This window comes from Pangasianodon hypophthalmus, chromosome 4 (genome assembly GCF_027358585.1).
Source record: "Pangasianodon hypophthalmus isolate fPanHyp1 chromosome 4, fPanHyp1.pri, whole genome shotgun sequence".
In the NCBI taxonomy this organism is placed as follows: domain Eukaryota; kingdom Metazoa; phylum Chordata; class Actinopteri; order Siluriformes; family Pangasiidae; genus Pangasianodon; species Pangasianodon hypophthalmus.
This window is the reverse complement of record NC_069713.1, coordinates 21,406,989-21,551,167: the sequence shown is the minus strand read 5'-3', so window position 1 is coordinate 21,551,167 and position 144,179 is coordinate 21,406,989. Positions and strand designations below refer to the sequence as shown.

The 144,179-nt window shown below is 37.5% G+C and overlaps 8 protein-coding genes across 12 annotated transcripts in view; 5 read left to right on the top strand and 3 right to left on the bottom strand.

Moving 5' to 3' along the window:
- Positions 1-2,703, top strand: part of mad2l1 (MAD2 mitotic arrest deficient-like 1 (yeast)) — a 3,642-nt gene extending 939 nt beyond the window's left edge. The window contains exons 3-5 of the mRNA XM_026937001.3: positions 209-329; positions 1,015-1,118; positions 2,389-2,703. Coding sequence (XP_026792802.1) covers positions 209-329; positions 1,015-1,118; positions 2,389-2,561 — 398 coding nt within the window. The 3' untranslated portion in view covers positions 2,562-2,703. The remainder of the gene's footprint in view (positions 1-208; positions 330-1,014; positions 1,119-2,388) is intronic.
- A 1,905-nt stretch (positions 2,704-4,608) lies between these two features.
- Positions 4,609-45,358, bottom strand: pde5ab (phosphodiesterase 5A, cGMP-specific, b). Of its 4 annotated transcripts, none has more exons than XM_026936148.3 (21): positions 45,220-45,358; positions 29,789-30,407; positions 26,470-26,559; positions 26,303-26,374; positions 26,037-26,126; positions 25,779-25,916; positions 23,222-23,289; positions 19,064-19,181; positions 18,761-18,845; positions 17,134-17,309; positions 16,261-16,320; positions 14,471-14,617; positions 11,007-11,132; positions 10,263-10,357; positions 10,008-10,095; positions 8,903-9,003; positions 8,391-8,468; positions 8,213-8,276; positions 6,002-6,076; positions 5,812-5,895; positions 4,609-5,654 (listed from the first exon to the last, which is right to left on the bottom strand). In XM_026936148.3, exons 1-21 carry the CDS (start codon positions 45,222-45,224, stop codon positions 5,532-5,534), a joined length of 2,502 nt encoding a protein of 833 aa, XP_026791949.3. In that variant the 5' UTR covers positions 45,225-45,358; the 3' UTR covers positions 4,609-5,531. The 4 variants fall into 4 exon arrangements, with proteins under 4 accessions (XP_026791949.3, XP_026791950.3, XP_026791948.3 ...); XM_026936149.3 differs by lacking the exon at positions 45,220-45,358 and adding an exon at positions 35,505-35,649; XM_026936147.3 differs by lacking the exon at positions 45,220-45,358 and adding an exon at positions 32,504-32,814 and having other exon boundaries at positions 16,270-16,320.
- A 5,427-nt stretch (positions 45,359-50,785) lies between these two features.
- Positions 50,786-54,740, bottom strand: LOC113540687 (uncharacterized). Its single transcript, XM_026937340.3, has 6 exons — positions 54,674-54,740; positions 54,138-54,503; positions 53,633-53,677; positions 52,958-53,068; positions 52,753-52,787; positions 50,786-51,264 (listed from the first exon to the last, which is right to left on the bottom strand). The coding sequence occupies exons 1-6, from the start codon at positions 54,720-54,722 to the stop codon at positions 51,133-51,135; spliced, it is 738 nt and encodes a 245-aa protein (XP_026793141.1). The 5' UTR covers positions 54,723-54,740; the 3' UTR covers positions 50,786-51,132.
- Positions 54,741-55,895: 1,155 nt separating this feature from the next.
- LOC113539811 (uncharacterized) lies at positions 55,896-58,016 on the top strand. Its single transcript, XM_053233506.1, has 4 exons — positions 55,896-56,074; positions 56,166-56,522; positions 56,884-57,234; positions 57,328-58,016. The coding sequence occupies exons 1-4, from the start codon at positions 56,035-56,037 to the stop codon at positions 57,501-57,503; spliced, it is 924 nt and encodes a 307-aa protein (XP_053089481.1). The 5' UTR covers positions 55,896-56,034; the 3' UTR covers positions 57,504-58,016.
- Positions 58,017-59,867: 1,851 nt separating this feature from the next.
- LOC113539812 (uncharacterized) lies at positions 59,868-62,276 on the top strand. 2 transcript variants are annotated; one of them, XM_026935868.3, is made up of 5 exons: positions 59,868-59,965; positions 60,087-60,162; positions 60,296-60,661; positions 60,912-61,262; positions 61,369-62,276. In XM_026935868.3, the coding sequence occupies exons 2-5, from the start codon at positions 60,123-60,125 to the stop codon at positions 61,473-61,475; spliced, it is 864 nt and encodes a 287-aa protein (XP_026791669.1). In that variant the 5' UTR covers positions 59,868-59,965; positions 60,087-60,122; the 3' UTR covers positions 61,476-62,276. The 2 variants fall into 2 exon arrangements, with proteins under 2 accessions (XP_026791669.1, XP_053089042.1); XM_053233067.1 differs by lacking the exon at positions 59,868-59,965 and having other exon boundaries at positions 59,978-60,162.
- Positions 62,277-72,470: 10,194 nt separating this feature from the next.
- Positions 72,471-83,084, top strand: znf16l (zinc finger protein 16 like). The gene is made up of 3 exons (XM_026935805.3): positions 72,471-73,197; positions 79,777-79,965; positions 81,275-83,084. Exons 1-3 carry the CDS (start codon positions 72,576-72,578, stop codon positions 81,970-81,972), a joined length of 1,509 nt encoding a protein of 502 aa, XP_026791606.1. The 5' UTR covers positions 72,471-72,575; the 3' UTR covers positions 81,973-83,084.
- Positions 83,085-92,141: 9,057 nt separating this feature from the next.
- sstr1b (somatostatin receptor 1b) lies at positions 92,142-105,099 on the top strand. Its single transcript, XM_026936122.3, has 2 exons — positions 92,142-92,691; positions 101,503-105,099. Exon 2 carries the CDS (start codon positions 102,237-102,239, stop codon positions 103,353-103,355), a length of 1,119 nt encoding a protein of 372 aa, XP_026791923.2. The 5' UTR covers positions 92,142-92,691; positions 101,503-102,236; the 3' UTR covers positions 103,356-105,099.
- A 16,497-nt stretch (positions 105,100-121,596) lies between these two features.
- cd248a (CD248 molecule, endosialin a) lies at positions 121,597-124,954 on the bottom strand. The gene has a single exon (XM_026937256.3). It carries the CDS (start codon positions 124,751-124,753, stop codon positions 122,606-122,608), a length of 2,148 nt encoding a protein of 715 aa, XP_026793057.2. The 5' UTR covers positions 124,754-124,954; the 3' UTR covers positions 121,597-122,605.
- Positions 124,955-144,179: the final 19,225 nt, after the last annotated feature.

Sequence of the window (144,179 nt, the reverse complement as noted above, 5' to 3'; positions counted from 1 at the left end):
TTTACACAAACTGCAGACATTAGACAGCTCAAGGTTTCTGTGGCTTTCCTTCATCAGTCCTCTATATAATTTTATATAATATTTTTAATTTTATTATATAATTTGATCAGTTATGTCATCATTTAAGTCTGCTGCCTTTTTTTCCTTCTTTTGTTGGTGTTCTGATTATTCATCATCCACTGCTCCATGTTTTTTTTTTTCCCGGCAGAGTGGCTGTTTGACTGTACAGTGCAGAAGCTGGTGGTGGTGATCACATGCCTTGAGACAAATGAAGTCCTGGAGAGATGGCAGTTTGACATCGAGTGTGACAAGACAGCCAAGGAGAGCAGGTATTCTCATAAAAGGGTGGATCTGAAAACATGGTGGCTTATAAAACCCATTTTACAACCTTTGACCCCCCCCATGAATGCACTTCACACTTGGCAAAACTTATAACGGTCATGTAGGAGAAATGTCAAGCATTCATCTCATCGCTTTCTTTCTATGGAAAAGTAAATATAACTTATAATTATAAATATAATGCAAATGGCTGTATTGATCATAATACATTTACATTCATGGCATTTGGCAGACGCCCTTATCCAGAGCAACTTACATTTATCTCATTTATACAACTGAACAGTTGAGAGTTAAGGGCCCAGCAGTGGCAGCTTGGTGGTGGGGATTGAACTCATGACCTGATCAGTAGTCCAACGTCTTAACCACTGGGCTACCACTGCCCCGTTTGCCCCAAATGTTTATAATATAAACATTTGTTACCACATAGACACAGATACAGCACTTTTAGAAAGTTTGCCAAGCCCAGAGTGCACAATATTGCATAAATGATGTATTTCATAGTGTGTCTGCATTAGTGTGTTGGTTGCATCAGCACACTAAAGTGATGTGCATATGGCTTCTGGTGTAAAATAGGCCTGAAATGGAAGAAATTGCTTCATTGAGTTGCCCTGCATTGAATTATAGTTCCTGCATGTGTGCACGTGATTGTATGAAGTAAGTTGTGTTGTGTCGCAGTGCTCCCAGGGAGAAGTCGATGAAAGCCATCCAGGAAGAAATTCGCTCGGTTATCAGACAGATCACAGCTACAGTCACCTTCTTACCTTTACTGGAAACCGCCTGTAAGTACACCACTGCTGAAATGCTTGTAGGTTCAAGAAAACTGTCCAGATCCTACAGTTTTCTATGTGAGCCACTCAAAAATAGTCTTAGAATTCTACTTAAGAGTAAGTGCTGATTTCTAGCTAATGTTTATGAAATGATAATAATCACAAACATAAGTAAACTAGTAATGTTTCATAAAGCAAATACACTATATGGCCAAAAGTTTGTGGACGCCTGACCATCACACCTGTATGTGCGTTTTGAACATCCCATTCCAGATTTAGTCTCTCCTTTGCTGTTATAATGACCTCCACTCTTCTGGGAAGGCTTTCCACTAGATTTTGGAGCGTGGTTTGGGGATTTAATGATTCAGCCACAACAGCATTAGTGAAGTTAGGCAATGATGTCAGGTGAGGAGCCCTGGGGTGCAGTCAGCGTTCCAGTTCATCTCAAAAGTGTTCATTGGGGTTGAGGTCAGGGCTCTGTACAGGACACTTGAGTTCTTCCACTCCAGCCTTAGTAAACCATGTCTTCATGGAGCCCAGTTTGTGCACAGGGGCACTGTCATGCTGGAACAGGTTTGGGCCTCTTAGTTCCAGTGAAGGGAAATCTTAGTGCTACATATAAAGACATTCTACACAATTATGTGCTTCCAAATTTGTGGCAGCAGTTAAGGGAAGAACCACATGTGGGTGTGATGGTCAGATGTCCACAAACTTTACTATACCTGAGTTGAAAAGATGTATGGAAATAGAAGAGGATTTTTTTTTTTTTTTTTCTTTTTCCTTTTCTCCCCCCCCATATATCGCTGCTTGGCATATCTCTGGATTTTTTTGGCAACACAACCCATTTGTCTGTGAATCTCTCTGAAGCATGAAAAGTGTTTTTTAAAAAAAACAAACAAAAAAAAAAAAACACCACATTAAAGTAACAGCAATCTCTTTCATCCCATAATGCAGCTTGACATTATAGTTACAGGGCTTGGAAATTGATGTAATGATTATTGCATTTCTGGTGTAAATGCTTTGACTAAAATCCAATCAAACTGCACTGCAGCAGGATTTTAAGTACTAAATCCTATCAGCATCATGTAACTGTAGATCTGACTAATCCTTAAATGTGTGACTAAACTACAAATATTTCATGGGGTCATACTGTGGGTGTCTTTTCTTCCTAAATAAATACATATTTATGTAATATCTTGAGACTTTCTCGCTTGCAATTTTTTTTAAACAATAAATAATGTCCTGCTACTGCTCATGTTTTTCACTCTCTGACTTGGGACAGGTGCATTCGACCTCCTGATCTACACAGATAAGGATCTGGAGGTCCCTGAGCAGTGGGAGGAGTCTGGGCCTCAGCTTATTGACCAATCAGAAGAGGTTCGGCTTCGCTCGTTCACCACGACCATCCACAAGGTCAACAGTATGGTGGCCTACAAAAGGACAAACTCCATGTAACCATTTTCTATGTTCGCTCTCTCTCTCTGTTTGTTTTCTGTACATAGTTTTCATGTCTTTTTCCCCCCAAACAGATCTCTCCTTTGCTGAGGTTTTTATGTCTGTATCTCTGAAAATTAAAAAAAAAACCGTCCTGGTTTAACTCGGTGTTCTGTCGTCTTTACCATTGCCGTTATCCTTAACGTGATGACTGGAGATGGCCAACAGGTGGCACCAGTCCCTCAGTACCACATCAAAGCATGCAGGATATTAAGAGTCCGCAAGGGGCCGTCATATTCCTCTCCAGTAAATACACTGTGTCCAGTACACTTCCTATTGACTTGTTTTGGGTTAATAAAAATAAAGATGCTATAATCTCCACTCTTCTCTAGAAGAATTGGATTGTCTGTTTTTACCCACAAAGCTTCAATAGAAACATTTTCCTATGACAGTACAGATAATGACCTCAAAAGACTGACACTCCACAACCCAACCTGAGATGACAGTAAAATGTCATCATCTACACTAAATGTTACACAGAATTGATAACAAGAATATTTAATCTTTTGTATGTATATATAAATTTGTATGTATGAAAATTCTAGATCGTTCATCAAAATTTTGCAACAAACTTATGATGAAAAGTACATGGTTTATGCATTGCAAACCTAAGACTTCCCTGTGCAATGTCATGAATTCCTGTTAACCTATGGGACACCCACCAGGAAGTAATATGATGGCAGCACTGCTTGGTCCAGTTATGGGTGACTGCTAATGAGAATAAAATGTTCAGATTTGAACATGTGATTAAAAGTTTAATGTGGTATTAAGATGGCATAAGTTGATATGCAGTGATTCAGGCATTTGGTGAAGTTCTGAAATTGAAATACAGCACATATTAAGTAAGCATATTTTTGATTCATCTTCATGAAGGCAGAACTAATAGTGAATATCATAAATAACTGTCCATAAGGTCCACGTAAATGCAGTCTGATTTGCTGTGATTATGTCTGCATTAGGCATTAGAGAAATAGTGTTGTTCTCCTGACAGACTTGACATATTCCTCTTTGAACTGTTCATTCTATACACATCAAAGCCCGGGTTCCCCGACACCTGCTGACCTGATCAGCATCAGAAAGAACGAGAGTGCTGCTCATATTGTGAAGCTTCTGAATAGACATCAATCTGGCAGGGTTACAAAACACATCAAGCCATTCAAGTTCTACAGTAATAGACTGGCTGCTTTACTTCAAGTGTACAAAACCGGTAGGAGCACTTATGAATTTCAGTCTTTTTTGTATGCTCTGGTTTGAATTGATAATACTGGAGTGTCTGACTCAGCTTTAAAGACCTTTTTGCATTTGACTATTCCTGGGTATTAAGAACATCAGTTTTCCTGTGACAAATATAAAATATAGTATACAGCCAAAAGTTTGCTGTTATAACAGCCTCCACTCTTCTTGGAAGGCTTTCTCTAGATTCTTGAACGTGGCTGTGGGAATTTCTGCCAATTTATCCCAAAGGTGTTCAGTTCCAGTGCTAGTGCTTTCTCTGAGGCATTTCATTGCGTACTGAAGGCAGTATGCAATTGCCAAGTGGACAAAAGAAGGAGCTCAAGCACTTTTAATAATTGTTCATGCTTGCAGGCTAATTGGTCAATGCTGATTACCATAAAATACATCATATTATCCTAATTAATTGGCCTGGCCAATCAATCGGTCGACCACAAGATTGAACAAGTTAAGAACATCAGTTTTGGAGCAAGAGTAAAAACTACAAAGCTGAAAAAACGTACAGAGGTCACGTTCACTAGGTATATCACAGCCCCTGAAAAGACTGGACAAAATGCATTGCATAACAATGGCAGGTAGTAAAATACCCACTGACCTATGCATGTTCCTGACACAGACAAAGCTAAGGAAAAGATTTAAAGGCGGTTTCAAGTGAATATGCCATCTTTTGGACAGATAATCCTTAGAATAAAATGTGTTACTTTCAGCAGTCAGTAAACACATTTGCCAATTAAATTCTCAATACATCTGAAAACTCAAATAAAGGACACAAATATTTGTGAACAATTAAATATATATTTTTTCCTTCCTTACTTTTATGCAAGAGTTACACATAAGTAACCAAGTTCTCACAACATGATATAAAGTTAATAAATATACAAAAGACAGGTGAAAACAGTAACACAATGTGGGAAAAAAATGACATTCTTCTACATATCTGAAGTGGGTGTGTTCCATTGAAGCTGAGTATATTAGCTTAATTGTACGGTGCACGGTAGTGATGAATAAATTATTTTCTTTTATGCCTCTGCTTCTTCATTTCAGTGAGTGAGCTACAGAAAACCCTGACATGGGACTAAAACAATAAATAAAACTTTGTATAAATGTCCTCGCATAGACGCTATGCAGGGTTTGGCGTGACTATAAAAAGATTATAATCTTTTTTCCCCCCACCAGCCCCCCTTACTCTAAGATTACCTGAAAAGGTCCAAGCAAGTAATAGCTATTTTACTCACACCTATCCAATCAGTGAAGCATTCGCTGTTAAATGCCCAATTAGACTCATTCCTGAAAGCATGAGTTTCAGTGAGTAGACTGGCAGAAACTATTAACTTCCAAAGCTGATACAAACATAAAGCGTAACTGTTATCACTCCTCTTCTTTACAGGAAACAAGAGCTTGTGTGATTTTTTTTTAAGTAACAAACACACATAGGTGACTCAGAATATGTGTGTACTATAGACCATATTGCTTTAGTGTTGTGTTCCCTCACCCCCCAAGCTACATGGAACCAATATGATTCAGCTACATCCCAAAGGTAAAATTACATTTCACTCCATAGTGGTTGGTGAACTCTTCATAGCATGACTGGAAATAATTTGTAGCTTAAAGCTTCAGTGTGTGGTATGTGGTATGAAGAAGGACCTGGGGGTAAGGGAAAGGGGTAAACTTTATCTTGTGCTGACTGGGATGAGCCTTTTAAAGTCCTCCATTCAGTAATCTCGCCTCCTCAGCCTGTTCGGCAAGCAGCTTCCAATTCTGCCTGTTCTTCCTGCAGCCTTCCAGTAGGGGGGAGCAGAAATCTGACATACTGGCCAGTGTCTAGAAAACATGTACATGGGGTGGATATTTTAAAAAACACAAAAGAATACATCATTACCAACACATTTTGTTACAAGCTATTATTCTAACACAGCTTATTTACAATAGCACTATAAATTTAGATGAAGACTACCTGTTAAATGACTGAGCCTTTTACCTCATACAGCTGTGTGCAAATGGCATCGATGAAAGACACTTGCATGCTGGGAATCTTATCACGCTTCTCTCTGTTCATCAGATCCTATTAGAGACAACGGCACTCTTTAAAAGTTGTGAAATCTGATGCCGCTCTTGACATGGCCCTGCTGTTCGGACAGTGTGATGTAATGTGCAGGAAGTGAACTTACAATAGGTTCAATGTTCAGCTCTTCTCTTTCCTTGTCCCCTTGCTCAAAGAATTCTGTGGCAACAAGCTCAGCTATCTGCGAATACAAGCAGATAAAAGCGATAAAAAGAGATGAAAAACAGGACGTCAACACTTGGGAGAAACCGTCACCTTCATACTAATATCACTTCCCTTCTTTTGTCTTTCTCTTATAGCACTGAGATTCCAGCCCTCGTTTTTCTCTTTGCTTCTCTCCCTCTTCACTGATTTACAATCCTACTACGAGTACACACTGTCTGTACAAACAGCTCGACACTTCCTGCACAAAGGCTCCACTTAAGACACATTCACACGTTACACAGTCAATATGTTATAAGTGTTTTACAAAGATTCACACTGTTTTACTACAGCATATAAACCATTTTAGAATGTTTTTAGAGGTCACTTTTTTTTTTGCAACAACACCAAATTTATGTGAACACAGATTCTAGCTCTTCCTGGTACACTTTTTTCTCTCTCACAAAATTCTGCTTGTAAGAAATTACCCTTTGATTTCCCATCAGCTTTCTACAATTACCTCCTACTACAGAGTTACCTATCCCAGAGAAGTGTTGATTAATTGTCTATAACAGCATGACTTTGACAATAATTATGGCTGCAAGGTTCATATTAATGCACTCATTCTTATGTGTTATGCATCCTATAGTAATGATGGATGCTCCACGTAAACACCTAAAAAAAACATGATAAAGTCAGAGATAAAGCTGCTCCTTTAGAAAGAGAAAGCAGTTGGTGAGGGAACGACTGTTTATAGCTGTTATATATCATAAAGTGATAGCAGGAACTTGTTTTGCAGATGTTCCACAACATTAAATGTAACTATAAAAAGATAAAGCGTATGACATGTCATTCAATAAAAAAAATGTTAAGGTTGGCAAATTCCTGTTACATAAGAGGAACAAAACGCTCCAGGACATGCTGTTATTGGAAAACAATCAATTTCGGGGTGGTAACAGTAGCTCTGCATCACAGCATCCTGTCATTAGATATATTTTTCTAAAACATGTCCCAAAATGATTTAGTCCTTACTTATGCACAATATAAGAGTTACACTGTATACAGTATATTGTACATGTTTTGTTGCTATTCTTTTACACATTCAAACCCCAACCCCTGTGTTAATAGCACACACATAAAATCTTATATAGAGAATGTTATTTATGTAGTTATTCTAAGCTGGTCACTAAACTACAGACTAAGTTGTTTCCATATTGTTTCATATTCTGTCTAAATGTATGTGTGAGTCTAGTCCAAATTTGTATTTTAGACACTGACAGACTAGTGCGCATGTATTAGGTTATGAGGCAGCAATAAGAGCATCATGTTCACATAATGACATCAGACTCGTAATACAATCAGTCAGTCAATGCTGCATTACATACTTGTGATGAGTCACGGTTTGTGACTCCTGCAGAATTTTATTATTTTAAATTTTAATTATTAAAATATTTTTAAACTGTCATGAAAATTAAAATTCATTTCTCATATGTATAGAAATTTCTAATTCAAATTCCAATTTCCAGTTCAAGTGACCATGATGTTTCATTCAAGCATAAATATTTTGAGTGCAAGTTTGCAGGAGAGCAAGAGAAAAGAAAGAATAAGATAATCTGACGTCTTCAGAATTCTGTTCATACGCATTGGCTATGTCTAATTGGTGTTAAAAATGGCTGCTTAATTCTAGCTAGACAACTTATCATATGAAATAGAAAATACTTTAATATGTTGACAATACAATGCAAAAAATGAAGAGCATATACTCGAAAATATATTTAATATATTACATTTTTTGTATGAACTGTCTTTTTCTGTCTTTCAGTTCCTGCTGTATGTGTCAGTCTGAAGTATGTCTACACACATTTTAAGGTCATGAAATCTTGTCCTTCAGTGCACTTGTGGGTTTGTGTGCAGGTGTGTGTGTGTGTGTGCGTGTAAATATAGCTGACAGAAGCCAAGCTCCTCTAATGAGCATCCTAGCCTGCTAATCGCTGAACAAAGAAAGGAGAGGAAAAGAAAGGTAGTGTAAGACAAATTAGAAGGACAAAGCTAGAAAGTGACTAAATGTCAGTTACAACGTTGCTGTGTTAGACATGATGTACTATAATCCCATATATACATTTGAAAGGGATATACAGTCAGTGCCCATGACTTTACTGACTCATTTAGCTCTTACCCTCTTTTGTACAGGCCAGGGTTTGGTAATGGCAGAGATATCACATGCAGTCATCAGCATGGACCTGCAGTAGACAAAAAAAAAACACCTCTGTTTATGTGTGACAGTTTTTAAAATAATTACTCTTTAGAATATGGCATATATATAATTTGTTCTGAGAGGTATGCATAGAAATCACCTTAGCAAGTCTCTGTGACAATCGTCCTCCCAATTAAACTGGTTGTTCTTTGCTAGTTCAAAGAACTCTGTTCGTTTCCTGGAGTAGTAAAGAAAAGTCCTCAGTTATTGCATTCTTATCAGCCCTTATCAGCTAAACTAAACCTTTCATTGCTGAAAATGAGGGCAACAAAAGAAATACTGGCAATCTTCATTCCAGTAGTGTAGCTGCCATTAGTCTGGTGTGGTATCAGCTAAACAGAAGCCTCTATTGGATTGTTCAGAATCCTATAACAAGTTAATGGACTAAACGTGATCATGTACTAAACCAGATTAGATATGTACTTAAAATGTACAATTATGATACAGAAATGAGTACAAACAGGTCCTAGTCTGATATTTAATCCTTTACTTTAATCCTACACTGTATAGTAAATTTTACTGTAAGTAAACAAATGGCTTTTAACTACTGTGTTGATTACTACTGAGGGTTTAATTTTATTCTCTCGGCTATGACTGATGCCTGGTACCTACTTCATGTAGAGGGCCAGGTCAGTTGCCAAGATTGCTTTTTCAATCATCTTCAGCGTAGTTTTATACTCATCCAGTGAAAGACTGCTTAGAATTTGACTGCCCTGAGAAAGCAAAATGGATAAATATTAGTGTCCAAATAAAGGAACAAAACACAGAATCATGACATAAATACTATAAGACTCTCATTCTCTCATTCATTCTTAACCTAGACAGAATGTAATTTCACAGAATGTGTTTTAACCTAATTGTATTACTAATTTCTCAGAATGTCAAAACATAAAGGCCACTCAATCAAAGCAAGTACCAACACAACTCTGACAGATTGCTTCAGTAAATCTATAATGATAACCCATTAAAGTATTCATGTTTCCTGATGAGAGCAAGTTTAGTAGTTAAGAATTAAGATCTTTACATTTGCTAACCTAAAAAAACCTACTAAGAATTTTTATAAAATCCCACAACCCCTCAGAATAAAAGAAAGCTTTTTTCCCTGAACTGAATTTATCTGAATGACTGTGACAGTTTGCGTGTACTTTTCATGTTTCTCGGGTTTATTTAATACATATGCACTAAAATACAAACAGATGATAAATTAAAATGGTGGCTCTTTTATGGGCGATTTTTTTTTGTATTGTTAAGTTATTCTGGTCAATCACCTTTATCCTATAATTAAACATTTTGATTCTGATGGGAGTGGTCCACCAATCCAGGCAGGAGGGCTCACTAAATTGTTTGATGAGGATGAAAATGATGTAAATCATATTCTTTGGTCTATGCAGTCATGAGATTTCAACCCAATTCCACACATAAGATGATTTTGGACTGTCATGTTAAACAGCACTCTCTAACACTGGCATCAAAACACTAACTGAATATCTTTTCCTTTCATGTCACCCATCTTTAAGTTTTAAAAATACATGTCTAAATGTCAGTATAGCACTTCTTAGTCTTGTGGTTTATAATACACTCAAACCAAATGTTCTGCAATGATGGACTATGTTCTTATTTCTTCAGCACTACAGCATTAAATTTATTTATCAGATAAAAGTATCTGATAAATAAAGAAATGTAATTGTATAGTAATATGTAATACAACTGTACTTACTGGACTGTTGAGGATCATGAGGCACTGGTCAAAGTGGTGATGCTCCATAATGGAGTGGCAGTAGAGCTGAGCTAGAGGATGGTCACTCCTATTGAAATAATGAACAGACAGAGTGCTTTCTTTTTCTGTCTTACTTGTGCTGTTTCTGTTTTTTCCCCAAGTGAACCACTCAACAACACTCAGAATTTCTGTTCCTTTTCCCAGTCTGTCCTGCTTATTATAAATTGGACATTAATAAAAATAACACAAACAAACCTCTTGATATATGAGTTGTTGACACCTCTATGGTCCAAATCATGACACAGAGTCGCAATCATCAGGGCCAGTATCTCCAAATCACTTAGATTGTTCTGTGAGTTTTAAAATAGAAGAATTACTTTTTCTGGTCATGAGATCAGCCATTTCCTGTACAGGAGTAGGGACTTTTTCCTGAGGACTAAACTCAATTCATTATTGTCATGAGAGGTTTCTAAATTCAGTAAACACAGTTTCTAAATTAGAATGCATGGCTAAATGAACATAAATTGCAATATTTTCCATTATTTCTTTTTCAAAAATAGTTAATACATCTCATAATAATATATTTTCATAATTTGTATCACATTTTATTTAGGGCTGCTTGTGTATAGCTCACAACATAATCCCTGTACATCATAAAAGAAAAATAATTTTGATAAAATAAAAATAATTTAAAAAAATATTAAAAATAATAATTAAAAAAAATATTTTTTCATAGAATTGTATGTATTTTTCACAAGCTCTAATAAGCATTTTAGTGTGGCTCATTTTCCATGGGGGTTCTGTTGTGCAGACTTTTAAACGTACAATTCTGTGTCTGTATTACACTTGATGGACGTAGGTGCATCCTAGCTCCTACTTATAAACACACACACACGTGTTAATACGTGTCATGGTAAGTGATTTGTTTCATGCTACGCTGAACTTCAGTAGGAAATTACCCTTGGGCTTTTGTTCGGATCATCAGTTAACTGCACTGACCTGTAACCTCCCAGATTTGAGTATGGCAAACATGCACTGAGACGTGTTGAAGGCATGCCGCCAGTTATGGTAGGCCACATTCTTTCTGTAGTTCTTCTTCACACTCAGGATCCATTGACACAAGCTCTGAAAACAGAAATAAGTAATGGATAGGGCCCAGACACACGGGAGAAAACGAGAACAAAAATTCAGTAACAAAAAATGATGGCAACAGATCTTGGCTCATCTGCGCATCCTTAACGGAATAAGACAAATTTAATTTGCTAGTTCTTATAATTCAATTGTCAAGAAAATTGCAAATCAAATTATTTTTCCTTCATACATCATGTGCTTGTCTTAACCATGAAGGACAATAAGAGAAAGTTGCCTAAATAATACCAAAGTACAACAAGCATGGGTGCATTTCACAATAAATTGGGTCACCTCCTTTTAGTATGAATTAAACAGTAGATAGAGAAAACAAAGCAGACATCAGGTAATCTATCCTGAGTTTATTAATAAAGATATGAGTTTTTTGAGGATATGAGTTTCTGAGAATCTAGGATTAGAAAGGTTTAAGGGTTATGGTTATACTGTGGTTACATATTTATGTGTCTGTTTATTGTTATATGAGCGAACTTTAACCATTTCAACTTTTACTTGTGCTTTACTCTGTGACAGGTGCATCTGCTGTGTAGACATCCAACTAGATTAAAATATGTTGTTCCAGTGGAGCAGTGGAGTTTGATTATTAAACACATGCAAGTACTTGTGGTTGTTTTTATCCCATATTCTTATGCATATATTTAATATATGTAACATTTATCTAGTCTTATTTTCCAGATCAATGAAGTAAACAGCTTTGCCATCCACTGAAGAACTTTTTGGCAGTTTACTAATGTTTACACAATCTTGTAGGGTAGCCCTTAAAATCTAATTTTGTTAAATATTTGATAATCCTTTTATCTTTCATGAATCCCAATTTGGTAGATATGTAATTAGCTGTAAAGCTAAAAGGAAAACTTTGGTTGTATACAGTATTCTGTGTCATGCCTTAGATTCATAGCAAAATAAATAAATTCATTCTTTCATTTTCCTCCCACTTTTCCTGGTGGGAGTCACAGTGGCAATGGGATAAAGTTAGTCCAGGGTACTCTATTCCTGACCACAGATTTCAGCTCGTCCTGGGGATCCCCAGACTTTCCCAAGCCAACTGTGATGTATAAGCACTCCAGCTATACGGTCCTGGGTCTGCCCTGGGCCCTATACAAATCTAGGGGTCATTTAGCATCTTTATAAAGTGCCCAAACCACCTCAACTCTCCCTCACTTTTTTCATCACATGAATAAGATCCCAAGGTACTTAAAGTATTCCAGCAGGGGCAAGGTCTCTACCTTCATTTGAGAGAGCATCCTACTCTCTTCCAGTAGAGAACTAAGGCCTCAGACTTGGAAGTGCTGATTCTCATCCCACTCATATTACATTCAGCAGTAAGAGAAAGTGCATGTCAGGGGTCCTCTTCAGATTGGGACCAAGAGCACATCATCTGCAAATAACAGTGATGTTACCTCTTGCCTCCCATACTGGACACCACTCCAACTTTGGCTGTGTCTTGATATCCTATTCATGAAAACTACATACAGGAGTATAGAGTATAGGTAAATTTGGAGATGCTGATTCTCATCCCACCCACATTACATTCAGCAGCAAGACGTTATGTTAAAGTCCATTTCGGGGGTCTTCTTCGGATAGTGCCAAGAGAACATCATCATCTGCAAGTAATAGTGATGTTACCGTTAGCCTCACATACTGGACACCTCTCCAACCTGGGCTGGGTTTGATATCCTATCCATGAAAAATACATACACTTTCACTGAACTCAGAGAGACCGGATCACACAAAGTAGCAACCCAGATACCCCATACTCCCACAGTGCCTCCCACAACAAATATCAAATCATGAGATCATAGGCCTTCTCCAAATCCACAAAACATGTAGCCTGGCCCACTGTTCCATGGCCTGGCAGAACCCACACTGTTCCTCCTGACTCCTAGGTTCAATTATCAGACAAAGTCTACTCTCCAGCACCCTGGGAGGCCGAGGAGCGTGATTCTCCTTTTTTTGAGTTTCCACTTTTTTAAAAATAGGGACCACCATCCTAGATTGCCAGTCTCAAATCACTGCCCAAGACCTCTGTGCAGCACTGAAGAGGATTTTTAACCACACGAAACCAACCTTGTCCAGTGCTTTCAACATCTATGACCAAATCTCATCCACCCCTGCAGCCTTGCTGCTATGAAGATTTCTAACTGCCATTTAACCTCAAGCCACAGAGATGCATTCCAATACACCAGAAATTTCTGGCACTGCCTCCTAAAGGAGGCAACAATATCCCCCAGTAGAGGTCAACACTCCCTACATTTAACTTTCTAATTTAATTCTAATTTAAGAAACACTAGACATGTCCTATATTATACACAATGTGTGAGGAAAAAACCCAGATGCAGCAGTTTGAAAAGATGCAGTTGGCTGGCTTTTACATGTCTCAGATGAAGCATGTGTTAGCATTCACCTTTCCCAGGTGGTAGCTGTCATATGACGGTGTAGCTGTCGTGTGATAACAGAGAGCTTTTTGGTGGGTGGGAACTGGCAGGTGATCAAATTAGAAAGAAAATGGGGAAAAAAATCCAAAATAAAAGAGCAGTGCATACAAAATAGACAGAAGGTGGGTTGGTTGCTTGCTGCTAATTTCAATGCCTCGGTAAAATGTCACTACATCACAATTGTGCATAGTTTTTGGATCACTTGGTGTGTGTAAACTACATGTTGTTTTTGGCTCTCGGCGGGTGGTCAGTCACAGCTGGCAGAGTTTTTGTGATTGATCTGGACTCTGTGCCAGAGTGGTTAAAGAGCGCCTGCTTAGACTCATGCAGTTCAGAGTAAGCGCTGCCTGGGAAATCAATAAAAAGCCTGTCTTTGTGCCCCATCTGTATGCCGTCTCTGCTGGCATCAAGCGCCATAAAAGGAGTTTGTTCTAGAGAGCCAAGTACACAGCCGTTTTTACTGTACCTATGCTCAGAAAGCCAGAGGTATGGACTTCATCTGGCAACGATGAACTAAATTAAAGGAGATGGTTATGTTTTTAAATTTAGCAAGGACTTTGTTCTGAGCCAGAGCAGTTATTTTGCAGTACTGACATTTAATGAATGAAGAGCATTCTTTTAATACTTGACCACAAAAAATAATTTGTACCTGATATGCTCAACATTGGAAAATGCCCAGTAAACTAGTTTCACCTTGTTAAACCTACTACATTTTCAGGATTTCAGAAACATTTAAAGTGCTAGTGATATGTGCCATTCATATCTGAATATGACAGACAAAGTGATTCCTCAAAGTGCTTTTGTACATGATTGATGTATTAGTAGATTTATTATTTGTCTCTTATTCTGTGGTTTGCATTAAAGGTCCGTGTGAACATGTACCTTGTACTTCATCTGAAAGTTCTGCACAAGCTTGAGGTCCACAAACATGCGGATAGTGGCCTGGGTGGTCTCAGCGTCAGACAGGTCAAAGTCACTGAAGCTGAACTCTAGTAGCCTCAGAGACTGAGCTGAGGGAATAGTGGCTGCCTTTAGAAAAAAGTACACAGAGACACATTAACACAAATGTATACATGTGTATGCTTGTAAGAATAAAGCACATTGCAACTAACATTATATTTTATATGCTACCAGCACACAAACTCATTTGAGATTAGTTTTATGTTACACAAACAACCTTTTGTAAATAGACTATCCATCTCAAACATTCTGTTTATCAGGCATTAATAAACAATGAGTGTAGGTACACTGAATGATGCTTTTAACGGACAATTTACTCAGGCACTCTGATGTCCATTCCAGGAAGAGGGCTTGAAAAAGTTCTGAATTGAATATTCATAGAAGGAATTGAGGCCTGTAGATATGTCGATTCAAAAAAAAAAAAAAGAAAAAAAAAAAAAAACCCAGACTGCAATTCGTTAACTCAGCTCTACATGTGCTGAGTCATAATTGTGCACATTCATAGCAAACCTTAAGCTCTCTCTCCAGTCACAGAACAAGAGGTTTTGTGATTTCTTATGAAGACTAATAACATAATATTCTATTTTATTTAAAATTACTAAATAATGCTTGGGACCACAGCAAAAGAAAGGACAATGGCAACAAACTGCTGAAAGTTAATGCTTAAAATTATGATGTTCTGCAGCCTATTTATATTGTGCTCAATATTCCTGTAAAAAAAAACATAGCAGAAAACAGCAATAAAAAGTTACCAATAGATGACTTTAGCCTAATTTTGTAGATGCATTTGTAAATTAAATATGTTTAACAAATATTCCAATGGTAGTTTTCCATTTTATTAATGATGTGTACAATAAACTTCAGTCTAATTTAGCATATACAGCATATAAGCACAAATCAAACTGCGTTAAATTTACAGTGCTGTGCAGCAGAGTGTACTACCAAATCTTTACAGAGATGTTCGACATATAAAAAGGCTACTATATGGAGTAAAAAAAAAAAGTTCTGCACAAAATTTGCATGTATGCACAAACTTGCTATGTGTTAAGATAGCAAGGTGAGGTATTATTTTTTATTTATTTTTTAATACGTTTTTTTAGTAAATCGATAAAATCACATGTCGGTACAAAAAGATTAATGGTATGATTTGATTAAAACTATGCTCAGCTTCTCGGTGTGTTAAATACAGCTGGCAAGTTCAAGCTTCATTTTTTTTAAACCTAACATTTTGCAGGTTAGTTTTAAAGCATAAATTATCTAGGAAACTGATCTTCATTTCATCCAATTCTTGTATTTGGATGGATTTTGGTGACATTATCAGGCTAACTAGCAAATGCTGCTTTCTTGCACGGACCGCTGCTCTAGCAGAAAATAATGCAAAAACATTTCATTTTCAACAGTTCCCCATAGGACACAAGCTGTGCAGATCCAGTCTCTCAGGTTTTACTTTGGGAGACTGGTGCTGGTTGGCTGTGAAGTAATCAGTGAGTAGAGAGGCCCATGCCACTCTGTGATTCTTCAAATTGACATCTGGCCATCAGAAATGAGACTTTATTATGAAATTGCAGAAAACATCATTCTCTGTGATGATAATCATCAGAACATTTGCATTTCTGAGGAATAAATGCCGAGGTTTTGCTGCTTGGTTTGTTTTAAAAGCTATAGATGGAAAAAGGTATAAGGAAATGATAAATTAATAAATTGTAATTTACCGCAGTTACCTCGAGCGCCCGCGTCTCCTCCTCCCCAGCGGAGGCATGATAAGAGAGAACCTGAGAAACATACACAAAGCAATGCACACAGAAACACACACATATATTTCCATATTTACCTGATTTAATTTCATTCATGTAAAATTTAATTTGATTTTATTTACATGAAAAGGCTATGTATTTATAGAACTGTTTCCTAATGCAATATAACCCTCTTCACAGTATACACTGTGTGACACTGGACCAGCTGCCTTCTGAGTCACAGCATGTTTGTCCTTGACTATCCTGACTAACAAGCTCAGTCTGACAAAACTGTCAAAGTGTAGATAACACAGCTTCCTCTGCTCTTTGTCTGTTGACACCAACCATGATTTATTTTTTCCGAACTGCTGCTGTGAGGATCATTAGTAACGGAGAAACACCATGAGAGGAATGGTGTGATGGAGGGACTGAAAGGGGAAGGTCTGAAGTTCAGCCCCAACATTCTGTCAGCTGCAGGCGAGTGCTTGTCACCAGGGTACCTCTGACTGTGACAGCTCCAGAATGGAGGGATCAGAGGAGGAGTGCAGAGCAATAAGAGAAGAAGGAGGGATAGAGCATTAAGTGGGCTGAGTGTGAATGGGAGTATATCAGATTAGATTAGTACACATTTGGAGGATGCGGTCTTCTCTGTGAAATGAAATGCTCTGTTACTCAATAATAGACTTTATAAATAATAAATTATGAATTTATGAATAAAAGGAATGTAAGGAGCTATTTATAATATTCCCCCTTTAACCCCTAATGTGACATTGTTTGGGTTTCATTGCTTAAATGTTTCCATTTTTTGTTCTTTTTTTTTTAATGCTAACTAATAATAAAAATTGCACTGACCTCAAGGGTGACTTCCTGCTTGGCCATGGCCCTCTCCACAGTCTCGTACATCTGAGTGTTCTGGATGCCAAGCCCGCAAAAGATGGCAAAGGCCTCCAGAAACTGCTCATCGTTCCGATTAAAGGCCTTCACCTCACCCGTAGATTCATCCATCTTGTTGACCAACTGGCAAACGCCTTTGTGTGAATGATAAATCAAATAGGTATATTTTGTATCTAATGTTTAGTGATAAGGGTCTTCAGGTAATTATAGAGTAAATTAGATTACACATTTATCCACTGCTTCTTATTTACATTTACACCATTTATACCACAATCCTCGAATTAGTCAGAAGGTGTTGATTGGTATTCTATACCAGCATGGCCCTAACCGTGGTATCAGATATAATTCAAAAGATATGTTAATATTAATGCAAGTTATTCACAGGGACTTGTATGGTCAGGAGCTCTACATAATCTAAGGCTAAGGCTAAATACTAAATGGATTAAGAAACGTGTTAGTATTTAACAAAGAAAAACGTATAATCATTGATATTGTGAGGCTGTCTGTAAGGAAAAGTTTATTTAACATTTATGGAAGGAATCTCGTGGTAGCGAGAGGTAACAGTCAGCAAGCTTGCTCCATGGCAAATTCTTCAGGATGGACAAGATGTGTTATTTTCATTAACTCCAACAGAGAGAGGAAAAAAAGGAGAAGCTGGTGAGTGAATGACTGTTTATAGCTGCCGTAACCTGATAAGTGATAACTCGCAGACGTTCCAAAAACATTAAATGTAACTATAAACATTTAAATGTGTATGCTGTTATTTAGTAAATTAAAAAATTATAACAATTGACAAATTGCTGTGGTATAAGAGGAATAAAACACTTTGGGATGTGCTGTTATTGGAAATGATCAACTTCAGGGTGGTAATGCACCACCATGTCATGTTTTATTTCTTACATATTAAATGATACATTTATAAGTTGATATAATGTGACAAAAGTATATAACACACACACACACGCACATACATACATACATACATACATACATACATACACACACACATACATACACACACACAAAGCAATGCAGTAAATGCAGTAGGCAGATCCTTCACGGCTTGGCAGCCATGGAAATAGAATTTACAAGGAAATGGAAATGATTGCTAATGATGGCTATTAAAATCTATTCAGTGGTTTACAAAAGGAGCTGTATTGCTCAGGACTGACCACAGCAGGAAGTGTGTTTCATCTGATGCACACAACAATATGGTGGTGTCTTTCAAGCTTACTAATGAGGTCACTTGAAAAAGCATGAGGAACACTGTGGAAGTGGTAATAAGGTAAGCAAAGAAGGTAATAACAATTTGAATAATTTAAGGAAGGAAGGTATTAATAATAATTTGAATAATTAAAGGAAGGAAGGTAATAATAATTTGAGAACTTTGTTTTAATTTTAGTATTTGAATTTGGCTGGGCTGTAAGGTTCTTATAGGACATAGGGTGTTTAACTGTATCACACAACGCGCAAGGCATCATGCCTAAAATATATTTGTATTATTAATAGTCCTAGTAACGAGCCTCCATTAGACATTACAGCTGTGTGAAAGAAAATTAAATACGACCACAAAAATCAGACTTACCTATAACTTTATCCTTCTTTCCATTCCTGATTGGTGTGCACAACAAACTCTTCACATGGTAGGTTGGGGAGTCTGGGTTCTCACTCTGGAAAGAGATTTTAGAGAGTGAATCATTCATTCATTTTCAGTAAGCAGTGAATTATACTTTGCCACAAGATAAAAGAGATTTTTAAGATGGGCACAAAGAGTACGAAGAAAAGAGATTCATGAGAGCACTGTGATTGTGGGAAAATTCTTGACCCGAGAATGGGATCATCCTTTTATATAACAGTTTCCACAGGAATTTTTCTTGTGATTACTCACAGTCCAAGGGAATCTCTGATCAGACATCAGGTTTGTGACATCAGGAATGTTCAGTGCCTCCATGGTGTTCTTCACATACTGAGCATACATGTAGTTGATCTTACTTACATCACTGTCTCTGTAGTGGAAAAATAATATTTTCATCACATTTCAACTTGAGCAACTTTTACATAGCCTTGTGAAGCACAACATCAGTTTAGAATAGAGGCTTCTTGTCAAAGCATACTTTACTGAAACAGCTATACTGATCTGCTACGAAAGAATGATATTCTTGCAATTCTTGACAACAGGCTAACATACATATATACCATGAAAGTTCAGAAGACATGAAGAGGTTTGATTAGTGAATAAAAAAGTCTGATTAATGATGTAGTCAGGAAGTCAGCGCAGGCAAAAGCAAGCAGCTGGATGAAATGTGTTCTTGTTATGCTACTGGAATTCGTAATGAGAACATTTCTCAGAAGCATTCCAATAAGAAATACAGACCGTTCTCAAAATAACTGAAGATCTGACACAAACATTCTTTCATAAGCTTAGTATTCTAACTGGGCACACCTTTAAAAGACTTAAAATCCTAAAAGAGGAGGCAACCCAGTTACCATTCAACATTTTTCACTAAGGTGAAATATAATGATTTCCTGACACTTAAATGATTGTAGATATTTGCAACCACAGATCCTCTAAGAATACAAGGGGGGAAGTGGTAGCTCAGTGGTTAAGACGTTGGACTTCTGATTGGAAGGTTGAAAGTTCAAATCCTAGCACTGCCAAGCTGCCACTGCTGGGCCCTTGAGCAAGGCCCTTAACCCTCAACTGTTCAGTTGTATAAATGAGGTAATTGTAAGTCGCCCTGGATAAGGGTGTCTGCCAAATGCCATGAATGTACAAGTTTGCTGTTTTTTTGACAGAGAAGTACAATAAATTGAGGCAATAAATTGTTTATTTCCAATGCAAGAGTTAAACCAAGATAAATCATGTCAGATCATTTTCCACTTTTAAGTTCCACAATTCAAGTGGAAAAACAAATAGAACATTTTAGGAGAAAAAAAACTTACAGTGCCCTGGCTACATGAGCACATCGTTTTATAATGGGTCATGTGACTATGCTCAGAATTAACCAATCACATTCAAACAATTATCGTACACCTGTCCATCCATCCATCCATTCTCTGTACCGCTTATTCGACACAGGGTCGTGGGGAGCCTGGAGCCTATCCCAGGGGGACTCGGGGCACAAGGTTGGGGACACCCTAGACGGGGTGCCAACCCATCGCAGGCACAATCGCACACACACACTCACACACCCACTACGGACAATTTGGAATAAAATTATTCCGATTAACCCCAAATCAAGATCAGCTCTTTCTGTAGGATTTTCTTGAAATCTTCTTGGTTTCATCCGACTGCTGAAGCCATGGTCCGCAAAGAGCTTACAAAGCATGTACGCAATCTCAATGTCAAAAGGTATTGATCAGGAGAGGCGTACAAAAGAATTTCCAAAACATTACATGTACCATGGAACACTGTGAAGATCATCAACAACAAGTGAAGAAAATGGGGCACCACAGTCACATTACCAAGAACAAGACATCCCTCCAAAATTGATGAAAATACAAGAAGACTGCCAAGAGACCTACGGCAACATTAAAGGAATATCTGGCAAGTACTGATCAATCCCTGCATGTGCCAACGTCATATTCTTCACATGTCTGAGTATGTGACAGGGTGGCTAGATAGAAGCCCTTTCTCACAATAAAAAGAAAAAAGAAAAGAAAATATCCAAGGCCATCTAAATTCTGCCAAAACCATGTGTAATGGTTTGATGAGACCAAGGTAGAACTTTTTTTAAATTCTAAAATATATGTTTGGAAGAAAAACAAGACAGCTCATCACCCAAAGAATACCATACCCATGGTGAAGCATGGTGGTGGCAGCATCATGCTGTGGGACTACTTCTCTTCAGCTGGGACTGTGGCTCTAGTCAAGAGAGAGGGAATCATGAATAGCTTTATTTTGGCACAAAACCTGAAGACAGTGCAGTTAAATAGCTGAAGAATGAAATTCCACCTTCCACCAAGACAATGACCAAAGCAAAAAATCCAAGTCAACAGAGGAATGGCTGCAGAAGAAGGTCAACTTTGTGGAATGGCCCAGTCAAAATCCCATCAAAAACCTGTGGAATGACTTGAAGAGCACTGTGCAAAGGAGATCTCCTCACAATTTAATAGAACTGGAGCATTTTGCAAGGAAGAGTGCAATAAAATTGCCAAAACAAGATGTACTATGTGCTTATGCAAAACAACAATTACAAGCATTACAACTGCTGTATTATGGGGCGTGCACACGTGTGCAACCAGGTTTTTTGTCTTTTTTTTCCCCGAAAAGTTTTTTTATTTGTTTTTCTCTTGAATTTTGTTGGTTGGTTGGAAAAGATCTGACGTGATTTCACAAAAACCTGCGCTTTTAACAGGTGTTTGTAGACTTTTTATAGCCACTGTATCTGTGCTTCATCTGTCAATGTTAAAAAAAAAAAAAAAGTCTATTTGCAATTAGCCAATTTGTAAAGAACATGACTAGAAACAAATGCAAGATAGATATTTAAATGTGATTATTTGTTTGTATAAAGGTAATCTGAAATTTTATGTTTCAGATATAAAAATGTTAAATAAAAACTTAAAGACAGCAGAATACAATGGTATATTGTCTCATACAAAATAACACTGTATTCTGCTATCATTAAATTTTCATAAAAAAATTATTCTGTTCCTGTTCATTGTGAAACAATATTTGAGTTTTTATACTCTGTGACTTACTAAATGATCGCTACACTGTTTATTTCACATGGTGGATTACTAGCCACTTGTGTGAGTAATATCTGTCAGAATAGGCTTGTGGCTTTAATGGAGTGCCAACATAAAAAAAAAAAAAAAAAAAGCCATCAACGTGCAGTTTGAAAGCATGAACATGTTCCATGCTTCACTAAAATCCTCAGAAGGTTTCCAAAAGAAAGAAAATCCTTCCACTGAGACAGGTTCGTCTAAACAGATTTGATTAAGCACCTGTCAAAGGCACTTAGAAAGAACTCATGTACTTTAACCAGGCTAATACCATTCTGTCATGAAACGTTTCTGCACAGAACATTTTCTCTAAAACAAAAGTCAAAAATGTCAAGACCATGGGTTGGAAAAACAGCAAAGTCCCCATGGTTTCTGAGTGAAAAAAGAGAAATGCACCTTTATTTTAGGATGGAGGGAAATACTGGTTATTAGAAACTATTATTATCACATTCCTAAATAGAAATTTACATCGATACTTAGATTTTCTCTATTAATATCTTATGACTGGAAGTGTAAGGATACACAAAATTCTAATTCAATGTGATATGATACAACATGGTGGTGCTTCAATACAATATTTTTTTCGATAAAGCAAAAATAAGCACTGCCTGAATATGTGCCTAAGGTTTCCATTTTCAATTTATTAAAACATTCAACATTATAAAAGCACAACAATTGAAACTTAATGATCAGTTCAGTGACTTGTGATTAGTTCAGACTCTGAATTCTTTATCCTGGATTGAAGCAAGGAGAGCCTGCCTGAAGGCAGCAGAGAGTTTGGCACGTGTATGTGCCATATGTTTGCAGTATTAGTGCTGATGTATTGTACACATATTTGGCAGGATTCAGCATGCTAAAGTAGAAGTTACTTTTTCAGAGGAAGGAGTGTTCGTAATCAAGGAGTGTTCATTTAAATGTTTATTTCACCTCAGGTATTACAAGCAGTATTTTATGACAAATAGCCTACTTTATTATGAAGTCTACTGAAAGTATTGTTTGATGTGCAGATGTTTCAAATCGAAAGCTTCATATAAAAACAAAATGATACGATACTCTGTACTGCACTACTTATGAGATACAGGTTTGACCATTGGATATTTAATTATTTTTGCAAAAATAATGAAGGAAGATTTTGTGAATCTCAACTGGTAAAATTGTCTTGTTGCTTAAAATATTTTTTAACTTTTTGTCCTGAGGTTTTGCACTGAACTGTACATGATTATTCTTTCATCTACACTACCTGCAACACTGAATTCAAATCTTTATTTGTAATGGCAGTAAGTACACAAGAAAACAACTGCCTTGTATTTGAACTTTTTACCTGTTAGGGAAATCCACAGATCCAGCTAGCTCTTCATACTCCATATGGAACACACTGGAGAAAGCATTCTGTGAGACATCAAGAACAGACAGAATTCAATCACAGCTCTATCTGCTGAGGTGAACTTGGGCAAACTTTTACAGAAGGGAAGACACTGGTCTCTGTGGCTTTTTTGAAATGCTATTAGGCTCTTCTGACTACCTGTGTAAATCTACCATAGAATCAAAGCAGCCATATGGTTTAATGAGAGGTTCAAATTTCCCGCTTTCAACATTTAAATCATTATGTAGCATGACTGTGGACAAATGGCTTTAGTCAAGCAGGCATATCGGAAAAACCTGTAATGACTCTCCACAATAAACAGAGAACAAATGTAATATACTATCTAACAGCTCTGCCAGAAGTTGAGTTTATTTCAGCATTCCTTGACACACGGTTACTACCTTATAGGGACTTGTCTGCAAACCTGAACTCCCTTCTAAAAAGCTGCCTTTTCCAAATTTAAAGAGACCATGAAGACCGGATAAAACAAACCAGGGTGCCATCCCAATTCAATTTAAGAGGAAGTAACCTACACTAATTCATTTTCTAACGTCTCCATTTTAGCAAATGTTGACCTCTATTTAAAGCACTCGCTATAACTCACAGTCCAACGAGAAGACCAAATGTAAGCTAGGCTTTCCTCTTTTAAACTGCACAATGGTACTGTACCATTGGCCTACAAAAACTCTGTGTCAATCTGACAAACCACAGAGCTCTTGTTGGGCTTGGGTGCATCAGTCTGATTAGTGTAAGTGGGTTTCTTACCAACACATAGCTTCCAGGACCACTAACACACATCTCTCTCAGCAAGTGGGTTGACACTGCAGGAGACCACCGTAGAGGAACACAGACCTCCCACAGAGGAAGGAAAATGTCAACTTTGATCAGATATCACGCTAAAAGTGGCCCTCCACATTGACTTGCATGATTTCATAAACATTAAGACATTTCCTTGTAAAAAAGAGAATGAGTACACTAATACTTTCTGTTTAAGCTAATAAAAGCCCAGTTCCTTTCTGTTAAACCTTCAGAGCCAATCGTTTTAAAAGCAGAGCACATTGTGGTCCATTAAACACTATTTGTTTTGCATGAATAAGAAATATATCTGTATATTATACCACATCTACCCACACAACTGAGACACTTGTCTACTTCTATAATCAAAAGAAATCATGTTCTATCATCCAAATCCAGAAAATCTTGTCTTCTATTCCAACCACCCAGAAAGTCTGGCTTTAGGTCACGTCTCTAACCACAACCACCAACAGACATTACCTGCTTCAGGTCTGCGGAGGTCTTCATGACTGCTTCAAGTCATTACTCTGGCAGCATCCCAATAACTCTCCAACAAAGAGTATACCAATACCTCTACAAGTGAGAAGTATTCTTCAAATAACTTTGACTTCTACTTTTTTCTAAATGTGTGATGCTTAATAATATCCATTTTGTAAAGATGAGTATTATTACAGTTTTTGGCCATATTATCCAGAACACACATAATCAAAAGTTGAACGTTCTTTCCTTAAGTAGCAGGTCAAAAGAAGTTTCACAATGCTGCATATTACACGAGTAACCTACTGTATTCTGTACAGGTTAGACTGTACTTGTTGCTGGTAAATAGAATGTTTCTGCAATATCTTTACCTTTTAATTTGTTTTTAAATAGCTACAACTGGTGTGTGTGTGTGTGTGTGTGTGTGTGTTTGCGTGTACGTTGTAATTGCTTCTTTGGCAGTGTTGAATAAGGAAGCAATTCAGGCTGTTTTCTGCTTGTGGTTCTACTATAAATGAAACCAGTGTTGCCTACAGACTGGCCTGCCACTCTCCCACTCAGCATACTCAACCCAAACACGCAGCAGTGCCTCTCGTCATGAACCAGGACTGGACACTGGTTTTCTCTCAACTGTGTGTTGTTATTCTGAATATTTTCTACATCAGATGACAGTAACATTAATGTATTTAATAGAATATGGTGCTCATTCGGTAGAAAAGTTTTCAGCAGAGGTATTAGATTACAATAATAAATTTATCACTGTATCAGGTGAAATGTATGAAACGACACATTTTAGAGTACTGTGCATTTAAATTGATCTAGAGCAGAGGTGCCCAAATTTGGTCCTGTGTGTCCAGAATCCAGCAATTTAGAGCTCTTCCTCAAAAGCACCTGTTGAATCTGGTCATCTGAGTAAAGCATATAATATGTCATACAGTAATTTCATCAGCTGTGACATTTGATGAGCTGTATTTTCAATGCAGCTAAGAAGCAGGTATTTTTGCTTAAGGCTTAAAGCTTAAGAAGCAAGAAAGGCCCACGGAAGCCTGCCCAGCATCTAAAACTGTGTGAAGTTATATGATTAAAATGTTAATTTTAATGTTAATTTGTCTCTTATTCCATACGATTTCTATTAGCAATTCTCCAGAAATATACTATCATCGAAATGTCCTTTTGATAGGTTATAAAAAGGAAAATATAAATATATAAATATATAAAAGGAAAAAATAGTTTTTGCACTTACCGATGTGTCAGCATCAGAAATGAATATAGTGCATTCCTGAGCTTGCATGAAAGACAAGATGGTGGCTGCGATCTTCCTCAGCAGGACTTCCAAAGACTGTTGTTCTTCGAAAATAAGACTGGCCAGATCTAACAACACCTAAACCACAAGGTAAAAGGGACATATGACAATATAAGACACAAAGCTTTAAAAGCCACCTTTTAAAGAATAATTCAGATTATTTATCAAGAGTAAAAAAAAAAAAAAAAAATAGGATACCCGATTCCTCTTGTTCTCAAGCTGTGATGTCTCATAGAGTTGTGCATTATGTAGAACAATCCCAGAGAAAGCCAAGTAGGAGGAAAAGTCCTGTGCATGCATAAAAAATATGCTAAGAACTGGTTTAGGGTTGAATGGCATCTACAAGGACAGCAATGACTGCAGTCCTAATCTTTTGGGACATTTCCTAAAAATATTACAGAACTAGTTAAGTAACCATCTACATGTTTTAACTCAAGATGTGACTATAAACAATAATTTTTTACCTTCTCATCTTGTTCTGTGAAGGTGCTGTTCTCGCCACACCTCTTATTGATTGCCTGTGCCACACCAACAACCTTTGGGAAGATGATTCACTATTTGAGCAATTTAAGCAGTAAGAAATACTTCAGCCTCAAAAACTACTACATTACTCTTGCTTTTTGTATCTCACCTCATCTCTGTGATTTTTTATGGGCATACACAGGATGCTCTGTGTCTTGTAGCCTGTGATCTGGTCCACCTCTGCATTGAATCGAGGATCCTAGAGACAAAAAGTAGCTTTTAAATACTTTGGGAACAGAGACGCAAAACTAAAAATAACTTTTTTTTTTTTTTTTTAATACACCAGTTGGCTCAGTGGCTTGTATAAAAACCATCTACAGATGTCTGTAATATTGGTTTTGCATATATAATGCTTTTCTGTCAATACAAAGCATAACTTTAATTCTAAGGCAAAAGATTAGTGCTTCCAAGCCAGGCTGTCTCAGACAAACAACTCCCTAATTAACATTAATAATGTGAGTACTCATTACTCATCTCTCTCTCTCTCTCTCTCTCTCACATATGATTTCTCCATAGACTTGTTGGGAGAGCCACAATTTATCTAAATTAACAATGCCTAAAAATATCAGCTATGAGCTCATTTAAACTGTTGACTAGCAACTGGCTTGTGTAACTACCAATATATAAAGTAAACAAGACAGATAATGTTTATATTATTCCAAGACCATGATATCTATAACACTATTATACACAGGGCACATTTGCTTTCAGACCCAAAAAGCCAATGTGTTTGCAGTAATAATAACCACAGAATATATTTAGGAGTTAAGAAAACCATTTATACAGCAATTACAGACCATTTGAGGAACTCATGGAATTGAATATAGCTGTTTTGAGTATTATGATACAGTGAGACTTTAGAGGGGTCAAAGGTTAATAGAGAGCAGGTGGCACTATAACAAGACAGTCATACAACATAGATGATAGCCAACAAGGCCAGTCGACACCACCATCAGATATCAGTTATCATCAGCAGATATCTTTAGCAGATAAAGAATAAAGCAAAATACGAGATAGGTACGAGTGGCTTGCTTTACCGTCAACACACTCATACAGAAACACCATACACCTGTCTGGTTTCCAAGCATTATAGTTGATACTTTAAGAATAACAGTAGAGTGTTGCATGATTAAAATGTCAGGATACATGTTAATTTGTCTCTTATTCCATACAAAATCAATTTGCAATTCTCGAGAAATGTACTACCATTGAAATGTCCTTTCGATAGGTTAAAAAAAGGAAAATATTTTTATGATGGTAGTTGATAGTTGATAATTTTAGAACAGTGGAGATATGCAATTACATATTTTACACACATTTAGTAAAGATGGCCTTAAAATAAATAAATAAATAAATAAAAGGCAAACATCATGTGTAAATGTTGCAGACAGTGCTGGACTAATGTTGACTTGTTTTTGAAAATGATATAGTGATCAGATATTCAGGCCTAACTAGACATGGAATCTTTCTTTATTAGGTTTTACAAAATGGCTCGCAAAAATAAATCGGAGTAAATGAAATACCTTAAACTGCCAAATAAATAAAATCAAACATTCAAGGTAGTGCTGTACAACGACTAAAATGATAATCATGATTATTTAGCACACACAATTATTCAGGCAATTTATGAACAGTTCTAAACAACTGGGGTTTAGTTATAATTTTTTTTATCATTTATAATAAATTAAAAACAGTTTTTCCACATGATGTACTGTAAGTATACATTCCATGATCATTTGATCATAATAAAAACTACTTCACATCAGCTGAGCACTGAAATAAATACACCACTACCATTTACAATCAAAGATGTAAGACATAGGAATGAATAGCTGGGTGTAGAATATTAAAATGTTTGGACACCGTGGTAAACATCCAACAAACTCTATTTGACTGATCTGAGAACTGTAAGGCTTGGCTTAATATTCTTCTGAGCACATTTATCTCTCGTCTAAGACTCCAAGCCTTCTATGCTGCTCCAGCAGAGCAGTAAGAAACAGAAATATGGCAAAATATTAAACAGGACACTCCGTCTCACCATGTTATTTTACATTTTATTTTTATTTCCTTGTATGGTATGCACTGTGTAATTTCAGGAAAATATTTGTGTGTTAATGTTTGGTATTATTTATACTAATTAGCTCATCTTGAAGAAATACTTTGGTTTTGGCATCCGTAAATAGCAGATAGCAACAATTATAGAGAAACTTTGCCTACTAAATGCCCTCTGTATTGCCTGTTTTTTTCTCCAGGTAAAAGTGCATGTACAGCACTGTAACATTAACCGAGTAAACAAGAAAGCAATACATTATCATTATGCAATATATGTTTGATGTCAGTGTGTAAAAACTGAGAGTGTGTAGCACAAGTAAAAAGCTGAATTAATTATCTATACTTGGCAAAATGTAAACGCTAAAATTGGTTAACGTGTGAGAATTTATGTGTTTCCCAAAAAACCTGTACTGTGAAAAAAAATTGTAAATAAAAAAATTATCAAGTGACCAGAATTATCAAGGTACTTCTACATGTCTGATAGCAACAGTGCATATGTTTGTGCATTAATTTAGTTACACTGATAGTTTAGTCACAGCTTTTTCCCACTAGACCCTCACAACATGCTGGTTCGAGTGTAACAGAACTAAACACAACAGCAAAAGTGACTGATTGGACCAGAATAGGACTGCTCAATTAACACTGAAGAGTGAGAAATACTGTAAATATAATATAGAGTAAATGTAGACTTTGTATGTCATGGTTTCTCAAAGTGGGGTACGTAAATAATATCCAGTGGGTTTATTAGTGCTGTGAAAATCACAGCCCACTATTATCAAAGCTGCTATATTTATGATTGAGCTCTTATATTTATTAGTATATTTGACTGGTTACTTGAATCGAATGGGTTTAATCCAGATGTAAATAACTCAAAAACAATTTGACTTTTAAATAATGTAAAACTGTACTTAATTTGTTGCTGGAAAGTCCAGCAATATTAAGCTCTATTGCACCAATAAACAGCCAGAATATTATTTTACAAATGACCCTAATATTTGAATAGTTGTATTAGTGGTCCATGAAATTTATTTTAGAGTTAAAAGGGTACCTACTTGCAAAAAGTCTGAGAACCCCTGCTACATACGCTATATTTTATTTGCCCACAGGATCAATGTTAACCAAATTAGAAAGCAATCATGGTTCCCAGAGACTTTAAAGCACTAGAGTCAATAAAATCTGATGCATAACATCAAACAAGTAGCTAATTCTCACAGAATCAATATCGCAGTCAGTTAAAATTATTTGACTGAATAAGGCAAATACTGTGATCGTGATTAAATTACAATGAATTGTAGTACAATAATGTCTTTTTATCAATCCAATCAAAAGTGGCAATAAAAAATAAAATTTCATATAGAAGTACACAGTGGCCTTACCTCATAGGCATTCTTAATGTTCAGCGGCTGGCCCGTGGCTGCCACGTGTCCCACAATGCCTTTGTTCCACTCCAGGCGGATGCCACTGTTGGATGCTTCCTCAAGTGTGGAGCCTTCAGCAACATCAAACAGCCGGCTGACCAGGAACTTTCGGTTGGAGCTGTCCTCACACACCAAGAACAGCGAGTAGCGGTCAGCTGCGATTAGCTCGTGTGTGTGTAAAAAGATGCGGTGGCAGAGCGCTGTCAGGTCTAAGTGGCTGGACACATCACGCACAAGCTCGAGAAGACGGGCGCAACGGTCCCCCCCTGTGCGCTCCAGCTTGTGAGAAGGAGCCGGAGGTGGCATGGGCACCCGTTCTGCGTCGCTGAGGAACGTGAGCGAGCCCTCTGCGTCCTTCACCACGATAGGCCGTAGCGGCCGATCGAACTCGGATGCAGAGATCTTGCGTGTGGGTGTAGAAGGAACAGGACTGGGTGAAGGAGTCTCTGTGGAGCCTGAAGCGGTCAGGGCGCTTGCTTCCGGATGAGCTTTCGAGCTGTCTGTAAGTGTCTTGGACACTTCGCGGGATGGCTGGATGGAATGTACACGCTCAGCGAACCACGCATTGACCATTTCCCTGAAAACAACCAAAAACAATTCATAAGAAGGATGGAGAGCTCCTAGGATCTACTTTATGTGTGTATATAGACACACTCTTTCAAGTTACTCTAAAACACTTAATTAATGATACAATGAAAAAGCGTAAGCGGTTCTAAAGGGTTCTTAAGCTCGGTCATTATGTAGGTCAAGCTTCCTGAAACAGTATGACTTCATGTGAAACTGGTTGCAGTATTCAGCAACACAGATTTGCCATTTTAACACGATACCTAGAACAGCCAGCCTGCAATACTACTGCATGCATAATTATATAATGACATTTGCTGTGTGCTGATAAAATGAGGAGAACCTGAAGAGATCAGTTTGTTCCGTTTCTCACAGAGAAACACCCGTATGTTTAAGTGCTCAAAGTCCAAAGTCCCTTTGCTTTCATATAAAACTGAATGAAGCCTTGACTTCTACAAGTCAACTGGAAAACCCCTATGGCTATAAAACTCAATGCTGTAAATCTGCTGGCAGTTAATCTTCTAATTCTATGTAAATAAAACTGGCTTACAGCAAACTACAAATGAAAGTATGAGTAGGTTATCCAGAGAGCCAGAGAGAGAGAGAGAGAGAGAGAGAGAGAGAGAGAGAGAGAGAGAGAGAGAACGAAATCTCCGTGGACTCCGAAGTGTCCTCAGTCTGTATAGCTAAATCGATAGCACTCACTTAGAAGAGCATCACTCGTCCCCTCCATGCATAAAACATGTTGATTCACTGAGGCTGACTGGCCATGCATTCGTTCTTGGGCTTCATCCAGTATTTGCGTCTCACCATTTGATATCCAGTAAAGCAAAAAAAGCATAACAGTAGCCCATATGGGCAAAGCCGTTAATTCGGACAGAAGTGACTGTGATATGAGCCGAGGCCACGGTCAACTAAGTGCACGACCATTAGCGCATGAGAGCACAGCCCACACCCGACAGTTTATTAAACATCTTGAAGAGAAATGCAGAAACAAACATGCAATAGAGATCGGACTGAGTATTTTATATACACTCTGGACCAGTTCGAGAGTTTACATGAATTTGTGTACACAAATATGAAAATTGCACAAATTCAGTGACTCAGTGTTTTCTTTCTGTAAACTGTGTTCACTCTTTTCACTCTTATATCATCATAGCAAGATGATGCAGGTTAGTTAGACGATGCTAGTTAAATCATGCAAATTATACACGGATTTAAAAAAAAAAGAAAAAAAAAAAAAGAGTCAAATATAGGACAAGAGTGGACATTAGAGGCTGATAGTGAAGAGTCACATTTACTGTAATGGTGTGATGTAGACAGCTTTGCCAACCATAACCCAACAAATAAATCATAACCACAGCGACAAAACCCAGCGCTGAATCAACAGAAGCAGTGTTAAAAGTGTTCATTTGTGCACAACTGCACTATCTGTGGGGGAAAAAAGGGTACTAACCTGAACATTTGCTTGTTGCTTGGGTGAAATCACCAAGTGTACATCTTTTCTACCTTTAGTGTGTATCTTTTACCTAGAAAGGTGCATATAGTGTACTTAAAGCTTTAAAAGACAATTACATACCATCAATCTTTTTTAAGGATACACTATATTCACATCTCCAGGTGAAAGATACATATTAATGGTTGTTATAAAAGAAAAGAATTGATGAAGGTACCACCTGAGCCACACAGTTTAGTACCCTTTTTCTGAGAGTGTATAAACCCAGCTATAAAAGCCAGCAGGGGGTTAGTTAAGGATTTTTCTCTGTTTTGTAGATGTTGTCTAATACAAACCTCATGTCTGCTACAGGGTGAAAGGAACCACAACAAGCACAAACACAAACACTGTTAGCACAGGTGTCTATGAGGTGTCTTGACTTCATCCTGTTCAGAGTGCTGTGCTGCTTTATTAGGAAAACTCCCTGAGTGGCGCGTCGCTAAAACCTACAAATTAGGAACCGTGCCACAAAACTTTACAAACTAACACCCGACATTCCTCACTTTATTCTCTCGGGTTTTTTTTATTTATTAATTTTTTTTATTGGGAAGAAACACACTAAGTGGTCACACACACACACTCACACACACACACCCCTACGCTGCTGCACTCACCGGTTCGCTTTTCTCACGAAGTACGAGTGAGCGAAATCCAGGTTGTCGTCGAGCCAAGCCTCCATCCTTTCGCTTTCAGAAGGAAAAGCCTCCATGTCGCGTTAAAATCAGCCGCTAAACAGCATGGACGCGACTTTCCCGAAACTCCAACAACAGCGGTTTCATGTGAATGGCGAAGCTAAACACGCTAAAAAGCCACAGAACGACCGTTGGCACTTGACGACATCGCGCGCGAGCGCGCACGCGGCCGCCTCCTCAACACACGGAGACTGACCTCTACGCGCACGCGCCTCCCTCCAACTCTCTCTCTCTCTCTCTCTCTCACGTTTGTCTTCCTATCCTTGTGAGGACCTTCCACTGACATAATTATTAGTGAATTAACAACGCCTACACCTAAACCCAAGCCCAGCCTTAACCTCAGTAACCAGAAGGAAACATGTGGCTCTTTTAGTTTTCTTAATAAAATTTTAAAAAGTTTTCCTTGTGGGGACCAACCACAAGCTCAAATCTGTCTGATATTCCTATCCTTGGGGACCACCACTACCACCCCCACCCCCACCCCAAGATATAAAACCATCACAGCAAATATGTCCCTTCTTTACTGTATTACAACTGTGCTCTTATACTGGCATAAAACTCAGTATGTGTTTTCAGGCACATTTAAAAAAAAAAAAATCAATCACCATAGACAACTTAGAACTTTTGAAATCAGTCAATCAATCAGTCAGTGTTAGATTTCAATCTTTCCAAGAGAAACAGCGAAGCACATTTTGTGTGTTAACCCCTGCAGTGAACTGGTGTCCCATCCAGGGTGTATTCCGACCCCACACCCAGTGTTCCCAGGATAGACTCTGAATCCTGACCATGACCAGGGTAAAGAGCTTACTGAAAATGAATGAATGAATTTTGGGTAATGTGAGTTATGTGAGTAAGTATTTAAAAATATATATCATTTATTAGTAAACAGAATCGATCACAATATGCAATCACAATATAGGTTTAATTTCAAGAATATGCAGCTAATTGAAATGAATGAAGTGTAGGAAAGTTCAAAATGAATCACCCAAAAATGAATAATGATATATATTTCAAGCCAGTATTCATATAAGTAAAACCTTTAATGAGTACAACATTGCACATATGCACAAGGAATATGTGCTCAAGCTTATGTTGCAAATTCTTTAATTCTTTTGTTTAAATACAGTTGTGCTCCTGTTACAATCTCTATGCAGGCTAGGTCTATACTACGTATTTGAACCGTGCTAAACATACTTTCTTTAGTGATTTCATTTCAGTCCCTATTTAAGAGCTTTATATTGCTCCAAGGTTTTTAGACAATGATTCAGCCAACAATCATTTTCTCAAATAGATTGTTCTCAGGCTTAAATAAAAGCATGCAATAAAAAAGAAAACAAAATAGCGAACCAGATGAGTGACATTTGCTATCTGTGAGTGTGTTCAATAACACTATGCTGCCTACCCCACCTCTAGTGTCTATAGACAGTGGTGTAGCCTTACAAGCAGATGGTGCCTCCTTTTCTCCAGAGTCCAGAGGGAACAAGGGAAACTTTGGAGACATATGTGGTCTCCTGGGCACAAATGTGATTCCACATGTCCTTGATTGGAGTGAGATAATTGTGGCCCCTTGGGAATATAGGCAACATCTAGGTAAAGTGATTTGATTGGTGGAGTAATGTTCAGTGAAGTGTGTAAACTTTTATATTTAAGGATGCATTATACAGCTCCAAACTGGTTCATTTGCTGATTACTGACTGTGTGAGAAACTGGTTAGGACATGTTGGGGATAAAGGTGGGGTTTCCCTCTCGTTCTCTCTCTCTCTCTCTCTCTCTCTCTCTCTCTCTCTCCTCCCCATCTGCTCCCTCCATCCGTCTCCTTTCTTGCCACCAGAGTTGATGGCCACAGCATCCAAGCAACATCTTTCAAGGTGTCACCTGATACATTTGCGTGCATATGTGAGCACACAAAATTCATGATGCTGCAGTGGAACACAGTCCAGATACAGTCACTCATTTTAGCCTGAGTTAAACTCCTCTGCTTTGCCTTTCAGTCACAAATCAAACAACGCTCTTTTCTGTTGTATAATTCCCCCTGGACTACATTAAACATTTCAACGCGCTATTGTAAACCCTGTCTTGAGGCATAGCCAGGGAAGATAACAGCAAAAGAGAAGTCCCTATACACAATGCCTCAATGGAAAAATCTTGTGCACTCAGTGTTCAGCAATGAGCATTATTCAACAAGGTCATTTTACTGGAGAAACTATTTACGTAAAGATTAGGTTGGAAGGAAGATTAAAGGTACGAACATAATGGGTTTACATGAAGCAAAAATGCACTGTAAAAGTGAATATAGTGCAAGATATTCCATAAGATAAAATAGCATGCTGCTTCTGAAATATGTGTGTCTTCCCCAAACCAGACGCACAGGTTTACTTATTAGTATTTGAATGATTTGGAAAGATCCACGATCTAATGCACACTCGTATGCAAACACTGCTCCACTGAAGAAGTACAGACTAACCCCTGCCTGCTCTTACACCCTCGGTCAGGCCCTCTGCCCCCTAGCCATTTTCCGAAAGTAACCCTTCAATAAACATGCAGGCCTACAAGGGACTTTTAATATTTTTAAAACTACACAATGAACTCCCATGCCACAAGACATAATAATCTGATCTTTACACTTTGCTGGCATTAAAGTGGAAGAGAATCTGTAATGTAATGTAATACTGAAAGGTTTTCCTGAAGCCGCTGAAGTGAAACAAGATAAGGATAGTACATAGTCTGTACTGTAAAATTAACCTTAAATTTAATTTAGTGGTAAATGAATTAGAATTGAAATATATGAAGTCTTTCCTCCCAGTTAGTAATATGGATAATTGTGCGCAGTTAACATGCACTACTTCACATGCATGGACTGTTTACTGTTCTGAAACGTGACATGCATACCCCAACCTCAAGCGTGCTTTTCAGGCACAGTTACCTCCAGCAGGCACCTCATTCTCCGTAGCATCATGTCTCCTTGGAAATGATCACAGGGGTCACAAGCTGCGTTTTCTGGAGAAAATATGCTACAGAAGACAGTGTCCTGAGCGAGCAGCTTGCCAGCGTGGTTGATATGCTGTAGTGTTTGGAGGTAGACAAGTAGAGAAGGAGGTTGGGGTTGCTGTGGGAGGGGGTAACAAACACTTCTGTGCTCTCACCCTTCCCCTCTTTCAATCTATCTCCTTCTTTTTCTCTCAGAACTTGAGAAAACACAGAGCCATCCCTGCTGAGCTTCAGAAGCATGACTTGAAATAAATACAAATTTAGACCGGGGGGTGGGGCACAACTGGTGGGGGAATATATGGAGCTCCTGTATTCACATTTCTGTACAGAGAGGAAACTCCAGCACTACTCCACCTTCAAGTCTGAACTTTCTTGCCCTGTTATGAAGGGCCTCTGCAGTGCCATCGTAAACCAGCCTCAAGTGCAGAGATGTTTACATTTTAAGGCTTAAGGATAGGAAGGGTAGGAAGGTAGTGACTGTCCTATCGAAAGTAATCACAGTCTCTGTTGTTACCATCTTTCAACTTTCAACTGATTGCTGAGCCCAAACAGCCCATCTGCCCTTCAGCAAAAGTATTGGTACTGTGTCAAAATCACTCAATTTATTCAATTTAAAGTAGAACAATGTGGCCAGGAATTTACTTAAATGTAAGTTGAAAAGTATCTACATTTAAACATAGTCAAGTATTCAAGAGTAAAAGTAAATATTTTTAACTGATAAAAAATGTAGTTAGTTAGTTAGTTAGTTAGTAAGTTCGTTTGTTAGTTAGATCCTTCCAATTTGCTGACAAATTTTTAAAAGCTGATATTATGTTTTGCCGGAGGTGTAGGAGGCATGTCATTCTGTACAAATTGTTGGTGAATACAGCAAAAGATAGAAAAAACAGAAAAACAGAAAATGCTATTTGAGATTTTTAATGAGTACTTTAAAGGGCAAAATGTAAATGTAAAATATGCTTTTGTCTTGTGGATTTACTTGAGTAAGAGTACAAGTATTCAATTTTAATAATATTGAGTACAAATCTTCCAAGATAATACTTAAGTACAATAAAGAAGTACAATTACTCAAGTATGTTCCAACCTGGCACCCTTAACAGTTCTTCAGTTCTCCCGCTGGGGAACACTCAAAGGTTCTACGTAGAAAGGAAGAAAGTACACACTCACATGCACTGATAACTTTTAGAAAACAGGGTTCTTTAAAATTCGTTGGATAATTATGGTTTCTTAGCTTTCTAAGGAACCCTTTCTGACACTCTGTTGTAGGATTCTACATAGAATTCATTGGTTCATTGGATAATTCTGGGTTCTTCAGTTGTCCCTCTGGAGAACCCTTAAATACTATGTAGACTCCTACAACAGAGTGTTCACCAATAACAAAAAGGGAAGCTAAGGAAGAACCTGTAATTATCTAATGGGCCCTTAAAGAACTATTTTTCCTAAGATTGTGACAGCACATGTGTATGTGAGTGTGTCCATGTACAAACGTGGGCCTTGTATACTTTTAGGCACTTTTACTTTGTCATCTCCAAGGATGATAGATTACAAACACAAGGCAGCTTTTTCTTGGCAGGAAAAGCTCTGATGCAAAATTGATTGGAATACATTTGCATTGGCGATTAGGACTCAAAAAGCGCAATGCAAATGATCACTGAGCAAATGAGCTCGTTTGATGTGATCATGAGGTGGTGGATATCTGCATTTCTCTGCACACCTGCAGCAAAACTGAAAACACTACGTTTCCTTTAATGTCCTCACAGTTCTCCTCTGTGTTATTTCCTGCATAAATTTAGAGCAGGCCTGTTTTTGCTAGGACATGTTTAGATTATCTGAATATTGAATGGAGGATGAAATATTTTATGAGGAATCTAACGTGTACTAATGCCAAAAAACCAGACATGGAAAAAATCACATGCATTACACACATGATCATAAGTTTATCATAAGATTCTGTTAACAATGTGTGATCATGTATCAAAAAGAATCATCCATGTGAGAAAAAGCAAAAACTGTGGCCACATGCCATACATGTGAATAATTGAAATAAATGAATTGTGTAAAAAAAATGATGTGTGAAATAAAATTAATCATGGCGAAAATTCCATCGAATGTCTGAAGCACAACATGTGAAGTGTCTAGAAACCTTCAATCTCTATGTGAATCACATGATTCAAATATGACTGATGTGTTTTAGATATAGAAATGTACGATACTGTGCAAAAGTCTTATGCACATGTAAGGAAATGCTTTAAAGCAAAGATGCCTTCAGAAATAATGAAATTAAATGTTATTCACATGAAAAACTTCTATAAAAAGCAGTAAACAGTGCTAAACTAAACGAAGTCAATATTTGTCTTTAAAATGCGTCAGTAGTCTCAGGTATATTTAGTGCATGTTTATAAGGAGATTAGCTGGTAGGTTGTTCTAAGCATCTCCCACAGTTCTTCTGGAAACTTTGACTGTCATGCTTGCTTCTGTTTTTGCAGGTAATCCCTGACAGCCCACTGTCTTTGTCTTTTGCATAATATATTATCTTCTTTATACTGACATAGAAACATTTCATTTTGGTTGGAAAAGTAATGTTTGGAAATCTATTTTTTTTTTAATCCAGAAGTCATAAAATAAACATCTAACACAAAGTTAGTATAAAAAGGGATTTTGGTTGCCTAAGACATTTGCACAGTACTGTATGCATACAATATATTAATAGTTGCTTAACATTTACATTTAGTATTTTAAATGTCAGATAAACCTGATATGGAAATTTAACATCGGCACATACTTAATACAAAATACTGAGCAAAATGACCAACATTATTATTATTATTATTAAGAAAAGCCACTAATGAACATTAGTGATATCCATGATATTTTCAGGTCTAATAGATGAACATGATGTACACAGGTTTTTGTGAATCTAGTAGAAGACTCCTTAGACATTTGACCTGTTAGATATAGAATTTGCAGCTTGAATATAATTTCCACTTTATGAAAGAAATGAAAAGAGTCTCCTTTCAATAATGATGTTAGAAACTAGTGACTAGAGGCATTTTATGCGATGCTTTAATAATCATTTTATCTTATCAAGCCTCTCCTAGGCCGACTGTGTGGACTAGGGTATTGTGCAGTGGGTTGCTATGTGAAACATTTCGTTACTGTGAAATATAGTTGAAATAATACGCACCACTGTTTACCTTTGGGCTAATCTTGGAAACCAGGACACTGTCACTGTTGTGGGTTGCTATAACTATGGTAAAGGTTTGCAAACTGCTAATTACAAGCACTTGCTGATATAAATAAACCGATCTGCAGCTGAATAAACACTGATGCGTATACAGTCATCAACATAGTTTTTGTGTGTTTGTTAGCAGACCACTAAGATTACATTTGAAGTAGCGTTCATAGCTTTTTGTTAACCATAGGTGTAGTAAAATCCACAGATCCACTTCCTCTATTTGTTATTTACCTCCCCATGACCTCCTGCATATACACACTGTACCTGGTGCCACATGTTGAAGTATCTCGAAGGCTGTAAAACATTATTAAAGAAGTACTATACAGAGGTAAAACACATAAGCTGTTGCAAAGTCCAGAAATACATTTCTGCTGTTACATAACAAGAGCAACATAGACATAACTCACAGGCACGCCTTCCTTGCGTGCATTGCAGATGTTATCTATGGCAATGGACTTGCTGTTGTATCAAATCTAGCACAATACACAATCCATCTAATCCGTCTTTTATTAAAGATGCTTGTCAGCCTCTCTGTGACCCCCAGGATTTATAGCCATATTCACAGATATAACAAGAGATGTAATTCAGGATAAACAGCTTCATGCTCATAATGGAAGTCCATCTGGAACTCATCTCTCAGCCAAAGGTAATAACTGCAGCTATTTTCAGTCACTCAGCTGACTGAGTATATTGTTAGTTACCGGAGCTTGAACTCCATTTTTTCGTCCAGTGAACACAAAATGGTCCATCAATTATGCGTTATGTTTTATAGTTTCCATTACTGATCCGACTTTGAGTTAATATGCATTCATGAGGTATTTTAAATGCAATTTAGTTCTGGAGCCTTTTATCCACCACTTATCCCTCAGATTATTGGATGCTTTTAGAAGTCAGGCATAAAATTTGCTTTTAGTCAAAATTAGCATTGATAGCAACACAGCAGTCTTATTCTGGCAATAATACACTCCTGTCCCTCATTCCCTCTTTATCCTTATCTCAATATACCATCTGATGATGATTGCTTTGTATTTCAGCTCTAGTGGCTTATTGAGTATTCCTCAGAGCAACCTGTTCACACAGTGAAAGTAGTCCAACTGTGTAGTCAGTGGAACAAACAGAGACGCTCATTTTGTGTGTGTGTGTGTAAGAACAGCCTTGATTTCCCTCAGGCAACCTGATCGCTTTGTCACACCATGTTCTTTAGTCTCACACACACACACACACACACACAAACACACACAAAAGAGGAAACTTCACACTTTGTACAATTTGTAGTGCCATGACAACACAAGAGTGCAGAATGCATCAGAGTAACGTGACAAAAGAACAAAACACACAACATTTCATAATCAGAAGGGTTTCCCAGTTGTCAATAACCCACTGTGTTTGAGAGAGTCTGGTGTTTATGGCTGTAATTCAGATCAAACTCTCACTACTGATGCAGAATCATGTAAAAGCACACTGAACATAAATTTGCTTTATTAATGATGAATGAATATTAATTTTCAAACTACCTTTCCTATGCTAGCTGCAAACTCTTTTTTTAAAATATTATATGAGTGAAATTATGTAATTCATTAAAAAAAAAAATAGATATAAACATGACCCTGAGGTTATAACAGTTATAATTTTATGAGTCCTATCAGTGACCTCAAAGCAACAAGTCATTAGGAATATGATCGTTAGTGACTGCATTAGTGATGGATGGGGCAGAGGGAACTTGACAAGTTGTTCATAACAACAAATGATGCTACCTACAGTCAGTAATTGTATGCCTGCGAAATGCACATATGTGCTTATGTACCTGATAAAATGCCTAGTCAGTGTAGCTACATAGTAGGTATACCTAATAAAGTAGCTACTGAGTGTACAGTATATGCAAAATGTATTGTGTTGTATTGTATTTACAGTATGCTGTATGACTGTATTGTATGTATATGTCTTTGCCACATTACCGTTCACTCTTCCTCATGTCATTTATTACTCAAAGTAACAGGTGTGATTTAGGATTAGAATTGGCCACAGTACAGGATTCATCTAGACACATAAGCTATCCTAAGTGCTATATCTCTGGAACATTCCTTCCACACATAGAAATTCAAGCGTTTGCTCATTTATCCCAGATTTCCAAGTGAAATTGTAGTGATATTATAGGGCTGTCAGTAGAATACACTCAGTCCCTATCACAAATACTAATTAGAGTGCCTTGCATAAGTATTCACCCCTGTTGCTGTGAAACCCCCAAATTATTTCTGATGCTACCAATTGCCATCGGAAGTCACATAAATAGTTGGAGTCCACCTGCATGCAATTAAAATGTCACATAATCTCAATATAAATATATGTGCTCCTGAAAGGCCCCAGAGTGTGTCAGAGAACATACTTAAACAAACAGCATCATGAAGTCCAAGAAACTATCAAAACAAGTCTGGGACAAAGTATCAGTTAGGTGCCATGACACAGAATGTTTTGGATATCCATCAGAAAAAATGGAAAGAATATGGCACAGCAGTATCTCTGCCTAGTGAAGATTGTCCACAAATAGTTAGTGACTGGGTAAGGAGGGCATTAGTCAGAGAAGCATCCAAGAGGCCAAAGGTAATGGGATGGAACTGGAGAGATCCACAGCTCAAATGGGAGAAGCCGTTCACAGGACAATCATAGCACTAACATTCTACAATGCTAAACTACAATGCTGGAGTTTTGGAGTTTGCCAAAAGCCATTTTGGAGACTCAGCACACATAAGCAAAAAGGTTCTCTTGTCTAATGAGAACAACATTGAACAAATTAGCCTTTGCACAATACACTACGTTTGTCAGAAACCCAACACTGCTCAAAACCCTGACAACACAATCCCCACAGCGAAGCGTGGTGGTAGCATCATGTTGTGGGGATGCTTTTCATCAGCAGGACTGGGAAACTAGTCAGAGTAGCAAGATGGATGGAGCCAAATACAGGAATCATACAAGAAAGTCAGTTCCAGTTTGCAAGAGACTTGAGCCTGCTGTGGCTGTTCACCTTCCAACAGGACCACAACCCTTAGCATACTGCCAAAGCTACACTGGAGTGGCTCAGAACCAAGAATCTGACTGTGTTGGAATGGACAAATCAAAGCCCAAAACTCAATCCATTCGAGAATCTGTCGCAAGACTTGAAAATTGCGGCTCACAAGTTTCAATTTTGCCGGGGGAATTATGAGGATCCAGATGTGTAAAGCTGATAGAGACATATTCCAGAAGACTTCCAGCTGTAACTGTAGTCAAAGGTGGTTCTATCAAGTATTGATCCGGATGGGAAATACTTATGCAACCAAAAAAAGTCTGCATTTTTTTGTTTGTTTAAATAAGCTTTGTGTCACTATAAAAATTATTTGGCACTCTCAATATATATTGTGTAATTCAAATGATAAAAAAAATCCATGTAAGTCAAATTCAGTTCCAGCTTTAAAACTACAAAATGTGGGGGAAAAAAGAAGGGGTGAATACTTATGCAAGACAATGCAAATCAAATAGTCAGGCATGGAAAACTGCAATCAGATGGTGCAACTTCCAGATAAATATTCTGGGTGCAAAATTTACTTAACACATTTAAACACACACATAGAATACACACATTAGGTATATACTAGAATACACTCATTAATAATGTACCGTTCCCAATGAATGATTGGTACAAGCGCTCAGGCTGTTCTAGTACCATGTATGGTTTATGTGAAAAGGTGTTTTTCGACTTCCAGACACCTTAATTTCATAGTTACACCAGCGGCAAGAGAAAACAAATCTTACAACTGAAAGCAACACAACTAATATTCTAGCCATTACAGAAAACTGCATGAATCATTCCGGTTCTGATGGATTGTCAAAAACACATGTCCACTCATTTCTTTGCAGTGGCAGAGCATCTGGTGGTGGCGATTGAGTCTGGAGGCTGAATTAATTTGTTGTGCCACTGATTAGGTGATGAATGAACAACAGATTCTGGGCAGGAACTGCGTGCAGGCTGAAGGGAATCAGCCATGGCAGACGTGTCTTTTTTACTGATTTACTATTAATGCTATCATCTACATCAGATTCTTGAAATCCTAACATCTAGTGAAATCCCAAATCCCTTGAAATCTCAACATCAACCTGTTCTGTTCCTTGGTGTTGGAAGTTAATAGACTTATAATGTAATTTCCAGATCTAAAAGCAAAAAAAAAAAAAAAAAAAAAAAAAAAAGTAGGAGGTTAAGTAAATCAGTAAATTCAGTTTTTTTTTTTTCTTGAGTTTATGATTTCTAGGATTATCTCAGACAAACCACTGTAAGAGCCTTCTGGGTAGTAGTGGTGAAAAAAAAACTCATTATTATTCACATTTCTCTCTAAACAATTCTGAACAACCTACAACAATATTTTTCCAATATTTAGCCTATTGTTGTTGGCCCTCGTTCATGCTGACTTTGACAGACTTCAACCCAAATTATTCTTGTCTATTCAAGTTTAAAAGGCAATTTTAAATGTAGTGTGTTACTCTGTGTCAGTACATTGCACTAATTGCCTTCTTACAGAATAACCTTGTTTACTACCACCCTATAAATGTGGTTCTGTACTTACCACTCTGACTCAGGCATTCTGGGTATTATTATCCTGTTGCTTTAAACACAAATATAAAAAAAAAACATAATATGTATCCACCCTGCACACAGAGAGTAATGAATATAAATCTTAGAATTGTGATTTTTTCCAGGTCTGTCTTTTCATTTTTTTTCACACATCTCATTCTCACTGTTATTTTTAGAAACAAGGTCTTGGAATAGCTTACATCCTGAAATGGAAATTAAAGATCAACTTGACTTTGCAGCTATTTCCCCTTAAGGGAATTAATGACTCAGAAAAAAAAGAATGAAAGCCTCAGATGTCCACTATTATCATAAAAGTACCTCCAGATACTAATACAAGGAAGCACAAGATCCTCTTAAGGGGAGTGAGATATGCATCATCCTCACTTTTGCTGTCTTTCTGGACAGTTCTCTCTCCTGGATGATGAAAAGCATATGACTTTGGCAATAACTTCAAAATCTGCTGTGGTGACAGAAATAGAGCGCGGTTTCAGATTCTACTGATAAATATTTCGTTTAATAAAGTCCTTTTATATCCATCTATATGATCATATGGTTGGATATGCAGTAGATTTGGAAAATCCCTATAGATACCATACTTCTGCATTACTTAAAATGTTGCTCGTCAGATTATAAGAAAATGAAATTTCGTGTGCATATCTTAAACCTAATATGTTTAAAAGAAAAGCTCTTATGTTAAAAAAAACTAGGTTATTTTAAAGTTTAACAATATTCACATTCTTACTTAAGTCAAGCACGATCCAGAGCGATCTCTATTCCTCATACTTCATAATGTGTGTTCCTTGCCCTGGGCACAAACTAAACAATACCACCTGTTTCAGCCTTCAAACTATTCAACACATAAACAACAAGAGCACATCAGCTGACATTGATTCATTGCTTTCATCACCTACATCCTACCCAATCTAATAAGGTTACCAAAGAAGGGAAATGCAAGCAATCCATCAATAAATCTGCTGTTGATATTCTACAGTCTTGTAGCAAGATTATTAACTCTCTGTAGAAAGTCAAAGCTAAGTCCAAAATCCAGCACACAACATATCGAATGCTGGTTAAAGCCTTACGCAGAAGAAGCATTCAATTAGCCAGTAAATTTATGCTCATTTGCTTGTGACGTCCTGATGTTTTGAGTAAAAATCAATATATTCATCCAGTCACTAATGAAAGAACTTTCCTCCCATGTCTCATGGAAATTCAAGGTCATGCACACTGTGTCATACATAGGCTCTTATGCAGGCAAGCATCTGAAGCATAACAAGCTCTGGCAGTAGTGTAGTGTGTACTCAAAGCTAACATGTGCCAAACTAGTGCAATAGACTAGAACGAATGTTCTTCTAAGTCAGACGTAAACACTCTCACGACCTAGACCTCCCTAGAGTGAAGCTGGCTATCGTGGGAGCTTGGAATGCTCCTTTTTTATGATGTGTGCAAATATTCACAAATGCTCTCCCATGTTAGCACTCACACACAAGAACCAAGTGTTAAGTTATAAGTGTTAAAATCGGAAATTATGCTGAATCAACTCGAGAGTCGAACCAGCAGGCTGCAGTTGAAGCAGGTCAGGAGAACGCAACTTAGAGGTTTTTTATTTGTCAGAGCTTATGTGAGTAAAAGTCACTGTGACCTTCTGAAAGATTATTTTTCATATTCTTTGGATTTCCTTTGCAGCTACAAATATAATTTTTTCCTTCATGTAAGTCACATTGACAAACACACACACACACACACACACACACACACACACTTGTCACTATCAGGTACCCAAAACAAATCTGTAGCAGTCGCATTTTTTTGACTCACCCCATGCTGAAGTTTCATATCAGTGCTGCACAGATAGCACAGTGTCTCCAATAAAACACGTTATCTCTGCCTCTCTATACTTTTTCCCCCTCTCTCTCTCTCTCTCTCTCTCTCTCTCCCTCTCTCTCTTCTTTAAACTTCCCTTCTCTGACAGAGGCTCCTGCTGGCCTGGCTTTTATTTATGTCCTTTTTTGGGACTGGAGGAGATGGAGAGTTGCAGAATTACTCTTGGGCTATTAGAAAGAAGAAAACTCCCCTAGCGTAAGGGCCTTTGAACTATCTCTCTCCTGAGGCATAAAGTGTGTGTGTGTGTGTGTGTGTGTGTGCATCTGCGTGTGTGTGTGTTTTCAAGGTTCATGATGATTCAAGAACTTATTATATGCACAAGCTTCCTTGTGCAATGAAATTCTTAGTTTGCACTTTGCACATTCTCACAGATGAGGCAGTAGATTTCGAATAAAATAGTGACAATGTTATAAAAAAAAATGATAATGATAATGATAAACAATGATAGAAATATATGATGGTTTTGACCTTGTGGGGACATTTGGCTGGACTTGTTTTATTTTGTTTTGTTTTGTTTTTTCAAAAACTAGCTTTTCTTTCTTTTTTTTTTTTTGAGGTTAAGGTTAGGTTTAGGTGTAGCATAGTATTAATTAGCTGCATTAGTAATTATGTCAATGGAAGGTCCTCACAAAGATTAAGGGATTGTTTTGGCATTATTTTTATATCTTGGTAGGGAACAAAATCCTCACAAGGATAGGAATATGAATATCGGAGAGACATTTGTCAGGTCCCCATGAGGAAATCTGTTTGGCTTTTTTTCTTGTTACAAAAACTGCATACATCTTACAAAAACTAGCTACATGTCAAAGGAAGGTTCTCACAAAGATAGTAAGACAAATACACTGTATGTGTTTGGCTGCTGAAGACATTATCAAGATGCATTTTTCTTTTGTCACATTTTTGTGCGTTTTGTTGCATTTCTTTGCTTACTCCCAAATTTTTTTTACAAAATCTTTTTTTTGTAAGTAATGAAAAGTCACAGCTCTCAGTAAGTGGACTCCAGAGCAGGTTGGCCACTGGGATCCAGTATGGAAAACCTCAGTTCCCTCTTCGCACAGCACCTTGAGGTAACTAGACTCTTGGGTTCAAGACATGTAAACATGTTGGGAGAAAACAGCTAGGCCATGAACTCAGGAGAGTTAATTCACTACGATTAATTAGCTTTGGTACATGCACAGAAACATAGGTCAGGAGAGTGGAAGAGAATTCTAATGGGCAAGTGCCCATTCAAGTGAATCACTGTAGTAGCCAGTAACATGATGTCACCCTTGCAGAAACATCACATGATTTACACAGTTGTTTTTCAGTCATTTCACATATTTTCACATGTAGACTTTTAATTTTTTTTTAAATTCATGTTTTTTTTTGTTTGTTTTTTTTTTTACACACGATATACAGTATTATTCTCACCTATAGGACACATGCTTTTATTTATCTATCACACATTCACAGGATTTATCACATAATCTATCACACAATCACATCACCACATGTTTGCTTGAGTTCACGTGCAATTTACTTTCACATTATTTTCCACGTCTGGTCACATATTATTGACATAAGCACATGTTAAAAACAGATAATCACATGTGAGCTGTATGTAATTTTATCCATAAGGGCACAACATTAAATCCATAGAAGTTCATAAGTCAAAATGAGTGTGAAGGTATGAGTAGTTGATGGCAGGTGAGTAGGGTAGGATTATGTTATTCCCATGAAATGGCTGTTGCTTGTCAGAATTTTGCATAAGCTCAGGTCCAGGAGATAACACTAATCTCTGCAGTAACTGCTGAGCCATGTGACTATACAGACACTCAATATGGTCAGTGTTTTTCTCAGTGACGTGTGTAAAGAACACTACCAAGTTGATGCACTCCTAATGGAATCCATCAGGAATGGGACGTGTCATATTCTGTGTAAACATAGCCAGAAATCTAATAAATACACCACACAATAAATCCGCTCTATACAAATATTAGTTTGAATACCTGGCATGGGTGAAGGTATTTAGATTTTTACAAATCACAATCAAATAGAGAGTCAGGAAAACATCCGAATTCAGTACGTAATGAAATCCATCCTGGAATGTCAAGTCTGGAATGTCAAGATGGTGAATTGTTAAAAACAAATGCAAAAGCAAGCATTCTGAACCAGGAAATTAATATAATATACAGTAGACAAATATCTACAGAAGAAATACAAAGAAAGACAATTTGATATAATATAAGAAAGGAAATTGATTTAGTTGATTCAGTTACCATTTTATTCTTGTCAGAGTCAAAGTGGATCCAAAGCCTCTCCCAGGAACACTGGGCGTGAAGCAGAAACACACCCTGGATGGGACGGTAATCCATTACAGGGGACCATGCCCACGCACACACACACACACACACACACACACACACACACACACACACACACAAACCTAGGGGTAATTTATCTTAGTCAATCCACCAACTGGCATTTTTTTGGGAAGTTGGAAGAAACCGGAGAACCCAGAGGACCCACAGGGAGAACATGTCCATCAACTTCATATAGACAGTATCCCGAGCTCAGGACTGAACCAGGAATCTGCAAAGAAGCAACACTAGCCATTGCACCACCACAACAATGATAAATTGAATTAAAATGATCAAATTGTCTAGAAAATCAGTAAATAAGACAGAGCGATTAGATAACTGGGTGGACAGAGGCTAAAATGTGTGTGTGTGATGGAAAAGTTGTTAATACAGTATCTTAACATCATAAAAGGTACATGCTTATAAAGTATCCAATCCCTCCTCCTTTATATATATATTTCTTGGTTTGAAGGGGAATTTTCTTGGTTTTCTCTTGGCATGCTCTCAGTGCTGGTGAAGTGGGATTTGGAGATCCATATGTGTCAAAGTCCATATTCAACAGAAGAGTGGGATTTGCAGAATGATCCTCGTCCTTCAGGTAAATCTCTAAATCCAAAATCCGTCTCTCCAAAAGTGCTACAGAGATAACAGCACTATCTTTCCAGCATTCGCTACAACATAAAATAGGTCAAAACGGCATGAATGCCATATGCAATAGATTTTATTGTTGTCAGGTATTCACGGGGAAAAAGAATCCAGTTACCAAAAAAAAAAAAAAAAAAAAAAACGCACCAAAACCCCCCCACTGTCTAAGCTGAGTAATGATGGCTTGAATTGGAACATGCAGAAATTTTCCAGTACAGTACAGATCACCTTCAGTGCTGCATGCATATTGAACGTGGGCCTTGTTCTGTCCGGAACATCCTTTATTGCCTTTTTCTCTTTGTTTCTGTAACTGTATACTGTAAATTTAAGTGTTTTGATTGTAGTTCAGTGAAGTATTTGTTATTTATCATGTTAATTGCTCTCCATTTAATATCCAAATTGTTGACTATTTAGATTTGGACTTGAGCACAATCTGTTTTTAAATAGATGATGCAAAAATGTGCAAAATGTGTGGAGGAAATACATTGTCCTGCTGCTCTTAGAGTATGAGTAAGAAATTAATGCAGAATTTTAAAAACTACTGTTTAATGAATTAAACTTAAACTTAAAAATGAATGTCTACTGGACTAAAATGGAGCAAACAAACTCATTATTGTTCAGTACACATGGGATTCACTTAGGCTATCCATATAAAGACTTGTAAAAGTGAGACCAGAATTAAAAAGCTACTAATATTACTAACATAAACTGAGGAGCAACAGCTTATCCACGTTAAATAACGTTTTCTCTGCTCTAACACACCAAACAGAATCTTTCAGAACAACCAGTAAAGTAATGTTACAAAAATAACATTCCTTAAAAATCTTTACAATGTTATTAGAATGTTGCTCACACAGCGTTCCCTGTTAGACATAGCATTATGAGCATTATGCAAATGTTGCTGATAATATTCCTACTGAAAAGGTTGCAGCAATATTGAGGGAACATTTGCTAACTTTATGTAAAAACATTCTCAGGACACCCAGAAATCTTGACAGAGTGAACATTTCTAGCACTAAAAAGAAGTGTAAAGTTAATAGAACGTTCCATGTATGTAACATTGCTAGCTGGGAACTCATCTGATCCACCTCATCAGCTCATTATCAAGTTCAAAACATTAATGCGACCAGAATTAGAGGTGAAAATTGAAATTTCAAGATATTAAACAAAGCGGCTTGTTCAAATATCCAGCTTCAGCTTCTGATAGAGTAGTGAAATTGTCTGTTTGTCATCAGGAATATTACAAACAAGTTACTGTATGTAGTTATAGTAAGACAGTATAGCTTGTGTGTTTTTGCTTTACTGTATGCATGTTAGAATACCAGTGCACAGTGAAGCATATAGTAAATGTAAATGTAAGTAGATTTTTTTAGTGTTACACACCTCCTGCTGGTGGTGTGTTAGTAAAGCAGCATAAATTCCCATAGCAGACCTTTTTAAAGCTAAAACCTGTAACCTTAAATTCTGTATTAAATACTTGTAATTTAATCAGATGAATTGTAATGCATTTAAAATTGAAATTTTTCTTTTTAAAAATGTGAAATTAAGTCTGAATTTGTTTTCAAATTGTTCACAATTTTTCATCAGTCTGGTCCCATTTTTTTATGTATTTATGTATATGGATTGTATTTGAACAATATATTTATACATTTACATATTATTCTGTGTATGTATTTATGTATTTGATATTTTTAGTGTACATGTACTGTACCTAAAACCTGCTACAAATTAAATTCTAAATTCTAAATTTTTTTCCTTTTTTTTAAAAATATTTTTCCTGAGCTCTTCTCCTGCATCTAGTGTTTTTGGATTCAGTGTTCTGCCTCAGGCTTCTTAGGTAGGTGGTTTTCCATGTTTTCATAGCCATAAATAGTCTATTTGCTGTGATTGCTTATTATGTTATTACCTGTGCTTGATGTTTTTGTAGATTATGGACAATTTTGTAATAAAACTGCCATGCAATTTGCAAAAGCACCCTTGTGTGTGCGTGTGTGTGTGTGTGTGTGTGTGTGGGTGAGTGAGTGACAGTCTGGGAGCACTTTCATGTGGTCACAATAATTTAGCGGCACTTTGACAAGACCAAAGGAAGTTCATCATAAACTGAAATGGATTGAATAACACATGTAGCTCAATTATATAAATTTCTGAAAAATAAACATTATAGATCAGTATTAGGATTGCAGTCCTATAGTAGTGAGGACGAAATACTTAATGTTATGTGTAAAATGTGACATGAGGGATTCCACAGTGCTGTAGACTTAAACTAAGAGAAAAAAAGATGTTTCAAATGAGTAGGTCTTTGTATATCATTATAACATTTCCAGACATTCAGGTGGTCGGAGGTCACGACAGAGATAAAATGATTTAATCTATTATCCATTCACAAAAATTATTCATTTTAAACTGTTCTAGGAGCACTTTCACAAAAAGAATGATGAGACTTTGCCCTCCATATGAGTGGGTGAATTTATTTTACTAAAGTAAAATCTTACCAAAAGGGGTATAGAACAGTTTTATGGCTGAAGCAAGCAGAAGAACATAACATGAACATACAGTATATAATAAGATATATTAATTTCAAAAAGTACAGCACTACTTTTCTTCAAATAAAATAATAATACAATATTAGTCACAGTTTAAAATATACAAATATAACAATCCAAACCCAAAAATCTACTATTACCAAACACATCCCTAATCATATGATATGATGTTTTAATGAAATTCATGCTATTAAATATAAAATGTAAGCTTGGCCTGTGGAAGCTGAGTGATGATTTTATATATATATATATAATGTAATGGATTTATAAATGAATAATGAACACGCAGGATGTAAAAGAGTGACTGATTATTTAGCTAACTATAACTCTACTCCCTCTTGGTGTTGCACTACTCCATATACGACCACGGTGTCCACTTTGGTTCTTCTCATTGGGGTGTAGTTCTGGTTGTGGCTATGTGTGAGAGCAGCGTAGCTTACTTCATCTGTATTCTGTTTAAACAAAAGAGCCACTTGTGAATGATTCTCATTATTATTTTTAATCATAATTAATTTAAAATGATAATGGGCCTCATTTTTCATGATCATAATGCAAACACAAAAACAAACAAACAAAATAATATTAATAATAATATCAAGGCTTAAGCATGTGTAGGTATGACAAACATAAATTCAGTCATTTTGTGTCCAGGTCAGATATTAAATTAGTGATATTACATCACAGTGATGTTAAATTCTTGAATCTGATCAGTCAGAAGGTGCTGATTAATTTTCTATAACAGCAGCTCTAACAGTTGTGCAGCTGTAATTCAACTCATCAGTTTGTATTATCACACTCCTTATAATACATTACTGTTTCTATAGAAACCAAACAGGAACAACTAGGAATTAAACATGTTGTTATTTAACAAATAATCATTGATATGGTATAGTTTCCTGTTAGGAGATGTTTATGGAAGGAGTCTCAGGTATTAGTGTTTTGTACAAGTCACTAAATTTTCTGCCAAGGGGAGATTCTTCAGGACAGTGGACTTGCACTTTCCAGTTTCTTGGTAAATTGTCAAGCTTCACTTTGAAGAAAAGAGTGGCTGTGATAACTGGAACTAATGTCTATCACAGATCCTCCTCAACATTAGATGTAACCATAAACAGTTGAAAAGCATGACATGTCATTCATACATAAAAACAAATTGCAGTCATTGGCAAATTGATGTTGTTGATTATTTTCCTATAACAGCATGCCATGCCGTGTTTTATTCCTTACATATCCTAGTTCGTGTAGTATTCTAAATGTTCAATTAAATATATAACACTGTCCTCATTTGTATAGTGGTGAGGTGTAACTACTGGCGTCCAACCTAGTGTGTATTTCTGCCTTGCATGAAGTGTTCTCAGCTCTGTAGCCAGCGCAACCCTGACCCAGATACAACGCTTACCGAAGATGATTGAATGATATTCCACCAGCTTATATCCAGTTTATCGTTTTATTCAGTAATTGGGGAAAGTAGCCACAACACCAGGTTGTAAGAAATGAGACTGGATTTTTAAGCCTTTGTCTGAGTTTAGGAAAATTCCACTTTCAACTTGGGTGCTAAAGTGGGTCAGGAGTGGTATGGTAAGCACTTTTGTCAATTTAACCTAAGGTGTGTACATAAATCCCACTGCACCAGCAGATTTCAAATGTCAAACCCCTGTCCCCACTCTAACCATGTCAGCCCCTCACAAACTTTATTTATGAGCACAAAAATAGCTATAGCTAACTATAGGTGACAACAGGATGTAAAACTGGCTTATACACAACCAAATTAGCAATACACTGCATTGTTAACCACATTTGCTATACTTGCAACAGCACAAAAATGAAGCCCATTAACTTAATTGAATGGCCAAGGCAGTTGGTATAGCTTGTAAATCGTCTTAGAGATGGTAAACATTGTACTGTACAATTATCACATCAATCTACTATTAAATACCACGTACATATTCACCTGTACCATGGTCTGGTCTTGTCACACCTGAAAAATAACAACCCAAATATACAATCAAAATTCCTTTATTCAGGAAGCTGTCCTTATCCATTTTGATATAAATAATTGTACATTTTGAAATGTATTGCACAAAATATGAACAGATTGCTTGAAATTAATTAGTCTCTATCTCAACATTTGTACATGCTTGTTCTTACCTGATTTTTTCTTTTTTAAAACGTGATAAATGAGAGCAATGATGATAAATATTGATGCCACATTAGTCACTGATAGTATGGGCACAGCATAGTCAAAAACTGACAATTTTACTAAAAAAAAAAGAAGAAGAAGAATGAGTTTTTAAGTGTAAATAGGTTAAAATTTAATCACACGAATATAGCTTTATAATAACAAATTTTTAGGAATTTTGTTCAGAAGCTCATGCGAATAGTTAACAGTGAGATTTGGTTGAGCTGAGTTGTGAGGTTAGTGATTGTAACTTCTGTTTTATAATTGTATAATTGCTACAATTTCTAAACTTCTAAAATAACTGTGCATGACATTCTAAACTACTGTGCATGACTGAACTGATTATAACCACCATTTCACCTCGAAATATTCATAAACCAATATGCAGTGTAGACAATATAGACAGGAAGTTTGACCAGTTTGATGTATTATTGGCTATACTGTCATTGGCACTTCATTGGTTGACACTGATTGTGCACTAAGTAATAATGCAATCGCACACAAGAAATAGCGGCCAATTGTTTTTCTCCCTTATGTGGACAGTTCTCCTGATATTGATATACATACTTAAAAACTAGCAATGTGAGTTTTTTATGTACAAATCATTATAGACTTTTTTGTAGAAAACATCAGATCACACCTACTGTTTCTTTCCTCTTCATTTTCAATTGGCACTGTTGGTTCAATTGCTGTAAAAAGATACAGTGTACAGTGTAGTGTTCACATGGGCACACAAGCATTTTCTTTTTAAATGTTAAACTCAGCCATTGTTTTATATGAAAAGGGTGATCAACATCTGATTAATTAATATTGATTCAATTATTATATTATTTTATTTATTAATTTTCATCATTTGTAAACCCACACAAAGAATCCAGCTGAGCCGAGTTTAATCATTAGCCATATAACATCTGTTTAACCTCTAATCATCATAAAGCAAAAGGCTGACATCATATTTTAATAAAAAATATTTTGAACATTTTGTCTTTACAAAAATGCCAAGCCTTTAAATGATGAATTTGCATAGCAGTAGCTATAAAGTCTGGTAATTCACATAATTAAATATAATAATCTATCCCACTCAGTGTCTCAGTGTAGTTTAAAGAGAATGATAAGCTTTAACATATTCCAGTGTTAATTCAAACTCACCAGCTGTATCTTCGACAATCAGCTTACTCCCATTTCCAAAACATAACTGCTCGTAGCCTTGTGCTCCACAAATGTACACTGCAATATCGGCTGGCTCCGTGGACAAAAACAACAAGCTGAAGCTCGTTTCATTCAAAATAACTTTGATTCTGGGATTATTTTTAAATTGGCCAAACATTTCCACATCACCCCTCAGTGAATTTACATTAGCTATATAAACTGAAGCTCCTTCAAGAGGAACTTTTATCCAAAAAAATGAATAGTGGCCTTCTGCCCGAACATGGCACTGAAACGTTGTGGAGAATCCGGGCTGTGTCCTCACTGATGAATCTGGCTGGGAGATCACAAATCCACTGACAAATCCACCTAAAATATTAGAATTTGATTAACTACCCATCAATATCAAGATATAAATGTATGTACATATACACATACATATAAAGTCAAAATCTTAGTTATCTTATAGATAATCTTAATCTATATATCTTACAGCTTGTCTTATGTTAGTTTAACAGCAGTTTAAGTTTCATACTCACACAGGATCAAGACCAGAAAGGTTAGATATAATAATTTAGTCAAATTCATTGTGAATTTAAGAGGACTGTCTTGTTCTGGTGGAAAAACATATAAAGTTAAACCTGTTTTAACATACAGGGGTGGGGAGAGGTTGTGGTATTTTTGTGCCAGTTAGCTGATTGGGCAGATGTGTCACGCTCTCCTGCACAATTTCACAATTGATGGTGCACATGTATTTTATTTCTCTTAAAATGAATACATATTCTGTGCACATTGTAGCGAAATATGCTGTATTATATACTATATATTAAAAACGATGTAAGTAGAAATATCTTTTTGGAAGAAGATATTTCTGTGTGTGTGTGTGTGGGTGTGTGTGTGGTCTGGGTATAAATTATAAACTATAAATTATGACTTGCTGTAGTGAAACTAAGACTAGGCAAGCCTAGTGCATAGCATTTAAATATGCTTTTAACACTGAGATTTTGGCACAGACCTCAGGGACATGCCTAGGTTCTTAGCGATCTCAAGGGAGTACCAAATTATCTCATCTGATATATTTTATTGATATATTAACTGGTATTGGCTTAATCAGAGTTACACCGATCTCAAATGCTGCCATATATGTGCCATATATACAGATATGACCTTGTGAGAAGCTTACATTAACCAGTAATTATGTTTGAAAATAGAGCCCCAACTCATCAATAGTCCTGGAATATGTATTCGCCATGTGGGAACAGGTGGACTGCACAAATATTGTTATAAAATGTGAAATGTTAATGTTAAGTGCAGTAACATTTTTCTACCAGAGAGGTCCTTAAATCCCCAAAAGCCACCAAACTGTACTAGATGTACTGTATGTGATAACGAAAGAGGGACTGCGAAAAATAATGGTGTGCATAAGAATTTATTTATTTATTTATTTACATTGTTCTTGCTTGTTTGAAGTTTTCAAAAGATGCCACATGTAGTAACAATCTTCTTTAAACCAAAGGCGTATGACAAAATGCACACCATAAAATGAAACTGAAGGAGAAAAAAGGTCGTTTATAAGAAAAAAAAGGAAAAGAAGAACATAGCTGTAACAAGAAACATGACACGTCTGACGCAAACCAGCTTCACACATGCATGATCACAACATCATTTTCTTACATCTGCTCTGATGCATGTTTTGCACATGTGTGAAAGTTACTTGGAACACAAGAAGGTCAAGTTACCACATATCTGCAGGGAAACAACCACAACTAGCACAAACAGAGTACCTCTATTTAAGACACACTTACTTTTGGCACTCCTTCCTGTAACTTTCTGTTTATCCAACACATTTTCTTCAATTCTTCAGAAGTCACACAAACTATGTGAAGAAACTGAAAAAAAAATGCTGACTGTTGGATTAATTTTACTCCTTTGTCCAGTTCGTAAGTTGAATTATTCAAAAGTTATCATATAATATCATAAGATTTAGTTAACCAGTCGCTTGTTTTATATGTGTGTGGTTTTTTTTTTCAGATCTTGTCAAAACACAAACAGATTTTTGGTCTTACGAGAGTCTGCTTTTTGTTAAAGAAGGAGACAGCGTGAACATTACTTGCATTTACCGAAGTAATATGGCCATGCACTTCTCATGGTACAAACACAAATTTGGTCAGAAGCCTAAACTCATCTCCAATTTCTACAAATATGACCAAAAGGCTACATTCCATAACGAATTCAAGGATAATGCTCGTTTTAATATGGTGAATGATAATGACAAAACTCATCTGGAAATAAAAAAGTTACAGCTCTCTGACTCGGCCATGTATTACTGTGGAAGTGCTCATTCCAACATAGTGGAGTTTGGGGAAGGAACCGAGCTGATAGTACAAGGTAATTATGATGTTGATTCATGTTGGATGCATTTGTAGTTATTCTCTTTCAGGAGAAACCCCTATAAACTCAAGTATGTGACTAGATGTGACTAATATGTGATAAATAAGGTAAAGCGATAAGTAAAATAATAATGTGGAAATAAATGAACAGTATGTAAAATTTGCATGTGATAAAATTAAAACACATGAATTATGTGTGAAAAGTCCACATGTGAAAAGTGTGTGAACCATGTGAAATCTCTCTCTCTAAAAAAAAAGAAGTGTTATTTTCACATTTTTTTCCTGTAATGGTTATAATTTTTCTGCCCATTATTTCACTGAAACTGAATACTGACAAAATCATTTAACGCTTATTTTAGCTTCACAGTTGCATAGTGTTTCTGTGCACCAGCAGCCTGTGCGAGAACTGGCTCGTCCCGGAGTCTCTCTTACCCTGCAGTGTACAGTCATCGCTGATCACAGTTTAGGAGAATACAGTGTGTACTGGTTCAGACATAACTCAGGACAATCTCATCCAGGAATCATTTACGCTCATGGAGACAGCAAAGATTGGTGTAAGAAGAACCCTAAAGCTGAAAAACAGAAGTGTGTTTACAGTCTGCCCAAGAAGAACCTCAGTTCCTCTGATGCTGGAACTTATTACTGTGCTGTAGCTGCATGTGGACAGATACTGTTTGGGAATGGAACTAAGCTGGATATAAACATTACAGGTAGGTTTTCTGTGCGTTTTCTTCCTCAGAATTGACTTACAAATTTTTATTTTAAATGAAAACCTGTTTTTTGTTTCTCCAACACTCTTTCAGGTCGGGATTGCTCTGAGCACATGCACACCTTGGTGCTTTTTTCTATCGTAAGAACTGCTGTTCTTTCGTGTTGTTTTCTCATAATTATGATATACTTTTGTAGCCGCAAAAAAGCAAAGTCTTCCGTTAGAAAGACTACCAAGAAAAAAAGCTATCCTGCCAGAATAGAAAAATAGAATATCTGCAGATTAATTGCTTAGTGGAATTTTTTTAAAACTAAAATTTAAAGCACTAAATCAGTTTATAATAATATGTTCTGTGTTCATGTGCATTTGGTGTTGTCAATACAATGTCAACAAAACTGATCAGAATAAAAAGATACCTAACTACTTTTTTCATTGTGGTGACTTTAATAGCAATGATATTGTTTCTCTGTGATCTGTCTTAAGACCCTTTTAATGCAACATATCACAATCCTATGTAACCCAATAAAATATCTTTTCTTTCTTTTTTTCTTTCTTGCTGTCCAAGTGCTTGTAAATACCAGAGGTAGCTTCTGAGTGGATACCTGAAATAAAACTGCAGCAGATAATAAAAAAGCTAAGGACTGTAATGTGTTGTGTGATTTCCAGCTAACACGGATTAGACAAAACCAAACCAAACAACGGGAATCTAATGAAAAGATGAAATATTCCCAGATCCAGATATTATTGTTTGATTGAATCTGTGAAAAAGAGTAAAGCTTCAGAAAGTGGGCATGGTACTTTTCCAATTCAAACACTGTATCCTTGCGTATTTATTTTAATAGGTGTGTGTAAAGTTAATAGATTTAACCATTAGACCTATATTAATACAACACATTTAGTCTTTTATAATGAATGGACATCCTCATTAATCCAGTATGCATAAATTGTGCTGTTGTACTATATTATAACAATTCCAAATGATAACAGAAGGCACTAATCTGTTATGTTTTTAAGCCACTTTCAAACCAAATACATGGTATGTTGAATATTTTCTATTTTTCCACAAGTTACCTGCACTAAGTAAACTGCAATAAATTACATGAGTTGGTTTGTACTCACAGATGATACATTTACCAAACAACCTATACAGTAACTTACATGCTAATAATATTAATATTAGCAAAAAACTAATAATTATGTCTATATCGTATTATCTCTTTGCATGCTGGAATGCTGAATAAATTAATAATAAGCTATGTACTAAGTCCTTTATTATGAATATTACAACCAACTGGGCAGCGTTGTTCTAAATGACTAAATTCTGAAAAAATAACAAGAAAGAAATTGACTACACTTATTTAAATCAGTAGTGAAATCACCTCTACTATACGCATTCCAGACGCATGGTCTTGCACTTAAAGACATACAACAGCAATCAATATTAGTTAATGCACAGGAGCAATATTCTAATAGAAAGCTTAAATAATACAAGATTAAGTCTGTCTTAAGATAGGAGGCCTATCTCGTGTCTCACTCTAACTTTCTTCAGTTGTTATCGCCAATGGATGGAATGTCCAATGTCTTCTCTAGTTGTTTAAAATCTGTTATTTTACTTCTCTGGTCTGGGCTATGCAGGATCGAGCTACATATTCTAGCAGCTTCTCTGTTCTCAAGGAGATCATGTGGTTGTCAGTGGTGTGTACTGTGTGAGACATTGTGTTACTGTCCATCCTCTTCACTGAGCTCTTTATGACACCTTGAACATTGTGTCAAATGAAAAACAGGAACATCTAATTCGATGACTACATTATGTGATTAGGTGTACTGGTAGTAGGAACATTGTATTGGTTCCTGAGACTGGAGTTGAGAAGGCCTGAGTGCCTTACACTCCTAAAATGTTCATTCTAGGATTTTCTGGGTGAAAATAGAGCATATGATTAAAAAAGATTTTCCTAATACACTGCAAAAAAAAAGTATTCAAGGATTCTACTCATCACAATTATTCATTCATTTATTCATTCATTCATCATCAATAAGCTTATCCCATTTATCCCATTCCACTGACAGCTTATTGCAGGAACAGTGTGTATGAGGCAGGATTAAACCCTGGATCAGAGGCTACTCCATCGCAGAGCACAATACACACAATTTAGAGTAGCCAATCCACTTACACGAAAGTTTTTTATGAGGTGAGAGGAAACCAGAAAACCCAGAAGAAGCCCACACACACGTGGGGAGAACATGAAGCTCCACACAGACAGTAACCTGAGCTCTGGATCAAAGCAGACACCCTGGAGCTGTGAGCTGGAGCAATGCTAGCTGCTGTGCCACTATACCAACAAAACAACTACGCCAACATTAATACAATCACTGTTATTAATTCTACTTAAGTTTGTGTTTATTTGTTTTATATCCATTATCTGTATTTAATAACATTAAAAGTTTTTTTTACTGTATAATAGATTAGACCTAAACAGACTGACTAAGAAAAGTGCAAGGTGCGAGTTTATATCCAGATTAACCTCTTCCAAACTGGTCCAAAAAAACCTAGATGAATATATTATGCCACCCCCTGGTGTGCAGCCAGCCTATTTTAATACATTTTTCTGTCAGCCAATCTCTTCCTGCATAATATTATGAAGGCGTTATTCTTTAGAGGGTTTTTTTTCTGCAGCTTTTCACACCCGTGAAAGAAGACGCTGAGTGTTCGCTTACTGACGTTAATTGTTTCTGTGAGTAAAAATCTTGCTTCCTGTATGATTTCTTGTGTGTAAGGGTGGTCTCGCTGTATTACTATATGATGGATTTGGCTTTTTTTTTTCACTTTGCCCTTCTCCCTTTTTCTTTTCAAAGGGCATTTGTACTATGTACAGGTCAAGCTTGTAGAAAATGATTTTATATTTTCTCCTCCTGCTCTGCTCCTCTATCGGTAAGTAGATTTAGATATTAGATTTCATTGTCAAATATGTACAGCCTCAGTTATTATAGGTATTTTATAACATGTAGGAGAAGAGGTCAGTGTCTTGGTAGTGATTAATGATTTTATTTATTTGGTTTTTTAGGGGATTTTACCCCAGATCTTTCTTACAATGAAGATGATGCATGGCAGGAGCCATTAAGAACTGCTGAAGTTGGAGGCAGCATTAAGCTAGAGTGTCTATGTACAAAACAGAGAATAACCACTATAATATGGCTCAGACAGAAGCTTGGAGAGAAGCCCCGTGTAATTGCTACATCATATCAGCTTCAACCTGCAAAGTTTTATAGTGAATTTGAAAAGAGCTTCCGATTTGGTGCAGAAATCGGACCTTTGGGTTTTAATCTGAGCATCTCAAACATAAAACTGTCAGACTCAGCCACTTACTACTGCGCTGTCACATTTCTTTATGATATTACATTTGGACAAGGCACTGTTCTAATCGTGAAAGGTAAGAAGCTTCAACAAGTTTAGTCATGGATGACATGTTCAGAGAAAGATACACTGCTTTACTGTGCTACCTCTCATTTCTAAATGCAACTGCTCAGTCTGAAAGATATTTATAACAGCATGCTACTGTTGTAATAAAATATTTGGAGAGATTTATCATTTAATAATCATTTAGCCATTCATGTTGATGTATTATGAAGAAACTATATACTGTCCTGTTAACTGAATTTTGTTCAATTGTCTTTCTTAAGATCAGCCATTAAAAAGCAGCATACTTATCCAGCAAGAAAAGGTTCAGACGGTTGAGTCAGGAGACTCCATGACTCGGTGTACAGTCGTCACTGATCACTGTGCAGGAGAACACAGTGTGTACTGGTTCAGAGATGGCTCAGGAGAATCTCAATCAGGAATCATTTACACTCAAGGACAAAGCAGTGGTCAGTGTAAGAAGAGCGTCATTGCTGGCTCACCTACCCAGACACAGACGTGTGTTTACAGTCTCCCCAAGAACCTCAGCCTCTCTGATGCTGGAAGGTACTACTGTGCTGTGGCTGCATGTGGAGAGATCCTGTTTGGGAATGGAACTGAGCTGAATAGCAAAGGTAAAGCACTTCTTTAAGTCTCAAACACTGACTATTTCAATCACTTGAACTAAAGCAAACAAGACTTGTTCGCTAATTATTTTTTCTTTCTTCTTTCTTTTTGCAGATACTCAATCTCAGATTCATGTTTTAGTCCTTCTCTCCATCATAAGATCAGCTGTGCTTCTCGTCATTTTTATTATTTGTCTGCTCTATAACTGTACGCGTCCTTAACCAAAGTTGTGAATATTTTTCTTTGTAAAGGACTTTTGCTAACAGACTGCATTTGTAAAGCTTCATGACTATGCTTATGATTATTTACAATTAATTGTAAGATTACGTTGTCTTCTAAGTTTTTTTTTTTTCCTTTTCTTTAAAAAAAACTCATAAAGTTCAAAAAGTACTAACATTATTTCCATGATATACAACAGTTAGTTTTGGTCCACTAATTTGATGGGACAAGTGACTTTCCAAGAGTGCTGATATTTGTTATAGCCGCACTGGTACATTTCAGTGTTTGTATCTCCCTGCTCGTGTGTGTTGCCACATAAAATTCCAGTTGTAGTGATAGTTTATTACACTGAAACCGTTACTACACTTACTATGAGCCGTCAGTCAGTCTGTCTCTCTCCATCTGAGGATTAATTGGGAACTAGTTTTGTTGACGGAGCAAAAATGAATAAAATATTTGGCCTAATAGTATCTGAAATGTCAGTTCCTGGTTATTAATTTTTTGTTGTTTATAGAACTGTTGTATAAAATCAATATCGCATTCACAATCATGCTTCTGTACTGAAGATCAGCACGGCCATGATCACCTACGGCCGAATCACTGCGGCTCTGATATTCAGTACAAGAGCACACTTGCTCCTACGATATTGCTTGTTACATAATTTCTCATAATGATCTTGTTACATAATTTCCTCTATTTTTTATTGCACTGTATATTACTGCACACTCTTAATGACCTGTGTATAATTATAAAATGTGTTTAATATTTCGTAAGGAAAAAATAAAAACATGCTGTAAGTAAAATGATTGAGACGTACTTTATTCCTTATTTATCATGACTGAAGCATTATATACTTTACCTTTTAGAAAAAGATAATGTACATAAACATACACCTAATTACTGCAATTAGTAAATAAAGTGGTACACATTTATGCTAACTATTACAACTTCTACACAATAGAGATTAAAAGTAAGAAAAATGTCTAACATCTAAATTTGGGCCTCATATAAAATGTTACCAGCCTCTAACACCTATGACATGCTTATGTTGAAAGGTATATTAGGAAAAAACAATTCTGATTTTGTAAATAAGCTGAAACATTTTAAGTATTACGCTGATACATTTTAAGAATGAAGCTGGAATATTTGTGGATAAATATATAACTCATTTCAAGTATGTTTTTCTCTTGCTTTTGCACTGCAGTTAAAAATCGTTGATGTTCAATGAAAAAAAATCCAAAGAAATATTCAAATGTTAAATCTAGTTTAATACAGACGTCAGAACACCAACATAATTTGTTGTCTTGATGAATTTTCTTCTTGTATGTGCTTTACTTGTACTTTTACTGTTAGACTTGCCTCTAGAGAGGCATAGAGAGAGATGCATAGTAGTTCTTTTAGGATGTATGCCAATTTTAAATAAAAAAAAAACAATATATTAGCTTTAGTCATCAATCAGAACTTTTCAAACAAGATTTTATATTATGGCTCGATTATTATTATTATTATTATTATTATTTTACTTCTAATGCTAAATCAAGTGCTTAACAGTGCTGTATTGAATGTTTGCTTATGTAATCAATGTAGATTGAAAAAAGGTCACTCCTCATTCTTAAGGAAACCACTCTTAAAAGAGATTTCAGTGAGATTTTGATTGGGGAATTCTTCACATTTGAACACATTGATATGCATCTTATGAGTAATCAGTCCATTTTTATAGTGGCTTTTTTTTTAAATATCTGTACGGACATTTTACAAGGCTATTGAATTCCTTTGAATATATTCAGTATGTGTCAGCCTTAATATGAAGTCAGTACAATGCCAATTTGACCTTGTTAAGAATTGAGGCAGCAGTGTAAGCAAATTTTTTTGACCAGTGTGGTTTGTCATTACCACTGTGCCAGCAAATTTTGAACGTCACATCCCCTGTTTTGCCACTCCATCTATGTCAGTGTGGATAAGATCATTTGGCCAGCATAAATGTCTACAAAAAATGGCTGTAATTAGCACTTTTCTTTGTTTTTTTTTTTTCTTCTAAAACTGGGTTAATCTGTTTGGGTTGTGGTGTCAGTTGGAAAATACCTGGAACCGGATTTGTAGGTTTGCTGCTAATGTATTAAATTGATATTGATAAAAAGATTTTTGCATTAATATAGCTTTAGGACTCACCCACTCTGCCTGGAAACATAGTACTACTAATTATAATTAAACTGAAATTCAGTGCTGAGAACATGAGTGTAATTGTCTCACTTATAAATAGTTTGGATTAAAGCATCAGACAAATGTAAATGTAACATGATTTCTATTCAATGATTTAAATACAATGATTTAAATGTTTTTTTTTGTAATATATGAATACAAACACGCCAAAGTACGATTTATTATTTCCAATTATACCAAATCTTTTGTTTATTGATATCCATCTGGATACATTTTACAGGAAATACACTAAATCTTTTCAGTATGTTGCTAGGAACAAAATGAATCCATGTAGAATTTATTATGTTTAATTAGGAAAAAAAAGTACTACAGTATAAACAATGGACTAACTTCATTGGGTCCAGGCCAGCAAACAATATAAATTTTTAAAGCTATAAATTTCAGCTTTGTTCATAAAATTTGACCTGAGATTTAAATATCATTTTTAATCTTTTTTTGTTTTACTGCCTGCTAACTACCTGAGCATGGTGCATTATCCATATGTAAAAACACAAGGAAATAGAGAAGTAAGATATAACAAATGATCCAATTCAACTGTGCGATGTTTCACATGTTCTCCTGCTTCTCTCAAAAACATTCCAGGAGGTGGACTGCCTTATCTAAATTGTCCCTAGGTGTGAAAGAGCATGTAAGTGTCCCATCCAGGGTATATTCCTGCCTCATGTTCCCAGGATAGACTCCGGATCCACTGTGACCCTGACCAGGATAAAGCAGTTACAGAAGATGAATGAATGAATGAATATGATTCAGGTGGAAGCAAGCCATATCTGAATGTGTATACATTACACTGTGTGGCTCTGGCACACTTCAGCGTGGCATTCTCTTCTGGACAGAGTAGATCTGTCTGACTTGAAAAACTGCCTTCAGAAATAAAGCTGTTACTATTCGACTGTGGAACCATACTTCCTGAACATATAAAACACAAAATGTTTAAGGTCCAAATTCAAGATACCACAGAAAATAAAGTGCTATAGACTTGTTTTTGTAGTAAAATTGTCATTTAAAAATTGCATGTTAAAATGGAAGGTTGTAATGTATGTTACCACGGTTCTTTGACTAAGTGGAGGACTTCCAGGGTGGGTTCCTGGAGTTTTGCTGTGCACTTGTTTCCTTTGGCAGGAATACTGGGTTCAGCTACAGTGTAGTGACATGTATGAACTCCAGTTTCTAATGCAGACAGCGCAAGCCGAGCTACAACTGGCTATAAAGATGGCCAGTAAATAAGCTGTCTTAAGTAAAATTCACTTTCTGTCGGCATGTTCTGCTGGTTCATGTGGCAAGTTGCGTAAACTGCTTATCAATCCATTGTAAGATTGTTGTTTTGCGTGGAGTTCAAATATGTTCCAAAGTGTCTGTCTGTGCCCTGTCTGTGAATAACATTAAACTGTGACTAACAGTTTAGATTAGCTGAACTACCTTGTTGTGAATTTGCCGATCCATAGGTACAGGGAGAGACAGTGTGCACAATTTTTTGACTGCAAAATGAAGACAAGGTGTGCATCTGCCCACTTCCAGAGCTTGCTTTCCCACCTCAGTATTACTTGTGATTTTGTGGTCCCTGAGTGGTTGACATAAAACAGCACTGTGGTGATATTGGTCTACACTAGTTGGTTACGATTTTCCCCTCTTGGTGAAAATGTTTTGGCTTGCATGTAGAGAATGTCAGTGTGTTGGAGCCTTGTTGGGATAGGAGGTATCTGACATTACAATTTTCCTCTTTGCAGGGAGATACATGGACTGTACCAATGGCTCATGATGAATGCACATGCCCTTGTCACTACTACTGTGTATTCACAAACAGACATTTCACTCTGTGAAAGCAAAGGAATCATCTGTGTTCCACAACAACTGGAAAATGCATTAACCACTAGCCACAAACCAATCATGTTTGTTGACCAGATTCTTCACATATGATATGCATAGCATATGAAACTGTAGCAGTTCTAAGAAGCTATGTAGGTTTCTTAAATGGATTCTACATCCTTTTTTTAGGACCCAAACTATCTTGAAAGGAAACTAGCTAGGTGATCTGGCCAATGCATTATCTCTATTAGCCATTTAAATAGTAGCGACAGTTTGCATTGTGTTTGGTGAAGGTTGACACTGAAATTGTAAGTGACTGAGTATTTTCAGAATAAGATTCACTGAAAGTAAATCGTGCTCAGGAAGCATGGTCACGTCCTGATCTGTCATGAAACCACTTTAGTGGCACCAACATGGCCTGCAGTTGTGGTGGAAATTCACCTGCAAAATAAGAAATCACTACCAACACTTGATTGTTCTCAAGTAAATATTTTATTCAATCAGCAATTGGTCAAGCACCGAGGTAGCCACTTTTACCTTACCAACTGTACCTTACCTCGGAGTACTACAAGAGTTGAGACAGAAGATTGGAGTATATACGGTTACATTCATTCATTATTATTCTTATTCATTTAGTAAAAGACAAAGAAATCATTTCCTATTGGATGACAGAGTACACTGATGACAGAGTACACAGAGTACTTTAATATAATGCCTCCTCCTATCTTCCTCACCATCATCTTCTTCCCATCACATATCCCCATCTTATCTCATCTATTTCAGTCATCTTTCACCTTTGCCTGACTGGCCTGATTCTCCAAACTGGGAAGTAAGCCTCTGAACAGTCAGAACTTTATCCCAAAAATATAGAACTCCTTGAGATCACAAATGTTCACAGAACAGTTAGTATATTAGTATATATTAGTATATAATTTTCTCCATATTCCTTCATTTTCTCACTTCTTTCAAACACTGTCATAATCAGAAGGGGGTCATAATCACCAGTAAAAGGGAAAAGATCATGATCTATGTCACAGTATATATATATATATATATATATATATATATATATATATATATATATATATATATATATACATACATTATATCAAACACAGTAAATGACCAAGCAAAGTATGCAGGAGTTTATTAACTAAAAAAGAAAGAAAGTTTCTCTTTAGACTTGTGTTCTCATACTACTGTTCACTCACTCCCACTTTTTGAGCCTCCATACTTTCCAGATCCTCGTTGGTCTTCCTTAGAGACTCTTCATGGCTTACTTTCATGTCCTGAGGTGGCGATATCTCCTTCATCCGGTCCTCCTACAGCACCCTGTTGCTCTTCTTCTGCTGGTGCAGAGGGTTGAGCAGATGGTTGAGGGACACGGGCCAGCTCCTCTTGTTGGCCTTCTGGAACTGGGCCTGGATAGGGAGGAAGTCCAGGCGTCTGCAAATACAAAAACAAACTCACAGCAGCATCAAAGTCATCTTTCTTTGATTTATAATAAATGTCTGTCTTTTCATTCTGCCTTTACTTTCTTTCCTCACCAATGTCCTGCCTACGTTTTGCTTCCCTCTCCCATTCTTTAAACTCTACCCAGTTAACTCCACCCCTAGTATTCTTCTCTTCTAAACCTTTCCTACACTCCTCTAGACTAGTCATGCTTAGGGTGCCATTCTCTGGAAATTTCCCTTTAGTTAATTTATACCACAATTTAACATGATTATGAGCTAAAACTTTCTCCATTACTCTAACTTTCTCCATTACTCTAACTTTCTCCATTACTCTAATGGGACCAGAAGGTCTCTTACTGCTAGAAGATCCCATTTTAAATCAGAACTCCTAACTATTAGATAAAAAGATAAATAGATGAAAAGAAGTTGATAAACTCTCAATAGTATCAACTCATAGAATAGTATCATAGAAAAAAGGAAAAGGAAAGAATTTCTCAGTTCTGTGCACTTTCACTCTTTACAACGTAATACATCTACTAAGAGGGTTGCAGTAAAATACGAAGTTCTAAACTCAGTACACATCCTTGACATTTATAACTCTATACAACTTAACATTAAACCTCGTTTACTGCAGGTCCCTTGACCCTCTTCAAAATATTCTACTTGAGCAAACGAAGGAATAGTTTCACTTTCTAAATTTATGGCTCTGTCTCTCAGTGGGGTATCTGCTGAAGTTCAGGAGAGTGACTCAGTTGCTGAGAAAAGTCTCACTCCTTTCCAATTTGGTTGCTGGCTTGTAATCCTTCATTCAGACAGTTACCTCCACTGAGATGTTGTAGCCCTAAATTTAGTAAGTGATATCCCTGTGAAACTCAGTCGAAACTCAGTCGAAACTCAGTCGAAATTCGGGGCAGTCGTGGCCTAATATATAGAGAGTCGGACTTGCAACCTGAAGGTGAACCTGAAGGTTGTGGGTTCGAGTCTCGGGTCTGGCAGGGATTGTAGGTGGGGGGAGTGAATGACCAGCGCTCTCTCCCACCCTCAATACCACGACTGAGGTGACCCTTGAGCAAGGCACCAAACCCCCAACTGCTCCCCGGGTGCTGCAGCAAAAAAGGCTGCCCACTGCTCTGGGTGTGTTCACTACTGTGTGTGTGTGTGTGCACTTGGATGGGTTAAATGCAGAGCACAAATTCTGAGTATGGGTCACCATACATGGCCACAAGTCACTTCACTTCACTCACTTTTTGAAATCTTTCTGCTTTAAAATAATGAAAAATTTAAACTTAAAAGTTGTGAACTATAACCTTCAACAAAATACTTCCACAAGAATAATGTTTCCTTCTGCTAAGCTGTGTAATGCATTTACTGTTATTAATATTTTTTTTCTAATGTTGACTGAAGCCTGTAACTTCTATTAGACTTCTTTATCAAAGATGTCTTGGATAATTTCACATTCATTATGACTCTTTGTGAATGGTGGATTTGAGAACTTCAAGCTCCTGTTTAACTCCCAGCCCACTACTTTTCATCAGTATGTTTTGATATGTATGTATATTATATACCTTCATATACCTTCATACCTTCATATATAGCTAATAGAGAATATGTCGTAGCACCCCATATGCATACTATATTATTCATTCAGTGAACTGATGATTTTATACATGTTGGTTTTTGCAATAATTATGCAATATTTATTGTTTGATTATAGCTTTATAAATGTCTGTTAAGAACTAGGTTTCCATATTTAGCACAACACAGTCTGTGACCCACCTTACAATCTTTTGGACATGTGTCCTCCATGTTTTCTTGCCCAGAGTGACAGGGTTCCTGTAAAAGGGTCACATCAGCAGCATAAGCATAAAAAAGCAGGTCAAAAAAACCCCAACACTGAGCAAGCAAGGTGTGAAGGACTTTAGCTCTCCTTGAGCTAAACTTTTCCAACCTCTGAGTAAGACTGCTGCATCAACAGAAAAACCACAAAGGCAACAAGAGTTTCATACTTTCACTGAAAAAAAAAAAAACCATTGTATTGTCAAACAACCAGACAAGTGTAAAAGAAACAGTTACTAAAATACCATAATGTATTCCACAGAGATTATAATTTCCTTGATATTCTGTTTTTACATTCATCTTTATACATGTATATATTTCATATTTTTAAAACATCCTAATTTTATAAGCCTTTTTTTTTTAATAATGTTATAAGCCCAAACACATCATCAGATTCATTCTCACATGTCAAAGCTCCCAAAAATACTTCAACATATACCTCTAAAAAAATGATGAGAAAGTAATATAGTCTAGTTATGAGAGAATAAATTTGATTTGTGTTTTGATCCTGATAAAAAACTAACCTGGCACCCGACAACTCGGTCACACTTTCTGAAACATTGTGTGCGGTTAATCTGAACAGCACAATCTGAACAGTGGGTTTGGCAGGACTATTCCAAGAAAAATAGGGGAAAATGCTATATGGACTGAAAATTTTGTGATAAAATATTTGAAAATTTGAATCCACAGTATGTGAGAGGTAAAAGTAAAGTAAGAATACTGAAAAATACAGAAGAGGTAAATCTACTGGGTGCCATTTGTGTATGTGGGAGATAAAGTGAATGTCGAAACATTTTTGTATGTTGGAGATAATATAAGAGAGGAGACCTTATAAGAGAGCAATGCTGAGGGAGACAGAACAATGGCTGTGGCAGAACAATCTTGTAAAAATGTACCAAAACCAGAGATCTTGAAATACGCAAGGGCCCGTACCAAGTACTCCAATGCTGTGCACTGCTGCTCTCTACTGCTGACTGAATGAATGACATTCACTATGCACAATCACCCGTCAGTGTTTTCTAGTCATATTTCAGATATAAAATAATCAAATACTCTTTCATTTGTTCCAGATTTTAGTTAGTTTTGCAAACTAACCAGATCATGTAACTTGAGATTCACAGAAATGCAGGTTTTCCATTCCAGACAGCAGGAAAATTCAGATCACTTACACACTAAAAATAACCTGAATAAAGGTCAGATTTGATAGAGCTTATATTTACATTTGCATTTAGATCACTGAGCAAATGACCTTACTCAGAGATACCCTATAGAAATGGTTGTTTTCTCTATGAAAAACACATTCTCATGCTAGTTCAGTAGGTCAGAGACTACGAATCAAGCTAAAACCCTGCTGGCTGAGGTTACTAAAATATGAAAAAAAAAACACACATAATACAAGATTTGTAATAGAAGTGTTAATTCAAGTGCTTGGTGAAGAAGTAGGTCTTCAGTCCTGGTTTGAAGACAGCGCTGTAGAGCTATTTCTGAACAAACCTTTTCAATGACTTCTACTGTGCTTATGGGTCAGCTGAGTACAGACTAAAATCTGTCAGGAATTGTGTAATGCAGAGGAAATGTGGAAAGATGTATAGATTAGGATGCATCCTGAATCAAAAACAATAGTTTGAAAAAAAAAAAAAGATCAATACCTGATTTAAATTATTAAGTGTATGCTGTCAGGCAGAACTGCCCAAAAGAATGGTCAAAGACCAGCCAAGCAAAATGACAGAGTTAGAAATGCTATGTAAAGAAGGAGAGGGTGCTGCGTGGAGTAATCTTCATAGAATCCAAATCCAAAGAAAGCTCAGAGGTTTATGCAAATATGCTGGAAACATGAAGAACATAATATAGAATTACAGAAGAATATTTACATACAGCCACCTACTGGTATGTTTTTGGAGGTGGAAGGAAAACCAGAGAAACTGCAGGAAACCCACACAGACACGGGAAGAACATGCAGAGAAACTGCACACAGACAGTAATCTGAGCTCAGGATCGAATTAGGGTTCATGGCAATGTTTCCCCAAAATATAATATAATCCATCCATCAGTTTTCTATACCGCTTATCCTACACAAGGTTGCGGGAAGCCTGGAGCCTATCCATATAATATAATATAATGTGACTGTTATTTTAGAATATTTATAGAACATTCAAAAAGGGATACTCAAACTTGTGAGTTGATATACAGTCATTTTAGTTTCATTATTCATATCCTTTTTATATAAGAACATAAGAACACTTGCCCTAAGGGTATGCAAGCTTTTGCTAAAATATATACACCGATCAGCCATAACATTAAAACCACCTGCCTAATATTGTGTAGTTCCCCCTTCTGCCACCAACACAGCTCTGACTCATCGAGGCATGGACTCCACAAGACCTCTGAAGGTATGCTGTGGTATCTGGCACCAAGACGTTAGCAGCAGATCCTTTAAGTCGTGTAAGTTGCGAAATGGGGCCTCCATAGATTGGACTTGTTTTCCAGCACATCCCACAGATGCTCGGTCGTATTGAGATCTGGGGAATTTGAAGGCCAAGTCAACACCTTGAACTCTCTGTCATGTTCCTCAAACCATTCCTGAACAATTTTTGCAGTGTGGCAGGGCACATTATCCTGCTGAAAGAGGCCACTGCAATTAGGGAATACTGCTTCCATGAAAGGGTGTATATGGTCTACAACAATGTTTAAGTAGGTGGTACGTGTCAAAGTAACATCTACATGAATGCCAGGGTCCAAGGTTTCCCAGCAGAACATTGCCCAGAGTATCACACTGCCTCCACCCACATGCCTTCTTCCCATAATGCATCCTGGTGCCATTGATTCCCCATGTAAGCGACACACACCTGGCTGTCCACATGATGTAAAAGAAAACATGATTCATCAGACCAGGCCACCTTCTTCCATTGCTCCATTGGTCCAGTTCTGATGCTCACATGCCCATTGTAGGTGCTTTCAGCGGTAGACAGGAGTCAGCACGGGCACTCTGACCGGTCTGCGGCTCCGCAGCCCCATACACAGCAAGCTGCAATACACTGTGTGTCCTGACACCTTTCTATCATAGCCAGCATTAACCTTTTGTGCTACAGTAGCTCTTCTGTGGGACTGGACCAGACAGACTAGCCTTCACTCCTCACACACATCAGTGAGACTTGGGCACCCATGACCGTGTCTCCGGTTCACTGTTTGTCCTTCCTTGGAACACTTTTGGTAGGAACTAACCACTGCATACCAGGAACACCCCACAAGACCTGCTGTTTTGGCGATGCTCTGACCCAGTCGTCTAGCCATCACAATTTGGCCCTTGTCAAAGTTGCTCAGATTCGTACACTTGCCCATTTTTCCTGCTTCCAACATATCAACTTTGAGAAGTGGCTATTCACTTGTTGCCTAAAATATCTTGACAGGTGCCACTGTAATGAGATAATCAATGTTATTCATTTCACCTGTCAGTGGTTTTAATGATATAGCTGATCAGACGGTGTGTGTGTGTGTGTGTGTGTATATATATATATATATATATATATATATATATATATATATATATATATATATATATATATATATATAAATCTTTTACTCGTCGTACATAAAGTATAATTGTCTGGTGAAGGTGTTGATGCTCTACACTCCAGCAGAGACAGTGAGACAGTGTAGATGAGATGAAATGAGCCGCCAATCCTGCAGAGGGCGCTGTTAGTAAAGTTACGTCATAACGCAAGCGGAAGTTGTCAAAACTCTACGGTGTTGGAGCATCGAACGTTCAAAACAGTGCATTATTTTGACGCTATGAGCCGTAAAAGAAATCACAGTCTGATTGAAACGGGGCAGCTGGCTGAGTCTCAGGCCGCGCTGATGGACAGCACAGGGCCCTCTGGCCGAGCGGAGGAGAGCTTCTGCGAGCTGGAGCTCGATGAGGAGCTGGTGTGTTCAGTCAGTGAGATCACCGAGCACCTCGGCAGGAACATCACCGTGGCGCTGGAGGAGGCCCTGTCCGAAATCCGCAAAGTAGTGAGCGCACGAACCAGGCTCCTGAAAATGGAGCTGAGGGAGAAGACAGATGAGATCGAGCTGCTCAGAGCCCGGCTGGAGTGTGTGGCCAGCGAACCGGCCAGGAAAGCCGACTTCCTCCAGGCGCCACAGAAGAGCAGCAGCACGGAGCCAAAGAAAGCCAAAGCGGCCGCTCCTGCTGTCAAAAAGGAGAACATCGACGCCATCTGCGACTATCTGATGAAGGACAAGAACTCTCGCGGAGGAGCTGAGGTGGAGAGCGAGCGGCAGCACCAGGCCTCACTCAGCCCCTGGACCGAGAGCGAGGACATCTTCAGCATGTTGCCCTCCGCCAGCAAGAGACTCTACGATTATGAGTGGATGTCTGGAGTGGAGCTCAACTCCACCTCTGACTATAAAGGTAAGGAGAGAGCAGCTGTGGACATGAGTCAGGAGTTAACACACGCCTCAGGTACAGCTAGGGCTGTTACGGTATGATATCCACACGGTGTGATAGCCTGGTCTTAAAGTATCGCGGTTTCACGGTTTTAGTCAGCATTAAAAACACAAGCTGAAAATTAAAGGATAAAATCCTTGTTCAAAAGTCTCTTTGTTTTATATATAAACATATATATAAAAACAGTTATGCATTTGGCAGCCGCCCTTAATCAGAGTGACTTCCATTCATCTCATTTATACGCCTGAGCAGTTGAGGGTTAAGGGCCTTGCTCAGGGGCCCAACATTGGCAGCTTGGTGGTGCTGGGGATTGAACTCACAACCTTCCGATCAGAAGTCCAACATCTTAACCACTGAGTGCGTGTGTATGTATGTATGTATGTATGTATGTAATATATATATATAATAATGTGTGTGTGTGTGTATATCAACATCTTAACCACTGAGCTATCTGTGTGTGTGTGTGTACATACACACACACACACACAAAATTCAATTCCATTTTATTTATATAGCGCTTTTAACAATGGACATTGTCACAAAGCAGCTTTACAGAAATCCGGATATAAAATTTAAATCAAAATTTAAAATTGATCCCTAAATACCAAGCCGGAGTTAACAGTGGTGCGGAAAAACTCCCTGAGATAACAAGAGGAACCAGACTCGAAAGGGAGGCCGTCCTCTTCCGGGTGACACCGGATAGTGTGGTTATAAATCATTTCTCTTCTATAACTGTATCATCAAATAGCGCTAACTGTGTTAACTGGAACTTGAGTTTGAGCATCAAGTGAGATAAGTGAGAGAGGCTGCAAGGAAAAGCAGCCCTCTGAGCCAACCAAGGAGAGAAACAACTGCATTTTAATCAGTATTTTGAAAACTGCAATGGTGATGTAACTGTCCAGTCATACACCATGACTAACCGTGACACCGTAACAACCCTAATTACAACACGCTGAACATGGTCATTAACTGAGGATGAGTCAAGTATTGATTAAGTAACACATCTGCTAAACCTGGTTTGTAACAGGAAAGTTGCAGCAGAGAAATAACCAGAGATTCAAGGATTCTTTGTCACATACATACATGTGATTTAGTGAAATGTTTTTCCTTAGTTTCACGTCCCACAGTGCAACAATGAACAGAACCAACAACGAACTACATATACGTACACATAATAAAAACAGAATATAATAAACTCTAGTAGACTGTATAATAAAAAAATTTTGCAGCCTATAGAGGAATGTAATGTATATAGAACGTTGTTGTTGTTCCTCTTTCGGCTGCTCCTGTTAGGGGTCACCACAGCGGATCATTGGTCGGCGTATTTGACAGTTTTTACCCCAGATGCCCTTCCTGACGCAACCCTCCCCAATTTTATTCAGGCTTGGGACCGGCACTGAGAGCGCACTGTAGCGTGCAACCCCAGTGGCTTGTCACCAAGCTGTTTGCGTGAGTTGTCCATGAGAGGTCTTCTGTGAGATGGACCCCAAGGTATTTGAAGCTGCTCACCCTCTCGACTGTAGCCCTGTTGATCATCAGGGGGCTGTAGTTCCTCACCTGCTTCTTCTCGTAATCAATAATCATCTCCTTAGTCTTGGTGACTTTCAGGGAGAGATTGTTATCATGAAACTATGTGGAGAGGATGTCCACTTCCTCTAAGAAGGCCTTCTCGTCGTTGTTAGTTGTGAGGCCTACCACCACAGTGTCATTGGTGAACTTCACCAACTTGTTGGAGTCACTGGTGTAGAGGGAGTACAGCAGAGGGGTGAGGGCGCAGCCCTGAGGGGCTCCAGTGCTGAGCGTGAGCGTGGAGGAGGTGTGGAGGGAGGAGCAGACATAGTCTCTGACCAGTTTTTCAAAGCACTTCGTCACTGTAGAAGTGAGTGCTACAGGACGGTAGTTATTCAGGGAGGCAGGATTGGTGGGGTGGGAGACAACACGCTGGTTGAGGGAGAGGTTAAAAATGGAGAGGTTAAAAATGGTGGTTAAGACTGGTGCTAGTTGGTAAGCACAGACTTTTAGCACACGTCCAGGGATTTTGTCCGGACCACATGTGTTTCTGCCCAGGAAATGATCGAAAAATTGATTTTCTGCAGGGAAATGATCAAATGGTGTTACTACTCTTGATTAAGTGTCCAGAATGCTATTCCTAGTGTACCAATACAGGTGTTGTTTTAATACATATTTTAAAGTCAGTTTGCTCAGAAAAGCACGCTTGTACTTTTAAATGTCTGATAAATGCTTAATTTGCAGCTCGAACTGTTTAGTACATTAATACCAGCTGCATATTATATATTTATATTGTTATTTGCACTGACCTGTAATTGTCATTGTTCTCTTGAATATCTGGCCTAAACCGCTAATATCGCTATCAGATTAAACATTTTGCATCCAATTTTGTGCTGTAGACACATTGTGTTTATTGACACGTCACAGATCATGAATCAATTAGGACTACAAACACCGAATATATTAGTAGTTGATTATTTGTGTGAATTACTCGACAAATAATCAATTAATCAGCTTAAATGTTGCAAATGAGAATGACTCTAACAAATATCATTTGGCATATTTGTTTATCTTTTTTTTTTTTTTCCTCAAGAAGGCAAAATAAAACAACTTCAGTAATATAGTGTGAGGACTGTGTGGGACAACTTAACATTTAACATCTATCCAAATTTCTCTTCTAGAGCATTCGGATGATTATTCACTCTTACGATAACAACACCACATTTAATTGCAAATAGGGAATTTGATAAGGAATTGTTTCAAATAAGAGCACAATAAGCTTGAAATTTGTGGATTTAAATGGATCTCTCTCTCTCTCTCTCTCTCTCTCTCTCTCTCTCTCTCTCTCTCTCTCTCTCTCTCTACCTCTCTACCTCTTTATCTAAGCAATACTAAATCACATCATTATTCTTAACAATCCAAGAATAAACAGGCTAAAAATTAAACTTTGCTGGCCTCATTAAACTATGAAATTGATACACACACATTAATCACTACATAGAAAAATCACTTCCCTTATAAGAAATGTAATATGATGGTATAACGTCAACCATTTAGAGTGTTTCGTTCAACAAGCAGGAGATTTCGGCTGCTTTCCTTGAATGCTCATGCTGCTGTGAAAGGTATCGTGCTTTGTGCAGACTGCATTGAGTGAAATGATCAGTGTTTTAGCTTTTCCTTTTTAAATTCTTTTTGTTGTCATTCAAAGTCAGCACTGCCGCTCACAGCGGCTTCACTATGATATTATATTCTACCCAGAAATAGAGGCCTATGCGCTCCAACATTTTTATTACTGGTTAAGTAAACGAATATAAAAATCCACGTCAGTAATTTTTTTATATCTGACATTATCGATTAATCAGACTAATCGTTGCAGCCATGGAATCAGCATCAGGTGTTGGCTGTCAGGTGTTACGCTGTCCTTTTACTGCACTTTATGTAGTTCTGTGATCTGCTGTATTGTATGTTATGTTGCACTGCAGCCCTGGAGACATGATATTTCATCCTGCTTTATATGTATATTTGGAACATGATATTGGCCTTTGCTGTATTAGTATTGCATAGGCTGTAATGTGCATATGACAGAGTATGTATATATATATATATATATATATATATATATATATATATATATATATATATATATATATATATTTATTTATTTGTGCACTGAGCATTCCATCTAATCTCAGACATTCTTGACGATTTGTGGATGTTTTGATAAATTATGTCATTTCAGGACTCAGAGGTGTCAATTCATGTGTGAAAATGATTCTTTATGCTCTCTGAACCATTCTTTCATTATTTTAACCCTGATGAATCTTGGCAGTGTCATCCTGGAATATGACCATGATACGTCTTTCTACATGGTTATTAAAGAACTAAAAAGCTACACACTTCATCTTTTAAGATTAAAAGAACTGTCGCCAAACATATGACATGCTAGAAACATTATAATCACTCTAATAATGATCCATCAAGGCTTGAACAGTATATTTTAATATCTTCCACAGCACTTCGTGTTACAGTAGTGTGCAGGTGTACTGTGTAGTTAGTATGCATGAGACGATATACTAAAGCCATGATACGAGACATATGCCGATACAGGCTTCACACGGCGATACTGACACATGACAGTAGTGACACAAATAAAATATTACATTTTAATACATATATTTTGAAATGACAACAAATCAAACCACTGCAATATCAATACATTGTGTTGTAAGAAAAGTAGATCAGGATTTATAATATAAAGTGTAATTTCCCTTTATTATTTACATGTTATTTTAATCTTTTTCACTGTCATAAATGTATTTCATGGCGACGTTATTAATATGGAAGGATTGTTTGATGGTAGATTGTGCCTAACTGGCGTCATCACCACTACTACTTCTGTCTGACATCCGTCTGAAATGTACAAGCGTGTCACACTTACTGATGTAATAGTACAGATGAGAAAAACAATCGTGATTTTATTTTGTATATTTTCTCATCTCTCCAAAATTATTTTCTGGTTACGCCACTGCCAGAACACAACATGCTTCTGCATCGTTTTAGGTGTGAGTGTGATTTACATCAACCACAGCACACAGGTGTTGATTTTAACCTGGATCTCACACCGTGGTCAAGCCAGCTGCGATAGAAACCAGAGTGCACATATATACAGCGTTTGTTTTTTTTTTTTTTGTTTGTTTTTACAGTAACTACCTTCGGATGACTATACTTACACTGCCCGGCCAAAAAAAAAAGTAACACACATTAATATATCATTGAACCACCTTTAGCTTTGATTATGGTGCACATTCGCTATGCCACTCTTTCAAAAACTTCATACAATGTCACAACATTTATTTCATTCATTCAGAGTTGCATGAATTTTTTTGCCAAGATCTTGTACTGACGATGGGAGAGTCGAACCACTCCATAAAGTCTTTTCCAGCACATCCCAAAGACAGCACATCCCAAATGGGGTTAAGGTCAGGACTCTGTGGTGGCCAAGTCATGTGTGAAAATGATTCCTCATGCTTCCTGAACCATTCTCTCACAATCTGAGCCCTGATTTTATGCCCATGCCATCAGGGAAGAAAAAATCCATTGATGTGATAACCTGGTCATTCAGTACGTTTAGGTAGTCAGCTGACTTCATTTTATTGCCCCATAACATTGCTGAGCCTAGACCTGTCCAACTGAAGCAACCCCAGATCATAACACTGCCTCCAGAGGCTTGTACAGTGGCCACTATGCATGATAGATGCATCACTTCATGTGCTTCCCTTCTTACCCTGACACACCCATCACTAAGGAATAGGGTAAATCTGGACCCATCAAACCACATGACCTTTTTCCATTGCTCCAGAGTCCAATCTTTATGCTCCCTAGCAAATTGAAGCCTTTTCTCCTGATTAGTCTCACTATCAAGTGGTTTTTTTATGGCCACCCAATGCTTAGTACCAATCCTGTGAGTTCTCATCACATTGTGACTGTGGAAATGCTCTTAATTTCACTATTAAACTTAACCGTGAGGTCTACTGTCTATTTTTTACGATTTGACTTCACCAAGCATTTAAGTGATCTCTGATCATGGTCAGTCAGGATCTTTTTCCAACCAAATTTTTTCCATGAAGTTGATGGTTCACCACTATCCTTCCAGGTGTCAATAATGCATCGGACAGTTCTTAACCCAATTCCAGTTATTTCAGCAATCTCCTTAGTTGTTTTCTTTGCTTGGTGCAGGCCACTAATTTGACCCTTCTGAAACACAGTAACATCTCTTCCATGAGCGTGGGATACGTCTTCCAACAAGGTTGCTAAAGAAATGAGAAGCTACTATCCGCATCAGTTAGGGTTAAAAGAATTGTTATCAGCTGAAACACATTAATCACTATAGTAATTATCCAATCAACAGCTCTTAAGTATTTACTGATTTAAATCCAAATGGTGACTTTTTTTTTTTTTTTTTGCAGTGTATGTACGTGCTGTAAATTCTGAATAGTGTGAAAAAGTTGAGCAGTAGTGTACAATGGGTTGTTTCAGTATAATTTTTTTCCAAGTTCGTGTGGAACGAATGAAGGCTGTGAGGCTGGTGTTTGACACACACGTGCCATAACGCTTCCTTCTGATTAGCATAACTTTTTGGACTATTAATTAAGCATGCTTCAAGGCAGTTAGGTTTCTATTCGCAAACGTTCTGCTCTGTATGCTACTACCTCTGCTGCTGCCTCCTAGTGTGTAAGAAGAGGTAGACCTTATAGTGAATATTAAATTATTATTACCGCGGTACACCTCAGAAAAGCAAAATTCGTCTTATTTTGTATCGCAGTATTCGGGAGAGCAAAATTCTCTCATGCCTAGTAGTTATGTATTTTCGAACGTGTTTAGAACTAGAGATTTTGCTTGTATTAGTGTAGCTTTTTAATAACAGTAGAACCTTTATTTTTCCCGCACATCCTGAGGACTTCTGAATTGTACGTTGGGATAAAGTGTGTTAATTTCCTCAGACACTAATCATTCCTCGTGCTGTTGCTTGATCAGGTGAATCGGAGTCCAAGTGTGAGAATGCTATAGCTGCAAGAGCGACAGCTGAAGAAGAGTCTGAAGAAGGGAGAGGGATGGGGCCGGTCTCGGATGATTCCTCTGCTCCGTTTGCTCTGGATGCTCACGGCTCGCCAGAGGACGAGAACAGCAGCCCAGTGGAGGACAGCATTGACCGATTAGATCCAGGTTAGTGTTCTACAGGGAGCTGGCATTTCAGTTACGGCGTAGACTTGAAACTTTTACAAACAATATAAGTTTTACTAACAACATAACACGGCTCTGTTCCCAGCACTGGAGACAGTGTAGAGCAGGTCTGCAGACTAAATTCTATTGTGTATGTAAAGGGCAAACTCAAGATGTGTGAAATTATGGGAAATGAAGGTGGACACAATTCTACATTGTAAATTGTTCTCAAGATCTTTCTGAAAGACCATTTATTCAAATATTCATATTTGTAACACAATCAGGATAGAATAAATCGCTCAGTCTGATTGAAATTTGTATTCTGGTGAATCAGTAGAATTGAATAATGTAAATCTATGAATTATTCCTCATCAGGGTTGGCAGGTCTGCGTTTGTTTGCCTTCTGCATCCAGAGAATCAGAATCGAATCATGCTGATTGTTTATTTGTCTTTTAGATATTCTGGATTTTTTTCTTTTTCTCCTCCCCCCCACTTGCACATTCGTAACCTTTGTGCCATTTGCAGTAGCTAGTCTGCATAAAGATTAATACAGTAGTGGCCAAATGTTTGTGGACACCTGACCATCACACCCAAACTGTTGCCACAAAGTGGGAAGCACACAATTGTATAGAATGTCTTTGTGTGCTGTAGCTTTACAATTTCCTGTCACTGGAACTAAGGGGCCCAAACCTGTTCCAGCATGTCAAACAAGGTCCATGAAGACATGGCTTGCCAGGTTTGGAGTGGAAGAACTCGAGTGGCCTGTACAGAGCCCTGACTTCAACCCCACTGAACACCTTTGGGATGATCTGGAACGCCGACTGCACCCCAGACCTCCTCACCAACATCACTGCCTGACCTCATTAATGCTCTACTGGCTGAATGAACAAATCCCCACAGCCACGCTCCAAAATCTAAAGCTTTTCCAGGAGAGTGGAGGTTTTTTTATAACAGCAAAGAGGGACTAAATCTGGAATGGGATGTTCAACAAGCACATATGAATGTTATGGTCAGGTGTCCACAAACTTTTGGCCATTAAGTATAGAATTAGGTATACATCCATAATATGCTATTGCTGATTTTTTTTTTTAATGGCTTGTTGGATTATGAAGAAAATAGTTTTAAATTAGAGCGGGATGCGTGATATTGTATCAGAAACAGAAAACAGCAGGAGTATTAGTATGTTAAGCTAACTTCATACTTCTGTTCGTTACTTTGGTCAGGAGCTCAAGCAGCATTGTGTCTGATACGTGCTCTACTTAATCCTACACTACCATAACATTCTCCCGAACCATCTTTTTTTCTTCCTCAGACCAGCACTTCTCTGCCCCTACCTTCATCTGCCCCTTCTGTGGAACCCTCTGCCCAGACTCGTCGTTCCTGGAGGAGCACATGAAGCTGATGCACCGAGATGAGAGCGCTCAGGCTGCTCAGTCTGGCTCGTCTTCCAGCGGTGGGCAGGGCAGCGAGGGAGAGGTGTGGCGGAAGGCAAGCTCTAGTGACTCCCAAGCTCGTGAGAAGAAGGTGGAAGGTGGCTACGAGTGCGGAGACTGCGGCCGCCGCTTCAACTACCTGGGCAACCTGCGGCAGCATCGGCGCATCCACACAGGCGAAAAGCCGTTTGTGTGCTCTGAATGTGGTGAGAGATTCCGGCACGCCGCTCGCCTCAAGAGCCACCGGCTCAGCCACAGCGGCGCGCAGAGCCCCTTCCCATGCCCGCAGTGTGGTAAGGGCTTCCCCGTGCTCTCCGGTCTTAAACGACATCAGCGTGTGCATACAGGCGAAAGCCCCTACGCGTGCCCCCAGTGCGGTCGGCGTTTCAAAGAGCTCGGCAACCTGTACACACACATGCGCATTCACAGTGGCGCCACACCCTATACATGCTACCAGTGTGGTCGAAGCTTCCGACATTTAGGGACTTACAAAAGCCATCGCTGCACCCCCATTACACAGGTACCCAGTGCACACGGTCCAGCGTGGCCTCAAGAGGACAAAGTCCAAACTGGATAAATAGAATTCTGCTAGCTTTGTTAAGTAAGGCACTGTAGTGCTACGTTTCTTCTTCAGCAGATGTTTGAGGAATGTCTAACCTCAGTTGCGAGGATGCTAAATGCTAAATGTTATGGACAGAGATAGGACACTTAAAAAAGGAAAGAAAGACGTGGCCCATTTCTGCAATCTCATTTCGGGTTCAGGTATGCTGAAACCTTCAGTAGGACAGATAATATAAAGAATCTGATTAGATCAGGTCCTAAATCGGATGTTAATGTAGAGCAGATGGGTTTGATGTGAAGGAGGAGACAACTTGAAGTGAGGAGAAATTAGCACATGCTGCTTTAACCCAGGTTTGTTTAGGAAAAAAGACATACAGCATTAAAATATTCTCACATTTAATATGGACTGTGTTTCCAAAACAGTGAGCATGCATGTTGATTTGTGAGAGTAATAGTACTACACAGCTGTTGAAAATCTTTTTAAAATGTTTTTTTTTTTTTTTTTTTTTTTTTTTTTTTTTTTTTTTTTTTTTTTTTTTTTTGTAAGAGCAGTTATTTTAGTTCACAACAAGCTTCGGTTTTGCAATCAGCCTGAGTTTATATGCATCTGAGCCTTTTGTGTTTTAGATATCCTTGTGGTAAGAGCAATGCTGCTGTTGCCCTCTGGATGATGTGTTACTGTATCGACTGCTTCAGTAGTTGTATAGGGAATATCCTGAACTTTTCTATTTGTGTTCTAGTTTACTACTTTATCATGTAATTGACACTATTAACACACTGTTTATTTGGATTTATTTAAGTATGTCCACTCTTTTAATATCTAAGCAAAGTCTATAATGTGCAAAAACTACGGAACGCAAAACAAAAACATTCTTTTTCAGAAATATAAAGACTGTTGTGTAGGTATTTTACATGGTAAGATGAAAGTCAGAGATTAAGTTGTGATGTCAGTTGCATCATAGGACTTTTATTGAAAATTATACCCAGTGTAAAAAAAAAAAAAAAAATTGTATGACTGTTAGATAAGGTGATACAAACTGTCCGTGATCAAATACCATTGGACTGGTCTTTACCAGTTACTGCCAACGTAGTTGTACCCCTAATTAATAAACATTATATGATCTGAAACATGAATCCTCTATTACTTCATAAATTTGAACATTAGCTTGGCCAAGTGCTGAAGTAACTCTAAAAAGCTGGAGAGATCCACAGCTCAAATAGGAGCAGCTGTTTGCAGGACAGCCATAGCCTGAACACTCCACAAAGCTGGCCTTTAAGCATGAGTGGCAAGCCATATGAAATCTCTTTAAGAGTTTGCCAAAAATCATGTTGGATTCTCAGCAAACATGGAACAAAAATTGAAGTTTTTGTCCTTTGGCAAAAATTGCTACGTTTGGAAGAAACCCAACACTGCTCATCAACCTGAGAACACCATCCCCACAGTGAAGCATGGTGGTAGTAGCATCATGTTGAGCGTAACCCTTGGCCTCTTGGTTGCTTCTAAATAATGCCTTCCTTACCCAGTGTCACTGCTGGGACCTTAAGGAAGGCCCTTAACCATCAACTGCTCAAATATATAAATGAGCTGAATGTAAGTCGCTCTGGATAAGGACGTCTGGTGAATGCCATAAATATAATGTAAATGCAATTGATCCAAACAGGGTCAAGGTCACAGTAAGGTAAATGTCTGTAATAGTGTTTCTTCAATAGCTTGCTTCCTGTTTATCATACAAAGATGTTACACGTTCACGTTCAGGAACTCAACGCCCATCTTTGTCCTCTGACAAACTCCAGGGCCTTGCAGGAACACATGATTTATCACACTGACTCTGTTTAACTAAATATGTGACTTCTAGTTGAGCCAGAACTACGTAATGGGTTTTACAGCTATGGGGTGAATACTTATGCAACCATGATTTTTATTTGTAAATACTTTTGCAAACTATATTGTTTTTACCCCTTCAACATTATAGGCTATTTATTTTGTTGATTCATGACAGCTCCTAGGTCTCTTAGGCCTTATGATCAGTCAGTCCTGGCTGTTCCACGGTCTCGGCTGAGGTTAAAGAGTGCCTGTGCCTTCGCAGTCGCTGTGCCAAAGCTGAAGAATATATCAGGAGGGCCTCCATTTACCATTTTCAAATCAAAACTAAAAACATATCTTTTCATTCTTGCATTTTGAATTTTTCCTATTTATTTATTTTTCATTTTTGTTACTATTATTATTACTATTTCATTTCTTAGCATTATTCTTTATTTATTGTGCCCTCTCTGTGTTTTTAGTCTCAGTTTATTCTTGTGTATGTACAACACTTTGGGCAACTACTGTTGTTTTAAACATGCTTTATAAATAAAACTTACTTACTATATAATCCTGATCAAATCCATTGCAATTCCAGGTTGTAATGCTACAAAATGTGGAAAGGTTCAAGGGGTGTGAATACTTATGCACATGAGCATAGTAAGACCCATTTTGATGGTGTGCTCCAATCGGAAAAACAGAATCAATAAATGATTCCTTATTTAGCAGACATCTAAAGGAGTTTAGGAATAATGCATTGCAGTGACTCTGGCTCAGATAGTGAATGTTGTTCTTCATATCTATTCCCTCGTGTTTATTTCCCTCTCATACAGAGTGGCTCTATAACAAACAGGGCAAACAGGACTGGAATTTGGATAATACATTTAGAACAATGTTCCTGATATGGCTGCAATCGTGTGGAGAAAAATGCAAATCCAGATTAATGATTTCTCACCAAGACACGTACCGACACGTGCATGCTGAGGGTGGTGATGTGAAGAGTATTGACAGTGTGAATGTGTTTCTGTCCTCTGCTGTAGCAACCACTGAAGTGATGAAAAACAGGAGCTCAATATGGAATGTATCAGGATGGATTAAAAAAAAAAAGAGAGAGCAAGAGTATAAAGACTTTAAGAGAGAATGCAGATAAATCTAATGTTGCTATAAAAACTATAATAACCATGTCTATTTCTAGATAAACACAACCCCTTTCGTTTCTTGTTTCTTTAGTGTTTTTGGTCTCTTTAGTGTTTTCTTTAGTAACATCTTTATTTAATATATATATATATATAACAGATATAGAGGCTGGTTGGTTTGCATTAATCCAAACAAAAACCGTCTAATTGTCAACAATGTGGAATAATTATAAAGAAAAAAACACTAAAACCAAAATTATGAAGCCTGTGGTCTTCAGGCACAAGTGCTGCCAGGTGATTGTGGTGGTGTGTGAACAAACAGCACAGTGGAAAGGAATGCAATCAACCTGTTGTAGTGATGTGAACATTAAATATGGAAAAATATGCCTCTTCAGTTCTCCTCTTCCCATCATTCTCTGTCTCTCTTCCAAATAAACAGTGTGTCTGTCATCTGCTGGATGTTAATGCGTCACATTCACTCATTAGACAAGCGATTGTATACCATTTGTGATATAAAATGGTGACTAAATATCAGTGGACCTTCACCTGATTACACCATTTTCTGTGGTCTCTCTCAAGATTTACTCAAGAAAGCAGCACGTCTTTTGCATTTCTCTTTCTAATGACCTTTCTCCTTTAATGGAGGGAGACCTGACAAAGCAAAAATGCAGATTAAATATATTCAACACAAAGACCTCTTCTATATATTCTCTATAATCTTATAGGCCTATGTACTGTATAAGTGTAACGTTCCTAACTTCATAAAGAGTTTGGCACTTAAGACCAAAGTTCTACTCCAAAGGGCTCTGGTTTCCTCTCAGGAGGTTAAGATGTTTAAGATACATGGTCAGAATGTAAACTCACCAGCCACTTTAATAGGAACACCTGGACCCCTGGTCATTCATTCAGTTATCAAATCAGCCAATCATGTGGCAGCATCGTGATGCATAAAATCATGCAGATACAGGTTTACAGCAAACATCAGATGGGCTGTTTTGAGTCTTTCAGAAACTGTGGATCTCCTTGGATTTTCACAAACAGCTGTCTCTAGAGCACAGCATAGTGCAAAAAAACGAACAAAAAACATCCAGTGCTTGATCGGATTGAGATCTGGGGAATTTGGAGGCCAAGTCAGCCCCTTGAACTCTTTGTCATATTCCTCAAACCATTCCTGAACAAATTTTGCAGCGCGGCAGGGCGCATTATCCTGCTGAAAGAGGCCATTGCCATTAGGGAATACCGTTGCCATGAAAGGGTTTACTTGGTCTCCAACAATGTTTCGGTAGGTGGTATGTGTAAAAGTAACATCCACATGAATGCTGGGACCTAAGGTTTCCCAGCAGCACATTGCCCAGAGCATCACACTGCCTCTGCTGGCTTGCCTTCTTCCCATAATGCATCCTGGTGCCATCTCTTCTGCAGGTAAACAACGCACACACATCCGGCCATCCACATGATCTCACGTGCCCATTGTAGGTGCTTTCAGCGGTAGACAGGAGTCAGCACGGGCACTCTGACCACAGCCCCATACACAGCAAGCTGCAATACACTGTGTGTCCTGACACCTTTCTATCATAGCCAGCATTAACTTTTTCAGGGGATAGCCTTCGCTCCCCACACACATCAGTAAGTTTTGGGCATCCATGACCGTGTCACCGGTTCACCAGTTGTCCTTATTTGAACTACTTTTGGTAGGTACTAACCACCACATACCGGGAACACCCCACAAGACCTGCCATTTTGATGATGCACTGACCCAGTCTAGCCATGACAATTTGGCCCTTGTCAGAGTTGCTCAGATGCTTGAATCAGCTTCAAGATCTGAGTGTTCACTTGCTGTCTAATATATCCCACCCCTTGACAGATGCCATTGTAATGAGATAATCAATGTTATTCACTTCACCTGTCAATGGTTTTAAATTGATCAGCGTAAAGGGGGATCTCAAACCTTGTTAGGAAGTACAAGAAGAGACTCTCTATTATTAATAGTGCTGCTATTATCTGCAGAGGAGGCTTCAGAAATATTAACTGAAATGGTACCAATACTTCAGAAATAAGAAAAGCCTTTTTATGTTTGAAAAATATTGTGTTAAAATCCAACTGCAGCATCTCAGATACTTCAGTTCAAAATGTCACTCATTGCATATGTTACTCAGTTTTTATATTGATTTTTAGCTCATGTCCTTGAAGGTTGCCTGTTATATGTACACACATCATAAAATGCACAGCAGTTTCATGGGTTTTTTGAGGCAGAAGTATGGTATCATTAACATAATCTATGGTTTTAGGTTATGAAAGGTACATTTCAGCCTGGCCTTCTCATCGCTATTACAAACCTTATTAAGTACAAAATAATTAAAGGCAGGCTTTCAGATGCACTGTATAATCATTTTTGTTAAATTAACTCCTACTGAGTTCATTGTGAGAAACCTGTCTTCAAATGAACTGTTATGTTGAATGAACTGTTGTTGTAGCTGACAGTATAGCAGAGTCAGTGATCTTCTGACAATACAGAGGTCCAATACTTTATTCACTGCAAACTAAACTCTCCATTACAGGAGCTGTCATATCACTGAGCAGAATGTGTATATAGGGTTAGCCACAGCCACAGTGGGCTATCAGAACATATCATTTGATGCCTGGGACATTAATTAAAGGTCCCTTCACCTGCAGCTCGGTTCTTGCCGAGAACAGATGGGCTCCCACTGGGAGAGGAATCAGTCTCGTAAGACAGGGTTTGCAATGGCTCCAGCAGGAGTGCTAATATAAATTCGGTCCAGTCAAGTATGAGCATAGTCACAGAATTATACACTAGTTAATCATAGCAGCGTTTCTGAGCTTGCTGTTGGTATTAGTTTTACCCCTGATGTGGAAAGGGCTTGTTCAAACATACTCAGCGCGTGAACGCAGGAGGTGCCGTGCTCCCACCTTAGAATGAGCAGATGCTTCATCACTTTCACACCCACTGCTCATCTTCACACACTGTTACCCTGGCAACTGTTTCCTTTAAATGACATTGTAATGCAGACCAAGGAAACGTTGAAGACTGGAAGAACGGAAAGGTCATATATAAATGTAGAAACATGTTCAGACATGTTGGGTGTGATTATTTGCACACATGGAGAGAAAAAGTCCCAGGCAGATAACACAAACTTGACCATAATTCATAATGCGTTGTAGTTCCTATACAGGGCTGTATCTGGAATCAGTGTATTTCCAGAGTTAGGCTCCAATTCAGTGGTACGAGTGTGCCATTAATCTAATATGCTCATTATGTAAATTAACTGGGACATAGAATATACACTCACCATCCACTTTAATAGGAACACTTGTATACCTGCTCGTTTATGCAGTTATCCAATGTGGTGACAGCACAATGCATAAAATCATGCAGATACAAGTCAAGAGCTTCAGTTAATGTTCACATAAAACATCAGAATGGGAATTTTCAGATACTATTATTTCAGTATTTCAGCTACTGCTGATCTCCTGGGATTTTCACACACAACTGTGTCGAGTTTACACAGAATGTATCTGCAGGATTTTATACATTGTGCTGCTGCCACATGATTGGCTGATTAGATAACTGCATAAATGAGCAGTTGTGCAGGCGTTCCTATTAAAGTGGACAGTGAGTGTATATTACCCAACAGTCTTTTAATTTATACAGAAATTTAGCTTTTTCAGAATTGTGCACTTATCTACATAGTATGGATCTTCAGGAAAATATAAATTAGAATTTTTTTTAATAACCATGTGATGAAGGGCTATTGTGTTAAAGGCACAGTCATTAATAATTATTGGTTTACTGGATGTATAGGTGATTTCATAGATACTTGAAATGTTGAAATACTTGAAATTGTTGACTTTTTCTTTGTTAAAAAGATAAAGCTGTGTATACTGTGGTGCATTGTAGTATTTTCCCACCATACTCCCTTAAACACTATTTATTAATAATAAATCTGTTTATATTTTGCCAAGAAGATCTGTTAGGAAGATAGCAGTCCTTAGTGCTTGAATAAAATTAAAGGACAATAAAACTTCATGGTACTCTAAAAGGATTGCTATCTAAGAAATGAAAGATTGTGACTTAAATAGCCCTCTTTCAGTTAGTATGAGTTGTTTTGGGTTGTATGTGCAGACAGAAGGTAGAGAGAGAATAGAATAGAAGAATAGCAGTGCTTCTGAATGGTGTAGACTGACTAGAGTATATCAGTACTGGACAGCTGGTCTGTTCTTATCTGCAAGCTGAAATAGAATGACTTAACCATGAAGTGGCGTGCAGCAGTGACCATGCTTTGAGCTGATAAATAAGCCTTAGCTACGGTGTGTGTGTGTGTGTGTGTGTGTGTGTGCAGCCTGATTGCTGATGACACAGCAGCACATTTTAAATCTCTTTATAAATATACAGTGAAGGAAAATATGTATTCAGACACTTTTTTTTGTTTGCACTATATGGACAAAACTATGTAGATACCTGACCATCACACCCATATGTGCTTGTCGAAAATTCCATTCAAGATTTAGTCTCTCCTTTGCTGTTTTTATAATCTCCACTCTCTTGGGAAGGCTTTCCACTAGATTTTGGAGCGTGGCTGTGGGGATCTGTTCATTCAGCCATAAGAGCATTAGTGAGATCAGGCACTGATGTTGGGTGAGGAGGTCTGGGGTGGAGTCCATGTTCTAGTTCATCTCAAAGGTGTTCAGTGGGGTTGAGGTCAGGGCTCTGTGCAGGTAACTCAAGTTCTTAAAACTCTTAATTGACCTCACTTTGGGTAAAGGGGCACTGTCATGCTGAAACAGGTTTGGACTTCTTAGTTCCAGTGACAGGAAATTATAATGCTACTGCATACAAAGACATCCTATACAAATGTGTGCTTCCAGCTTTGTGGCACCAGTTTGGGGAAGAACTTCATATGTGTGTGATGATCAGGTGTCCACAAACTTTTGGCCATATAGTGAACTTCCAGCATTGTAGTTCAATTTCGGCCAATCGTCAATTCCTCAAAGTGATGAGGGACCATCTGATGGACTCACAATTTCAAAATTCTCCATAAATTAAGTCAGGAGATGGGCTAGGCCATGCAAGCACCATGGGAAGTTCAAAGTTTAGCTGTTTTTTTTTTAGCAAAACCCTGATTGGTACTTTTCCCAGACCATTTCCCCAGACTTGTTTTGATAGCCCCTTGCTGTTTCTTTAGTTATGTTCTCTGACAAACTCTGGGGTCTTCCAGGAACATGTGCATTTATATTAAGATCATGCGCCACCTTAACTGCACACAGGTAGACTCCATTTAACTAATTACAGTCAGGTCCATAAGTATGTGTACAGTGACACAATTTTCATAATTTTGCCTCTGTACACCACCACAATGGATTTGAAATGAAGCAATCAAGATGTGATTGAAGTGTAGACTTTCAGCTTTAATTCAAGGGGTTAAACAAAAATATTGCATTAACAGTTTAGGAATTACAGCCATTTTTACAGATTCCCTCCATTTTCACAGGCTCAAAAGTAATTGGACAAGTGACTGCTAAGCAGTTTCATGGCCAGATGTGGCCTATTTCCTCACTGTTTCATGGCAAATTAAGGAGATAAAAGTTCTAGAGTTGATTCCAAGCATTGAATTTGCATTTGGTAGCTGTTCAAGGGAACTCTCAATATGTGGTCCAAAGAGGTGTCGATGCAAGTGAAGGAGACCATCAGTAGGCTGAAAAAAAAACAGACCTATCAGAAAGATAGCAGAAACTTTAGGAATGGCCAAATCAACAATTTGGTACACTCATAAAAAGAAAGAATGTGCTGGCAAACTCAGCAACACCAAAATGCCTCGAAGACCAGGCAGGATAGCTAAAGTGGATGATTGCAGAATTCTTTCCTTGGTGAAGAAAAACCACTTCTAAACAACATCTAGCCAAGTCATGAACACTCTGGAGGAGGTAAGCATATCATTGTCAAAGTCTACAATCAAGAGACACCTTCATGAATTTAAATATATGGTTTACCTCAAGATGCAAACCACTGGTAACACTGAAGAACAAAAAGGCCAGATTAGACTTTGCTAATAAATAAATAAATTAATTAAAAAAAAAAAAAACCTGACCAGTTCTGATGCAAGATTAACTTGTACCAGAAAAATAGGAAGAGAAGAGTATGGAGAAGGAAAGGAAGGGCTCATGATCCAAACCATACTACATCATCTTTCAAACATGTGGAGGCAGTGTTATGGCATGGGCATGTTTGGCTGCCAATGGAACTGGGTGACTGGTGTTTACTGATGATGTGACTGCTGATAGAAGTAGCAGAATGAATTCTGAAGTGTATAAAGCTATACTTTCTGCTCACTTTCAGTAAAATTCTGCAAAACTGATAGGACAGCGCTTCACAGTATAGATAGATAAAGACCCAAAACGTACCGCGAATGCAACCCAAGAGCTTCTTAAGACAAAGAAAAGTCAGTCACCTGACCTCAACCCAGTTGAGCATGTTTTTCAATTTCATTTCAAAGAGAAAACTGAAGGCAGAAAGAAACACAAACAAGCAGCAACTAAAGGCAGCTGCAGTAAAGGCCTGGCAAAGCATCTCAAGGGAGGAAACTCAGCATTTGGTGATGTCCACGGGTTCTGGACTTCAGGCAGTCATTGACTGCAAAGGATTTGCATCCAAGTATTAAAAATAATCCTTATATTTATGTTTGTCCAATTACTTTTGAGCTTTTGAAAATGGAGGGACTTTGTAAAAAATGGCTGTTAAGTCCTTGAATTAAAGCTGAAAGTCTACACTTCAATCGCATCTTGATTACTTCATTTCAAATCCATTGTGGTGGTGTACAGAGGCAAAATTACAAAAATTGTGTCACTGTCCAAATACTTATGGACCCAACTGTATATGACTTCTGATGGCAACTGGTTACACAAAAACTAAATTTGGGATTTCACAGTGACAAGGATGAATACATACAATCACTACTTTTGCATTTTTATTTGTAAATATTTATGCAGAGCACTGTATATGACATTTATATGAAATTTAGCAAATCTGTTCTGGTTACATTTACAGTAGTGTATTTGCCTTTTTGATTTTACAGTATAGAGTTCAAAATTCTATCCTTGCTCAAGCAGCAGCATTTTACAGAAAGGGCGGTGTGGGGGATTTGGGGTGGGGGTGGGTGAGGGGGATTTACAGGTCTGGTTTTATATTATAGTGACAATCAAATGTCCTCACAAGCTTAGGAATATCTGACAGTTTTGACCTTGTGGCTACTCCACACAAGGAAACTGCAGCTTTTATTTATTAAAAAAAAAAAAGACGAAGAAGAAGCAAATGGTTTCCTTTTGGTTATTAAGGTTAGGGTTAGGTGTAGGCATAGCAGTGAATTAATAATTATGTCAGTGGAAGGTCCTCACAAGGATAGTAAAACAAAAAAAAAAAGTATGATTGATACAAAGAGAAAGGAATGGAAATCAAGGATAGAAAATTAGATTCCTTTGCACAGGAAAAGCAATTAGATTTCCAGGATGGGGGCAGCATGACGCTGTGCGTGAGTGTGTGTGTGTGAGTGTGTGTGTGTGTGTGTGTAAGAATGTTAGAGTGAGAGAGATGCAGCAGCAGAAGACTGGCGGCTGTTTGGATGCGCAGAAGCAGCAGAGAAGAGAGGATAGCTCAGCTGTCTCCAGTCTCCAGCATCCTGAGAGGGAAACCACGGCACGGGCAGCACAGGCATCCTGCACCTCCTGCATATTTTCCTTTCCTTCCACACTCACTCATACACATGCATTCTTATCTGGACCAAACAAGGTGGGTCATATCTTTCATTTCTCTGACTAATAAAAATCTAAAGACAGTTCTCATTCACTATTTTCAGTGATTATTGACATGGACTTATTGCATAATGGATTTATGTATGTCTATATGCTAATGTATGCTGTAAAGACAGACTTAAAGATAAAAAAGAGACAGGCTATTAATTAATTGATTATTAATTAACTAAGAATACACAGCAGAAACACACAAGTTTCTTTTATTATTACTATTTTATGTTTGATTATTTTCTTTCCAAGCAACAATTATTTCATCTTTATTACAATGGACAAAGTTGTTAGAAGAACATCAATGCGCATCAGTCATCTCCATCGCACTGCGTCCTACTGACAGGCATGAAATGAAAACATATATAGTTTATATCTTTGCTTTCTAGGGGTATAAAATATCAAGACAATACTAGAGCTATATTTCTGTTCTATTTCTATAGCTGTTGTTTGTGCTGTGTTGTTTTTCTTTTTTAAAGGCAGTATTCTATGTTTCTCATTTAAAAATCCATATAAAGATTCATATCTCAGGAATACTTGTTTGTCTTTGTTTGGATTTGATTGAATTGCCTGATACTTGGACAGAACAGCAGGTGCGTTTATTTCAGCACTCGCCTTTAACAACAAGTGATTTCAGCCGCCTGCATGTTTTTGTCTAAGAAGCATCAGTATTGAATGCTAATGAGAGCTCTTAAGAAAGTGTATAATGAGAGCCAGGTGGTCTTTACATTTGTATGCTAAAGTTGCTGAAGAGAAATTTTCTCTCAACTGAATGAAGTGATTTTTGTAGCCAATTTTTATCAAGCTTTTTTGTTGTTCTTTCCAACAACTTTAACTACTGATCTTATTCCCCGCACAAAGATTATCATATGGTTACAATCACTAGTTATTTGTAACTATATGACTTGTTAATAGACTTGTTAATACCATAATAGACTTGTTTTATGCCTTTTTTCCAGGTGTCTTTAAGCTGGCAGGGGAAGCTGATTAACATTTATACATATTTTTGAAATAATATGCGTAAAATCTTTTGTTTGCTTTGTGCCAGTTGATAATACTACACTTACAAAACAGAAACCTCATTAAAGTTTTTTAAGATAACTTACACACTGACCAAATTAATAAAATACATGTATGAATGTCCCCATAAATTATGGAAGGTAAATCAAGATATTCAGCATATAGCAAGCAAAGCATAAGTAATTTCATATATATTTTAATAAACGATGTCCTGATCCCATTTGTTTATTTTCAGTCTGATACCCATCTTCTAAACTGTATGAAACATCAGGTGGGAATTGGTATGATTTTAACACAATCTCCATTGGTTAAGGTAATAATACTTACTACCGGATTGGTGCATGAATCATTTTTATTCCACATCAATTCAGAAAACATAATATAGTAACTTGATTTAAGATGATGTAGAATTGTTGAATATGGTTTTGTGGGGCATACAGGCCCAAATATAACCTTTAAAGTGTATAAATAGCTGAGAGAGAGAGAGAGAGACAGAGAGAGAGAGAAGAAAATGCGAATGTAAGGACCACAATGTCCACTTCTGCAGAGAAACCAATCTGATGTCTTCTTTATGTTCAATAAGGCTGAAAGACGATGGAATTTGAATGCCATCAGGTACCTGATGTAATCATACAAGGTTTTAAACTATGCTCTTTACACGTAAGCTCTTTCTTTAATTTAAGGGTTTCAAGTCCTGTTGCACTGAGCATGTGTGTATAAATAAAACATGATATTCTTTACGTAAATAATTTATCCATTTTTTATTTCACCAAACACAAGACCCACCTAATTAGCAGCGTCAAGTGTGGTGGATTACGGGCAGCATTAAATGTGGTGGATTATGTTTGTTCATAGCATCAAGACCTCATGATATTACCACAAGGTGGAGTACAGTTTCATTATACACTTGTAAAAAAAAAAAAGTTTCCTGAAGACATACTCATAGTTCACACAACTCACAGTGCAGCATCTTTTTCAACAAATATTCGCCTTCCTTAGCTGGATTTTAACTTTACAGACACAAAAAGCAATTTTTAAAGATTTTGAAAAGTTTTTAAAGAATGTCAAAACGTCACTGGAATCTGTAAGTAAGAGGAAGCATATGTAATGCCTCACAAAGAGTTGGAATCAGACAAAGACAATATGGAGCCCTTGTGAAATGAAAATTAGAAGCAGAAATCAAGAATAACACTGTAATAATGTCAGAGGCATGTCTAGGAGTTGTATCTTCATTCGTTCATTCTTTGTTCATTCACTGCTTTATCCTGGTCAGGGTTACAGTAGACACACACACACACACACACACACACACATTCACAACTAGGGGCAGTTTTAGCATAGCCAACCCAGACAGAAACTCGAGCTCAGGATTGAACCTTGAAGCTATGAGGCTGAAACACAGGGAAAAAAAAGACTTCTCATCTTATCAACTGAACATATTTTGAATATAGTCAGATTTATCCACAATCAACTAAACATAAGATTATTCAACCTTTTTTTTTCAAGCTTGACATTGTTTTGTTCATTTGATAGATAATCTTGCTAATTAAGCATTTATTACTAGAAAGAAGCAAAATGATCTGCCAATATCATAAGAAAATCTAAACCTTGGCATTAGTAAAATGTCTAGAAATGGGTTAAATAGTCTTTTAACCTATAATAGGAGATAGTAGATAAATATGACTATATTCAAGATATCTTCACTTGCAAAGATGTCTTTTTCTTTCTTTTTTTTGCAGTAAAGCTAGCAATAGGAGTTCTAATGAGCCCTAAAAATAGAGAGTGTAATAATGAGTACCAGGAAAGGGCTAATCAATCAAGACAGGAAGAGAATAATCTTAGAGTGTATACCACAAGTGTTCATTCGAACAAGTAATGGCCGTTGAAAAAGCATAGTGAACGTTGGGGTTGTAACCAAATACAAATACATTATTCAAAATGAACAGATCATGGGTTCTAAACAGTTACCAATACAGATATGATACAATTATGATATGATACAATTTTTTCCCTTATCTTTAGTAACCGATACAGATACAGATACAGATAGAGCCATTGTGTTACACCCCTAGTGTCCATAGATCCTAGGTCAAAAAGAAGAGACACTAGAATGGTAAAGGTCATGACACTATTGTAGCATACTCAGTATCAGCTGATAGCTAATTAACCATTAACAAATATTACAAAATATATGTTTACACTATATTTGATTACACACTCATAATGTTGTATCTGTAAATTAACCTGATGTATGCTGGTATTTGTCACTGCTTAAATTAACATATGCTCACTTTGCATTATGGGAATTCACAGAGCCACTCAGCCATCAAGCCTACACACTGTGAACACTCGAAAAATAATGAGGGTCCAGAAAATTCCATGCGTTCTCTAATTTAAGCCTCATAATATTCTAGTAAGCATAGTTCAAAGCTTGTCACCAACAACTAGTCGCAGCCACAGACTGACTCCATTCTGCTCTTTAAGCTATCTTTCTGACAAGTGTGGGAAATGCATCCATAAAATATGACAACAGAATGATATTATTCCAGTGAAAGCTACTGTAAAGGGACGTGATAGGCATACAAAAGCAGAACCGATTTCATTTTAATGTTCTTTCCAGAAAGTTTCATTTACAGAGAGTGCCATATGTCAAATAGTGTTAAGCGAATAAATAATATGGTAACACTAGCTGTCACTAACTGCCACTCGCTCTCTCTCGCTCTCTCTCTCTCTCTCTCTCACACACACACACACACACACACACACACACACACACACACACGCAAAAGCCTGTCCAGCATTGGGTACTGGGGCACTGAATTAAAAAAATGTTTCTTCTTCTATTTATTAAAATATTTTTTATGTTAATTTCTGAATAGTTGCACTGTAGCTGTTATAGGCTCCAGCTTTGAATTCCAGTATCAGAAAATCGTTTTGCCAGATGCTTTTTATTGATCATTGTGAACTTCCACTTAGCATCAGCTTTGGAGTCAGTAAGCAAAAAGCAACATAATATTAGAACACTAGAAAAGAAAGGCGAATAATTTGGATGTTGGAAAAATCATCAATCTGTATTGTCTTGAAAAAGACAACCATAAAAGACACATTTCATGGTTGCAAATTTGTATGAATTAGCATGGACCAACTTGCATGAAAAGACATACTGAAGATAAGTTAGGGTTTAAAACTTTTCTTACAAATTTATTTGCATGAAATAAGGCATTTGTTAATTCCTATGAATTTTACTTAAGAGCAGGTTGATACAGCAAAAAAAGATTCTTGGGTTATGTCCAATCGTTATGCTATTATTCTTGTTGAATTCTCTTCTTTAGGCATCCAAATTGTCATTCTTTCTTAGGTAATACTCAAGCCAGACATAAAAGACAAGAGCAAAGCCTAAAACTAGAAACACGTCTGTTATGTGTGTTCAGTCAATGCACCTGGATCTCTAAACAATAAAAAACCAACAAATACTCATACTTTCATGTAAAATGGGGAGTCTGGATACAAAAGTAAATAGTAAATAGAATAATACATTTAAAACATTCAAAATAATGCCCAACAAAGTAAAATGTTACATATATTTATTTATTTTAAAATGTCATGTATTTGTACTGTGCAAGCCAGTGCTCACAGAGTACCATAAGCCTTGGAGTATTTAATGCATATAATAATGTTTATGGCATGAAATGAGACTCGTAATGTCCTAATGCTACAGTTAGATTTTTAAATTGCTTTTCTTTGATTCCGGAAATAGTCACCCGGTGTGTGCTGATTGACCAAAAAGACTCGACATGCTCTTGCGATTTGAGAATTATAAGGTTCTGAATAAAGACTATATGAATGTCAGATATACGTAATTGTATGATAATAAGGTCACTTACTGCTGCAGTAATATCCATGCTTGGAAATTGAAGAATGGAAAGAGAAGTGTGAGCGATTGATTGTGGTGTAGGTTCCTCACAAAAGGTCCTGCAATTGTGAGAAAGTTGTGCTGTTACTTTTGTTGGGGCACTCATATTTGTCAAGTCTTTTTTACTACTGCTGCTATTGCAGCATTGATACACTCATTAGCGTATTCTGTGTTACTACTTGTACTAGTACTCCTGAGGTTTTACGTAAGCAGCACATTGGCACAGTGTCTATGGTCACTGGTTCAATCCTGAGTTCAAAGTTTCACACCATGTCCTCACCATATCCGTGTAGGTTTCCTCCAGGTTGCCTGGCTTCCTCCAACCTCCCAAAAACATAAATGAGATTTGAAGCCTACCAAACATATTGAACTATAATACAGTTGGTGCCATTTTGATCCTTTATGAAAGTTGAGAGCAGCCCAGTGTTCAATATTGGAAGAGGGAACCTTCTTACCTGCTGTGATTTTATTTATTTATTTATCTTACCTTTACATCATTCATTAAAAATTAGTGCATTATTGCTGGATAACATGCTCTCTGAAAGGAGTCACCCAAACGAAACATCATCCTCTAGCCAGGAAACCAAGGCCAAGGCAGATAAGCTCAGGTGATATCCCTGATTCTGACATGTATTAAAATAAACCTGCTGTGAGATTAAGTCTTTCCAGCATAATTCTAGTATAAACACTAACAACTGAAATTAATTACACCCAGTGAAAACCTTCTGCTTGGAATAACAGGTAAATGGGTTGTATGGATTTCAAAGTCAGATGTTCTTTCTCTCCTACGTCTTCATTATTTTCCCCAGAAGGTAAAAAATAAACACTTCATTCATTTGAATACCCATTAGCCATGGAATATGATACTCTATTTCACCCATTAATGCACTGCTCTTGTAGCACTGTCATCAGTATCTGCTCAGAGAAAAAGTACTCCAGGAGCCTTTACTTCATAAGTGAGACGAGTGATGGAGTTCCCATTCCCTTGTGGAGCCATTCTTGTTTTTATTTTACTCTCTCTCTCTCTCTCGTTCACTCCCCTTCTCTCGCTTTCATCACTGATGCATTACTGGGCTGTTATTTGCTTTAATTTCATGTGTGAGACTGTGCAGCTGGAGTTTACTCTTTCACTCTCCACTTCCAATCACTTCTTGCTTGCTTTCTTTCTTGCTTGCTTCTATTTTTACTTCCAATTTCTCTGCCTCTGTCCAGGCAAACCTTTTGTCTCTACTGCTCTACAGCTACAGTCTCTAAGGCATTGCTCCTCTCAGTCAGTAATTTCCCAGGTTCAACCAGTTGTGTCTTCATGGTGTTCATTTCCACTTTGTGGGACAAACTGCTCATGGCAGATTATATATACTGTATACATTAGCACACACTTATTGGCCACTTTAATAGGAATACCTGTACCCTTGTAATTCATGCAATTATCCAGTCAGGCTTTTATGTGGCAGCAGCACAATGCATAAAAAACATCACATGGACTTTTTCCCAATCTTCAACTACCCAGTTTCTGTCCCAGAGTCTGTGCCCAGTGTATCCTCAGATTCCTGTTCTTGGCTGACAGGAGTGGAAACCAACATGGTCTTCTGCTGTTATAGCTCATCCACCTCAGGTTTTGATGTGTTGTGTGTTCTGAGATGCTTTTCTGCTCACCACGGTTGTAAAGAGTGCTAATGCTTGAACCAGTCTCCTCTGACCTCTCTCATCAATAAGGCATTTCCACTCACAGAACTGCCACTCACTGGATGTTTTCTGTTTTCTAGAGACTGTTGTGAATGAAAATCTCAGGAGATCAACAGTTTCTGAAATAAACCAGTCCAGACCAGTAATTGCATGTACAGTGAAGACTTTTTTGTCAGGTCTATTTTTCCCTTACTTGCTTATTTGAAAATACATATGAATAAAATATTAGTTCAATAAAAATATTATTTCTGAATTATGTTCTCAACGTGTATGAACAGTCACTGAATTATCCATAATCCAATAATCTAATTAAAAAGTCTTCACACAACAGGCAGGTTGTATTTTTTAATTCGAGCTGCTATTATATTAACAACACATCTATTTCAAACCTATAGTACAAACTTACTCAAGGTCTGCAGGGACCAGTGAGACCAATGACTGGTCCTTGTCCAAGAATATTTGACATATGTGGTTAAGGCTATGCATTTTCTATCACAAAAAGTGAAACTACTTCATTTACCTATGCATACAGACAACGCCTGTTCATTCCTTTCTGCTAGCTGTGATGTAGCGTAGTCAGATGAAACTAAAAAAGCTAGTTATGCTAGCTACCACTACAGTCTAAAGCTCTGAATCACCAAGCCTATGTTGAAGAACTAGTGCAAACCATGGCTAGCTGGGTGGCCTTATTCGCCTTATGTCTTCTGTAAAACATAGCACTCAAACACGTCATAAAGAATACTGATGAACAGCACCTTCATGAAGAAGCACAGTAGTATTTATTTGATTTTATTTGAATTGCATCTGCCTATTTGACTTTATTTTACATATTAACCATTTCATATGAATTATTTTCCTTTTTTCTCTTCTTTTTTTAATTTTTCATGCAAATTTGTGATAAATCATCAAAATAAAAATCGATTTTGGTTCAGATTCCTAATGCATAGGATCAAACATTTCTAAAGTGCTTTTTTGATATCACTGCTGGTTATCTAACTTAACCAAGAACTTTTAATGTCTGTTGGTTGGGCCAGGACCAGGGGTCCGAGAGAGCAAAATCTGGGTGGGAGAGATGGTATTATTCTTTCCCTTATCGTTGATTAGCATGAGACTAACCTATAGTAAGCTTGTGTATGTGGAAGATGGCAGTTAGTGCTTTCATCTGAGTGTATCCCGCTGCCCTGTGCTGTAGTATGAGAAGCAGTTTGAAATATGCAGTGGCTGGTTTCATCTCTCTTGGAGGAAGCATATGCTAGCCTTCATCTTAGTACCATCTTGCAATAGGGGAGAGCTAACTAAAGGGTGGGAATTGGCAAAATTGGAAAAAAGTTATTTTTTTATTGAATGGGTGTAACATTAGGACACATTGCAATGAGATATATTAAAATAAGTTGATATAATGAAAGTAAATGGCTGAGCTCTACAGCTGTTGTGAGCTGACGTCAGGTAAAGATATAAACAAACAAGAAAAACATTAAGAGGCTTGATATGTCAGTGATAAGGAAATTTTCAAACGTTCAGTACATATAAGCTATATTTCACCTTTCTTTGTCACAAAAAAAAAATCTGGCATATCAGAGGATGTGGAACATTTTACTGACTCTCCTCTCAAAGCTCTGCTCACAACACCAGACCTTAGAAATGAGCTGTGATTAGCCACTACCCCAGACTGATGTAAATGCAAATACAACCTATTGACATTCTAGTCACGGATGTAATTAGGTTTGCGTTTTTTCTAATAACCCTCTATTTGCTATTTTTGTGGGCCTCATTGACAGACATAAGGAGTGGGAGTGGTGGGCTAGTCAGTTGTTCTCATCTGCTTTCTTGGATCAAATTCTCATTTAGCAAACTTTTTTTTTTTCATGTCTTCCCTCTGCAGCATGTTTGCTCCTTGTAAGCACAGAAATTGGTGTCAGAGGTGTTTCTGTGTTGTGAATGTGGTAATTTTACAGGCGGATGGCTGAGTACACAAGGGCAGAGTGTGTGGCAGATATAAAAATGCATGTCTGAAAGACACATCATGCCTCTGCTGTCTTTTTCATTCTCTCTCAGCTCCACATAAATTGCTATACATGAACACATTGTTTGAACACACTGCATATATTGTATAATATCCAGTACACAATAATGACCAAAAGATCCCTAAACTTACTCTTTGTTTCTTTGTGGATCTTACAGATGGTGCATATGGACTAGTGCAATACATAAGGGGACAAACATAAGAATTACAGACATGTGATTATCATTCCTGTGGATCCTGTGCCAATTTTTCCATCATGTGATCAGAGACACAAGTGCATACTTCATCATGTGATTGGATACAAGGCTGCAGCAAGGACAACGATTCTCAACGAGGGATTTTTTTCTGGAGGCAGGATCATATTGTCAAGAGGGTAGCCTCATAATACTACGATTTTCCAGCCCTATTTTCATATAAATAGTCGGAATGTGCTCTCATTGCCAAGTCTGAGTGTTTGAGAGCCTCTCACTGAGCCTAGCCCACCAACACCTGCAACACTCTCATATATGCGCAAAGGTTTATTTATCAATGAACAAAGAATGTTCAAGCTGGAAATTCCACACATGGAACCATTTAGTCAGAGGATCCCAACTTGCTACATGGTCCATTGCCAAAAAGTTCCAAAAATTGATTTTCCTGATGTGCTTGAAACAAATTCAAGTGATTTAAAGAGTAAAACCCAAAGATTGTTGTTTTAACTTTCCCCAGTCAAGGACAGTTTTTTTGGATGAAGGATTAAATAAACACCATGTTTAAACCTCAACACTGTTACTTTTAAAACAAAGGTACTTTTTAATAAAGTGTATCAAACGAAAGTGTATTAAAAGGTTTATAAGGACAATACCACGGAATGCTAGCTTGAGTGAACTTGGTTTACCAAAATAAGAATAAAATGGCTGAAGCTACAGAATATAATGGCACTGAAAACATGCTTTCTTCCACTGACCATCCCTTCAATTTCACCACTGAATATGAGGATTTTCAGTCAGAGTCCAATGCTAGCAAGATCATCATCCCTTCTATCTACGCCCTAGTCTGCTGTGTGGGCATCATAGGAAATGGCATGGTTATATACGTCATCCTCAAGTATGCCAAGATGAAAACAGCGACCAATATTTACATTTTGAACCTTGCAATTGCTGATGAACTCTTCATGTTGAGCGTTCCATTTCTGGCCACATCAGCTGCGGTGCGTCACTGGCCGTTTGGATCGCTGATGTGTCGGCTGGTCCTTAGCGTGGACGGCATCAACATGTTCACCAGCATTTTCTGCTTGACTGTGCTCAGCGTGGACCGCTATATTGCAGTGGTGCACCCCATCAAGGCAGCCCGCTACCGCCGACCTACTGTCGCCAAAGTGGTTAACGTCTGCGTGTGGGGACTTTCACTTCTTGTCATCTTGCCCATCATTATCTTTGCAGACACTGTTCCAGCGCAGGATGGAGGGGTAGACTGCAACTTTCTGTGGCCTGAGTCCTCATGGTCAGAAGCATTTGTGGTCTATACCTTCTTGCTGGGCTTCTTGCTTCCCGTGGCAGCTATCTGCCTATGCTACTGCTTGATTGTGGTGCGTATGCGAGCAGTAGGCCTCAAGGCAGGATGGATGCAGCGGCGGCGCTCCGAGAAGAAGATCACTCGCATGGTGCTACTGGTGGTCGCTGTCTTCGTCCTTTGCTGGATGCCCTTTTACATAGTGCAGCTTGTGAGTGTGTTCTGCCAGCCACCAGACCCCATGGTGACTCAGCTGTTTCTCATTCTAAGCTATGCTAACAGTGGTGCTAATCCTATACTGTATGGATTTGTATCTGACAACTTCCGGCGCTCCTTCCAAAGAATTGTCTGCTTCCGCTGGTTGGAGAATGGACCAGATGCAGAGCAGGTGGACTACTATGCTGTGGCCCTCCGGCGACAAACAACATGTGGTCCACAGGACTTCCCTAAAGAGTGCTGCTTAGCCTCTGATATGGTGTTTCGCAACGGAACATGTACCTCTCGTACAACTACCCTGTAAGCTTTTCTCTGACTTTTCTCAAAAGCAAACAAAAAAAATTCATGTTTTCATATGTAAAAAGGAACAATTTTAACTGTACTATAAGTACTTAAAATCACTTGATATTTAAATTATTCATTATATGTGCTGCTAACTGATTGAAATTTTTTTTCTTTTGTATAGGCTTCCTGACAAAGCTTAATTATGATTATATAAAAAGTCTTGTTCTTAGTTGTAGGTATTCAGTAAGTATCTGTGTCATGAATATAACATTAAATGTGTTGAATTAAAGTTAACCAGGTGTAGTATAATTGCTTTAGCACAGCATTACTATGACAAGATGGGGTTAGCCATATCCACGTTGCTGTTCTTGATTAAATCATTCTTTCTCATAGTCATGTTTGTACAAGTCATGTGTCGTAGGCCCATAATGTTTATAATTATGTATTAAAATGAGAACTGTTTAAGTTTGTGGATGTATGAATTTGAATTTCAGCTAGATCTTTGGATTATTTATCTCCTGAAGTCAAATATGAATGTTCTTCATTCTATATAATATTTTAAATATTGGATGTGTGTAAAGCATAATTAATCAGCATGTTCTCTACATATGTGAGTATCTCTCTTGCTTGATTCACAGTTACCATATCTGTATCATAAGTCTTTCCCCTTACACTAGAGAAAAATGTCATTGTTCTAAGAAAGAGCTGTTATAACTCTCCCGGTGCTTATGGTCCCTCACTCCCTGATGTTGCGTTGTTGCGCCTGTTTGTCTCACACATCATTTTCAAGATCATCAAAAATCCAGAGTAATGGATGAAAAAATGACTAGTATCCCAAAGGTAAAAGTAACAAATCAGAAGAAAAATAAAGATGTGGTTTTTCAACTGACATGTGAAAACAAGGCATGATGGTTAAAAAAAAAATCACACCCAAGAGACACCTCTTTCATTCTTCTGGATCTGGGAATTTTGGGTAACACATAACACTCACTACTGAAGATCACATGTACTATGTTATTTGTATGTTTTTGTTTTTCATAATTCTGTAAACCTCCTTTTCCTGAACAACACAGTCAACTCAGGAACTATGTATGTTTTATGCCAAATTGCAAAATCGAGCTTAGACATTTCAAGTAATTTCCAATGTACAGCATGTTAGTTTTATGGTCTGGACAGTTTCTTAACATACTTTAAATTGTTTCCAAAGAATAGAGCCTTGGAGATATGAATTTAGGAAATGCTGCCCAGGATATCTCTCTGAAGAACTGACAACAGCATTTGTCAGCATTTGTCAGCATTTGACTAAAAAAGGGCAGGGAGACACATATAACATATCACATCTCACTCAACAGTATAAATCTAAAGAGCTCACATACTGTACATTTCTCCATCTATTGTCTTAAGACAAGCACATGTGCCAAACGTTCTGGCCTTGATTTACTAAAACTTGAAAATGCCTGCAAAAAACATGCAAAATCTTTCTCATGCTATGTGATTTATTGAGAGTGATAGAGACTCGGAGAATGACATTTGCATGAACAAATGAATACTATCAAAGAGCCAGTATTAAATTTTGCAGAAGACCATTTCCAGGGAAACAACAAACCAAACAGGAAATAAGCTCATATTCTCACGTGCTGAGGGGGCACAGACCTGTGTGCTTTGTTCACTAAGTGGTGCTATAAAATTATAATTTATCAACAGATTAGCCTAAGCATGATTCTTTTCCCTGTAAGTCCTTAAAGAATAATAAGGTCAATATATTGGATTATGAATTTTTAAAAAATGTCAATTTCAAAGGCTTTTTGCTATTCATCCTAGAAAATTGTATGTTTTTTTTTTTTTTTTTTTTTTTTTTACAGAATTTACAGTAATGTCATATAAAATTTGATTTTTGAATGCATTCACCACTAATATATTAATGTGTCCTTTTCCAGATAATCAAGAAATATTTTAGGGATATATACAGTATATCAGGGGTGGGGTAGATCATTGTTGTTCCTCTTTCGGCTGCTCCCGTTAGGGGTCGCCACAGCAGATCATTGGTCCGCATATTTGATTTGGCACAGGTTTTATGCCGGATGCCCTTCCTGACACAACCCTCCCCAATTTTATCTAGGCTTGGGACCAGCACTGAGAGCACACTGTTGCACGCAACCTTAGTGGCTGGGGTTGGGTCCCTGGCCGGGAATCGAACCCGGGCCACAGCGGTGTGAGCGCCGTGGCCTAACCACTATTCCTCCAGGGATAGATAGAGGTAGATGGGATAGATATATAGGGGTAGATGGGATAGATAGATAGGGGTAGATAGGTAAGAAGAGCACTATTTACAAAGAGCTTGGACCCCATTAATAATAGCTCTATTTAGAACTATTATTTTTAATAGCAATCAGTTAGTCTTTTAACTAATAGTATGATTTAGACATCTCTGTTACATTTATATTCAATTCAGATAAAAGAGTTAACGAAACAATATAACAAAACACTATCACGCTACTTCTCTGGTGCAAGACAAAGACAGTAGACAAAGGACATACAATAGATGCATAGAAAGTGAATACAAGATATGTGCAATGAACAGTAACTGTACATCAAACATATTTGTGTTCCTATGTGTGAGACTCTGTTTAGAGTGATATTAACTTCACATGATTCACGTGATAAAACTATACTTTTATTATTGGGGCGTAATCAATACAGCTATCACTGGATTCCATGATTATTATAATCAGTACGTATCTTGTTTTTCTACTAGCTAAATATCATATTAACAAGTGCACATTTTCTTTTTCCAAATTAACTGAAGCAATATAAAGCCAAACACAGTAAATGTGCACTAAAGCGTTTTATTCCCCCACTATTTTTTTTACAGTTTTATTTCTGTGGTTTAAAGCCAGAAACATGACTAAATATAATATTTATGCTTTATTCTGCAGTTTAGGCCCATAATCTAAATAGCACATGAGCTATATTTCAGGCTGTAGTCCTACTGTTGCAGTGCATGCTCTGGTGTTAGGTAAAATTCCAACTTCAGGACAGTTCTAAGTGAAAATCAAACTTTATGTGATCACATACAGTTATATGCATGTTTATAAGAGTCTGACCAGAATACAGAATATTTGGATGTCACCATGACACCCACCCAGAAAAGCGGAAGGAAAATGAATGAATGAATGAATGAATATCTATTAACTTAGTCCAAGAAGGCACATAAGCACTACATGCTCCACATATGGCCTTCAAAGACAGATAAACATAAGGTTTGACTAAATCATCACTGTCATTACATGTAGCATTCAGTAGATCATCACTATATCATTTCCCTTTAAGTATGATGGAAGACAATAGGACAGAGCTTTTTTTTTTTTTTTTAGATTTTATATATACATAAATATACATAGGTTTTTAGATGTAGATTTTATGTCTTAGGAAAAGATAAGGCAATTCTTACTTCTTACAATTTGTCTTGTGAGAGTTTTTACAAATTTGAAATCAGGAGACCATGTTGGAATTTTATTTAATGAACAACACAGCTTAAATATTGTTTCATCAAGGGAACATCTAAGATGCTAAAGACTTCCTGGTTCTTAAGAAGTAGAAAGATGCATCCATGATTTATAGGGGAGGGGTGCCGGGGTTACCATATGTCCCACTGGTTTTAATAAAAACCGACTTAACAAGAAGAAAGACAAATTGCCGCCCATAGGAAGACACAAATCAAGCACACATGTTGCACTCAGTGCGGCCATAAAGGCAAGGAAAAAGATTCTCAGACTATTACAATTTAAATGGGGAAAAAATAATTCCATGAATTACTGAATTAATGTTTCACCGACCATTATTTTTTTCAGCTGAGAGCGATTTGTGACAGCATGTATACATTTTATTCATTCTTTTTTACAATACACTTCTTTTAACAATAATAGTGTTTTTAATTGAAAATGAAACAATGTTATAAGAACTGGACTGAAATTTATGCAACATTAATAGTTTAAAATGCATACACAATGCTAGGAAGCAGTATAGTCAAATATTACTTTAGAAATCCATTAACATGTACCTCTCTTCACTCCTTCAACTCACTGCATTGCAAGAGTTAAAGCTCCTATAAGAGTTAATGAATTTTTAATAACCTGCATGGCTTATATTCTAGCTGCTATGCCATATCAGCACAAATATTGCTGTTTAAATTATTTGTACAGTTCATTAGTGGGTTTGAGCATTAAAACTATTAAATCTTAAACTATTCATATGTATTCATCCAACTCATAGAACTCAAAACATAATATGAGGGTATATTACTGCATAAACTGATAAATCAGCGAACATGTTTAATATGTTACAATATATTTTGAATCCATTTATTTCTGTAAAGCTGCTTTGTGACAATGTCCATTGTTAAAAATGCTATACAAATAAAATTGAATTGAATTGAATTGAATATGATGACTTATGCATGAACATTTATGCTTTAGGCCTTTAGTGGACTCTGTGTCCATCTCTGCCTCTGTTATTTGTCATTGGTTCTATTTTCTTTCATTCTGGACCTCCAGGACAGTTTCCTTTGGAACTAGTGGAGTTTTTCCCATTTTTTTTTTCATTTCCTTGCCAAGTAACAGCAAACAGCAAAGACATCACCCTGTGACCATGACGTCAGGTGCGCAGCCTCAAGTTCTGCACAATGCCAAGCTCATCCTCTCCTTTAAGATGCTGACTATAACACTAATCCTTTGGTATTGTAATTGTTAAAATCTGCATTGTCAATGAGAGTGAGTTGGGGCTCACCAAGATGAGAGTATTTCTAATATCTGACTTAATACTAATTTTGTCATGATTAACTATGTTGCCAGTGGCCAGTATTAATGACAGTGTGTAGCAGCATGGATACTGTGGTGTAATTTAGAGACGCAGTGTAATTTAGAGACGAATCTTACAGAACCTTATAAAATCCATAAATGTAGAGCTTGTTTGAACTGTTGAAATTTTGTCAACTTTCCCAACCTTTGTGTCTGGGAAGGATGGTGGGTTATTTGTTCTGCCAAGCCCCGAAGTTGGACACGGAACACAGTCAATGCCCAAACTGGGACCTGAACATCTGTGGCAGGCACTTACAGAACCCTGCCCTACCTGCAGCATACTGCCATTAACAACACACTTAATATGCCTCAAAGGGTATGTAAATACCTTCCATTCGCCTCATTCCTCTATCGCTGCACCAATGCAGCAAGGAGTATAGAAACCATTTTATACAGAGTCGCACATTGCAGTGGCAGGAACAAAAAGCTCTGCTGAGCAGTTTCATAAAACAGGAGAGAATGCCTTGACTTTGTTGGAAAGCAGATTAGAGAAGCTGGCAGCTGGCAAGGGCCAAATAAATGAGCTGTCAGCAAAAATGCAACAGCACATTGAAGTCCAGTGCTTGAGGGAGACTGGTACAGCCATCTCACATACAGAGAGAGGCCCTGATGTGCAATCAGTGGCTGCATCCGGTAGAGAAATAGATCTGATTAATAGTACAGAGTGATGAAACTTTCCACAAGCCATGCTGCATGCTGCAACCCCTGGGAGTGACACCATTATACTGGGATGTTTGTACAGGGTCAGACACACTCTGTGAGAATATGAGTGCTCTGTCATTGTTAGTAGGCAAGTGGAAAGTTTTTTTTTTTTTTTTTTAACAATGGTGTGAAACAGTAACCATAAACTCCTTATCTTGCACCATACACAGAGTCTGCAGAGTCAACTAGAAACATCTCTTTTTGGGTCTAAAAGTCTATGTGGCAACAGTGATTCCACACGAGACAGATTGATTTTTTTTTTCACTGGGAGAGTATAAACTGGTCAAAACTTTTCTTAAAGGTGCAGAAAGTCTCTGTCCTTCACACAAAAGCTTGATCCCACAGTAATATCTGGAATTGATACTAAACAGTGTGCTGACCTCTTTATATTCACACCAAAGATGCTGATGCAGCAGTATATCAATAAACCTACCAACCTAACTGTGCTTGCAGGTGAGAGAGTGCGGAACTTTGTCATACTATGTGGAAGTGACTGCCAGCTGATGGGTCTCTGACCTACTGTTTGTGTGCTTTGAGGAGCACCATAAAGGGACGTCACACTCTAAAGACAGGTTAGCCCATTGGGTAATGAAGTGACTGTGCATGCATACCTGAACACAACTCAAGAGGTCTCATCTTCCATTAAATGTCATTAAATGTTAGTTTATCTATGGCTACCTCCTGGGCAGCACTAAGAGAAGTGTCATTTCCAGAAATCTGTGAAGCAGTGTTATGGAGTTCACTGTCTACCTTTGCCAAATTATACAGACTGAATGTTACTTCATTTTGCTCTGCTGTGTGTTCAAGTGATTCTCATCCTCCTACAGAATACATTATTAAGTCTCAGAGCAATTCTTATCCTTAAAAAAGTACAGTATCCACATCATGAGTAATTCCCCTCCTCAATAGAGAGCAGTATCAAAATGTCAAGTAATTCTTATCCTCAATAAAAGAACAGTTTCAGCACAAGCATGATTTTCATCCTCAGTAGTCAACAGTATTAACACCTATAGTGATTCTCTTCCTCACTGTAAAGCTGTGTTAAGACTGAGTGATTCTCAATCTCAATAAAGTGCTGTACTGTATATGCACTATTTAGGCTGAGTGCAGCATCACCAGGGCCACTGAACTCACTCAAGTTCTTTAGAACGGCCAGTGGAGGAGCATGAAGACTTTGCTATTAGTATTTCACAATACTGGATGAGATATCAGAGACCAAAAGCTTTGTTTAGGCTTTTTGTTGTTGCCACGTGTTCTCAGCTTGGGCCCTTTATGAAGCAAAACAATGACGAAAGCATGATAAATCTATATGGTATTATCCATGTACAGAAGTCCTTAAGATGTATTAAATTTATTTATTTATTTATTCATTTTTATGCCAACGCCACTAGGTGGTGGAGCAATTGTTTTGCTCTGAAAAACTGAAAAATGTTTTCAGGCTTTCTGGGCATCTGTTTGTCCATGCATGCATCCATCCATCCATCCAGCCATCATTTTTGGTACTTTGATAAACCCTAAACCAAAATATCCACAATGGAGAAAACGCCAGAGCAAGTGGAATGGGCACATCAGCCATGGCAGATGCCTGACATCAAACTGAACACTTGGACCATCATTTCAGTCAACACAAAGCACATTGTACAAACTGCATTATAACATTTGTGTGTCTGCACATGGTATGTGGGGACTTTCACGATGAATGAGTAACAATAGAAGGGTAATATGGAGAAATGCAGTCCAAACACTCAAAATTGTTTATGAGCTTTTAGCCTCTTTCCCAGCCATCATAACAGTCATCATGCAGTAATGTCAGAAAACAATGCAATCTCATCTGGCAACCGAAAGACCAGAGTTAGTACAAAAATGATTGTTTTTCATTATGACATTCCTGGGGTTTTTTTTTTTTTTTTTTATATATATATACGTTTATAGCCAAATATCAGCCTGGACCATTTAAGAGACTGAAACACACCAATATTTTGCAACACTTTCTTTCACACTGAAATGAAACTTTGTGCCAGATTGATAATTACATTGTTAGTTTTCTTTTATAAAACATTAATTCACCTATCGCGAAATAGTTTCTGGAATTTCATTTCTTATACAGATAGAGACAGCTCTTGTTGACTTTTATTTTTCCTATTAACCTCTTGAGCAGGAGAATATATTTTAGTTGACTGCAACCAATTTGCAACCAAAAAAGTCACAGGTAGAGATATGAATCATTCTGATTGTGAATATTAAATTCTGATTTATGAATATTAAATTCTCACAATCCAGTATCACTCAAAAGATGATGGTTCCTCTCAAGGTTTTTCCTCATGTCGTCTCAGGGAGTTTTTCCTTTCCTGGATTAGTGTAAGTCTGTTTTTGACAATGTCTATTTCTCTGTACAAATAAAATTAAATTTTGAATTGAATTGAACTGTTTTTGCAACTTTAATGAATTTTATTTTTTACAACTTTGTTTTAATTCATTGTTGTTTCATAGGATTTACTTATGCACATACAGTATCTTGGTTATTCTGAAACCTTGACCTTCTTTTGTTTAGCCATTCAACTTTACTTTTGCTGGTGTACTTGAGATCATTGTCCTACTGCATGACCCAGCTTTGGCCAAGCTTCATCTGTCATCTGTAAATGGCCTTAGATCGGCCTCCAGCTTGTTTAGATACTGTTTAAATAGGAGTTTATGCTAGAGTTGATGAGTGCAAGGTGGCCAGCTCATGTAGCTGCTAAATCTGCACAAAATATTATTTACCACCATGCTTGTTAATTGATTTGGGGTTTTTGTGGTGACATCCTGTGTTTTATTTCTGTCAAACATGGAACTATGCAGCATCTCAACAGCATTGCATCTTTGTCTTATTTGCTACTGCAGCATGTTTGTTATAGAAAAGGAGTGCTTTCAATTGGATCCCATTCCATAAAAGCCATTATCTGTTATTTATTGAGAGTAGACTTAGGACTTCTACTGAATGTTCTCAATTTTGGCCAGATGATTACAGTTTCAAATAAATAATAATAAATAAATAAATACAAATAAATGTATTTAGCTTTATAAATGATTTTTGGTATGCATATAAATGGTCTTGGTGCAATGGTAGGGTCTAAGAGGTCTCTATTCATACTTGACTATTGGTAGTAACCTGTCAGGTCAAAAGAGAAACAAATCCACAATCTGATGTGAACATTAGGTCATTGACCATTTCTTAACCCTGAATCTGATCTAGGATGTTATTCATCCTTAAAACTAGCAGAGCATTTGAGCAACAACATTTGATAATAACTGCTTAAAATAATTCCAGAAAGAGCCTAGATTTATTTATTAATAAATAATAATTTATTCGGGTATCCCACAGTACAGAATTATACTCCATATAGGCTCTGTAGTTTTATTTAACAAATTTATGGTTTATTTACTTACAACTACTAGAACTAAACAAAAGAGTGACTGATTTAGACATACCTAATGGAATACTGATATAGGCACACCAACAACTCACGACTTTGAGCGATTGAAATGATTTCATGACACCAGATATAAATAATGATGATAAATATTCACTATGTTTCCCTGAATATACAAAGTGTCATGGAAAACATGCTTTTTTACATGGGAAACATGCTTAATGCTTACATGATAATGAAAAGGCGCATTAATCATGATTTATCATGAATCAAACAACATCTACTTACTTCCATTTGATAAATATGTATTTCACAGGCCTTAATAATGTTCTCACTTATTATTATGAATGTGTAATTATGCCAGGGAAACACTTGGTAATACTGTTAACACTTATTACTATCCCTGGTAACACTTGATGCAAGGCAGGAACACAAGCTGGACTATTTAGCTATTCTCTGGCTGTACAGCCCATAAGGAGTTAATCAGGCATACAAGGATAGAAGGAGTACTATGCATTATACACACACACACACACACACACACACATATTTTCTCCCTAAATTAGTCTTGACCAATTCCTACCCACCAGTTAGGTCTTTCCTGTCATATGGGAGGGTGAAAGCTGTCGTGTGCTTGCTCTGAGACAAATGAAGCCAGCCAACACCTTTTTTAGCTGCTGCTCATGCTGCGTCACACTATGCCCTAACCATGATTGGCTAGCGTCACCGTGATTGATGGGGAGACAGAGTATGCCACCCCTCCTGATTGGGATCTTATACACATATTGGTATCTTGTTCAAGCTATGTCACAGAATAGAAAAGGCCTATCCAAATATTCTCTCAGGCTCTTCTTTTATCATTTAAAGCAGAAAGACAGTTCATATACATAGAAAAAGCCAATCAGGCATGAGTGCTTAATCCTCTTCTTCCTTACTTTTTCCAAAGATAGAGAATAAACCTGATATATGGTGTACTTGGAGACTTGTAAGTCACCTGTTCACATCTGGTTCTTATATTTGTTGACCTTCTCACTCTCAATGCATCTATTACTGCTCCTCCATTGTCAGCACTCTCTAATGGACAGGAACTAAACATGCAAGTCTCAAAGTGCAGAACTCCTCCAAGACCTCCGATGGGTAATATGCAACACTGTAGCAGGAACCCCCATAAAGGAACTTGTGCAAGTTTATTTTGAATTGTCACATGTTTCAAAATGAAGAAAATTTACCTGTCTTTAATATACTGTATATACAGAGTACAAAAGCCAACCAAAGGGGTTCTGTTGTAGCCTACGTGATTGTACAATGGTTTATCTAATTGGGAATCTTGATTGATCGTGGAAAATATAATGCTAACACTTTCAGACAGTTATCCTGATTTGTATAAAGGAATTTGAGTAACTTAATGGCAATAAAGAGAAAAATGCTATGAGGGCCCCTTGCATTTTCCTCAACCGCTTGCCAGAAGTCTAAGGGCCGGACCAGAACCAACCTCCCACCCCATCAACAACCTACCTAAAAGCAGTGTGAGGCAGGTGGACACCATGTAGGTATTGTAAGACAGGATTAGGATGTGGTTTCCTAAAGGGACCATGCAAATAGTTGTTTGCTCATGCTGGCCTCATGATTCCATAACCTGCATTCTCCTAACTAGGGCTTCTTTGCTAGCAGGCCCAAAGTGTGACCCCAGCACGCAAGACAGATTCCACAGAGCTGATTCGTGCACACAAGCCAAAATATAGTGTGTGTGGAGATACATGAGTCACCTCTTCACATCTGGTTCTTATCTGTTGACCTTCTCACTCTCGCTTCATCCATGTAGGGCTTCTCTATTATCAGCCTTCTCTAATGGACACTGGTGTCAGGTGTTCAGGAAAATTGCCATGAAATTGCAGAACCTACACAAGCCACAACCATATTCAGGTACAGCTTGTTTTCAGCCTGTGAGAAGGAGAAAGGGAATGATTGCTGTATGATGGTGGTACTTATGTTAAATATCTCACTATGTGATCTTGCTGTAAACTCCCAGCATGTCTGCACATGAACACAAGGTGGGTTTCAGATGTTACACACCAGTCATAGCAGTTACAAGGATTGAAATAGAGCCTGAACCTGTTCTTTTACTATCTACACTGAATATTACCATGTACCTGACTTGAGCTGTAATGTATTTGAAAATCCCTCAACAGATGAAAACCATTATCTCCAACATACCTGCAGGTGATTTAGTGCACTCCACGTCTATGGTTTATCCCACATTACAGCAATGGGGGAAAAAATGAGATATCATGTAAGATAAATATTTGCACTGTATAAAGGAAAACAATCAAAAAGGCCACTGATGTCTATTATAAGGAAGAAGAAGAAGAAGAAGAAGAAGAAGAAGACATTTAAATGAATAATGGAACAGATGTTTGTATTAAATCTGCACACACTGGTATATTGACTGGTATCTTATACACATATTGGTATCTTAATTAGCAACTTATACACATATTGGTATCTTGTTCAAGCTAAGTCACATTATAAAAAAAGGCTATCCAAATATTCTCTCAGGCTCTTCTTTTATCAGCCAAGGGTTGGCACATCACAGAAATGGTGGTGCTAAGGAATTCAAAGGCAACCTGCCAGTCATGGCTCATTGAAGCCAAGGTGAAGTGCATCTGTATTATCTCTCCACATCTGTCAGACATAAATCTTATATCAAAGATTTTGAAGCAGGAGTATTCTATCACACATTCCTCAGCTATTAGACCATAACAAAAACTGTTTTTTAAATAAACTAAGTTTGGTTTCTTTCATTCTTTAAGGGTTCTATAAGACCATGATTTTGTTTGGGCTCCTGCATCATGTTACAGTTCATCATGTACAAAATATCAATCTATGTGTAAGATGGATGAACCCATTTTATATTGTATATTTTATGCATAGAATATATTTCTATTATCTATTTGTTTTTATATTACTGTTTTACCTATTTGTCTAGTTTCAAATGAAAACATGATATTATATCATTTCATTATTCAATCGTTCTCTTTTCCTGCGCATATGTTTCAGTTCACTGCCTTATTTGCTTGTTCTCTAAATTCCAGTGCAGGCTGAATACAATTCTCCAGTATGTATTCTGATAAAGAAAAACTTGGAATTGTGGATTTAATGTCAGAATGTTCATTTGATAGCTCTGTGTCAGTTGTGTGTGCACTGACAAAACACCAAGTGAGAGGTCAAAACACCAAGCGAGAGGTTGGTGTGGGAAAGCACTGTAACATGACCTACACCTCAGCTAAGATTCTTGCATAAGCAAATAAATCAAGATCATGCATAATGTGCACCCCTTCTGCAAGATCTAAAAGAAAAGTTTAGATAGTTCTCAGGATAAGGTATATTACACATTGCAACTTTAGAAACAGAAACTAATCCAGTAAGCTGATACTCGTACCTAAAACAGGACTGGCACATTATCACCTATGTTAGGACAACACTGTCCTAACATGCATACCCTGGTGGTTTCTCTCTGTTTTACATGTCTGGACCCTGCTGTCATGAAGTCCCTCATCAGCAGTGAACATCTAAATGACTTTCCCAAGTCACCAAGACTGTCTACTGAAGAAATTTACTGCCTTTAGTAGTAGTTTATGTATTTAATATGTATTTTTCATCCTTTGTCTTGGTGTTTGGGTGATAATTAACAAGTGGTGCAATACGTTTTAAGTATTTAATCATTTTACCTGTATTTTACCATGCATAATACAGCTGCTGCATAAGTAAAATTACACACTATGCATTGTACCCTAATTAATGTAATGCAATAACTAATGTAATGCATTAATGTAATGTAATGTAATAAATAAATAGTTGCATTTGGTTTGGTGTTTAAAATTAACTGCATTATTTAAATGGGCCTTGTAGCAAACTTATTGCAAACTTATCAAAAGTCCTACAGATTAAATTTATACTGCTGCCTCATAGCTCTGATCTCGATCCTGAGCTTGGGTTACTGTCTGTAATGTTTCTCATGGGTTTCCTCTGGGATCCTCTGCCCAAAAACATGCAGTTTGCCCCTAGGTGTGAATCAGTGTGTGAAGGTGTGTGCATGCATGGAGTGGTGTGCCGTCCAGAGTGAATATTTCTGCCTTGCGTCCTGTGTTACTGGGATAGATCCACATCAGGTGACCCTGATGAGGATAAATGTGATAAAGATGAATGAATTAATTAAATATATTCTAGAAATGTAAAAACCTTCCAATGATTTTTCAGATTAAAAGGTATTCAAATGCTCAATCTGGGTCCTAAATCATCATGATTAGGCTAAACAACCCCAGAAATAAAGGTAAAAATGGCCTGTGTCTGAGTCATAATGAATCAATCATTGGCTAGTTAAAGCAACCCAGCATGTTCAGTTATGCACGTAACCCAACAATGCATGTCAAATTACGCCAACGATGTGTTCTGTTATATATTGATGCAGCACTGGCTTACAGAAATGAGACAGAATTGACAGAATTGGGTTACATTTTTTTAGAGTGCAGCTAATAAAAACAGAGTGTTATTGAAAAAACAAAAGCAGCCCAATATTGAAAAAGCATACTGGAATCATAGGTTTATGTGTAATGATAAATACAAACCTGCTGTGTACTCTATTTTAGGATAATGTTACACTGTATTTTTTGTCAGAAATAATACTGTGGAATAGTTTACATTATTTTACTGTGCATATAGTTTTTGTTTGTAAAATATTAACTTTTATGCTAACACAACAATGTAATTCTATTACAGGGTGACAAGACAGTGATTACATGTAGTTCAATTACAAATTTGTGCTCTTTGCTTTTTTGTTTTGAAGGTTTTTTTGCAAGTATTTCTATATTTAAAGACTGCATATAACGCATGTACCTCTTTCACACATAAGAAGAAAAAACTGTCATGCATTAGTTGTACTTTTTTTGTATGCTCGTGCTGAATAATTTTTTTGTTTTTCTGTGTGTGTGTGTGTGCTTTTGTTGTGTAATTTTTTTGTCACCTGTTTTTAATAAAGCACATAGAGTCCCATCTCTATCTTATAGCTTGCTAAAGTCTTTGATGGAACACTTGTCTTTAATGTTTCATATTTCTTTACTTGCCATTTTGCACATTTCGGTCACAAATAGTGATAAAACAGTATGTTTTTAAAAAAAAAAAAACCTTAAACTTCTGGTGTTCAAAAACCTTCAATCTGCACTGTAGGTACTTCAAGCAAATACACACTCATAGGCTTAAGTTAATGACACAACTTTAGCCAGCTTAGCCTTTAATCTCTGAAGTGCATGTAAATAAAGTTGCTGTCAATTACTTTAGCTTACTAGGACTGATAGACCATGTTTTACGTGATTAATGTCATCTGCTGCAGTGGTTCTCAAAGTGGGGTCCAGGACACCCAGGGGTCCTTGTAGTATAGACTTGAGGTCTGTGTTCTGTTTTCTTTCTTTCTTTCTTTCTTTTTCCAGTGGTGGACGTCACAACCCACCACTATCAAAATTATTATTATTGAGTACAGTCTAATTTCTAACTAATTTATAATAACTGTATAGGATTTGCTGTTGACCAGAAGGAATGCAGAGTAAGAATTTGATTGTACAGTGTAACTACCTGTTACTGTGCAGCAAATGATAATAAAGTCTTGAATCTTTCTGAATATTCTTGAAGTTATTAGCTTGTTTGACTGTTCACTTGAATTGTATGGGTTTACTCCAAAACTCTATAAATAAAATAGAACTAGGTCTATAAATAATATCAACTTGAACCTAATGTGTTCTGTCAGTGGAAAGTTCAGTAATAAAAAGTTTGATGGCTCCAATAAATTGCCTGAATATTATTGTACATATTGTATATATGAACCTAATATTTGAACTTCATAAATGTAAGCTGTCCTGAGGGGTCCATGGAACGTATTTTACAGTTAATTAGAGTACAGTAAATTAGAGTAAATTCATGAGCTTTCAAATGACCAAAGTGGTAAGAAACACTCCAATCACTAACCATGCCAGTCTCTGTAACCACTTTACATTTTGAATACAAATTTAGCATGAATTGACAATGATGAGACCATCAGAGAAATATCAGAGAATTTCAGCAGAAACATACTGAGTTAATAAAGAGCCCAAAACAATGAAGCCATTGCTCTGCACATGGCTAAGAGATGAAACTATCCAGATGTTGGAAGTCTCAAAACATGAGAAAGCACCACATGTCTGCATAGGACTAACACAATACCAATCCCAACACACTACAGTCTGAGTATTATAGTCTATATAACCTTACAATAACAGCATTAAAGCTGAATTTAGCAAAACAGTTTGGGGCAGTGTGTAGTAGATTGAACACAATGCACAAAATGCCTCCATACTCCAATCAGGCACACTACAGACAACCCAAATCCTCTGACAGGAAATGGAAAGGCAACCTCAAATCAAGGGCCTCATTTAATAACTGCTATTACACAGAATAGTAATAGAGGTACAGTTTTACTGTTGGATTGTGCCTGTGCTGTGGGTCTAGACTATATTTTATGTAACTCATTCAAAAATCTCTCCAGATCATTTTCAGCAAGGAACCTGTTGTCCCAAATCCCAAACCTGTGCAAAATTAACATCATATGAGGTTGAAAACCAAACAACCAAAGCTTTTATACAAAACAATATAAACTCCAAACAGAGGTGTGAGAGTTTTCGTTAAATAGGTTAATTAAATTTCATCAACTTATTGCTAAATTTATAGCAGAAATGTCACATTTCTCAGAGCTTCCATTTGAATAAAATGAAAAGCTATATTGTATTGTGGTACACTTCAGTAGCACTACAGTAGTGGATATAATCTGTACATAATAAACAGGATTCTAAGTAGCTAAAATTTGTCGTTATCCATAACGACAAATTGTTTGTCAAATTGTTTGCTGAGATTTCAAACACAAGGTGACTGAGACTGTGGGCAGCAAACTGAATATGTCCACATACACTCTTTGTGGACAGACAGAAGACAAATGCCACAAATATTTATTACATGAACTACCTAACTTTCAGCATTACACAGACATTGTTGCTCTGTAAGAATTTAGGTTTTAGAAGTTAGAGATGTATACATTATGTAGTAAGATCACTGCAAACTCACAAACCTCACGACACTTCTACTCAACAAAGAAGACTATATATAATATATCCATGTTTACTTTGGGTTTGTTTCTGGTGTTGAGCCAAAATATACTTGCTTGCTGGAATCCTCCTGCCCTTCGCATGAACATGCATACAAAACTTGTAACAGCTGTGGTATCTGATAAAGACTGTTTTGGAAGGAAATAGAGAAAGAATTGGATTTGTATGAACACTTGGTTTCTATATGCCATAAAGCAGAAAGACCCGACTTAATTACAGAACCTGCAGAAATCTTTCTGCACTCTTATTTAGAGGTATTTAGAGGTATGGTAACCTCCAAATATACAATATACCATTTAGAATTGTTCAAGCCTCAACCTACAGTGGATAAACAAAGTATTTTGTTTCCTATGTTCACTACTGGGAGCCTCACAGCTCCAGGCACCCTGATTCAAACCGGAGCTCAGGTTTCTGCCTGTATGGAGTTTTGCATGTTCTCTCTGTGTCCACACTGGTTTCCTTTGGGCTCTCTGTTTTCCTCCCACCTCTCAAAAACATGCTAGTAGGTGTCCAGTCCAATCTACATTGCCACTAGGTATTTGTGTGTGGACAGTCGGCCTCCAATCCAGGGTGTATCCCCACTTTATGCCCAGTGTTCCCAAGATAGACTCCGGATGCACCGCAACCCCTACCAGGAGAAAGCATTTACTGAAGAGGAATAAATGTTTACTACTTAAAGATACAAAGATTCTGGCAGACCTGCTGAAAATTGTATTCTCTCTTAATGCTAAACACATATGGGTAGGGTGGCAGTATAACTGTTCCTATTTAACATCTGTAGTCTGGACCACTCCAGGTTAAATTGTAATATGAAATAAGTGACTTAGGCACATGTTTCACTTTAAACATTGTGCAAGTATATTTCCACAACCTATTGAGCATGCTTTATGTGCAATACCTTTTATTTTTACCTGTTAAAAACAACTGTTAGGAGGAGTGTACTTTTGTTCAACCATTCATGTAGTTAGTTTCCAGAAGGAAGATTTGACACAAAACATAAATTGTAAAGCAAAATAGTGTTCAAATTATCACCTGTAACAGAAAAACACTTTAAAAATTATATCATAAATATTTGTGTCACTTGATGACTGCTTTTCCCTTCAAAAAGCTACAAAGGGTTTTCAATCTGTGAAAACCCTTGCTGATCCCAAGGTGTCCTAAAGGTCTCCATACATAGGGGAAATTAACACTTTTTAGCAAAATGTCTTCCAAAATTTTTCATACTTAGTTCAGATTTTTGTTTCCAGCTAGCTTTTAAGAATGCATTTGACAAAAGAAGAACGTATTGAAATCATTCTCATGGCTGGATCGGGAAGCTGTCGCGAGGTTGCAATAGACTTTAACAGGAAACATGGCACATCACACACGACACTGTTGCCAAACTTATTAACAAATTCAAAGAGACTGGAGTGTTGCAGACCACCCGAGAACATCCACTGACGAAGGCACAGTTGACATGGTGCTGGTATACATAGTCCCCTATGTATGGAGACTTTTGGGACACCCTGTTTATATACTCTGACACCTTATATATATATATATATATATATATATATATATATATATATATATATATATATATAGTATATAGTACTGTGCAAAAGTTTGTCATAGGTTTTTATTTTATGACTTGTACATTATCCAAGTCAGTACCAAAACATTTTACATTTCCAAACATTAGTTTTCCAGCACAAAATTAAATGTTACAGAAAAATATTTGTATGTCAGTAAAGAATGCATCATAATATGTAAGAGACCACTTTTCTGACAAAAAAAAATGAAGGCTGCTGGGTTTTGCTGCACAAACTAGAAGCATGCGCAACAGTCAAATTGGCTGGTTCTGCAAGATGCTCAGGAAAACTTACCAGCTAATTTCCTTATAAAAGTGCACAACTTCTACCTGAGACTACTATTTTTCTTTTTTTAAAGCAAAGGGTCAACACACCAAATATTGACTTTATCATTTATCTATCATTTTTTTAATGTTTACTGCTCTTTACTGTATTTTTTTAAAATAAAGCATTTCTTTGCAGACTTTTGCACAGTACTATATATATATATATACAAATTAGGAAATAGTTAGATTCTGGTTGATCACAATGAAATCATTAACGATGTGGAATCAGACTTTAATGAGCAGAACTTGCAAGAGTTAATGGATTAATCCAACAAAGAGTGTTCATAAACTAAAGTGTCCAATATTTACAGATTAAAATTATTTTTGACATTCTTTGCTTGGCCACATGATAATATCATACATGTAATTCTGATCAGATGTTTTGTACGTGCGTGAGCATAATGACACCACTAAGAATATGCATAAATTAAAAAAAAAATAAAATAAAAAAATGACTTTAACCGTCAAAGGTATATGTTCATTAGTACTCCTTCTCAGTTACTTTCCCTCAAGCCTATAGCATGTGACTTAATAATAAGGTTGTTGTCATAATTTGCTTTGGGCATGTTGTTAATAAACCACTACCTCACACTAATAGCTGACAGTTAAATATGTCTCGGTCACAGAGGGGAGCATGGTGATGTCCACTATAACAATCACAATCTTTGTCCATTTCTGGGTTGCAAAACAAAAAATGTCATCCATCAGATCTGGCTCAGAGAGTGGAAACAAGTAGTACAGCTCAATATCAAGGCAAACGCAGGAGTACTTTCACAAAAATGATACTTCTCTGAGGCTACTGTGAGGCACAAACAATATTCTGATAAAATGCTGCTTCAAAACAAAAAAAAAAATAATAATAAATATGTGAAACAAGGCTAAGGTGTCTTTTCACATTAGCTATGACCTTGTGGCTGCTACATTGCAACAGTTAAGCAACCATGTCACAGGTAGGGTGAGGAGGCTAAGAAATAAAACAACAGGTTCTTTTCTCTTTCAGCAGAGTACAGCAGAGAAACAGTGTTAGAGGCTTCCCAGTTCCTCCCATTTCCCCTGTCTTATCACTGACAGATATTCCATTTAAATATCCACCATTATAATTGAGGATTGAATTGATACAAGACAGTTCTTCATCTAATTTCCTTGTCCTACCATCTGCTGTAAATATTTCAAAAATCTGTACATGTATATGTTCATCTGCTTGTCCTGGCACAGTTTGGTTACACTTTTGTTACACCACCACTTGCCATATCAGCAGCTGCTTTATCACCAGCACCAGCAATCCAGTGGTAACACTCAGTGGCATTCTTGTTCTGTGGCTTAGAGGTACACCGAGTACAGTAGATGATACCCAGTGCCACCATCAGCACAATGAAGATGCATAGCGGTACCAACAATCCAACCAGCAACCAGCTGCTGCCCTGAGTCTGCTCATTGCTGCTGCCATTCTTAGCTCCCTGAGCAGATAGGAGGGCCTGTGTAAGGGTTTGTAATTCAGTGTAAGAGGTTGTAGATTCATAATCATGGCTGCCATTATCAAGATCGGTCCCATGAGTTTCATATTCTGTGTCAGTAGTGAAAGAACTTTGTGCAGTTCCCTCTTTGTCAAGCTCATTTGGGCTAGGACTGAACCACATCCATTTCCAAGCACCGCCTGCTACAGTAGTGGTGGGGGGCACTGTGAATTCTGTGGTACTCTCATCCTCATAATATTCTGACAGTGGAGTTGAAGTGGTGGAAGATAAAAAGGCATCCACAGCAACTGTTTGTTGGTCTAAGTTATCCAATTCCATGTTAACGATGATAGTAGGGCTTTCAGTTGGTGAAGTGGTTTCAGTTACCTCCTGGGTAGCACTAGTGAGCCACATCAGGTCAGTGGGAACCATCTCCACATTAGGAAGCTCAGTAAGCCATTCCAGAGATTCATTTTCATGTGGCTTATAGTAATCGGGGTCTTGATATTCTTCCATATGTTTAGCAAGATCTGTGATCAAGAGGATGGATGCAGGTACTGTGGAAGATTGCTGCTCATCACTGGGTCTGCATGAATAGAGGTCAGTCTGGAGATCATAACCCTCTTCACAGAAGCATTCAAATCCCCCAAAGGAATTTAAACACATTTGCTCACAGGTTCCCTCAATTTGACATTCATCGACATCATAGCATTGATTTGGATTCCCTGGATGGGAAGCAAAGCCATAGTGACAATGACATACATAAGAACCTATTATATTCTCACAATCATGTTCACATGGAGACTCCGCACACTCATCTATGTCCTCACAAGTTCCCTCCTCATCAAGTTTATAGCCATCACGACAGTGACACTCAAAGCTGCCTGGTGCATTTACACAGATTTGTTCACATGGACTCTGCAAGCACTCATCGACATCCAGACAGCCTTGTTCATCTGGTGCCAGCATGTAGCCCTCGGGGCAGGCACAGCGATAACTGTCCATCACTGTCAGACACTCATATTCACAGGGAGATCCTCGACAGGGGTCAGTTTGAAAGCAGCTCACTCCATCTTCAGCCAAGAGAAAGCCTTCCTTACAATCACAGTAGTAGTGATTGTCATCTACTATGCAGTAATGGTGGCAACCACCATTATCCTTATCACACCAGCTTGTCTTGAAAATATCAGAGCAGAAAGGAGGATCTCTGTTCCAACCCACAGTCCCATCCTCTCTTTGAGTACACAGTACTGTTTGGTCACCTGTAGTTAGGCAGGGTACAGTTGCAACTGACCCAAATGGAATATGAGTCAAGAGTGAGGTGACAAGGTGAAATGGGGTTGTGTACAATGCATTTCCATGCCCTTCATTTGAAATAGCTTGACACATGCCAGAGAAAGTGTACCTGCACAAGTAGCCATCCACAGGGATTGAGCAAGGTCCATCTTTCCACTTGAAGTTATCCTGGCTTTTTTGAGGGGAGGTACTGTAACCTATGCCCACACAACGTGGAACTGAACAGGTGTTTATAGAGTCCTCTTGCTGCCAGTTGGTGTACTGGGCATCTTGCTCCCCAGTAATCCAGGAGAATCCTCGCATGGGACGGCCGGCAGCACACTTACGGGGCTGCCTTTGCAAGCCAATCCACACAAACACACGGCTACTTTCCAGTTCCAGGTTAGAGAAGAGAGTCTCTATTAGGTCTGCCTCTTCTGGACTCTTGATGGTGACAAGGTTACCACCCTGTTTCCTGCAGCTGCGCCAGGCATCCAGGAAGATTTTGCGCTGAAAATAGATTACTAAACAGCTGTTTTCATTGCATAGGGCATCTTGATCTTGCAGCTCCTGAGTCTGCACGCTAGAGAGAAACAGCAGTAGAGAGAGAAGTATCAGATAATACACTGGAAAGCCCATTCTTTCACAACCTCTCTCTCTCCTTCAGTCTCCTGCTCTCTGTTATTTTTTCTTTTTCACTTGTTTTAATTTTACTAGCTATTCTACATTTACTGAGCCCTGCTTGACCCAACTTTTCTGTCTACTTTCTCTCCTAGCCCTCCGCACGCTCTCCAGTCTAATGGGGTTTTGCGCCTAGACTGAGGACTTGCAGTCTGTCCTCGGAATTTCTACAGAGGGGGGGAGATTGGGAGGCAGGAGCAATGGAAGAGTTGCAAAAAAAAGAATTGTATGTTTTCAGAGGAGGGAGGGATGGGGGAGGGATGTGTGTGTGTGTGTGTGTATGTATGTGTTGGAAATCTGGGGGAGGTGTAGCAGTCTCCCTCTTACTCAGAGCGTGCCGTATGGTTCTCATAAGTACACTTATGGAAATGGTTTGGGATCTCGCCGCTACCCTCTATCTGTACTCTGCTGATACAGTTGTTCTCTCCACTAGGATCTCAGTGCAACTCCACTTACTACTCACCAACACTATGGTTATCTGCTGTTATTGAAAAATAGAGAGTGTGCATAAGATTAAGACAAAGAACAGCGCTTATGCCAAGAATCCATCTCATCCAGTTTTATTTTCCTTGCTAAGTTTTCTTTGGTTTTGCTTTCTTCTGTTTATATTGCCTTTCATTTTGATCATGTCATCAATCAGCAACTAATGTGTCTCTTTACCCACAATAATATGAACCAGTTGAAAATTGTGCTTTGGGAAGGTTTTATATAACATTCCTGCACGACAACAGAAAACCGTTTCACAAATGTAACAGATACCATTCAGACGGACTACAGCAGTGTTTGTTATCTGAGAAGCTGAATTGCCTTCAGTTCTTAGGTTGAAAATGGGGACCAGATTTCTTAAAAAAAACAAAAAAAACAGAGATCCCATTTTACCCATGTGGTGCTTGGGAAATTTGGTGAAAGAAGGCAAAACCACCAGGAGCTAATAGAGTGGACAATACGTAAGAGTGTGTTTGTTTGTGTCCATCAAGTCCAGATTGATATATCAGTTCACAACAATTCACCAATTCCAATACCACTTGAGTAAAAGTCTTAAAGTATCTGATTTTAACAGTGCTTAAGTATTTAACTAATATTGAACGTAGGTTTAAAGATGCAGTTCTCACCACCTAAGAGACATGTCAGTGAAAAAGAAGAAACAGTTGATTTGTGAGGAGAGCAATCACATTTATTTTCTAAAATAGAAATAAAACTGAACACCTCAATATTGCAATTAATCAAGATCAACACAACAGCCTCTTAAACATCCCTGAATGCAACATGTCACCAGGATCAGACTCAAGTCTCAATTAAAAAAAGTCTCTTCAATACAACAGATAAATAAACTAGTATTAAGTAAAATTAATTAGTCAGAGCTTACTGTGACTTGATGTACCCCTCAGTCTCAGAGGGGGAAAATATTTTAATTCGACTTCAACAAAGCTGGTTCTCAAAGTTCTTGGCGATATCGCCTCTTCTGTAGCAGAAACAAGCCGCTGCAGAGAAAGTTAGGGTGCCATGCAAAATGTAACGAGTAAAGGTCATTGTCAGTTGAGATATAGTGGAGTAAAGAGTACATATAATTATTCAAAAATGTAGTCAAATAGAGAGTAAAAGTTGCTAATATCATTGATACTCAGTCAAAGTACAAAGTAACCAAAAGCTACTTAAGTACAGTAATGAAGTACATTTACTCAAATACTTTACACCACTGGGATTAACTAATCAGGATCATGCATTTTCCCCATTTCTTTTTGAGCTAGACAGATACACTCTAAGGATAAGGATATCAAGATGAAGTACTGGAGGTTTACTGCAGGGGAAAAGGAAGGGTAGGAGGTCTGACTTTGTAAGATAAGTTGCCATTTTCCCCCATTACTTGCACATTATTTTAATCATTTCCAATTATCATTAATAAGAGTATTTTATTTCCTATGACTATTAGTGTTATTAATATGGCATGATTGCTTGATTGGTAAATTCTACCTTAATTAATTCAACGACATTCAATGACAAAATTTGAAGATCATGAGCTCTCCTATTACAGTCTGCCATCCACCCAAAATGCATGAGCATGTTGCACTTTTCAACTTCATTTTTTTAACATATTTCCTCATATTATTTCTCTTTTGGCTTGACAATTATGTCAAATCCCTGGGATGGACTGGTGTCCCATCCAGGGTGTATTCCTGATGCCTAGTGTTCCCAGGATTATGATTCAGATTCGCCAGGACCATGACCGGGTTATAGCAATTTCTAAGAGTGACTGACTGAGAGAGTGACTGAGTGATTGAGAGAGTGACTGAGTGAGTGAGTGACCGAGTGAGTGAGTGACTAACTGAGAGAGTGACTGAGTGATTGAGAGAGTGACTGAGTGAGTGAGTGAGTGACTGACTGATTTTTGATTGGGTGATATATAATCTTAGATTTAGTGGTAAAGATTTTCTTGTCAGTCCGGCCTTAGTGTTCATTAGCGTGTATGCTGACTTTGTTGTACTTCTTGATGTTTGGCAGCAGTGTTGTAAAACTTGACACAGTACTGACCTTACTCTGTGTCCCCTTGTGTGTAGTAATAAAAACAAAGGCTTTGTTTACACTCACAAGACAAAGGCTTTTTTACTGCTGATTGCACAGTCTTTTTAAACAAAAAGCAAAACTTTTTAATACTTCATGCAATAATTTATACACTTAAGCGTTACCATTTCCTTTATAAGAAATTCAGATAACATAAAACAATATAAACAATTTAAAACATCCTCAATTAAAGTAATGTTTAGGATAATCTAGCATCAAGCATTTAATAAAACACAAAAATGAGTTTTCTTTTGTCAACTATTCTCTCTGTCTGTCTGCCAGCTTTTCCGCTTGTAAACTTAAGCCAAAGCATTCAGTGTCATTAAGTCAGAGTAGAGAATGTATAGAATATACTTTCACCATACATGTACAATTTTTTTTTTCTGGAAATGTTAACCCTCCTATTAATCGCATTCTCAACCACTCATTTTGTTAGGACTGAAGTCACCCAATATCCTCTGACCCATGCAAATTAGGCTTGTCTGCTGATTTCAGCTTCCAATTCAAAAAGATGTTTTGTCTTCTAAACAAAAATTTAAGATGTTCAGAGGCTTTAGATGTTCTGGATTCAGCCCTTATTTAGCAATTAAATGTTTCGCTCAGACTAAACACTGTACAACAAACTCCAAACTGTTATCTTAAGGGTTTGAAGTAGACATTTTAAAATTTCTACCTTTTTCACCCACAGTATATTTATTACCACATGAGAGCACAGACCAAGTGGGGAATGGATGATGATGATACAAGCTGAAATGTTTAGCTTGCATTCAAAACAACAAAGGCAGATCCTGAAGCAAAAACCTCATTATTTTGTTACGCCGCTTTGAAGAGACACTTCTCAAAGGACCTAAATCTCTGACAGGCCTTGTTTTTTAGAGCAAAAACTCACTGGTCCCTAGTTAGCAGCAATAAAAAAATTAATTAATTACTTTTTTAAAAAAGATGGAAAAAAGAGATTGCAAAAGAGAGAACATTTCTGGATGCTTATTCACCTTATTATAAATAAATGTGTACCAGAATAAAAAAAATGCTCAATATTTTGTCATCTAAGCATCAACTAAAGCAGATCCACAAGTTAAATATTTCTGCGTTCTACCAAAAAGATGCCTGCTTTTAAGAAAACCAGACAAGAAACTATAAAGAAAGTTCATTCATGCACGCTTCAGTAACCATGTTATCCTGGTCGGTGTCATGGTGGATCCTGTGCCTATTCCTGGGACAGTGTACGCGAGGTAGGGATGCTATTCTACAGCGATCCATGTACACACACTCACACACTCATTCATACCTTGAAGAGTAGCCAATCTACCTACCAACCCATTTTTGGGGTTGTGGAAAATATCGATATTTTAAAATGTAATTATGCAACATCATACATTCACACCATAAATGTACTCTCTTCTGCACATAGTGTTAATCCTAAAGCAGAAAAAAAAAATTTTAAATAGGAGAAAGAAGGAACCCCATATTCTGTAGTGACTTAGTGCTGTATTTCAAATACTCTGTATTGGACTTGTTTTATATATTTGACTGATGTTTCTTTAATATTTGATAGCACAATTCATTTCTTCAGAACCGCATTAGATGCTAAAATCCACAGGGTCCAGTGTTGAGTCATGTCCATCATATATACACCTCAGGTCACAAAGTCCACACATTCCGTGGGTAACAAAGTGTATATCATCTGTCTGCTTCAAGGATTAGAGGCTCTAGAAGGCTTCTGAAGTGAAAGTGCTCCTGTGATCCTCTCTCCTCTTATCTACGTGACATGACAAAAGAACAGAGGATGATGTGAGCACATACCATTTCTTTCACGTCACCTCCTACAAAATTGTAAGAGTTGTTTCAGCATGGCTGCCAAATAACAAATTTTGACACCAATTTCAAAACTGATTTTGAACAAGGTAACTATTCAATGACGTTCATACTTGTAGATTAATCTTAAATGTCATATGTGCACAAAAATAGTAAAAATATTAAGTGACTCATCCTTGTGTATTTAGAACCAGTGGTATTATAACCAATAAGATGTAGCTTTGGTCTCTTTTCTTTTTTATTTTCATAGTTTTTTTTTTTTTTTTTTTACACTCTGTGTATATTTAAAATCCAACTTGGAATTATTATCTATAAACTAGTAGTAATATGTACGAGGTCACACAGTCGTGTTGTGCTTTTTTTTTTTTAGAAATAAGTGGAAACCTACAGGAAGCCATCTAATCATTACATAGCAATAAAAGTCTTGGATTAGAAGGTCTTAGTTACATGATGTCCCATTGAAACCTCACCAACTAACTATATTTGGATCCAGTTCTAAGCACACAGAGTGTGTTTGATAAGAAAAAGATGATTGGACTGGAAGAAGAACTGGATTGTTGGGGAATTGTGTATCCTATGATACGTACTTGTAGCTCAGTCATCAGGCCAGGAACACACACGCACACATACAAAGAGACACCAGATGTGCCAGCACTGCTAACAAGAAATTCTTAGCAGGCAGAGAAAAAGAAACAGAATTTTACCACTAAAACTCTAGCACATGTCAGTGGACAAGATGGCTGTTTTGTGCACCAAGCAACAGTAAAAAAACTGATATGACTGCAAAAATCTGATATGACTGCTACATATTAATAAGCAGCTATTCCATTTTACTGACAAAAGAGACTGACGCTTGTGAATTCACAGGTCAAAGTTCACATAGATAAAGTCAGCATGAAGTGAAAATGTGCATCTTTCACATTCCGCGTCCTTATTCACGTTTATCTGCTTTAGCTGAGAAAGCAGAAAAGCATCGTTTTTTGGTCTCTCCCATATCACCAGAGCAAGGGTCAAAAATAATAAATGCTATGGCTAAACTGTAGATGTTGGCACATCTGCAGATACACAATACCTGCTGAAGCTTACATACAGTAACGCTGCCTGACCAGCCACTACTCACTATGGTTTAGACAAGAAAAGTGTGGTTAAGTAGGTTAAATGTTTTTGCTAATATTGGATGCAGTCTTTATCATTTCATCTCTATTAAGCAATTGGGATCAACATGCATGTCCCATTGGATGAAGCAATTACCTATCCCAATTCATGATTATAATTTAGCACAAATAACTCCAAGATTAACAGCTGAACTGAGTCATAACAAAACAGTGAACCATTGTGTAATTAGGACGCATTTTAATTCAACAGAATTAATGAGGATTGACCTTCTCAGATAAGGTGTTTGATTGTACAAAAGCAAAAGAGTAAACAAAACAAATGTACAAACAAATTTTGCCTGAACTCAGAACCTAAATAAAGTTCAGTCAACAAACATAAAATCAAGTCCACTTTAGAAAATTAAGTACTTTGCAAAGAAAGCTTATAGTGCCCTTTAGTTTTAATTGCAATGTGGAGTTTATGAGGTGGATCTCCTTGTAATGGAGATCCACCTCATAAACTCCACATTGCAATTAAAACTAAAGGGCACTAAAAGCTTACAATATTGCATACAATATTGAAATCCTTCTCTTTCTAAATTTCCTCATTATCTCATTATCAATCAGGTTTGTATTAAGAAAACAAGACAATACTAGGTAGAAAAAAATGTATATCAAAATATACATATTTTTATATACAGTCAGGTCCCCAAGTATTTGGACCATGACACAATTTTCATAATTTTGCCCCTGTACACCACCTTAATGGATTTGAAATGAAGGAATCAAGATGTGATTGAAGTGTAGACTTTCAGCTATAATTCAAGGAGTTTACTGAAAATATTGCATTAACTGTTTAGGAATTACAGCCATTTTTTTACAGAGTCCCTCCATTTTCACAGGCTCAAAAGTAATTGGACAAGTGACTGCTAAGCAGTTTCATGACCAGGAGGCCTATTTCCTCATTATATCATGAAAAATGAAGGCGATAAAAGGTCTGGAGTTAATTCAATTCAAATTCAATGTTGAATTTGCATTTGGTAGCTGTTCATGGGAACTTGCAATATGTGGTCCAAAGAGGTGTTGATGCAAGCGAAGGAGACCATCATTAGGCTGAAAAAGCAAAACAGATCTATCAGAAAGATAGCAGAAACTGTGGCCAAATCAACAATTTGGTACATTTTTAAAAAGAAGGAATACACTGGTGAGCTCAGCAACACCAAAAGGCCTGGAAGACCACAGAAGACAACTAAAGTGGATGATTGTAGAATTCTTTCCTTGGTGAAGAAAAACCCCTTCTAAACAACATCTAGTTGGTGAAAATGGAGGGACTGTGTAAAAAATGGCCGTAATTCCTAAACGGTTAATGCAATATTTTGTTAAACCCTCTGAATTAAAGCAGAAAGTCTACACTTCAATCGCATCTTGATTACTTCATTTCAAATCCATTGTGGTGGTGTACAGAGGCAAAATGACGAAAATTGTGTCACCGTCCAAATACTTATGGACCTGACTGTATATAAATATAAAAATGCTACATACTGTAGAGGCAGTCTCGATGACAGTTGGTCAGGTGCAAAGAGGTGCAGTAACCGGGGAAGGAGTCATTCAGTTTCTGTGGCTGGGATAAAGAAGGTAACTAACATAAGCATTTTAAAATCATACACAGACTAGGGACATATCCAAATGTAAATACATTAATCAGGATGAACAAATAATGTGAAGGAAGGATGGAAGGACAGAAGGAACCAACCAACCAACCCTCCCACCCTTTCCATTTTGGCTGCACCAAATTTGGGTATAATTCCAATTAAAGATAGAGATATTTGGAGCACTAAACAGATGCAGATAGTGGCATTGTGTTACCCCCCCCCCCCCCCCCCCCCTACTATAAACATAGACTAGTAATGGACTAACTATGGAATAATGAGAAGTCATTCCACTGAACCCTGACTCTCTTTAATTACCCTTTCAGCCTTCATGTTAGGAAAATACTGAACCTTCATACACAAACTGAATGCAGATACAGGCATGTGTACACGCAATCCAAAAAACATGCAGGCTCAGAAATTTATAAATGCTTTAATTCTGTAAAACTCTAATGCTAATTTTGTAAAACTCTAATGCTACTTTTACTTGTGTAGTCACCAAAACACACACAGAGCTCTCTGGTCACTCTAAATAGCCCATAGAATAGGTGTGTAATGAGCTTGGGTCATATTATTTTTGCAGCTAGTTCACAAATACAAATGACAGATAACTGTCACAATGCCACAATGAGATACTGAAAAATATGGAGAGACACATAGAGAACCGCAGATGTACAGCTGCAGAAGAAAAGAGAAAAAGACTAGCAGGGAAATAAACTTAAAAAAGGAACTAAAAGTCAATGAGGGCAAAAAAGTATTCAATATTTAAATATTCAATTTATTTGACCTTCCCTCTTGCTCTCTTACTAACCACAGCAATGGATAAAAAAAAACTGTGTAAATCTCTAGGATGCAAACATTTTCTAATATGCTTTTTAATGAATCCATTTACTGTGAAGTAGCCAGCAGAGGTACAATGCTGTTCACACAGTGTGTAACAGTAGACTTGACCACCACATATTTCAGGCAGGCATCCCACTAGGATTTGTTTAAAGCCATTAGACAGCAGAAATTATCTGCTTTTCAAGACAGATTTTCCCAAAACCAGCTGGAGCTTACGACAACAAAGGCTGTCTAATGTTAAAGCTCTCTTATATGTCTTGGCTTGGCTACACATGCTCTCCTAAACTGTATTTTATTGCTTATTCTGGACTGTATAATGCAATAAGTAATAGCACAAGGATAAAACTACATATGGGCTTATTACTTTGTGTCATTACACATTTGAGTAAACATTTGATTTTGGTTACTGCAGATCTGCTATAAACAATATAAACTGGTCACTGTTTTCTAGAAGTGAAAATGTGGAAACCAATCTGAATACATATTGTGCAGAACGGTTACTTTCAAGTGTCTGTTTTTCTGTGTTCTCTCACTGTCTGGCTTTCAAATCATCTGTATGTGTGCATGAGTTAACCCTTCCTTATCATCCGCCCATAGTCCTGTCAGGGAGATGTGCTATGTGACGTGTCTGTCTTACTGTCCTTACTTCCCTTCTCTAATGATTATAGCATATGTGTCTGTTGCTTTTCTAAAGATACTGGTTTCAGTGCTCCATATCACTTCTCCTCACAGGAGAACAATCGTTCTTTTCCTTGAGCTGGTTCAGGTCATGCATTCCTCATTTTCTACCATGCAAATAAATGAAGAGATGACTCACCCTATAATGTGATATTTTACTGGGTGTGGACGCCTTTAAAATACTTCAACTAGTATACTTTGCTCATTTTACAATATTTATGATTGTTTGGATTGTTTGTACTGTTCAAGTGACTCACTCAATTATTCATCTGACTGAATCTGCACTTTGTAACAGTTGCACTAATGCTTGATTTAGCCTTGGTTTTTAGAGGTACACATGAAATGAAAAGTAGGTTATCCACAAAACACTCTTAAGGGCTCTTCAGTTGTCCCTCTTGTGAAACCCTTAAAGGTTCTATGTAAACTCCAACAACAGAGTGTTTCCCTGTTAGAAAGACTTCCAAGTAAAACCCTTTTATGAGCCTAAGAACCCTTAATTATCCATTCATCCATTTTCTGTACTGCTTATCCAACACAGGGTCATGGGGGAGCCGGGAGCCTATCCCAGGGAGCTTGGGGCACACCCTGGACAGGGTGCCAACCCATCACAGGGCACAATCGCACACACATTCACACACTATGGACAATTTGGAAAATGCCAATCAGCCTACAATGCATGTCTTTTAACTGGGGGGAGGAAAACAAAGAATCTGGAGGAAACCCCAAAGCACAGGGAGAACATGCAAACTCCATGCACACAGGGCAGTAGTGGGGTTTGAACCCCAGAGCTGCAAGACAAAGGTGCTAAACACCAAGCCACTATGCTCACCTTTTTTTTTTTTTTGGCTCTTTGTTTGTTCCTTTATAGGAACCCATAAAGAGTCTATGAAGAACCCTAAAACAGAGAGTTTCCCTAACAGAAGAATTCCCTTTTAGGAGGCTAAGGTGAACCCTTAAAGAACCCTTGAAGAATGCTTTTTTTTCCCAAGAGTGTAAATTGGCTGGGTTTACATTTATTTGCCAAACATGCTAATCGTATAGGCTATACCCTAAGTAGTGTTGGCTTGTAGGCTGGTGTGTGGGAACCATTGAGTTGCACATGAGTAGTAAGGATTTAATGCAGAAATTGTGCACATCAGTATTCAGATGGAACTTCAGACTTCAGTGCTACTCAGACAGTTACACGGGATTTGCATGAACAGGGTGGAGTTTGCTAGAGGCATGCCCTAGTTATATGAGTTTCTGACTTTCTGAACCTTGAAGTCATTTTTTTTGGGGGGAGGGGGGGGTGTATGTGGGATATTAGTTTGTGCAAGTAGCAGTATTATGTCCAGCTTTCTGACAATTAATTGTAAACATAATACTTCAGCCTGAAACACATTATGGGCTGTAAAAACGCACAAGAAATTGTGGAATGACGTCAATATTAACTGTATAGCAATGACATAATGAATTAATTAATAATATGAATTGTCTCTGTAGATGAAATGTTTTTTGTTTCTTTTTTTTGCATGCACAGAGGAGATGGCTTTGTGGAAAAAATACTTATCTCAAGGACTGAATTTTAAATGGCACCTTGATTCTTACTATAAAATTTGGAACTCTGTCAAGTCCTACTGAAAGTGAGCTGTACTCAGTGGAATGTGGCTACCTTGTCAGTTTACCCATTAAACTTTGGGCACATTTTCTTTAGAACAAGGAGAAAATTAACCAAAACATGGGTACAAATTCATTCATTCTAAAATAGCACAATGCAAGCATGGAAAAGTACAGTGTGCACACATTATTTCATAACCTCTGTTTTGTCAGAATCAGAAACAGAAAGAAGTTTATTGGCCACAAAAGCTTTCACATGGCCTGTGGCATGCTGGTGTAGTGGCATGGTGGTGTAGTGGGTAGTGTTGCTGTCTCACAGCCCCAGGCGCCCTGGTTCAATCTTGAGCTCGATTAGTGTTCCTGGGATAGGCTCCATATCCACTGTGACCCTGCCAGGTTAAAGTGGTTACTAAGGATGAATGAATAAACAAATATTTCGCTTACAAGGAATTTTAACTTGGCAGTTTCTCCATTAACAAAGTGTAAATCAAAATCTAACTAAGCAGTGAATTAAACTAGTCTCACATTATGTTGTGTCCACAACTATTTACTGTATCTCCAAAAAAATTAAAAAGAAATCAAAGAATAAATGTTTTATAAATGACCAGGATAAAGCAGTCACTGAACATGAATGAATTAGTGAATGAATGAAATTTTGTAGTTCATCATGTAAAAAATAATATGTGTTTCCTCCCACAGTTACTGGCCACATGGCTATAGCTAAATTTAGAAACTCGCAGTGTTTCCATGATCATGATAATCAGATTCACAATAAAATAAAAAAAGATTACTATCAGATGTTTATTTGAATATTTGCCTTCTTTTCATTTGTATATTATCATATTAGTCTAAATTGTATTGTAATCAACATTCTGCATGATAATCATCATCATTCTATAATTTTCTATCCCCTGTGTTTGACTGGGATCCCCTGGGATTTATGCTACTAGATAAAACCAAGCTCTCAATGGTACTACTGACACTAAGATAGGATAAACCATGACTCCCATAACTCAGGTTCATGCCTCCCTCCCTATGGACTGGTGGAGTTCTTCAGCAGTAATCTTTGTCATTTAGCATGTCTTTATCAAACAAACCCATAAAAATGAATTGAAACTGGTCAGACCACATATAACAGTTCAGCATTTATCAAGGCCAGACATAAACAGTGAGCAAATGCAAGAAATCTATTTCATTTTGTGGCATTCTTCTTCACAGCACAGTAAATAGGAATTACATTGTGTGGAAACCAGACAAATGGCAGTGCATCAGTGAGGCACCATCACAGGTCAGAAACGGTCTTCTGGTATTTGCTATGGCTGGTTACCATGTAACAGGTTTTGTTATGAGTAACTATATCAGATCATATGTACAAATAAGGGATATACTGGGACAATTAAGTAAGTGTTAAAGTTATAATACAGATTAACCCTCTGTGCCATCTTTCCCATACCCAAAGAAAGCCTTTCACAGCCGCAAATGGACGAGCAAAATGAATGAGCAAAATGCTATGAAAATATCCCATGATTGAAATTGTTGGCAGAAGACACCATCATGAAATCATTAGCAGGACCAGCAAAGTATGTTTGGTTAAACTCTTTCAAATGTAAAACAAATAATAAAAAAAACATTTAGACTGATTTAAAAAAGTAGAATAGGTCCTTATCAGGCACCATTAATTTTGATTACTGGCAATTAGCCACACTGGAAGTGAGTACGAAATGCTAATACAAACATGTATGCCATAGACCAGATGCAGTTAACATACTGCTTAAAAAGCACCATACAAGGAGAAAACACTCACTAATCTTTTTGGGTGGGAATTAGTGAGTACTTCTGGCTTTATCTGGCACTGGTTGAAAACTAAGAAATATCTTCAATGTTTTCATTATTAAGAAGATATCAACCTTTGTTGTGGACAGGATCAGATTAGTAAATATGACTCATTTGTCTGGGGAAGGAAGAGCATGGTCTACCCTGCATCCTGGTCCTCAGTAAAATTTCATGCTTTCTTAATGCAAACCAGAATGATGCCTTGCCCTTGCCAGATGAATGTATTTGCATGTATTTTGTCTTAAAAGTGTATCCACTAATCATTTATTAGTAGAAGATTTTAGTAGTCCAACGTTATTAATAAGCCTTAATGGAGTAATTGAAAACTGACACGAAACAGACAGACAGTAGATAATTATATGATCCACTTACACATTTTTCTCCTAACTCCTTAAATTAAACATGAACTTTGTTTAAGGTTAACTTTGTCCACTTGGCTTCTAACAAACCAACTTTTCTGAATGTATTTTAGTATTATTTTCCATACTTTCCCTCATCCCCAGCCTGAATCCTTTAGTGAATAATAAATTCAAGAAATATGAAGGCTATCACCATTGACTTCACATGGGTCTGAATTTTGATCTATTCACTAGTGGCTCCACTGTATTAGTCATTAGCCTTCGCCTTGATATTCAATGCTGAATTCTTATTATCTCACTGCCAGCATGTGAAGGTCTCCCTTTTGCCTGCAGGGCTGATTTAAAAAAAGAAGCAAATTATAATTTATATATTTAACCTAATTGCATTGATCCATCTGATATTTATGTCTGTATTCTGTTTTCTTTTTTAATCCAGTGGTAAGTAAGAGCAACTCTATCTCTAGCAACCCTGATCCTGCAATCCTGCTGGGAACAAAATACATCAGCTGTCCATAATGTTTTAAACAGAAAACAGTCCACATTAATACAGTGAGATAGGGTGTAGAATTTATTATATTATTCTTAAAACCTGGAAAAGCTAACACCCTTGGATGGTTTAATAGGAGTAGATTCCAACAACGTTCTTGCTTTAAACAAGACACCCATAATACCTCTGGGTTGCCCAACCTGATACCATTTATCATGTGTTCAAACTGTTCAAACAAAGTCTCAAAGGAAAACACTTTGGAAGAAAAAATATGTAAATCTAATTAGAAATCTCTGCCAATGGCATTTCATTAGTCCACACCCATAAAAGTCTAGACTGAAACATGTCTGAAATTTCCTACTGAAGTGTGGATTAGCGGTTTGGTAGGAACGACCCTTGATGCCCCCTAAATCTTGTCAGTGAACTCCTCCCTGGTTGCCTGCTCTGTAGAAGCAAGAGATAGTGTGGCTAAGAGTTAGAGAGACAGACGTGTCGGCTCATCACAGGGGTGATATTGTGCAGAGCAGCTGGCCGTTCCTGCAGGTCACTGGTTTAGCCATCACACTGTGAGAGCAGATGAAGAGAGTGCTCCTACTGTGGGTGAATGGTGCTATTGTTTCAGCTGAAGTGCAATCCAATATCTACTTCCCAAACTTGTCTTTCCCCATTTACTCTCTTTTCCTCTTTGCGTTCTTTTCTGCTCTATTTTTCCCACTCTTTGTATCATTTTAAACATACCTTTTTAAGCATACCTTCCCCCTTTAACACACATTGTAGGAAAATGCTGTTACATTAGGATGCCTTCCAAAACGTATTCATTTTCCTCTCAGGTTGAGTATAAACTTTTCCCTGTTGTACTTTGCTGTTACTTTGTAAATCTGCCAGGAATTTTCAGTGTTGGAGTCCTTGCTTATACAGCATTATTACCCCCTGGGCCACAGCAATTAAACGCTGGAAGAAAAAGACCTTGGGCAAAAACAAAACAAAACATCTTGTCAGTCAATATGAGACTGTTGGTCATTTCTTTGTTTGGCTCTTTAATCGTACTGAAGTTTTTTAAAGCACAATTCAAAACAGTTTGCTAATTCAATTAAGGCTGAATTTCAGTGAAAGACAATAGCTGTGGAAAGAATGCAGGAGACCTCAAGCAGTTTAATCACATCCTTGTGGATGTTACACGGCTGTAGATTATTTCATCTTCATAAGGAAAAAAATAAGGAATGCAGAAATCATCTAGTGAGTCACTGACTGAAACTCAGACTGAAAGCTTTTTCTCCGTGAGAAATCATTTTTTAAAAAACTTCAGCTAACCTCTTCACTTCAGCACTACATAGCACTGCCAGAAAGAATAATAGGAAAAGTTCACAAATATTTACGTATAACACCGTTTCTGTATATCTGTTTTAATACAGTTGTGTTATTCCCATCATGCATTACATTCAAATCCTGTTCCAGTTATTCCATGATGGTTGGAATTAGAAACAAGCTTTAGAGCAATGTAAACAGTTATGTCCAGCATCCAAACAAGACTTGTAATAAAAGTATCTTCTCTGTCACATTAATGTGGTGACCGAAGTAGCACCCTTAGTGTTAACATCTGGACCAGATTAGCGCTCACGTCCTGGGTCACAAATCTGACCTGAAGGCCAAGTGACTTAAAGAAAACAATAAATTACTTAAATTACATAGTTGTTCAAGCATATTTAGCATTCAATTATATTATATTCATGCAAATCATCTTGTTCTACTGCAAAGCACAAGTGATTTCAAAGTACGAGTGCTAAAATATGCTAAACTGCACTGAAACAACAAAGTTTGGGGGAAAAATTGAGAACAACAGATGATGTTGACCACTGGAAAGTTCCAGATGGGCTCGGAGATTACGTAAACTATTAAGACAAGACACTACAATGAGGTCAATGTGGTAAGTTTTTTTACAAGTATTTCTGGTTGCATTTATTACAAGTATTGAATCTAATTAAATACACATCACTTTGCATGCTGAATAAAACCATACATCTAGTCTTTTGATGCTGAGTTAAAATATTTATTTCACTGTGAAAGCACTCTGAACAAATTGGAAAATTGGAACAAATAGTATGCAAAGTTATTAAATAAATAAATAAATAATATCTGATGCCATTTTTTCAGTATAAAACCTAACATAAATCCAAAAATAATCAACAATTTGAGAAAATTTTCTGCAATATTCTTCTAATTAGGGATGAGAAAGAATCTGTAAAATTTTGTGAATGCAGGTCATCTAGAAATTCAGATTTTGTCCTGAAAAAAAAAAACAAATTTTGTTGTAAAAACTATAGTTAGTAGGATTTATAAAGGTCTATAAAGGAAATTGACATGTATTTTTAAATAAAACATAACTTGACATACTGTATATATCAAGAAATAAGCTTTTCAGGGATACATGACATGATTGTGCAAAGTGGGCGGAGCTTAAGCCTTGTTTACAGTTGCAGAGAATGCAGTGGTCATGAGAGCACAAAATAGTGAAATAAACATTTTTCTGTTTATTCTTCAACTTTTTTTTTATTTCTGCAGCTTAAGAGAAGAAATATATAATTTTATAATTTATAAATAAATTTATAATTTATTTATAATATATATTTTTCAAATTATATATTTTATTATTATCATATATATATTATTCTGCCATGACAGTATTTTGGTCATGGATTAAAATTTTTGCAGTATGGTCTGGCTATGATTTGAGGATGGAGTGATCTATCTATGTACACTGCTCAAAAAAATTAAAGGAACACTTTGAAAACACATCAGATCTCAATGGGGAAAAATATCATGCTGGATATCTATACTGATATGGACTGGGTAATGTGTTAGGAATGAAAGGATGCCACATCATTTGATGGAAATGAAAATTATCAAACTACAGGGGGCTGAGTTCAAAGACACCCCGAAAATCAAAATGAAAAAATGATGCAGCAGGCTAGTCCATTTTGCTGAAATTTTATTGCAGCAACTCAAAATGGTACTCAGTAGTTTGTATGGCCGCCACGTGCTTGTATGCATGGCTGACAACGTCAGGGCATGCTCCTAATGAGACGACGGATGGTGTCCTGGGGTATTTCCTCCCAGATCTGGACCAGGGCATCACTGAGCTCCTGGACAGTCTGTGGGGCAACCTGGCGGTGTCGGATGGAGCAAAACATAATGTCCCAGAGGTGTTCCATTGGATTTAGGTCAGGCAAGGCGAGATTGGATTTAGGGGGCCATTCAATGGTATCAATTCCTTCATCCTCCAGGAACTGCCTGCATACTCTCGCCACATGAGGCCAGGGTCTGACAATGGGTCCAAGGATTTCATCCCGATACCTAATGGCAGTCAGGGTGCCATTGTCTAGCCTGTAGCGTCAAGCGTCTATCACGTGTGCTCAGGGTGAACCTGATCTCATCTGTGAAAAGCACAGGGCACTAGTGGCGGACCTGCCAATTCTGGTGTTCAATGGCAAATGCCAATCGAGCTCCACGGTGCCGGGCAGTGAGAACAGGGCCCACTAGAGGACGTCGGGCCCACAGGCCACCCTCTTGAAGTCTGTTTCTGATTGTTTGGTCAGAGACATTCACACCAATGGCCTGCTGGAGGTCATTTTGTAGGGCTCTGGCAGTGCTCATCCTGTTCGTCCTTGCACAAAGGAGCAGATACCGGTCCTGCTGATGGGTTAAGGACCTTCTACAGCCCTGTCCAGCTCTCCTAGAGTAACTTCCTGTCTCCTGGAGTCTCCTCCATGCTCTTGAGACTGTGCTGGGAGACACAGCAAACCTTCTGGCAATGGCATGTATTGATGTGCCATCCTGGAGGAGTTGGACTGCCTGTGCAACCTCTGTAGGGTCCAAGTATCGCCTCATGCTACCAGTAGTGACACTGACCCTAGCCAAATGCAAAACTAGTGAAAAACAGTCAGAAAAGATGAGTAGGAAAAAAATGTCAGTGGCCTCCACCTGTAAAACCATTCCTGTTTTTGGGGGTCGTCTCATTGTTGCCCATCTAGTGCATCTGTTGTTAATTTCATGAACACCAAAGCAGCTGAAACTGATTAACAACCCCCTCTGCTAATTAACTGACCAGATCAATATCCCAGGAGTTTAATTGACTTGATGCTATACTCTGATTAAAAAGTGTTCCTTTAAGGAATGTGATGGTTTTCACAACCGCATGGCCACAACTTACTAAAAACAACCGCCATGTCACTTGTATAATGTTATCTATAAGAGACCATTGTAAATGATCATGATGTGATATGAAATTATATATATATATTGTATATATAACTTATTCTCTCTCTCTCTCTCTCTCTCTCTCATATATATATATATATATATATATATATATATATATATATATATATATATATATATATATATATATATCATACCTCCCACTATCAGAATCCATTACACATAACGCAAAAAGATACCAAGCAGCAGTGTGAGCCAAAAACAACACATGACTTAGATAAAACAGAGGTGTTTCTTTCCTCCAGCAGTCCTCCAGATATCACAAACAAGAGATGACATGTAATAAGAGAGAGAGCAAGGACTGCAAAAAGTCACGTCTCATGCATAGTTGTTCAGTGAGCCAACATCAGCATAAACAAAAACTAGAATCTGAAAGAGGATATCAGAGCATCATGATATTGCACTGAGCACTGATATGGAAGGAACCTTGTATTCTACACTACAAGGAACTGTAGATAATGAGTACGCCAAGAGTGCTGTGATTGGAAAAAGGAGATTTTACAACAGTGTGATAAGTAATAGGAGCATCACGGAAGTGGAATGAGAGCCAAGAGCAAATACGTGAATTATTCATTCCTTCCCACCCAAGAATGCCTTGTAAACGGCATTAGAAAGCATACATTAATAAGTGTATATGCTCACACAATAAGTTTGCAAATGGAACTGATGATATTATGCATTTTGCTGTGGAACCTAGTGAGCTGGGGTGGCACAGTGGCACAGCAGGTAGCATTGCCATCTCACAGCTCTAGTGTCTTTGGGTTGCTCCTGAGATCCTGAGGTTACTGTCAGTGTGGAGCTTCCTGTGTCCGTGTGGGTTTCCTGCAGGTTCTCTGTTTATTCTCTCATTTCCCAAAACATGACAGTACTTGGATTGGCTCTGCTAAATAGGCGTGAATGTGTGTGTATGGTGTCCATTACGTTCCCAGGGATAGATTCAGGATTCACAGTGGCCCTGAACAGGATAAAGGGTTAAATGAAGAGGAATGAATAAATGAACCTAGTGAGCTCTGTGTTACATCTCTCTCTGTCCCCGTTCATTGTTTATCACAAAATATAACAAAAAAATATGTAAATATCATCTTTCAATTTTGGCCTGAAAATGTCACCATTGTCAGATTTACATGTGGAGGTGGAATAATATCTCAGTCACTTACTTTCAAAATACCTTTGGAGAAATGAGAAGTAAGTAGACTGAGCAAGCATTGCCCAATCAGTGTACACATTACACAACGGGACAAACAACTTAACCATAAGTTTCATGTTGTTTGAACAAATAAGCTAGCTAATGGCAAGCACAGCTTCTGTTCACCATTCTGTTTGCTTGACTTGAAAATAAACACCAATCACAAATGCTGTCTATCTGTCTTTTAATAGGTTTCTATTTGTATATGTAATGGTTTTATGCCTATGATAAACTGTGTCCTATACGTCTCAACCATAATGATTTAATGATAGTAATGCCACGTTATTGATGAGCAGTAGAATGTTTTAGCCCACCCATGCAATACTGAGACCAGACCAACAGAGGAATTCCCACAGATCCCTACTGTGGTGCAGATCATTTTACAAATTACCTGCTTTTAACATTTGAGAGGACACGTTTCTCCCCATTCTTCCTGCCAATTACTTCTGCGTTTTCATTGATAATTTCTTTTTTTTTTTTTAATTGATAAAAATACAATCAGCTCCTTATCTCCGTATGATTGTGTTTCATCATGAATATGTCATTTAAGGTCATCATAAGCAAGAGTATGTTGTCTTTCCCATCACCCCGTTTTCTTTTCTTGACTTTCTGCATTGCATTAAGGGATGTCTAAAGAGCATATGACAGCTGGATAAAAGCCAGGCTCACACACACAGATGTATGGGAGGTCGATCACACACAAACTACACATAAACCCTTTCTCTCTCACACATATAGGCATACACAAGCCACACATTAACTCTCTAATCTCTTTTATGCCCACCAGACCAATAACACATTATAAAACATTGACTCGTTAATGACACCTTCTCTTCCTGACACACACTTACAAACTCATGCACACACACATGCTCTCTCACACATATACACATTTTTCTCCCTTGCAAACACAGAGGCACTGGAAGGAGTGTTTACAGACTCCATGCTTTGCTCTAGCCTTTAATTTGCACAGTGTGTGGGCAGACCCCAGGCATTTTGTTTTATTGACT

Coding starts and splice junctions, on each gene's coding strand:
- znf16l (XM_026935805.3), top strand. CDS start 72,576: ATGAGCCGTAAAAGAAATCACAGTCTGATTGAAACGGGGCAGCTGGCT. Junction 73,198..79,776: donor CTCCACCTCTGACTATAAAG/GTAAGGAGAGAG, acceptor TTGCTTGATCAG/GTGAATCGGAGTCCAAGTGT. Junction 79,966..81,274: donor CATTGACCGATTAGATCCAG/GTTAGTGTTCTA, acceptor TTTCTTCCTCAG/ACCAGCACTTCTCTGCCCCT.
- sstr1b (XM_026936122.3), top strand. CDS start 102,237: ATGGCTGAAGCTACAGAATATAATGGCACTGAAAACATGCTTTCTTCC.
- LOC113539812 (XM_026935868.3), top strand. CDS start 60,123: ATGATTTTATATTTTCTCCTCCTGCTCTGCTCCTCTATCG. Junction 60,163..60,295: donor CCTGCTCTGCTCCTCTATCG/GTAAGTAGATTT, acceptor TTGGTTTTTTAG/GGGATTTTACCCCAGATCTT. Junction 60,662..60,911: donor CACTGTTCTAATCGTGAAAG/GTAAGAAGCTTC, acceptor GTCTTTCTTAAG/ATCAGCCATTAAAAAGCAGC.
- LOC113539811 (XM_053233506.1), top strand. CDS start 56,035: ATGCTGACTGTTGGATTAATTTTACTCCTTTGTCCAGTTC. Junction 56,075..56,165: donor TTTACTCCTTTGTCCAGTTC/GTAAGTTGAATT, acceptor TTTTTTTTTCAG/ATCTTGTCAAAACACAAACA. Junction 56,523..56,883: donor AACCGAGCTGATAGTACAAG/GTAATTATGATG, acceptor CGCTTATTTTAG/CTTCACAGTTGCATAGTGTT.
- pde5ab (XM_026936146.3), bottom strand. CDS start 32,598: ATGGAGGCTTTTCCTTCTGAAAGCGAAAGGATGGAGGCTTGGCTCGAC. Junction 30,408..32,503: donor TTCGTGAGAAAAGCGAACCG/GTGAGTGCAGCA, acceptor GGTTGTTTTCAG/GGAAATGGTCAATGCGTGGT. Junction 18,846..19,063: donor ATCAGAGATTCCCTTGGACT/GTGAGTAATCAC, acceptor ATCTCTTTCCAG/AGTGAGAACCCAGACTCCCC.
- LOC113540687 (XM_026937340.3), bottom strand. CDS start 54,722: ATGAATTTGACTAAATTATTATATCTAACCTTTCTGGTCTTGATCCTG. Junction 54,504..54,673: donor CTTTCTGGTCTTGATCCTGT/GTGAGTATGAAA, acceptor CTAATATTTTAG/GTGGATTTGTCAGTGGATTT. Junction 53,678..54,137: donor GATTGTCGAAGATACAGCTG/GTGAGTTTGAAT, acceptor ATCTTTTTACAG/CAATTGAACCAACAGTGCCA.
- cd248a (XM_026937256.3), bottom strand. CDS start 124,753: ATGGGCTTTCCAGTGTATTATCTGATACTTCTCTCTCTACTGCTGTTT.